This window comes from Lissotriton helveticus, chromosome 6 (assembly GCF_964261635.1).
Source record: "Lissotriton helveticus chromosome 6, aLisHel1.1, whole genome shotgun sequence".
In the NCBI taxonomy this organism is placed as follows: domain Eukaryota; kingdom Metazoa; phylum Chordata; class Amphibia; order Caudata; family Salamandridae; genus Lissotriton; species Lissotriton helveticus.
The window spans coordinates 1,069,531,054-1,069,675,232 of record NC_136067.1 but is presented as its reverse complement, the minus strand read 5'-3'; positions in this window follow the sequence as shown (position 1 = coordinate 1,069,675,232).

The window sequence follows — 144,179 nt, the reverse complement described above, 5'->3', positions numbered from 1 at the left end:
GGTGTCTTCCCTGGCTAGGAAATAGAATAAAGGACAAAAAGGGGGACATAATTGTTATTAATTTCAGAGATCACAGAGCCGTTAGCTATATCCTAAATTCGTTCCCAGAAATTGGTAACAATTCCATTACAGCTTGTGAATTGGCCTATTTTTATCCTAGATCTTTTTCGGTTCCCACAGCCAATCCTGGGGCCCCAATTCATTATCAGACAAACCATCTCATACCCCTCAAAAATCGATATGCTGCTCTTTCTGTTCTGGATGGAGTGGATTGACTCCACCACAAGAGCATAGCAAAGGACATTGTCGACAGATTGTCAGGCGAGCTCAATCTTATTCACAATCCCCTCGAGCCCCAGTTAAAACATGCACATACCCAGGTTATAGTTACCAACTCGTTGGTTAAACCCTCTGAGCCTAATCAATCCCTTTTAGTTCCTGCCCCTCAACAGGATTTAAATTTTACACCGGTTACTACAAGTAATACTGGGCCTGAGGGATGTAAAGAGAGGGGAATTAAGCCTTCTATTCCGGCTTTATTTTGGAATATAGCAGGGCAACGTTCCAAGGTAACAAAGGATGAGTGGAGGGCCTTTTTCTCTAATTTCGATATTATAGCGCTCCAGGAGACGTGGTTACTTGACGCGATACATGTAGAAGGGTTTAAAACCTACTTCTCATCAGCCCAACCATCGACTTCGGGTAGAGCTAAAGGAGGTTTAACCATCTACGTCTCTAACCTCCTGAAAGCAATGGAAGTAGTCCCTATAATAAATTGGAGTCTAAATTTCAGATTCTTGGTCTAATTTTAAACAACAGGGACAATTTCCGTATAGTGAACTATTATAACAATCTCCCGGATAAAGAGGCAGTGAATTTGGTATCTTTGATTCACTCTATCCTATTATCAAACACAAGGAATTCTATTAAAGAGGAAGTAATAATTTGGGGGGGGACTTTAATTTGGGACCCTGCGCCGGTGGTAACAACAACATCTGCGGCATCCTCGATGAGAGGGATAATCCCATCTCACATTTTAGACATTCTACCCTTGGAAGTCACCTAAACGAAACCCTGTTTGAGTTAGATCTGGTCCAAGCAAATAATCTGGAAAATGAGGAGTCATCATTGGCTCCTACATTTCATGGGCAAGGTCATCAAACAACAATAGATTACATTCTGATTTCAAATGGGGAAAGGATTAAGGAATCAGTATTCACCAGGCATACAATTGCGCTAAGTGACCACTACCCACTCAGCATTTCTCTTCCATTGTCCTATAACCCAAAAAGTAATTTTGGTTCCATTTTAGTCCAAAATAACATGGTACTGAATAGGTTAAATGGATACGCGCTGAAATGGGGGAAAGTCGATCCTATTGAGATAACAAAGACAGTGATAGTAAGGGTTCTCCCTTCTATCATGAAATGTCTTGCCCTAGATACGCCAGTTGTAGAACTTATTTCTAACTTTGGTACGATTATTAAGCCATAAATGAAGCCCTGTGGATAGAAATTAAACACAAATCTAAGCCGAAGAAGGGGTGGTTTAAACATGAATGTACGTCTGCTTATTCCAATTTAAAATCTGCATTAAGGAAAGTGGTTAGGACCCCACTTGAGATAAGAACTCTCAGGAAAATATATAACTCCGCCCTAAAGAATAGGAAAAAAGAGCTAAAGACTAATCTCTGGGCCCAACTCCAAGAAAGCTGCGCTCACAAAAACTCAGCCAATTTCTGGCAAGTGGTCAAGTCTCCTTTTCTAGTTGATAACACCGACCATCCAAAACTAGATGTAGCAATAGAGGAACAGGATTGGGTTCATCACTTTTCTAACATCTTTGCGGTCACTTTAGAGGATGCTACCCCTCATGACCCTAATTCTAAGAATTCCACTTCTAGTGATGGGTCTGAAAGTCCCTTCCCCATTGATCTTCAGTTTTCATTAAAGCAAGTAGAACTGGCCCTGCGTGCAAGTAAAAGTGGGAAGGCACCGGGACCAGACACTGTCCCCATTGATCATTTTAAAGCACAGATGGATCTTTGGACTCCTCCTTTAACTAGACTATTGAATGCAACATGCAATATAGGCCTACTGGATTCATGGTCCAAATCCATACTAGTACCGATCTTCAAAAAGGGGGACCGGGGGTCGGTTACCTGCTATCGTCCAATCTCTCTTTTAGACTCTCTAGGAAAGGTGGCGGGTCGACTTATCCTTGAGCAACTGCAAGACTGGGCGGACGATGGCAGGATTATCTCAGATCTCCAGTATGGGTTTCGTCAAGGGTTGGGGACCATTGAGCAGGCTCTAAATTTGTCACTTCTAATAGACAAATATGTGCACATTAAAAGAGGTGATTTGTACATGGTTTATGTGGACCTATCGTCCGCATTCGATTGTGTCTCCCATTCAAAACTTTTGAAATTACTGGGGGACATGGGAGCACCATCGAATTTGGTTAAGTTTTTGAGGGAACTCTACTCCAATGCCACAGCTAGGGTTCGCTATGGGGTGGGGGGCGAGTTGACGGGGGAATTTGCAGTAGAAAAAGGGGTCAGGCAAGGTTGTGTCCTGGCTCCCTTGCTCTTCACTTTATATACTAATGGTCTGGAAAGGGAGATGATCAAGGGATGCCGGGACCTTCCAATGGTGAATAATCGGCCAATACCCACGTTGCTCTATACAGACGACACCGTCATACTAGCTCGTACCCCCCTCCAACTCCAAAAGGGTCTGAATAGATACTCCACATTCATGGCAGGTCTTGACCTAAAAATCAACACTAGTAAATTTTTTGTTATGAGTGCAGGTACTGGCCACAAACGGAAAATTAGGGATATCTATTTAGACGAGCAAAAACTAGCGACTACCCAAAATTATTCGTATCTGGGCATAGCTATAGATCATAAACTATCTTGGAAATCGGCAGTAGAAACTAGAAAACTTCTTTTTATAAGAACTACTACAGCCTTCGTTAATTTTTCCAGGAAGTTGGGTAAGAGAGCCCCCCTCGAACTTATTATGTTTTATAAAGCTAAATGCCTATCTGTGACCCTGTATGGGGCAGGGCTTTGGGGTTTCGTGCCCACAGATGATATACAGAGAGTGGAAAAATATTTTCTGAAGTACCTCCTTGTGGTCCCTAGGAGTACGGGTACCTTTGCCTGCCACATGGAGTTAGGACTCCCATACGTAATGGATTTAGTGAAGGTTGAACACCTCTTATTATGGCGCAGAATTTGGACATCGGACAAAGCTACGCTTACTCAGTCCATTCTTTCTGATTGCCTAGCTTTGGACAATGCTCACAATTCCAGGTGGTTGTGTTATATTAAAGAGTTTCTTCTTGATTTGGGTTGGGAGAGATACTATTATGATCCCTGCCTAATTTGCGAAGTATCAAGGAAGGCATTAAAAGTGAAATGCCTAGCTCATCTTGAGGAACTGAGATTAACGAATGAGGCCATGAAACTAACTGTTGTTCATAGTCTGCTAATACAGACGGCAGCTACTATTCAACCGTACCTTACATTTAACAACACAAGCTATGAGAGATGGATTGGTGTCACTACAACGCGGTTTTTTACAACGCATTCCGTTACATCGGAATTTTTACAACGCAGGATCCATTACATCGGATGCCATTACAACGCATGGCATTACATAGCAGATGCTATTACAACGCATGGCATTACATCGTAAGTATAGGTAAGTATATCTTTTTAAAAAAAATGTAATTAAGTTAATTTAATTAATTTAATTTAATTAATTTAATTAAAATACATTTTAAAATAGTAATTAATTTAATTTAATAAATTTAAATCTATTTATTTAATTTAATTTCAATAAAATTTTTAATTAATTTTAATTAATTAATATAATGAAATTAATTTAATTTAAATATTTTTAAACATTATAATTAAAATAAATAAATTAAAATATTTTATTTAATTTAATTAATTTAATTAAAAAATGTAATTAATATAATATAATTAATTTAATTTAATAAATATATTTTAATTAATTTATAAATGGTAAATATAATTTAATTAGCCCTAACACCCCTGTACCCCAAAACCCAAACCCTACCCTGAAACCTAAAAACACCCCTGTACCCCAAAACCCAAACCCTACCCTGAAACCTAAAAACACCCCTGTACCCCAAAACCCAAACCCTGCCCTGAAACCTAAAAAAACCCTGTACCCCAAAACCCAAACCCTGCCCTGAAACCTAAAAACACCCCTGTACCCCAAAACCCAAACCCTGCCCTGAAACCTAAAAACACCCCTGTACCCCAAAACCCAAACCCTGCCCTGAAACCTAAAAACACCCCTGTACCCCAAAACCCAAACCCTACCCTGAAACCTAAAAACACCCCTGTACCCCAAAACCCAAACCCTACCTTGAAACCTAAAAACACCCATGTACCCCAAAACCCAAACCCTACCCTGAAACCTAAAAACACCCCTGTACCCCAAAACCCAAACCCTACCCTGAAACCTAAAAACACCCCTGTACCCCAAAACCCAAACCCTACCCTGAAACCTAAAAACACCCCTGTACCCCAAAACCCAAACCCTACCCTGAAACCTAAAAACACCCATGTACCCCACTTATTTTAAAAATTACTTTAATTAATATAATAAATAATAAATTAATAATATTAAAAAACATAAATAAATATATTTAATTATAATTAATATTAATAAAATTAAAAAAAATTAAATACTTACCTATACTTACGATGTAATGCCATGCGTTGTAATAGCATCTGCTATGTAATGCCATGCGTTGTAATGGCATCCGATGTAATGGATCCTGCGTTGTAAAAGTTCCGTTGTAAAAGCCTCCCGTTGTAAAAGTTGCGATGTAACGGTGCATCACCATGAGAGATATCTTTTGGTAAGGTTCAGGATGAATTTCTTCCACCGTTTGGTCACATTCCCACTCCCCATTCCCCTAGATCTTCCGTTGTGTCCTTGTGATGACTCTTCTTCGCAATCTACATTACACACCATTCTTTTTTGTAAATTTTATAATGATTTTAGGAAAAAGTGGCTAGTTCCATTGTTTCGGCAAACTGCCTATAGACAATGTCGTCCAGCATTACTCTTTTTGCAGCTATTGGAGGGAGAGAAGACAGTTTATTTAATAGCTAATTTTCTCAAATGTATTGTCCGTCATCGAACGAAATTAGATTAAACACTTTGTAAAAGATAGCGTCATCTTATATTAATATAATTATACATACATTTTATCCAATCTTTCCTATATTTTGTCTGTAAATTGTTCTAATTAAGTGATATCAAAATGTAAATAGGAAAAGTTTTTATTCTGATTTTAAAAATCAACAATTAAGCTAATATTTGTGAGGTTGATCTGATATTTTAATCTGTATATATTTTTTGACTTTTATCAAATTGCATATATATGTAATTGACTACTGTATGCTTTTATGATTTATAATCTAAATCGAAATAAAGCTCAAATTGAAAAAAGTTGCAGGATCACAGCAGACAAAAACAGGTTGCTACAGTAAGCCCTCGATTATCCCTTCTCCTCTTCCAGGATTATTATTCAATTTTCTGTTTTCAGAGAAACTCTCTTATCCTTACCTACCTTTCCTGTAACCCTTAATACTTATTTTAGGACTGCTGTGTATCCCAAACATAAGGAACCAACTGATAGCAAGCCGATTCCTTTTCCATACACCTAAGAAGACAATATCAAGGTTGTAGCAATACACATTTCATCCACAAATATACTAATATGTTTGGTATTTACGAAAGTTTAATTTGACTAATAATCATTTTATGACTCAGAGACTCCGCACTTGTGGCCGAAACCCCACACTGAAAATGATTGGCATGTCCCAAATGTATTCTAGGTAGTTGCAAAAGTATACAATGGTACCATTGGGTTGAGACGGTGCTGTTTTTTGTAATAATAAGAACAATTAAATTTGAGGAAAAATAAAAAAAGATAGGCCTGTCCTATTTTTATCTGTGCAGCGATCACCACCCCAACTCTTTGCAGTCATAAAATTACAGTTAGTAAAATTAAACTCGTACTTTGTGAATACAAAAAAATAGTAAACTTACACAAAGTGTAATTTTACCTTTGTGAATCAGCCCCTTAATGTTCATATCTATAGAGCTGTAGTGACAAAAATCCAGACATAAATCAGCTTTTTTCGCTCTATCGTACCTTGCTAATCCTCTCTGCCACCATTTCCATGGACTCCCTGCTCATGTGTCCCCGATTATACAATTATGCCCAGGGGGGGCAACAAGCATGTGCACCCGCTTTGAGCGCCCCTGGGGCACATTTCATTACAGAAGGGGCCGCAGACGCTTGTGCACCACCTTCTTTAGTACAGAGAGTGCTGGTGCACATGCTGCGCCAGTGATATGGGATCCCTTTTCCACTGTACCTACACTGTATTTCCAACGTGGGTGCAGAGGCAAACCTGCCATTAAGTGGTGCATTGAAAGTGCGTAACAGGAAGATAACTCATTTTCAGGGCGCCTTCTAAAGGCAGACCTCTAGTGAAGGAGAAACACTGTGTGCCATGCACCCCTTAGACATCCTCCTGCAGGGGGGTGCAGTCACTCAATTCACCCACAAGGAAGGGGATCTCTAATTCCCCTCAAAAGTGGAGGTGGGTTGCCGCCTGCACAGTGAAGCACAGAGCAGCTTTTAAGCAGCAGCTCTGTATTTTACTTGAATGCGCTGCCCTGAGGGGTTCGCAAGTTTGCAACTGCAGTGGGGGCAGCGTATTCATTCTAATACTTCACACTTCCTTTGTTTGCCCAGGGCACACCATTTGAAAGATGTGCTGTTGCACAAAAAAAGAAAGTGTGCCGTATTTGTATTATGGCCTCAGGTGTCTTACAAGATTGCAGCAAAGCTTCAGCATCATCAGACTTCCAGAAGGTATGGTGCTTTTCTCCACTGAAGATCATTGACCTTGCAGGTTACAGAAGGTTTTCTGTGGCTCCTTCCTGACAGAATGTACACCTCAGTTTTTCAATTTTCTTTGGCAGAAATTATGTTTGCTCTTGACATCAGGGAACAGAAAGATCCAGAATGGAGGTGTTTATTGTAGTGAGGATATGGGATCAACTGCAGACATTGCTATGTTAGCATAAGTGAGGTATATGCTTAACCACCATTTTGCTGCTTTTGCCGCTTTTTCACACAACACTATATGGCTCTCGTAAATAACCTGATTGTGCTCTTTCGCTTGAGAACGGTCTGTTTTTCACAAATATAGGTGTGCTCTGTCCCCTCAGTCTGCACAGCGCATTCAAGGTCAAATAACAGTGTATGCGGTTAATTCATGTTGATCAGTCCCACGCAAATTAGACATAACAGAAAACACAGTTGCTCAAACTCAAAATCTGGTGCTTTTAATATTGCATTGCATGCATGAGGAGGAACGTGGAGGCAACCTTTCCAACATCGAGGAACTGTTCTTGTTCTGGGATGTGATTCATTCCATCTGATATTGGAAGTATGGGGTCCACCGTCAAAGCCTAGAGTCTTCTTCAATTATTAATTAAAACTAGTGTTGTGAACGTATCTAGGACCCTATTTAAATATTCCCGATGTATGCCCTGATGTGGTTATAACAAATCATATCCTTATAAAGGCATAAGAATCATATCCATATTTAGTCATAGCCAATGCAGTCCAAATACGGCAAGGCTACTCCCAAGACACCTAGAAAGCACAACGCGTTCTTTAAACAAACCAAGCCTCCAGCAGCCCGGGAATTCCCCCTGTGTTTGTTTTGATTTGTCCAAGAACTCCTGGAGTCCTGAAAGAACTGCGAGTTCTTAGTGACATCTTATGTCCAACCTTACGTCAAACTCGGCCCCTTCTAGGTATAAATATACCAACAGCTGCCCTAGAAAACACACGGTGGTTTGGAGCAGATCGACTATCTACTTACCCGGCACCCTGCTGTAACGAGTGCCGAAGGAAGCCGACCCTCCCATTGACGCACTGAGAGAGACGCTGTCTTTTCTACTGCCGAGAAATCCAGCTCCAGTGTTTCCAGTCACTTTTGCAGGTTGCTGGGAGATCGAGTCCTGGGAAGGAGATACAACCTACAACCAAGGTACGGAGCTGATTAGATCCTTAGAGAATTCTTGATTCAGATTCTTGGCAAAAAATAACTTAACTTAAACTGCAGCTCACTTACTCCTTCCCACGTACTAGGCTTAGGTTAGGTACACCGGGGTAGGCGTATAAAGCACCAGTTAAGTACGTTTAGTCAATGATTTTATATATGTATATATTTTATCTATTTTAAACACGGTATGGCTTAGAAACTGTACCATGCTTTTACAGTATTATTTCATAATACTCCTTTTACTGTACGCACTTTACTTTATGACAAGTATTGCAATTGTGGCAACTCACTTCTCTTGCATGAGAAAGAAGACTGTTCAATAAATTACCACTTTTATTGAAAACGCCCGCCCTGCTGTAACGAGTGCCAAAGGAAGCCGACCCTCCCATTGACGCACTGAGAGAGACGCTGTCTTTTCTCCTGCCGAGACATCCAGCCCCAGTGTTTCCAGTCACCCTTGCGGGTTGCTGGGAGATCGAGTAAATTGTAAAATTGAAATTGTAAAAGTCCTGAGAAAGAGATACAATACCTCCTTCATTCTATAACCAAGGTACGGAGCTGATTAGATCCTTAGAGAATTCTTGATTCAGATTCTTGGCAAAAACCAACTTAACTTAAACTGCAGCTCACTTACTCCTTCCCATGTACTAGGCTTAGGTTAGGGACACCGGGGTAGGCGTATCTTAGAAGCACCAGTTGAGTACGTTTAGTCAATGATTTTATATATGTATATATTTTATCTATTTTAAACACGGTATGGCTTAGAAACTGTACCATGCTTTTACAGTATTATTTCATAATACTTCTTTTACTGTACGCAATTTACTTTATGACAAGTATTGCAATTGTGGCAACTCACTTCTCTTGCATGAGAAAGAAGACTGTTCAATAAATAACCACTTTTATTGAAAACGCCCGTCTCTCTATTTCTCTGCGCTTCTGGTGAAACTAAGCATGCACGATTGACTGAGTGAAATAGATATCTATTGTTTCCACGACTCTGGAGATATACTCCTCATTCTGGAGGGAGCAAAGTTGTCATGTTTATGCGGTTGTCAGAAACTAATCCCTTCTTGTCTATTCAGGAAAGTTAACACCTTCCTATTTACTCGAGAACATTTCTAGTGACCTCTGAGCTAGCTGGCATTCATAATTAAGTCTAACATATTCAATAGAGACCTAGTCGACCTCAGTCCTACGTCTAAACTATTGTTTATATTATTCCAATGCGCAGAGCCTATTGGGAATATAGGAACTACACTACATGGCGCCCAACATTTGGTAAGACGATAATTGAACGCTAGATACTAGAGTAACTCAGTCGTGCTTTTCACACAGACCCTTTGTTCCCGTAAATATTCCAATAGACGTCTGGAGTGGGTAAAAGGTTAATATCCGCCAAAACTTAGTAGGATGAGAATCCTATATATTAGTTTTTGGTTTAGTCAACGTTGAAGGATACAGTGTTCCAATATATTGTACACCTAATCTTTGTTTCCTTGAAACTTGCTCTGCAGCAAAACTTTCTGTCAGAAAACATGTCGGAAAGTGAAGACGAAAGGGAGAGAGCTAGAATAGCAACTCAACTTTTAGCGGAAGACACAAGTCTTCGGCAAGATTACCCGGAGGCTATACTCATCCCAGTCAATGTAAGGAAGAGTGTAACTTACAAACTTATAAATAATGGAGTATCATCAAGAGGTGGTACAGTTATATTTGTGGTAGAGGCCCATGAATATCGGCAGACAAAGGTATTCTATTCCTGGATACACTTTCCAGCAGCACATGCTGTGACACGCGAGTTTCACTACTACAAAACAGATGCATCTCGAGAGGAATACGACCCTTTCGAGGACATTGAAATTCCACTAACTTACCAAGAGCATCAGCTCTGGTTTAATGGCGCCCTAAAACATCAAAATCACATTACCAGGCTCGGTCCATTAGGTAGACCAGGAGCCACATGGCCGGTTCTAGCTGGCTACACACCACATCCTGACATTGAAAAAATGTCAGACCGAGAACTTTTAGCTCAGCTAAAACAACTAATTAAAATACATAGACAATTGGTCCAATATGTCATGCGGACTTTAACAGTCCAACCAGCAATAAGAATTCCACAAAACACCCCTCACCAGGGGAACACAAATAAAATTACACCACAGACTATACAATCAGTCATTGGCAAATTGCCCGCAAAACGGGAACAAATTCCATTTTGGTTAGCTCAAAAAATCACTCAAATAGAGGCAGTATTTCCTGATACTACACCTAATGAGAAACACAGAATCCTGACTATCTGTCTTCCAATGGGGATCGCACCACACGTGGAGGACTGTGACACTTGGGGCACAGTCTTTGCTTCGATATACACAAAAACACATGGTGTTCCGTCTATGGCGGTTATACCAGACGTACTAAGACAGATTCAAAATGAATACGGTCCAGAACCTGCTTTAACTCTAGGTATGAAATTACTAAAAGACTTTAAGCAAGTCTCGGCTATACTATTAGCCAACATAAAAGGAGAAGCAGCATCTGTGGCGATCCACCAAAAATTGAAAGAAACAGATATAGCAGAACAACCTTTTGATTTTGCCAGAATAATTGAAAAATCCTATGAAGAACTAGGTAGAGATAGTTTGGGTGGGAAACCACTAAAACCACAACTAATAGAAAATCCTGAAAAAACCTTTATCAAAAATCATCTCAATACTCCAAAAAAGAGGTGGGAGGGTAATAAACAAACCACTCCCTGGGAAAAACAGTTTCAGTCCAGAGGAAGGTCTCCTCAACGGAGAGATAGATCTCCAGAACGAGGGGGCAAGTCTCCACAAAGGGAGCCCTCTGAGAAAAGATACAATCTTAGAAATAGGGACAATTTGAGAAAACCTGACAGATATCAAGATATTGATACACGTCCCTCTCGATCTTTTCAGACTTCCTCATGGAAATTGGAAAGAAGAGGACGGTCAGAACACAAAGAAGAGCACGTCAAGTCCAAAGACAAGGAACCTGCTCATCAAAGTAAAAAATGTAAATTTCCAAAAAAGAAGGTAGCTAGTATTAAAATAAAACATGCCGAGGATTTTGAGGACACAACTCAAAAACGGAGAATGGCCTCAGACAATGCTAGACAGCGCAGCAGAAGTGACCATAGCTCGCAAGATCCTGATGAATCTTCTGGAGATAGTGGACACGAATGAATACATTCAGGTGGAAACTGCAGACACCAGAGTTAGCGTGCCTCATAAAATATACGAAATAACATTACGTATAGAAGGGGACAAAACTAGGAAAATAAAAGGTCTATTTTGGGAGAACCTATCTAAAGGCTATAATATCCTGCTAGCAGAGAAATACTGGCCACCAGAGTTTGTCAGGGAGTGCCCACATGGCGAAGAAATGATTATGCCTGCCTTCTCAAATCACATTCCAATTCATAAAAAATACACATATGCTAGAAAATGGGCAGTAGCCCAAGCCCCTGCATTATATAAAAATCATGTAGGATGGGATGAGGATTCTCCTCACCATAAAATTCAGTTAAAAAATCAACCAACTGCACAGAGGCAGTATCCTGTTAAGCAAGAAGCTAAAAAACAAGTCAGGGAGATCTTAGATCAACTTGAATACCAGGGGGTGATTGAAACATGCACCTCACAAATGAACAATCCTTTGTTTCCTGTCTCCAAGCCAGACGATTCATATCGTCTAGTTTTGGACTACAGACACCTAAACTCTTGTTGCAAAAAATATAAAACGGCATTAGATATTTCAAATGGTTTCTTCTGTCAAAACATAGCACCAGAAAGCAGGTATTTGACCGCCTTCTCCTGTATGGGGGCTCAAAAACAATTTTGTCATCTCCCACAGGGATTCAAGAACAGCCCAGGATTATTTTCAGCCAGGGTAACAGAATTACTACAAATGTATGATGATGAGGCATTATCTTATGTCGATGACATCTATCTTACAGACGATGACCTGGAGAGACACTTGAAAAGAGTGAACACCATTATACTTGGGTTCGCAGCTGAAGGGTATAAATTCAACTTTAAAAAGTCCAGATTTTCCCACCTCACTGTCCTATTTTTGGGATATGAGTTACAAGTGAAGGCAAAAGCCTAGCAGACAACTTCTTAGAGAAGTGTGCAGTACTCCAAGCTCCAAAAACGCTGAAAAACTTACAATCAATTCTAGGTTTCCTGAATTTCGGAAGAACTTACATTCTAAACTATGCAGAGAGGGTTAAAACTCTCTACGAATTAATAAGACCTGATTTCAAACCAATCAATTGGACACAAAATCACACAAAAATATTAAGATCAATACAAACAGATATGTTAACTAAAACAAAACTGCAAACATGCGCGAACGAACGCAACCTTGTAATCCGAGTCATCCCAGGAAGATGCGGATTCACATACCTGACCTCTAATGAGGGAGAAACGGTACCAATAGCTTATAAATCACACTTGTAAACACAAGCTGAAATGAAATTCAGTTCTACTGAAATAATTCTGACTGCGGTTCAAACTGCTGTAGCAAAAGAAAGAGCCCTAGCCCAAGGGAAAAGTATATCTGTTTTAACAGCAGTATCAGCCCTTGAGGCAGTAACAAGACCAAGCATTCCGAATGCTAAGGCTTTAGATCCAAAATGGATACAAGGGGAAAATTCTCTTGCTGCAACAGACGTGAAACACGCATTTGACCCGAAAATGAAAAAAACTAGAAGATCTGGAATACGAACATGAATGTCCTCTGTCAATCGAAATTCTGCCTCTCGAACAGTACTCGTGTGTAATATACACGGACAGATTTGCACAACACTACGTTGTGGAAAAACAAGTTTACAATGCAGCATGCGCGATTGTTAAAGGTCGCTGGCGCTTAGGTAAATTCAGACCGATGGTCACCAAAACTGAATCACTCAGAAACTGTACAGCTCAGTGAGCTGAAATAAGATCTTTAAAGATGGCGCTTGAAAATGCCGATCACGAATTCCCCACACTAATAGTGTGCAATTCGCATTACTGCGTCCAGTCTTACAATAATGACATGCAGACCTGGATCAAAAATGGTTACAAAGATGAGACAGGTGCCACAATAAAGCATAAAAAACTTTGGGAACAAGACTCACGTGATACATACACTGAGTCACCAACGTGATGGCGTTCACGTTGCGGGGAATTCATTGGCTAACAGAGCCACAACGGCAGCTGTCAAACCGGCTTCCGTAGCTACAGAAAAGCGTTCTAAAAAACAAATAGATGGAGAAACGCTACTAGCAGTAAAAGCCTCAATGGAAGGCAACTATGCGGCGTTACCTCTAAATTATCCACTCGGAAATATATACATAATTGATGCGAACACCGTTCCGTTTGCTCGAATCCCTGGAGTGGGGGACAGAGTAATTCCAAACACGAACCGGAGAGCTTACTTGATTCAAGAAACACACATGGGAATGGGTCTGAGGCACCAAGAGATCTTGAAATCTCTAATAGAATTACAAGCGCAATACTGGTGGCCGGGGATGAGTGTGCAAATTTACAACTTTGCAATGAAATGTCAGGACTGCAATAGAGATCGCAGTTGTGAACCGGACCAGACACCAGCCCAGATACCTCTATTAGACAGCATTAGGCTATCTATACGCAGACATCCAGAAGGAAAAATGTGATCCCATAATTATTAAGACGAGATTCATTTAGATGTGGCCCCAGCGCTCGGCTGACGCCAAAACTGTTATAAAAGATTTGCGAGTCTTTATCGGCACATACGCAATTGGCATGCTACATTCTGACCATGGTCCTGCGTTTAGCTCTCGAGCTTACAACGAGGCCATGACCAGCTTGGGCATTGCATTGCGGTACTCTAGTCCATTCCATCCCGAGGGAAATGCGGTAGTGGAGAGAAAAAACCGAGACATAAAGCAATCTATAACAGCGAGGGTATTAGGTTCGGGTGACGGGTGGGTCAAACATTTAACAAGTGTCCAACGTAGTCTTAATAATCTGCCAATAAATTCTCTGGGGGAAATCACTCCATATGAACTTTTGTTTGGTACTAGAATGATCATCAGTGACCTCGATTGTCAGACTTCAGTGGTGGAACAAAAAACCTTTGATATCAAAGATCGTTTGGCTGTTTTACAGGACTTAAATGAAACATGAAGAAGTCTAAGTAACATAGAGCTAATGCCAACGGCCTGCCAACGGCCACTGAAAAAAAACACGTGTCCCAGCAAGACCTGTCTGGATTCCAAAGATTGGGGATCTGGTCAGAGAAAAGACCGCAGTGAAGAAGGAATTTGGGCCTTCTTACAGAAAAGCAGTACCTGTCTTAGCTGTCAGCGGAACAAGATCAGTAGTACTACCGCCCCTTGCTGGTAAAAAGGAGAACAGAGTTGTATCAATCGACCTGGTAAAACCACAGTCATGTGGCCAATAATAGGAGTAGGCCAAGCGGACTCCCAAGAAGTAGCAGAAGACCAAACCTTGCTACAATTCACGAGGTTCAAACTGAGAGACTAATCACATTTGATAAACCTGCAGTGAATAAAAAAGGACTATGCAACAAAGCCATGGAACTTGTGCCTCTTGAAACCCAAATTGCAACAGTTCATCAAGAAACACCAATCTACAATGATGTAGCCTCTGACTACACACGTACAAAGATTAATGAAAATCCGGAAGCAATTCCAACAATTGCCAGAACTGCATCTGGCTACTTCATCAATTTCGATGACTTTTCTGATGATCCAAGTGAACATGAAGAAACGACAGCAACTAAAACTTTCAAAGAAAAAATGACTGAACTCTTTCATCAACTCAAAGAAACATACCTGATTTCACAATGGATTGAATTATGGATTGTGTTAGGTGTACTTTTCCTCCTACTCTGGCTCATTTTGGTTTTTCAGCTTGGGAAAATTAATTGATGGAAAATATAGTACAATGGACACAGCAAGTCAGAACATCAACTTGGTCCTAAAGCCTCACAGATCTTCTCACATTGAAAAAAGAGAACTATCATCAGTGAACATCACAGCCATTCCTATACCTGGTGGTGTAGCATGGGACACAACTGATTATGAAATATATGGCCCGGTTGAACTCTTGAAATATCCACATCAGTTCAAGGTTTCATTAAGTGACTTTGTATCACCTAGCACTTTCTCTGATGATTGGGAGTTTGAAAATATTAATAATATGATGTCAGATTTAGAAATGTCAGCAAAATTCACAGATCATGATTATTTAGAAGTTTCATCAAATTATGAAGAAATGTATTGCTATAATCATTATGGTCATCACTATTTGCCTAAATCTGCTAATCCTAGAAATGATTTTACTTATAATCAATGGGAACATTGCCCAACACCGCCAGAAGGCAGCTCGAAAACATTTTATGAGAAATTTCCATACTTCTCAGGGTTTAACAACACAGATCCAGAAACGTTTTATTTTAAAATGTTAAATAAGACAGGAATGAAAAACATGTTGCCAAACACTAAATTGATATATTCCACAAAATGTTATGAAAAATTGTCTACATTTGGTTTTGAATTTTGGAAAAACAACATTGAAACAAAAACCATTTGGGGTACAAATGATTGGCAGGTACAAGGTCTAGAATCATTATTTAGAGCCTGCATGATCCCAGAACAGATAATGTTCCCGAATGACACCATTCAACAAACAACCTGTCTTGGCCTAGCCAAGATAAAGTACTTAAACAAACGGTCTATTCCATAGCCCATGCCTGATAATAATAGCACTACAGATGTGGAGATAGACGTATCTCATATTTTACACCAAAACAGAACAAATCCTGATTGGAGAAAATGGTTGATCTGGCCCACAGACACTAATACCTGTCAAGATAGATTCCTGAATAAAAGACAGGGGTTCAAACAGAACAGGCCAGACCCAAGATATTCCCAGAGACAACATCCAGGGATACTTACAACATACAGTGTAGGGAAACTATGCCTCGAATGGCTACAGAGATCCACACTGCCTGAAATTAAGCAACACTTGACTTTACTTAAAGAAGGTGCTGACTTGCGAGATTTCATATTGGGACCTCGCAAACAGCGTCAAAAACGTTTCATATATGCCGGTATATACGCTGCTTACAACGAAGCTTGGAAAGTAATGCAAATTGAAACTGCTGAAAAAATATGAGAAATTGATCATATTAATTTGGAAAAATCACTGTCTGTAGTCACTGGACAGTATTGTATCATCTGCTATTGATATAATAGAACAGGATATGCTAATGTTACAACATGGCCAGTCCCAATTACGTTCTATTGTACAGCTAGGCTGGATGTTACAAAATCTGCGTTCAGGCTACGTGCCATGGCGTCTAATCAACACAACGTCATTATTTTCTATCTTTAACCTTACTGATAAACAAATCTCTTTGGTACAAAAAGGAGCAGACTATACAGTGCTGAGCATTGAAAAACTTGATAAATTGCCAGTGACAGTCTCTGAAAGACCAGTCATTGAATGGATAATACATGGCACAATCACAATTCCGATAACGCTTTTCAGTTTCAATATTGCCAAAAGTATATACCAGCAGGCCTGTATGAAAGGTTGGGTAAAGGATACATCAAGTCAACCTGGAATTTACATTATACACATAGATGTTATAGTGAAGGGAAAAAAGATGTATTCCTTAGTGGTAACAACTGTAAAAATTCACTAAGCGGTACACTTCTGTGTCAAGGTATTAACTTGCATGAAGCCTGCGAAGGTTCATCAAATACCCTTTCATGTCTTCTGCACGGCACCCCTGCAACACATATAGAGCCTTTTTTCAGACAGCTTTCCAACGGCAGCTACGTTATAATAAGTGACCACAGCTGTTGTGGCATGGTGCCAGGAATAGCCTATCTTGTGAGCGTTACTTCCAGAGTCATTTGCTGTATGCAAGTATTGTATCCAAACAGCAAACCAGACAAGGAGGCAGCAATATGGCCTTCTCTGAATATCACTTCTATTCGAATTGATACTTTAAGCAGAATGAAGTCTGTTCTTTTACAAACAAGTGTGCCTTTAACCTCGTCCAAAGAGACGTATGATCTGCAAGTTGCAAGGACAGCCACAGAGATACATACATTATTATCAACCAATTGCCCCGTACATTTCGCAGGAATGTTAGGTCAAATTTTAAACATGTCTGATACCAGTGGCATCGGACATGTATTTAAGACAATTTTTTTGGGACTATTAGCACCCTTTGAAGCAGTCCTGAGCATCTTCCCGAATTTCGTGCACTCTGTGTTTGGCGGCCTGCCTCTCATCTTGGGACTCGTAGCAGGAATTTTATTTTTGTTCCTTCTGCTCCGATATGGCAAATCCAGCCACAAACCAAACTCAGGCAACCATGGAAGAAACGATCCTTGTGATGAGATACAGAGAAAGAATAACTAAAGTACTCGGCTTAGCTTGGCTAAGAGATCTGAATACCACATGGTTTCTTTCATTCAGACCAATCTGGCAAGATTGCATCCTACCTGTTCTACGATGCCTGCTATGCGGAGAAGAATGCGTGTTGGACGTCTGTCTCACACTACCATCAGCAGTACCTTTGGATATCGATACCTTGCTTGGTTCGGTAACGGCTCATGCAACGTGTTGTCCCCAGCGGCTACCTATTCTGATGACGGCATTCGTTGAGACTTCACCATTACGATTAGGTGACAGTGAGGTACGAGATGAAAGCAGCACACAGGTACAACCTTCTGTGACCATTGCTGATCTAGACACCGATGATGGCAATGCTTCTCATATATGCACTATTTCTACTTTTTCGGACTTGGTCCAACTTTCACCTACTGTTGTAGATGAATTCTTTCCCAGCCTATCTGAGTTAATGTTCTCTCCTAGCAACGAGAATAACTTTTGAAAACATGAGCACACAGCGTTCCCTGAACTCTGAATTCGGCCTTCAGTTTTGATAAACAGAACTCCTAAAAAACTATTGGAACTATTTTTTTGCCCTGAAAGCGAAATTCTTTTCCCGTTCCCAAAATATTTACTTTTTTTTGGCACATGGTCCTCTGCTTAAAGTAGAACTATTCTTAGAGAACAAGATTTCTATTTTAAAACTCTAGAGACAATATTTTGATTCAGCCTCTAGCACATGTACAGTATTGTATAAATATGTGATGAAATGGTCTCGACCTTCTCTTCTGTATTAAGAGCCATTTCATAAATGTAATTTTCGTGATTCATTCAGTCATCATCCAATGTACGATATATGCATAATCTGAATGATATCATTGCTTGAAAAGCGTACAGTATACTACTCATTTTTCGTGTACATACCATTTCAAATGCATTTTATGTATTTTGGGGTGGGCTGTAAAACACATGCATAGGTATATGTTTAATATTGCTTAGTATTTAGTAATGATGGACATTATACGTGGAGTGGGTTTTGTGAACGTATCTAGGACCCTATTTAAATATTCCCGATTTATGCCCTCATGTGGTTATAACAAATCATATCCTTATAAAGGCATAAGAATCATATCCATATTTAGTCATAGCCAATGCAGTCCAAATACGGCAAGGCTACTCCCATAGACTCCTAGAAAGCACAACGCGTTCTTTAAACAAACCAAGCCTCCAGCAGCCCGGGAATTCCCCCTGCTTTTGTTTTGATTTGTCCAAGAACTCCTGGAGTCCTGAAAGAACTGCGAGTTCTTAGTGACGTCTTATGTCCAACCTTACGTCACACTCGGCACCTTCCAGGTATAAATATACCAACATCTGCCCTATCAAACACACAGTGGTTTGGAGCAGATCGGCTATCTACTTACCCAACGCCCTGCTGTAACAAGTGCCAAAGGAAGCCGACCCTCCCATTGACGCACTGAGAGAGACGCTGTCTTTTCTCTTGCCGAGACATCCAGCTCCAGTGTTTCCAGTCACCCTTGCGGGTTGCTGGGAGATCGAGTAAATTGTAAAATTGAAATGGTAAAAGTCCTGAGAAAGAGATACAATACCTCCTTCATTCTATAACCAAGGTACGGAGCTGATTAGATCCTTAGAGAATTCTTGATTCAGATTCTTGGCAAAAACCAACTTAACTTAAACTGCAGCTCACTTACTCCTTCCCACGTACTAGGCTTAGGTTAGGGACACCGGGGTAGGCGTATCTTAGAAGCACCAGTTGAGTACGTTTAGTCAATGATTTTATATATGTATATATTTTATCTATTTTAAACACGATATGGCTTAGAAACTGTACCATGCTTTTACAGTATTATTTCATAATACTTCTTTTACTGTACGCAATTTACTTTATGACAAGTATTGCAATTGTGGCAACTCACTTCTCTTGCATGAGAAAGAAGACTGTTCAATAAATAACCACTTTTATTGAAAACGCCCGTCTCTCTATTTCTCTGCGCTTCTGGTGAAACTAAGCATGCACGATTGACTGAGTGAAATAGTTATCTATTGTATCCGCGACTCTGGAGATATACTCCTTATTCTGGAGGGAGCAAAGTTGTCATGTTTATGCGATTGTCAGAAACTAATCCCTTCTTGTCTATTCAGGAAAGTTAACACCTTCCTGTTTACTCGAGAAAGTTTCTAGTGACCTCTGAGCTAGCTGGCATTCATAATTAAGTCTAACATATTCAATAGAGACCTAGTCGACCTCAGTCTTACGTCTAAACTATTGTTTATGTTAGTCCAATGCACAGAGCCGATTGGGAATATAGGAACTACACTACACTGGCTCAGAGCACGGGAGTGTGGTAACGCCGCTATAATCCTGTTTCCACTGTCATTCATAATATGATTTCCGCTTTTGTGTTTTATGGAATTGTAACAATGCTGATCGTGTTATTCTTATGCATCTGTTTGTTAGGATTGGCGAAAGTACTGCATCTTAGAGCACATTAGTTAAAATAAACATTTTAAACTATACCATGTCTCTGATTACTCACATTGTGGACTGGTATGAGAGTTAGAACGAAAGAGTGTACTTGATTCCCACTATTCCTGAGAAGTTTCCTAAGTCACATGTTCTAGGTTGTCTAATCATTGGTAGCTTCGCTGTAGTACGGAGAGCAAATGAGACACTAATACTAGTCGGATTTGGGTTCTGGGTACTGAGGTGGGTTTTTGGTACACCAAAATACACCGATGTCCTGGTTTCCTGCACATAGTTCTGTGCATGAGCAAAATCCCTGCAACATGGTGCACCTAACGTTTGGTCTTATTTTCGAGACACTTTAGTAGTGCTTATACTTGTCCACAATTCCCTCACTCCTGTTTCCGGAAAACAGTTGTGACGGCATAACCTACCTATATAAATGAGTTATAGGTTAATTCAAGCTTGACATTTTAAAAAGGTTCATATTATAGTATTGAATTAATAAACCTTTTTGTGCTACCACACATTTAAGAAGTGTCCTTTTCTTTGTCGTTATGGCAGTAGATATTGCTGTGCATAGTCGCGCACCACTCCGTCGTCATCTGACACAATATGGTGCGCCAGACGCAGGTATTGAGCTTATTTTTGTTTCCTGCAATCTCCAGGTGGGGGCACCTGGGGCTGAGGTGCAACCAGCTGGATTGGTTGGTATGTCGATTAGTTGGTTAATTGGTTATGGGCCAGCATCCCACGAATAAGGTTGATTTACCTTATTGGCTTGCTGAGAAATTTGACCAGCTGGAAGCAGTTATTTCCTATTACCATGCCTGTTGAAAAACACAGGATACTCACTATTAGTTTGCAGAAAGACTTAATACCAGAGGTAACCGATTGTGAAACCGGGGTAAAGTATTCGCAGCAGTGTATGCGAAGTGCTTTTGCACAGCTTCTATGACTGTCCTGCCCTCCGTGATCAAGCGTGTTCAGGATGAGCACGGTCCGAAGGCGGCAGTTGAGTTGGGAATGAGGCTTGTCGGAGTGTTTGACGTAGTTGCTGATCACATCCTTGCAAATTTGAAGGGAGATGTGGTTAACTTTCAGGTGTCTAATGCTTTGCGCTTTGTCCCGGATGTCACGAAACCCCAAGATTTACAGTAGATTATTGCAGAGGCATATAAAACCATTGGCTACAATAGTTTGGGTTTTGAGCCCTTTGCTAAAACAGCCGAGCACTACAGCGAATGGCCGATTCTTCTTAGTATGGCTCCAGCTGTTTTCTGCCTAGCAATGTTAAGGAATTCTGTCTTGGACTCAACAAACAACATCAGACCTGACATTGCCATAGAGATGCCTACTGTTACAAATCCGTTGTTGAATCCTCCGGCTTGCAGTCCACATGAAGGTACTGAGTATGCGTATCCCATTGATGTGTCATTGCCTGGTTTGCAAACAGATGCAGTTAACCAGTCAAGTTTTTCTTTTGACACTGACTCCACAACATCGAGTTCCCCCTCGAAATTTTCAATTTTTTTCACCTGGTTTAAACAAAAATTTCACCTTGGACTTACATCTGGTTGGTCCTCATTGCCATTTTTTGTTCATGTCGATTGGGTTTGTGACATTCTTTTTCCTTCTAATCAATGGTCACTATCCTACTGAACGCTCTGCTGTAAAGGTGATTGATGTAACTTTTGCACCACACTCTTCTTCACGGTTGTATGATGTTACAATGCATACTTTTATAATGCACACCTTTACAACACATTTTTTAAACACAACATCCATTACAACGCATGCCATTACAACCAATTTTTAAAAACTACCTTTACAACGCATTCCATTACAACGCATACTACCTTTACGACGCATACCATTACAACGCATAACATTACATTGCCTGTATGGTAAGTATTGGATAGTGTAAGGGTAAAAATTACTATTCTAACTCCAGGGGGTGCAACAGTAGGGTATGTGTTGGATAGTGTAGGGGTAAAAATTACTATTCTAACTCCAGGGGGTGTAACAGTAGGGTATGTGTTGGATAGTGTAGGGGTAAAAATTACTATTCTAACTCCAGGGGGTGCAACAGTAGGGTAAGTGTTGGATGGTAATGTTATGCGTTGTAATGACTGCGTTGTAATGACATGGTTTGTAATGGTATGCGTTGTAGTGTCATGCGTTGTAATGGTTGCGTTGTAATGGCATGCTATGTAATGGATGTTGCGTTGTAAAAGTTTCATTGTAATGGTAGTGCGTTGTAAAAGTTGCGTTGTAAAGGTTGTTTCCCCTTCTTCACACATCATGAAACGTGACCAGACTTTTGTCAACATCTCTGCCTGGCCAGTGTTGGATGGATTTGTTTGGGTTGCTGTAAAGTTCCAAATTCATGGCCCCACTGAGGTGGTTACTGTCCCAAATGTACTTCGTGTTCCTATGGGGGATGTAGTGAAACAAAACATATGCTTTGATGATTGGGACGTTCAAGCTTTACTGTCGTTATTTTCTATTTTAAATTATTATGCTACTTTTGATGTTGAAGATTTGTATTTGAATACTGCTAATTATGCTTATTTATTTTGCTACCAGCTTTATGGCCATTATTTCCTGCATAAAGCTAATACATTGAGAAATGTGGTTAATTATACACAATGGGAACATTGCCCAGCTCCCATTGGAGGCAGTTCAAAAGCTCTTTTGAAAAAATTAACATACTTCACTGATTTTATTAAATCCAATCCTGATTCATTTTATTTTAAACTTAATTCTACATCCAATTCTAAAGTAAGGATCACCCACACAAAATTATTATATTCTAAATATTCTATTGATCAATTGGCTATAGGTGGCAATGCGCTATGGAAAGAAACTGTCGATCTTAAATCTGTTCGGGGTTCCAAACTCTGGCAGATACAGGGCATAGAAGCTTTACAACAAGCGAGCCTTATCCCTAACCAAATGTTGTTTTTAAACAGTTTCATTTATCAAACAACCTGGTTTGGGTTGGCCACTATAAAATAAATGAATGCCCCTAAAATTCCTGATCTGTATGCTTACAACACTTGGAAGAATCATACAGATATGACCCTTGATGAGTTGCAGTCATTGTTTGCAAATGCTTCTTTTAATGTTTCTACCTTAGACCCCCTGGGTTGGTTGGTTTGGCAAACGAATTCTGACTCCTGCCAACACCGTTTCCTGAGCAAAGCTGCTGGCTACAAACATGATAGACCTGATTCACGTTTTCCAAGCACCCATTCGGTAACAACCTTTTCAGTACGAAAATTGTGTTAAAATTTGCTTAAACACTCTACCCTAACATCAGTTAACCCCTCCGCTGCGCTGAACGTTCCGCGCTGGTGCAGAACGTTCTATTGCGCGGGCAGGGCCGGAACATTCAGCGGACGTGCGCAGCACTACCAAGGTAGTGCAAGCGACGTCCGCTGAACGCGGCCGGCACTGAAGGGGTTAAACACCATTTGTCTTTTTTAACTGAAGATGTTGATTTAACAGATTTTGTTAAAGGGCCCGCAGGTGCTAGATCGAAAAGATTTCTGTATGCTATTTACAATGAAGTTTGGAAGCTGTCCCAAATTGAAGCAGCTTCTCGTCTAGGGGCAATAGACCAAGCAAATATTGAAAAGGTGCTTGCAGTTGTTGATAATAGCATTAACACGCTTTCCTCCCACATTTACACATTAGACAATATTGTGTCATCTGTTGGGGATATTGTTCATGATGAAGTATCTGTATTGTACCATGGTCATAATCAATTGCGTTCCATCATGCAGTTTGCTTGGACTGGGTAAGATTCCTTGGGACTGTATGAACAAGTCATCTTTGTTTTTACCTTTTAACCTAACAGATAAACACCAATTTATGTCCATAAAGGATGCAACATATAGTATGTTACACATTGAAAAGTTAGAACCTTTGCCCATTTCAGTGGCAGAAACCGATTCTGCTGTCTGGCTTATCCATAGGGTGATAACTTTACCATGTTCCCCGTTGAAGTTAAGTTTGTGTATGAAACATTATGCACTAGGATGTTATGAACCCCTGGGTGGTGTTTATCTCCACAAGGTGAGGTCTTTGCCTTTCACATACAGATGCCTCCGGTATGTCAAAGAAGTGTACTTGTCTGGGGAATCATGTGATTCCTCACCAGATTACTCATGTGTAAGAATATACAATTGTACGGCGCTTGTAATCTACAGGCACCATATTTAGCTTGTATTTTAAAGGGTAAACCAGTGCCAGCTATCACATCTACATTCACAATGCTTGCTAACAGTAGATATTTGCTTTTAAATATTGAAGCTTGCTGCAGCATGCTGGCTGGCATCCCTTATATTGTAACTGTCTCACAAACTGTAGTTTGCTGTAAAAATGTGCTTTTTCCGCCCCTACAAGGGAGGCATGACATGTTAATTTAGCCTTCCACTCCGAACTTGAAAGCAAAGTTGAATAAATTGAGCAGAATAAGAGCGCTATTGTCCCAAAAAGAAGTTGTACTCACATCTTCCTGGGAAACATTAGTCCTTCAAGTGGCCAACACTCGCACCGAGGTGCAGGCACTTTTAAATACTGATCTCCCACTTCATTTCGCTGACTTGATCCATACCATTTTCAATGCCTCTAGTACAACTGGCTTGGCCCATTTTTTTAAACTTGTGGGCTCCGGCCTTGTGACTTCATTTCAAACTATATTTGCTGTGATACCTGCATTTTTTCATTCTATTTTTCCAAGCATCTTCGGCGGCTTCCCATTAATACTTGCCTTGGCTGCAGTGGTGCTGCTGTTATTCTGCCTGTTCCGTAATGGCTGCTCTATCGGTGGCATAAAACAGCCAAGCCCGGCTGATACAACTCCATGGTCATATGCTTCAATGCTACGGTACTCTGCCCCTGGCCACTCTCAATTCGCATATTTCACTTGTGTGCATCCTGTCTTCCACTGCCTGGAATGTTCTTTCGAATGGGCGCTGAATTTATGTCTCTCCAACACTGTGTCTCCTGACCCGGATTACGGAATGCTAATGAGTCCTCTTGTGATGCATGAGCTGAAGTGTTCGGGTGTTGGGATTATGGCCTGTGCTGAGGCGCTTGGAGTGTTAGCTGAATGGGACATCTGTGCTGCTGCACATGATTTCCTGCAACGAAGTTTCCTTGAAGTACACACTAGTCCTCCGATGGTGCTAGAGGCTCCCTTCATTGAAAAACATGTATGTTCATTCTCTTTGCTTGATTGGATGGCATCTCTCTTTTTTGAGAGCAACAATGACTCTCTTGGAGGCCATTGCAACTTATTGTTCATATACACTGATAAAATAACTTGGCATCCTTCCATTATCGAGAACTTTAAAGGAGATTTTTTTGCTGGTTCACGCCTCCATTATTTTTTTCTCTCTTTTCTTTTTTTTCCTTTTCTCATTGCCCTTCTAATTTACCCATTTGACATGGATGATCTTATTTCTTGCTCACTCGAACTTGAACTCTGCGTACTATTTAGTCCTTTGTCCATTGGCCCGATCAAGGGGAGGGTGTAGTGAGGATACATGATAAACTGCAAACATTGCTATGTTAGCATAAGTAAGGTATATGCTTAAACGCCATTTTGCTGCTTTTGCACGACACTATATGGTTCTCGTAAACAACCTGCTTGTGCTCTTTCACATGAGAACGGTCTGTTTTTCACAAATCTAGGTGTGCTCTGTGCCCTCAGTCTGCACAGCATGTTAAAGGTCGAATAACAATGTATGCTGTTAATTTTTGTTGCTCAGTCCCACGCACATTAGACATAACAGAAAACACAGTTTCTCAAATTCAAACTAGGGTGATTTAAATATTGCATTGCAAGCATGAGGAGGCACTTGGAGACAACCTTTCCAACATCAGGAGCTGTTCTTGTCCTGGGATGTGTTTCATTCCATCTGATCTTGGAGGTATGGGGTCCACCGTCAAAGCCTAGACGTCTTCTTCAAATATTAATTAAAACTGTCTCCGAGCAGAGGGAGGGTGGTAACAGCGCTATAATGCTGTTTCCACTGTTATTTATAATATGATTTCTTATTTTGTGTTTTATGGAATTGTAACAATGCTGATCGTGTTATTCTTATGCATCTGTTTATTTGTATTGGTGAAAGTACTGCATCTTAGAGCACATTAGTTAAAATGAGAGTTATAACAAAATAGTGTTCTTGATTCCCACTATTCCTGAGAAGATTCCTGAGTCGCATGTTCTAGGTTGTCTAATCATTGGTAGCTTCGCTGTAGTACGGAGAACGAATGAGACACTAATGCTAGTCGGATCGGGGTTCTGGGCACTGAGATGGGTTTTTGGTACACCACAATACATCAAGGTCCTGGCTTCCTGTGCATAGTTCTGCGCAAGAGCAGAATCCCTGCAACAGTATGAGCTACTAAAAGAACTATCCTTCCATGTCTACATTCAGAAAATGAATTATCAATATGATCTTTGTTGGCTCCACTTCATCTTTCGTGCTTACATTTTGAACTCCTACCTGAGTCAATCGGAAATTTACATCTACACACAGTGATAAGCACTTCATGAGCCACTTAGTAAGGTTCTTCAGGTGATTACCTTCAGCTTCCAAGGGAAAACCAAGCACACGCACTATATGCCTGCTTCTGTAATTTTACAGACTTTCCATCTTGTGTTTCTAGAAACAATTCTGCTCCACCAAGTTGAAATAAAGGTGTTCCTGAGCATTTGCAATCTCCGATTGTTGCATAGACTGTATCTGCAACTTTCACAGCTCATCCTCTACTTGCCTGAGGCATGAGTCCAACTTCATCAATGTCTTGCTCATTTTTATCAACACTAGAAAATGTTTAGCATAGGGTCCTTTCAAATTGAATTGCTATAGTTTTCATTTTTTTCTCCAAAAGAGCAGAGGTCCTTGACGGGCATTGCATGGTGGGCTACCTGCATTTCGTGGGTGTTGGAAGTACCATCTTTAGCATTGCATTCGCCCAGATCTTTTACTTCTTTTACTGAACCTGCTTTTGTAGGCAGTAGGACTGGGCGCACTTCACTCCTACTAATTTGTGGTAAAGTGCATGTGCTCTAACTGTAAAAATTTACATATTTCTAATTGGCACATCTAATTTACTTATAAGCTCCTAGTATGTGGTACTATATGTATTCAGGGGCTGTAAATTAAATGCTACTAGTGGGCTGCAGCAATCACTGTGCCATCTACTAAAGTAGCACAATGCAACATGTTTCCAGCCATAAACATGCACTGGCTATGCAGTTTAAACTGCCATTTTGGCCTTACATCTTCCTGTTAAATACGTATAAGTTATATCTAAGGAAGGAGCTAAATGTCTGAAGGACAAGTTGCATGGTATATGAAACATAGGACATGTCAATGTAATGTTTTACATTTCTTGGCTGTGAAACCCCCACAAAGTTGTTTTTCACTGTAGAAAGGCTGGCTCTCCCATAGGAATATATAGTAGGTTTATAACAACTTATAATACTTAATTTTAGTTGAGGTGTGGCTAGAAAAGTATTCAAGTCAGTTTTTATAATACTATTTTAGAAAATAGTCTCATTGAAAGTTGCCATTTTTCTGCCTAAGTCAAAAGGATCTTTCTTCCAGAGTCGAGTGTCACCAGACTGCTGAATGGCTCCCCTGTGGTGAGATGCTCCCAAACAGTGGGGGCAAGGCTTGGGTGTTGAGAGGCATTTTTCCTCCTTGAGCAGAATGGCCTGGAGAGGTGCCCTGTCCCTTCCTGGGCTGTAAAGACGTAGGCCTACCTCCCTTTGTCTTCCTAGTGGGTGTGCCTCAAACCCCAGTGGGAGGGAGGCGCAGCCCCAGAACTGGTTTCAAGCAACCACAAAGAAGGATCTGGACATTTCCATAGCCACACCTCTGGGTGGGCACAGCTTGCTCTGGCCAGGGGAAGGAGATATCTGCCGTGTTGGTTTTAGGGAAAGTGGGGCACTGTGGGATAGCGTTCAGTAAAACACACAGCAAGTGCTGAAAAAGTGGGTAGAGTCACCCCTAGAAACTTTTACCTTATCGGTTAGGGAGTGGCCAGGAGTTCCCCAAACCACAGGCTGGCACGGGACATAAATGTGACAATCCTGGTTCCCCGATCAAGTCACTTCTAGACCTGTAGAAGAAGAGAAGAGGGGTAGACATACTGTCTGTAACCAGAAGAGAGCCTTAAAGACTGGACCTGCTCTACCTCTTGTACCCAGGACAAAGAATTGGATTCTAAGGGTTATAAGGCTGACCTATTGTTTGGGTAATAGGGAAAAAAGCAGGCTCCAAGAGGCCTACTTCCTGAATTCCCAACTGACCAATCCCAACTGGACCTTCCTAGGAACCTGCTGTTCACCTCTTCTGGAGTGAGTCTTGGCACCCATGTGCTTGTCTCAAGGTCCTGGACCCATGGCTAGCGTCAAAATGTAATCGTCCTAAAATTTCCTGACACCTGGGACTTAGAAACTTTGTGACAGCTTTTTGGTCTGAGAACCAATGGGGGACCAGGATCAATCCAACAAAGGTACCCAGCCACCAAGATTCAAGTTGTGCCCACTACGTTCCTCTCCGCAGTAGCAAATCCTATTGAGCTGGACTTCACAGAAAAGATGCCCAGGCTCATGGAGCCTTCTTCGATTACATCCTTGCTCCACTGGAAGAATCCAAGCTCCAAAAAAGAGTGACTAAGCCCAAAGATACAAATCTTCACTGGATGTAGGGGCAAAAATTATCCGGCAAGGGAGTTTGTCTTGGGGCAAAATAAAAATGTCCCCCACTCTGAGCTGTCCTGCCAAAATTCAACATCTTCACCAAGATCTCGCCCAGTGGCTATCTGATGACATATAGCAATCTTCAGTCACAGTTTGCTGCCATGCGCCACTGAGGATTTTTGACTTCCAATCCAGAGACTAGTTTGAAGGTAAAGCTTTTCACGGGGATGAACCTGTTCCTTGCATCCGACACATACTTTATCCCGGACAGCCTTAAACCATACCTATGTCCAGATCAAACGTGGTTGAGCTTACTGCTTTTAGTGCTATTTTGAACCTTAATAATCTTAAATGCATATCTCCAGTTCTACTATTAGACTGCTGTCATTTTAGTGTCATTTTATGACAATTTTCTCTATTTTTCTAAATTGGTTTGAGATTATATTTGCTTGACTACTGTTGGAGTACTGCCTCAATACATTACACATTGCCTCTAAGTTAAGCCTGACTGCATTGTGCCAAACTACCAGAGGATTAAACACAGGTTTGTTTAGTGACGTTAGTGATTCACTCTGCCAAGGATTATGATTATTATTTGAAGTGGGTCCTCACCCCCCTGAACTAATGGCCCAATTTCATAGAATGGGTTTCCTAGGGATGCAGATTTCTTTCCATCTTTATTCCTTTGATGCCTATTTGCACTAACTGACATGATTGCATGTGTCAGTGCTGGTCAAGCTGCAAGCATGTAATTGTTGACAGTCACTAATTAAAGTCTAAGGTATTCTAGAGCTTTCACTTCTATCCTCATTTAACACGGTCACTGCTTCTGAGATGATATTGGCAGTCATTACTAGGATGCAGCCCCTCCTAGCGTCGACTAGCTCCACCTATCTGGTTTTAAAATCTGCACTATTTTCCAGGGGTAGTGTGACTGGTGCATATATGGCAACTGAGCAGTGACCAGAAGTCCTAAGGGCCTCATTTTGATGTTAGTCGGAGAGCTTCCGACCGCAGGTCTGAGGCTTTCTGACCGGCATCCAAGGTTTGATTTCCGACCGCCTAATAACAATGTAGGTGGTTGGAAGTCAAACCGGCCGGTCATTTTTGCTGGCTTCTAATGGGCCTAAGAAGCCCGACGGCCAGTTGTAGCCAGCACATAAACCCTTAGGGGCGGTGTTTCCGCCGTCAGGATTACAATGTGGGTTTCCCACAGAGTTTTCAAGTCTGGTTTTCCGACATGCAAAGTCTGTAGGAAAGCAACTTTGAGGGCTCCTAGCAAGGCTCCCATGCCTCCATGGCCTCCAGTTGGAGACCTGGGGGGCACCTTTGGTGCCCCCCTGTAAATCCCTGCTCCATATGGCAAGCACCATGATGTTCCTGCCACAGGGTGCAGGGATTTACCCAAACTCCAATTTCTCTAGAGGAGCATGTGCCACGGTTGAAAAATGCCTGCAGCACAAGTTCCCATAGAGAAATGGGAGTTTGCAACCCCACCATGGGGCCAAATATGATGCGGTTGGAATTGGCTTAGACTGCCGTTCGAAGCTGTTCCGACCGCATCATAATCATCCAGTCGGATTCCTTTTCGACCAACCCATTATGATGCAGTCAGTTGGAAAGGAATGCGACTGGTCATTCTAACTACCTAAGAGCCCGACCCGGCAGTTGGAATGCTTTCATTAATCTCAAGGGCGGCTCTTTTTGCCCGAGGGATTATAATGTCGGGTAGAGACAGCCTTTCTGTGCCGGACTCTCCGACACAGAAAGGCTGTCAGAACTTAACTTTAGTTCCCTGCACCTCATGGCAGGTGTCTTAAGGTGCCTGCCACAGGGTGCAAGGATGAACTGCACTTCACATTTTTACAATAGGAATGCATGCTCCAATTGTAAAGTTTAGGAGTTCCACCAAACAGTGTTCAGTCGCATCCTAATTAGTTGGTCGGTCCCTTGACCGAGACTGTGTCGGACGGAGGAAATGCCGCCCAACATTGTAATGTGGTCCCATGTGCTGTCACATTGTAATTAGCTTGCAGAACCGCCACCCTGTGGTCAGTCGGTTCCAACACCGAAACGGTGTCGTCCGCCCAACATCGTAATAAGGCCCAAAGTGTGCTCCAGCATACATAGAGGCACCACACCCTGTTCCACTGTTTCCTTTTTTTTTAAATCTGTTTTTATTATACTTTTCATCACGCACATTTATACATTCAATAGTTTGTTTGATCCACAAACATCTTTATAACCATACAGTACATACATTTTCCAGCTTTAAACAGGTCCTGAATTATTACCACTATACTGTAGTTTGATTATTCTGACACCCCACAATATTAAACCAAAATCAAAATTAAACAAAAAAAAAACAAATCACAATCAGACTCTCCTATTATCCTATCCCATCCCTCCATCGAGCTAAAGGCTCCCATATTCTTATACACCGAAGTCTCCCTACCCTACCCTTCCTAGCATATATGGGCTTCTCCAAATTATATGCAGCTATTAGATTCGCCAACCAAATTTGCATAAGCGGGGGGGTCTTATCAATCCAGGCCCTGCCTAAAGTTAATCTATAGACTGCCATTACCCTAAAGATAAATTCATTCTGTGTAATATTGCTTCCAACTGGTCCAATTCCCAGCAGAATCCAACTGGGAGTTAAAATTATCTGTATCCCTAATGACCTATCCAAAAAGCCCTCTATATCTTTAATTAAAGTGTATAATTATGGACAGGTAGCGAATATGTGGACAATGTCTGCTTCAGGGGAATTACATCTAGGACAAGTCGTCCCCTCAATACCCCCCCATTTAGCGATCCTAGCAGGCGTATGGTAGAGTGTATATAAGGTTTTATAGTGCTGGGATTGCAGGCGAGCTGAACACAGGATAGTGCGACCCAAGTCCAATGACTCCTGAAAAGCTTCGGGTTCTACTCCTAATTTCTCTGCCCACTTACTTCTATGTTTATCCATATCATCCGATTTGCCTCTTACTAAAAACGCATATGCTGACCTAATCGTAGACTCCCCGCCAGTAATTATACTCTTCATTAGATCATTGCAATTGTACCCTGCCGGGCCCCCCTGTTTATTGCTCAGAAAGCTCCTGTCCTGTAAATATTTAAAAAAATCCCTTCTATCTACGTTGTATCTCCTTACGAGGACTCCAAACTGTACTACTCCCTCAGGGTTCCTTAGATCACCAATCTGCGTAATTCCTTTATCCTCCCAGGCAGCCATTACTGAATCAGAAAATATATCTGGAGGAAAGGATTTACTGTTATATAGTTTAGTGTATCTGTTATATCTACCCAGGCCCGTCTTTTTCAAAAAGGCATTCCAAATTTTAAGGGCTGCACTAAGAGTCTTAAACGGTTTCCTTCTAACATATCCTATCTCAGTATGGTATAAGAAACAATTTTCTGCCTCGTGCCCTAACACTACTGCATATACTTCAGTGGACATAGATGTTATTTTCTGTAGGATACCGCCCCCTCCAATCAATCCCTGCATATATTGGAGAGCTGCCGCAAGATAGTACAATCTAAAGTCTGGAGCGCCCCAGCCTTCTCTTTCTCTTGGTAGAGACATAAATCTATAGGCCCTCCGAGTTCTTCCATGAGCCCATATAAACCTATTTACAATACCTTCAAGCGTGTTAAACCATTTGGCTTCAAAGAATAGGGGAATCGATCTGAACAAATAAAAAAGAAGCTTTGGTAAGATCACCGTTTTCACAACATTAGTGCAACCCACCAAAGAAAGTTGTAGGTTATTCATTCTTTCTAGGTCTTTTTTAACTTTAGCCAGCAATGGAGCCATGTTAATCTCAACCAGGGTATCCAAGTTCGCGGAAATTAACCACATTGGTGCTAAGGCAATTCCCGCTGGGTGCTGACTAGTCTGATTTTACATTGTTCATGACAAGGTCAGCTCGTCATAAGCACAGCTCCAGTGTACTGCATGACGAGCTGACCTTGTCATGAGCATGGAAGGGGTTAATATCCCCAGATATGTTGCTGAACTAACCACCCTGATATCGGTACACATAGTGTACCCATTCCTAACTATCTGAGTCTTGGACTTATTTAAACTATAACCCGATACTTGTCCAAACAAATAAGCCTCCGCTTCAATCCCCATGATAGCTGTGTCTGGATCAGGGGTCAGTATGACCACCTCGTCGGCATAAGCTAAAGATTTAACCATACAGCCATTCAATATCATTGGTGGAATCCCTTCATTTCTTGCTAATCTTCGTAGTAATGGCTCAAGGTACAACGCAAAAAGCAGAGGGGATGACGGGCACCCTTGCCTCGTCCCCCTTTGAATTTTAACTGCATCTGAGTGCCCCCTATTCACTCTGATCTTCGCGGTTGGATCTTTATACAGGGCTTGTATAGCTGTTATAAAGCCTTTACCTATGCCACTCCACCTCAAGACTGCCCAAAGATATTCCCAGGCGACCCTATCAAAGGCCTTTTCGGCGTCTAAAAAAAGTGCCGCGATAGGATCGCCCAGGGCCCCTGCGGCATCAAACATAGTGACCACCATTCTGACATGCTGAGTAGTGCCCTTGCCAGGTATAAAACCGTGTTGTGATGGGCTTACCAGATGCACAATACTCCCTGCAAGCCTTTTTGCCAGCATTTTAGAATAAATCTTAACATCTGAGTTCATCAGAGTGATGGGTCTGTATGAGCCGGGTAGCGTTGTAGGCTTCCCTTTTTTTGCAATAACTATAATATCCGCCCCGCCCCAAGACTCTGGAGGTGGACCACCCTGTTGTGTGTGTAACATAATATCAAACATGTCAGCCAGCAGTACACTCTGAAACACTTTATAAAATTCGACCAGGATTTGATCTGGCCCAGCCGCCTTCCCTGAGGGCAGACTACCCAAAGCCCCAGTAAGTTCCTCCAAATGTAATGGAGCATCTAATATCTCCCTTTCCTCTGGAGACAAAGAGGGGGAAAGAATATTGCTAAGATACCTTTCTATCTCTGCTAGGCCCCTTGCATCACCCAAAGAATATAACTCAGCATAGAAATTCCTGAAAACTTCTCTTATCAAACCTGGATCTATAACAGAATCTCCCTGTGGATCCAGAATTTCCTTAATATCAGTCGCGGATGGCCGCTACCTAGTTCGCACTGCCAGAATATGACCGACTCTCTCACTCAACTCATACGCCTCCTGTTTCTTAGCCAGATAGTTCTCGGCTGCTTTCCTGGTAATACCTTCTATAGCATCCCCTTTAAGAGATATATTTTAAGCAAAAAGGGCTCCAGTGAGACATTCTGTTTTATAGCGGTAGCTAGATTTTCTTCTTCTACAATTGTCTTTGCCGAATTTCACCTATTTTAGTTCTTTCCCTTTTCCGTCTTGCTAACACATAGCTCAGTGTCTCCCCTCTTATCCCAGCTTTGAAACAATCCCAAACTGCTCCTGGAGACGCCGTGCCTCTATTAATATCCCAGAAAAATGTTATCCAAGCTTCCATATGCTTCTGGGAAGCCACATCCTTTAGCAGGATACGTTCAAAAGTCCACTGCGTGTTCCTACTCTGAACCGGAGGCATATTAAATGTTAACACCAGAGGACTATGGTCTGAAATTATCCTGGGCTGTTTTTCCACCTGTGCATCAGAAACTAAAGAATTAGAAATTAAAAAATAATCCAGTCTAACCAAAATTTTATGTGGGGCAGAAAAGAAAGTGCTACCATCTATGAAGGGATGTAACTTCACCCAAGGGTCAACTAGAGAATTATGCTTAACCATACTAGCCAGGGCTCTGTATGACTTCTTCTTTCTTCCTGTGTAGCACGCCCCAATTCTGTGAATGAACTTTTTGGGTCATGGATGTTGAAGTCCCCGCAACATATAATGGGCTCTGGCCACCGAGCAAGTTCCATATCCATGAACTGCCAGACTTCAGGATCATCATCGGTGGAGCCATATATTGTGACCAAGGTAAACCTTACTCCTTTGAAACATATTTCCACTATGGCCCACCTACCCCACTGATCCTCCTTTTTCCTACGAACCACTACATCCCTACTTCTCCCCAAGATTGCCACCCCTCTGGTCCTAGTTCCTTGTTTACTAGCAGCTAATACTGCAAACCCCAACTGTTCCAAAAAATATACTTGTGTTGCTTCAATGTGAGTCTCCTGGAGACATACCAGGTCTAATTGAAGAGTTTTCAACAATCCTGCTACTTTCAGTCTCTTATTAGAATCATTGAGGCAGCATACATTAATTGAGGCAATTTTACAAGGCATTAAAGGACGTCCGATAAATCCCAGCTCATAGACCACCGTACAACAAAAAAAATGTGAAAACCACATCCTGCATTCTTTATACACTGTTTGTACTGCGTGTATTGTACCCCGCACCCAATGAAAATGTGCGTTATCAAACCTGGAAAACCAAAAATTATAACCGTGTTAAAAGCCCCTACCCCTTCCCTTACCCTCCCCCCCTGCTGTTGTTCCACTGTTTCCAAGGTTTGAGAGATTTAGCTGCAAAGTAACAGGCCACAGAAGAGTCAAGTCACATCCCTCGGACCGGTGTCCTCACTTCTCCAGCGTGAAATGCAATCTTCTATTCACCAAGATATTTTCTCTCCTTCATATTTTAGTTGCTGCAGCAAACAATCATTGGAAAATGCAGCTGCAAAGCAACATCTGAGTGTATTTTTAAACCATTTCCGTTTATTTTGTCACAAAAGATATGTTAAGGTTTTCTATTTTTTATTTGAAGTAGTTACATCCGAATAAAAACTCTAAATTAAAAATAAAAGCAAAAGTACCTCTTCACTACCTCAGCTCATACCTCCAAAAAAGACAATGAAAGTACTATACTATTTCCTGAGAGACCTCTCACAACATACATTCTTTGTAACAAATTAAAGTAAAAATTCTGACCTAAAATTTTCATTTTCTTGGGATGAGACCCCCCCCCCCCCAAAAAAACCATCTTGAGGAAGGCAGGCATATTTCGTTAGTTGCTGCAATTCAGTTTCAAAGAGCACCAGCTGCCACGGAACTAGCATTCTAGATTTTGCACCAGAATGTGTTTGCACCCTTTCAGTTTACTTCTGTCTGATATGTGAAGGCTTAATCTGTTGTGTGAGCACAGCATTCACGGCTATAAGCTAAAAAGTTAAAGCACCCCTCCACACACACCATGGTCACTCCATTCCCCCAACCAAACAACTTGCCAGAGGAATACTGAATGTGCAGAAGGCCTTGAGTGATGTCCATGTAGGCAGGGGTTGCTGCTACTGGGGAACATGGGATTTTCCAGTGGTGGGGGTTGGCTGCTCTAATGCTGGAACTGGGCTGCAGCATTCTAAAAATAATTGTGCGTACAGGCACTAATTTATTTAAAATTAAAAGCTATGCAGTACACTGTGTTGACACCAAAGCGATAGATAGAGTGTGAAATAACCAGGCACAATTTCTTGAAAATCATATGAACCTTGTTAAAGAGGTAGTAATTAAGTAGAAATATATTTTCATTATTGTTTTCTCTATATGCTTGTTATGATTACTATTCGGAGCTGAAATCTTTCCCTATCGGAGTGAAGGTTAAAACCTATTGTTTTTTAACTGATGGCATGAAAGTAGCACAATGCCATTATAGGCATTTGCTAATAAATAACCTTTGAATATAAGACACGATACGTTGTTAATTAATAACAGATGACTCACTTTCCTTTCAACAAACTTGCTTGATTTTCCTATGAGTAAACAACACTGGAATAAATGTAAAACAAAGGCAGCAGAAATAGTATCCTTACTAGAGCCACAGCAAATTATTCCGACTAGAATTCCTTGACGATTGTCGACCCTGCAGTACTTTTGTAAATACTAAAATCATATATTAATGATCTGGGAAAAGATCACCTTTCCCTTACAAAGTGCATTTACATATTTATGTCCCCTTGCAACATTCCCAAATCTTCATTCAGTAGAAGTTGGGAATTCTAATATTGCTTCAGGTTGCAGTTTATGGGTCAGTGCCACTGATCCAGCGAGATCGTTCCTTTCTAGGCAATTGAACTCATTTCAAATAAGAATTTACTCCGGACAGATTTTTGGCCAACTTTCTTGCCAGAAAGCAGTAGCCCAGGGAAGTGATGCACAGGACACGGAAGATTTCATGAGCAGATATACTATTTACATTATTAATTAGCACGACAACTGCAAATATGGACACTGCACCAGGTATGATGTTCAGATTTTAGTTCTCAAGTGATCACTGCAGGTCACATCCCCTAACACAAACTCCAGATGCTAATAATAATGCTGTCTAAGGGCCTGATTATGAGTTTGGCGGTCCAATAAACCACCAAACCCACGGTGACGGTGTGCACCAGCGGTCTGACTGTCGTATTATGAAGCAGGAGGTCAAATCGTCATTGGGATGCTGCAACTCTCAGGGATTCGTGATACCTGTTGGTCTTGCAGTGGTTTAAGGCCACAATATGTCAGTGGTGCAGCTGCTGCACCGCCAACCATTTTATGAGTTTCCTCACTGCCCTTCTTTTCATGGCGGTGAGCCTGCCATGAAAAGGTTGGCAGTTAGGAAACTAAGGGGGCCCTACAGGTCCCACTGGTGCCTTGGTGCATGGGTGTGCATGCAGGGGGGCATATGATGTGCCTCCCTGTCTTTCTGCACCCCAGTTCCTGCGTGGCATGGACTTTACAGTCCATGCTGTGCTGGAACACGCTCTGGCTGTCCCACTGCACTGTTTTTCTAAATCTTTTCTATGAGCCTCTGAAAGGCAGGGCCGTGGGCCAGCTGCCACAGGACCGCCAGTCTGGACTGCAACTTGTGACCTGCAGGCAGTTGGTGGTAGAGTTTGGTGGTGTGGGACAGTGGCGCTGGCCTGCCACTCCGCTACCACACCATCAAACTCCCTATCAGGCCCTAAGTACTCAAAATCTCAAACATTCTAACACATGAAGAAGGTCCCACACATGATAGTGTGACACAGAATATTGAACAGCTCGCTCTCTTACCTGCAGTACCCTACATGCAACCCATGCTTACGAGACCCAGGGCATCTGACAGTCTGACACAGCATTACTAAACTGAGGTTTGGAATAAAATAAAAGACACCTTAGACAGATCTGGTCCTTTGGCAGACCAGGACGTAATATCATATGATATGCCAATTTATCCGGAGAAAACATATCAGTATAAGAGATGGTTTGCAATGGTGTTAGGGCAAACTATTGAATAGAAAATATTGGGTTACATAAATTTAGTTTCAAGAATATTGTGTTGACAAAATATTGTCAATAGAAATAGCAAAGGTAAGAATATCATTTTAAGTATTGGCTTTTGAAGTTGTTTGAACATTTTTTGTTTATTCAAATATCCCCATAAAAATGTATTTCATTTTATTTGTAGGTTAATTTCTTAATTTAGAGAAATGTGTGAAAAATGTTAAAATTATTTTATTTTACAATTCAAAAGGATTTTTCATTCATGTATATGTATTTAAGTTATAGAATAGAATGGCAATGTTGGATTTTTGGGGGCTAAACAAGGGTGAGATTTTCTAAAATGTGTTATGTTATTTGTATATTAAATTGTATTTAATTTGAGTTTTATTAAGTTAAAGTACAAATATTGGCATAATTTAAATTATGAATTTTTCTATTGAATTTTGAAATATAATTTACACATTTATTTGACTGTTATGTAGATTATTTTCAAAAATTGGTATATTTATGTGTATGTAATAGAATATTTATTTATTTGTTGATATATATTTTTAAAAGTGTATTTCCAACATAAATAATGATAGTTGTTGTAATTAATAATGTTTAGTATGATTTAATACAGGAAATGTTTTTTATTTTAAAATATTTATTTTTGTTTGAAATTAAAAATGTTCATACAAATGTAACTTTATTTAATAATGTATAAATATTTAGTGTAATTGTAATATTTGTTTGGAAAATGAATACATTCTTAAAATATTTGTGAACAAAATATTTCACAATGAATTTTTAAATTTGTTTCTTGATGTAGGAAAACCTTTTTGGTTTTTATTTACTGAATTTTAAATTTGTAATGTAATTAATATGTGTTACATTTATTGTATATTTGACAATGTATAATGCTGAATTACATAATGTATTCATTTTCAATTATAATGATTATGCAAAAAAGAGTTTCTACTTATTCCACGTAACCTTTTCATTTTTGGGGAATATGTATGATACATTTCACCCTTTTACTGACCAACACATTCTCCAAAATGGCTTCGATTGGAGTGGGCATAGTAAATAGTACCCCTTTAGTGCCCAGGACCTTTGACAAAATAGTTTAGCTTGGAGTGGGAAGAGAAAATGTAACCCCTTTAGTGCCCAACATCTTCCCCAAAATGGTTGAGATTGGGAATAGTATGTTTAAACCCTGCACTGCCTCTATTGTAGGGATTATGCTCTGACCACAGCCCAATGGGCTCCTTGAGCCTATAAGAGGCGGCAGTCTTTCCCCCCGCCCATATCACTCTGACCCGGGTATAGTAATCTGGTGGTCAGGGCAATACACTGGATGCCGGTCGGACCACCACCGAGGGCCTGGGAGTGGTGTTCTGCCCGATATCATAAACGGGCCCTTTGTATTTTCTCATTTTCTATATTGAATGCATATGGATATATTTTTAATTGCATACATATTTTTACCTATGGACAAAACAATTACATGATTATTTTGTAACAATCTATTAGTAATTTTTCCATACTAAATAAAACATGTCAACCATATATAGACAGTGTGTGTAACTTTGTTTGAAATAATATTGCACTTATTTTAAAGTGTAAAATAGTATTATCTATTTTACACTTTAAAATAAGTTGTAATAGTTACATCACTTTTTTTTACAAGTTTAACATTTTCCATACATTACAATTTTTTTTAACATTTTATAATTTGTTTTTATAATAAATCCAAATACACTTTTTTATTTTTATTTAGCAGCCATGTGTCTTCCACTAACTTTTTTTGCAGTTTATTTGTCTTGTTTTTGGTTCATTTTCCAGGAAATAATGTGTAGAAAAGTGCTGCTGCTTGTGGGCGTAGATAAGAATTTTCTTAATATATTTTGTATATGATGTTGGTGCCTGGGTTGCTGTAATGAGTAGTAGTAAAGGGTAGTTACAGTGTTGTTTTGTTATGTGGTATTTAGGAAGTTTAATAATATGTTTTGAATTATGTTAACTAGTCATTTCCATTAGCCATACGTTGTATTTGTTAGTAAGATATCATTGTACTATATGACATTTTATTATTTTGTCGGCTTTGTATGCCCTCATTGTCATGTTACTTTTACCTTTGAATGAGCAGTTTTTTGCAGGTGTGTTTGTCTCTTTTTTTTTACAGGTTTACAGATTTGAAAGTGTCTTATGGACATTTGGATTGTGAGTTTCTTTTTTAATAAGGAATTCATTTTAGCTCAAGCAAACCAATATTTTTATTTCGATTGCCTTAAAATGTTCGGATTCCTGGAGTGTTTTTCTTTTAATAGTTTTGGTTGTTCTAATGTTTATTCAAGAGTTTGGATTGCTTTGATGGATTTCTAATGGACCTCTGGTATTTTTGCATTTTTTTTGTTTGAATTCTTCACATTTATTTGTACCTTTCTGGTGTATTTTCTTTTTACCACAATGCAACAGAGGAAGATCTGCAGCTAAACACTGTGAGTTATATTTAAGTTATTTATGTGTTTTATTTCATTGTTTTGTTCTCATTTTACTTATATTATACATTTTGTTAGTTAGTGACTTTTCGTTTTTTAACTTATTAATATGCATATTATTTTACTCATCAGCTTGATTTGTAATTTGTGTTTTCTATTTGTTTAAAGTGGTGACTCAAAACTCAACTTGTTTAATAAATATTTGAAAATATTTTACTGTTACTGGTTTGGGTTTTTACTTCTGTTTGCTAAGTATTGTGTAGGAAATTTGATTTAGTAGGAACATGCCCTTTTTGTATGGTCATCCTCCACTCTTTTCTCCAAATACTGATGTTTATGACTGTGATAGTAGACTGGAGTCTGCTGCCTAGTCCTAGAGCCTGTGCACTCTCCCAAAATTGTTATGTTTAACTTGGTAATCCCAAACTGGCAGAGAGTTTACCTCCTTATAAGTCCCTAGTACATGGTACCAGGTGTACCTAAGGCATATGTGATAAAGGGGTCCCGAGGGCTGCAGCATGGGTTTTGTACCACCCTGAGTGACCCAAGTAAACTCTGACAGCAGGCCTGCCATTGCAGACTGCAGGAGACTTGCAAACTGCTCGGACTCAACCGTGTCCTCACTTTTGGGCCTCATTACGATGGCGGTTGCATGAGTGTCCGACTGCTATCGTAGCGGGATTGAGATCAGCCGCCAAGTAGTCGACAGCTCCACCCACTATATTATGATGTCACCACTGTTTAGGTGGTCAGAAACATGCCATGCTAGGGGCCCCCAAAGCCGGTTTCCAACAGCCGTTCCACATTGTAGAGACCGCCATGAAAAAGCTGTGGGAAATAGACATCCCTGCTCAGGCACTGTATTCATTGTAATGATTACTGTTCGACCGACGCCCTGTCAGGCTCCTTGAGCCTGTTGGAGGTGGCAGTCTTTCCCCCCACCCGTTGCACTCCAACCACTGGTATCTTAGTCCAGAGGTCGGACAGTTTCTCTGGATGTAGGGCAGACTGCCTCTGAAGGCCTGTCGGTGGTGGTCTGCCTGATATCCTAATGAGGCCCTATGTGTGGCACAGTCAATACACTATTTTTAATATATGTCAGACATACCTAAGGAAGGCCTCCCAAGTCCAGGAGGCCAGGTGCAGTTTATTAAAGATGAGGACATAGAGGTTCAAGCCTATATGTCCCTTCAGTGGCCTTTTCCATTGGAGAGAACTAAAAAAGTTAGCTATCCATAAGATACAATGGGCTGCCATCCGGGTATTCTTGAGGTTGGCAGCTCCATTATTGTACCACCAAAATATGTCATGTTTGCAATCCAATAATGTGCCTTTTCACCACTCATGAGAATCTTGTGCCCTGGGTGATGTGGCATGCACCCAAGTGGCTACCTTAGAGGTTACCCATCTGGTTTTCCCAGCTTCTCTGTGCTCTGGCTGGCCAGAAAATACTTCCAGTGTTTGATGCTATTAAGACAGGATTCTGACCTCCTTCCAGGCAGTGGGATCACTCTTAGGAGTCAGAAACAAGGACTTGGGCCTGAAGGAGGTCACACCTCCCAAGCTGACCAGTGAAGTGGCACTTCAAGGCGATGCACTTCAAAGGCTGCACTGCTTCTGATATCCACCAGGGCTGAAATCCAGTGGAGGAAACAGCCCTCCCATATCCCAGGTGCATTTGCACTCGAGCAGTGTGAAAAATTAGTTATGCAAGGAGCTGTACACCCCCAGCGGGCTAGACACACCTCCCAGGTGAGTAGCCTGATCTGTACACTGAAATTTGTTTTCTGCCACTTTTATGTTTGGCAGTATAGAGGGTTTTTGATGTAAAAGGTGACCCACACTTCCCCGGATTTGGTCACCTCAGAGGCATACTAGCTGCAGGGACTGGCTGCCCATTGGCTATTAGCTCTCACACCTCTAACTCCCCTAAATACAGGATTTAAGGGAGCCCCATGATACCAGAACCTAAGTTCTGAACGGCATGCATTGAGGAGGACAGAAGAAGAGACCCGCACCAGTAACAACAAGACTTGCCAAAAGCAAAAGAGGGATACTCTGCACCTGTGGCAACACTCTTGAAACGGCCTGATCAAGACTTGTCCTAGGCTATCCCTCAGTTCCCCCAGACAGAGTTACCCCTGTGGAAGACTGACGCACCCTCACACTCCCCTGGACTAGTGGCACTAGTCCTCTGCAAACTGCAGGTAAAAGAATGCTCGGGATCTGAAGAATTTCTGGGCATTGTGCCTTCTGATGGATCGCCGTAATCCAGATGGTCTAGTCCATTGTTGGAACTCTAGTCCTGCCTTCCATAAAGTTACAGGCAGCCACTGTGTTCCCAGGGGCCACATGCCACCAAATTTACTTTCTGCACAACTTACCGCTGCCATGGCATGTTGGTCTCTAGTCCGGCAACCGATCCCTTTACTCCACACTGCATTAAGAGGGAATTCCATCTGACCTTCAACTGCCATCAGACGTTATTGTCTTTTTGTGTCTTTTCTCCCTGCAGCACCGTTTCAGTGGTATAAACAGCTCTCCCACTGCTCCCGTTCAGCACTAAGGACAGCTAGGACAAATTGACATGCAAGTGACCGATTGCTACTAGTGGTTTTTCTTGTTGACCACAATGTTACATTTTCACTGTATTATTGCTCTGATTTTCTATTGATTCAAAAATCCTTAACTCTGGTTATATGTATGCCATTCCATTTGGCTTGATGTCTAAATTAAGATAAAAATACACTCTATTTTTAGAAATTGATGTTGGATTTGTTTTGAGTGGGTCGATTACTTATCATCCATGTTGGTACTCTGAAATGCTTAACACATGTTCCTCAGGTAAAGCCTGACTGCTCTTTGGCACACTACCATGACTGAGCTAAGGATTTATTACTGTGAATCCAAGGACAGTCTTTGGGGTGTTGTGATAGTATTACATGGTGAGATCTAACCCCCACAGCGCATAATACACGACTTTTCTACATTGATGTTACAGCTGTGGTGATCCGGAACCTGTATTTTGCAGTACCACTTGGTCATAAGTGGTTTTGCACAAAAAATTATTTTAATAGACTTTCACATCAAAAATATTTTTTTTCAGAATTTTAGGGGATTTTTCTAGATTGTTAGGGCCCCGTGTAGACCCCCCCATTCCAATAGTACATTTAAAATGCTTAAGTTAGTTAGGAAAAGGTTAAACGTTTTTTCTAAATTCTTAGAAAAAGGTCCCAGATGCTAGTTATAAAGTTAGGCCCAATGGAGCCTGGTCAGAATTTACCCTGGCAGTAATCCCAGCCCTGTGGATTATGGATCTGAGTGCATTATGAAAAGCCAGGGGCATTAGCTATGAAGTGACAGCTAAAAAGGAGGAACTTGAAAAACTCCTCAGCTCTTATGAAAGAGAAAGACTAGAGAGGATTGGTTATTTCTCAGAAGAAGAACCTGTAAAAGGTGAAAATGATGCCCTAGCCCAAATTGATAACTACAGGAGTCACTCTAATATGCCCCCTAATGGTAAGGTGGTAGGATCCCTTGAGGATGCTTGACCAACTACCAACTCTTACCGGAGAAGAAACATCTTGAAATTGAGGAGAAGAGATAAGCCCTTGAGGAAAGAAGGGCTAAGTTGGGCTTGGGCATAATGATGGTGGCAGCAACAATAGTGCCAGGGAGAAGGAGGAATCATTTGACCCTAAGATCCCCAAAGGGATTGGCCCTAGGTTTAGTGATGGTGATGATATTGACAAATTATTTGCAGCCTTTGAGAGGGCCTGCGAGATGAAGAGGGTAGCACACCAGCACCAAGGCAGAGATAGAGGGGTGTGGACCCACTACAGAAGAGTACAGAATGAAGTTTAGAGACACCCATAAAGGTAAAATCATACAAGGGTGGAATTTGTGGACTCTTCAGTCGAAGCACTAGGAGGCTGGAAAAAAGGGGTAATGAAGTGGACAGATATGATGAGCTGTATAATTTAATTTTGAAGGAGCACAATTCAACTAATTTTACCACTGGGAAATTCCATCAATATTTGTTGGATTCTAAGATGTCTTCTCCCAGAGTGATGGTTATAGTAACCAGAAAAGGGGTGTTTAGACTTACCAGCAAGGGAAAGAGGTGAGCAACAAACAAGATTAAAAATATTTATTTCGCTAAAGGCCACCAAAATAATTCTCAAGTGGGTGGACCTGGTGACTTCTCCCAGTCCAATGGCAAAGAGCACTAAGGTACAAACTGGAAACCGGCAAAGGTTTCTATGTAATGCCATGATTGTCATCAGGCAAGTCATAAGAAAGGAGATGCAGCAGGCACCAAAAAGTCCCCCAGTGGTGGCCAATCCAAGGGATTGGCTAGCAGAGGAGTAGGGGTAGAGGTCCACTCTGGAGAGGCCAGATGATACACAAAGTTTGCTTTAGTTTCTGTGGGTGGGGTGAATATTGAAGCCCTGGCTGTCTTACGTACATGCTTGGGGAAGTATATACAAAGGCCAAAGATCAAGGGGAATGAGGCAGATGCTCTGTGGAATACATATGCCTGCATCACTAGGGTGGTAGCTAGAATAGTTTCCCCAAACCAACTGTTCCTTGGTATTAGTCACCTGGTTATCAATGCTGAGAATGAGACTTAGCCCCATCCAATGGGCTTGCTAAGCTTAGAATGAGGACGGTTTACTGCCCAAAGAAGGTGGCTGTGTGCCCTGGATTGTCTGTTGGGAAATTATCTGACTACTGCCTGGGCAGAGATGGAGAGGAGGCTCGTGTGAAAATGCTGTGCCTCCCTGAGTAACTGTACATTACTATTAGAGCATAGGCGCAGAAGCAAGAAATGGTAAGGGGTTCTGCCCACTTAACCCTCCAGTAACTGAGCAGGAGACATCCAAGGATGAAAAGGTAGCAAAAAAAAGGTACTAAAGGGATTAATCCTTTTTTAATTTTTCAACAAGAAACATCTAATTATCTTGTGAAACACACATAGAACATTATAAACATATGTAGATAAATTCATATTACTAGAGCATAGGCAGCACATCAGGGAAGTCATGGGAAGTTCGATCCTGAAACAGTTGATCAAGTGACCCAAATATAGAGAAAGGTCAAGAAGGGGCTATAGCTGGGGCGTGGCTTGGGAGCCGATGGGAGAGGCTGCGTGAGCACTGAGCTCCGCGCCCGATCCCTCATATTATCCTGCTTTCGGCGTCTCTCAGACCCCAGACAGAGGCACTTGAGCGGGGGGCGACCCGGAGGTGATGGGCGTCGAGATTTGCCTGATTCCAGAGCTGCAGCGGCGGCGGAGGCTGCTGGCCTGAACGGGGTTGCCGGCCGCTGGAGGCTTCAAGATGGCACCGAGCTGAGGACGTGGAAGGCAGAAACAGACTCAATAACATCCGCGTGGTGGGGCTGCCGGAGAAAATTGAGGGATCGGACATGGTGAGCTACTTGGAAACTTGGCTTCAGACTGTAGTGGCCCCTGAGGGGCTCTCGAGCTTCTACACCTTGGAGCGGGCGCATTGAGTCCCGGCTAAGCCGCCGTTGCAGGGGCGTTCTCCGCGGCCGGTAGTGGCGCGACTGCTACACTTTTGGGACCGTGACTTGCTTCTTCGGAGGGCCCGTAACAATGGCCCTTTCCAAGTGGACAACAGTAGTGTTACTCTCTTCCCGGACTACTCGTTCGACACGCAGCGGCGCCGCATGTCCTTCCAAGCTGTCAAGAAGGAATTGCTCGCGGAAGGGATTCAGTACTCCCTGTTCTTCCCAGCCAAGTTGCCCATTGCACTCGACGGAAAGACTCACTTCCACAAAATGCCGGAAAATGCATGGGAATGGCTGGAATCTTACAGAGCAGGAAATGATGGCCAGGACGTGGAGGCAAGGGAGCTGGCTGGAGAATCTCAACCTCGCAGGTCTCAACGGTTGCGCGGCCGCAGGCGGGGCCTGCGGAAACCATCGACCTCACAGACGGCCATGGAGCGTAGGGGTGCTCTAGAAGCGGTGACGGCGATCTCCCGAGAACTGCTGAAGACCACACCGGAGGCATCAGAACTTGGCAGTGACAAGGGCCGATCAGAGGCGGAGTCCTCTGTGTCGGATGATCCATGCTTACCAACGGTCACTCCTGGGACGGCGGATGGACTGCTGGATGAGTAGATATTGTGCTAGCTGTGGGACTGGGAGGTCTGCCCTAGAATGTTGTGCTGCAGTTATTGTTTTCTCTTTTGAATGGGAGAGACGCGGGGGGCTGGGTGACTGGATCGGAGGGGTCTAGGGTTCGGGTGGCGCTGAGATTGCGGGGGTTTCCGGGGGATCTGGGAGGTATTGCTTTTTTGGGGGGGTTTGAGGGCGGGTACTGGTTGCGCTTTTGGTTTATTGTAGGTCGTTTCCTAGGTTCTATCCAACCCCCACCGGATGGTACTAGTTAGTTTGCCTTAGCTTTGCACAAGACACACAGTTGGGGTAGTTTGAATGGGATTCACTATGTTGGTGCCTGTTCCTGGGGGGGAGGGAGATGTACTGGGTGGGGCGGGATTGTTAGGGGATGGAATTAGTTTGTTTGGGGGACACAGCCTGCTGGTGAGCTTAACCGAGAAAGTGGTACTATCGAGTGTTGTGTATTTATGTGCTGATACCGCCACCTGGCAGCCGGAGGGGGGGAGCTGCTTTGAGTGGTTTTCGCATTATTGTTATGGGTCCATCACCTGATGTGAGATATATAACCTGGAATGTTCAGGGATTGCACTCCATGCAGCGTAGATATAAGGTCCACTCCTATTTGGTCCGCAGGGGCGCGCAGGTGGCTTTCTTACAAGAGACACATTTGACTAAGACTGAGGGGCTTGCTCTGCAGCGCAGGTGGCGAGGACAGCTTTATTACACCACTTACTCAGCTTTTGCACGGGGGGTTCTGATCTGGGTTAGGGCTGGGGTCCCCTTTCAAGTGTTAGACCAACTGATAGACCCTGATGGCTGCTACGTCGCAGTTAGAGGTCGCCTCTATGGGTGCGAGGTGACCCTCTGCTCTGTCTATGCTGCTAACGTAGAACAGGCGTCCTTCCTGGAGAGTTTGTCTTCTGCCCTCGCAGATTATTTCACGACACCAGTATTGATGGGGGGAGACTTTAACTCGGTGGTCTATGTTACCACGGACAGGTCCAATCCTCCACTGCCCACGGCCCGATCAATAATTTGGCTAGAGCTTGAACCCACTGGCAAGACAATTGATGACTCATTGACGTTTGGCGAGCGCAGCATCCGGCCGATAGAGACTACTCCTATTACTCTGCCTTGCATGACCTGCACGTTCGATTGGACGCCATTTTGTGTAGTACCAGCCTGGCGTTACTGGCGGCTAGTAGCGAGTATCTAACGCGCACCATATCGGATCATAATCCGCTATTGGTAAACTTCTGCTGGTTGGCGGAGCGCCCCAGGGTCCCGACTTGGAGATTGCGTCCAGAGATGTTGGAGGATCAGGTCTTCCGCGCGGAGTTGGGAGATAGGGTAGACCACTACTTTGTGGAGAATGCGGCTCTGCTACGACGGTGGCCCTGGAATGGGATGCCTTCAAAGTGTTGGTCCGTGGGATCTGTTTCGCCAAGTGGGTGGGAGTTAGGAAGCTGCTATTGCAGGAAATTGAGACGGGCGAACTGGTCCTTCACGAAGCTGAGAGGGCTCATTCGGATGGCTCTGGGACGCGTGACGAAGTACTGGCCTGGAAAGAGGCGGTAGCGGTGGGGGTGGAGTGCCTCAGGTGCTTTGACCACAGAGCTTTCTTGGCTCGCGCGCATGCAGAGTGAGACAAAGTAGGAACACTACTAGCTTGGCTGGCTGACCCTGCTCCTCGATGCGTACCCGTTTTGGCGCTGGCCTCCCCCTCGGGATGGTTGGAATATGAGCAACGTCTCATAAATGACCGATTTCGATCCTTCTATGCGAGTCTCTACACCAGCCAGTTGCGGACTGGTGAGGAGGATACTCAGGCATTTCTGGAGGGCTTGGAGCTACCCGCAATCAAGGAGGAGGAAGCGGAGGAGCTTGCACAGGATATTACGCAATGGTCCTTTCAGTTGACATTGCTAAGGCATTTGACAGTCTGGAATGGCCCTATCTGTTCTCAGTTATGGCGTCATTTGGGCTTGGAGCCGGTTATGTCCGCTGGGCTGCAATACTGTATTCCTCGGCGACAGCTAGGGTTCGTGTGGGTAGGGTTGTCTCCTCTTCCTACCCGGTGGGACGGGGCACTAGGCAGGGATGCCCGCTCTCCCTGCTGTTGTTTGCCCTTGCATAAAGCCGCTGGCAGCGCGCGCTAGAATGGGGGGGCATATCGTGGACTCCAACTCCGAGTACATGTGCATTATTTTTCGCTTCATGCAGACAACCTCCTGATGTTTCTGGGAGATTCGGGGGAGGCCCTGGATGGGGCGCGCACCCTCCTTTACCGTTTTGGGGACATCTCAGGACTGCGGGTTAACTGGGCAAAGACATGCGGTTTCCCAGTGACTACTACATGCAACCCGCCCACACTACCGCCCGATCTGGCATGAGAGCCGAGGTGCCTTCCCTATCTGGGAACACAGGTGTATCACGCTCAGGAGGATCTCCTTGAGGCAACATTGGGAGAGCAATAAGAGGCCTGAGAGGTAGTATAAGGTTTTGGGGTACCCTACCATTGTCGGTGGCAGGTCGTGTAGCGCTGCTGAAGATGGTGGCGCTTCCTCATCTGTTATACTTTTTCCGGACCCTCTCGATACGGGTACCGGTTGCTTTTTTTCAACAACTGTGTTCCGCGGTGGGCAGCTTCATCTGGGGTGCAGGACGGCATAGGGTGGCGCTGGATACACTGATGCGGCCGAGAGCTGAAGGGGTCCTTGCCGCCCCGGATTTTGAATTGTATTATATGGCTGCGCAATTTCAGGTTCTTACTCAGGTGGTGGCGCTGGAGTTTCGGGGACCGGAGGGGGGCCTGTACCGGAGGTGCCGAGGCATGTCTTGTCATTCGTGCTGAATTGTCGATGGTGGAGGGCACCCTGAGGCATTGTTGGAAACGGTTCCACAATAGAATTGGGGTGCAGCGTCCACACGGTGGTGATTGGTCCCCCTGGCGGAATGGGAAGAGCTGGGCCTGCAGATGGTGGGCGACCTATATGCAGACGGCGTACTGTTACCCTATAGTACGTTGCAGGAGACCTTTGGTCTTCCACATGGCCATTTCCTGATGCACGCGGCATTGATTGCTGCCGTACAGAAGCATTGGGGTGCTGGCCTCTCCGAACCGCCAACAAGTGGAGCATTTCAATATGTAGTGATGGCAGCGGGCACGCATAAGGCGGTCACCTGTCTGTATAAACGGATGCTAGGAGAAGGGCTCAACCCGTTACAAAAACTGCGAGAGCAATAGGTGGCGGACTTGGACAAACCGATCCTGGACGCCGCCTGGTTACAGATCCTTAAAAGAGCATGGAAGAGTACCAGGAATGCCAGGTTCCAGCTAATCCAATTCTTCATGTTACATAGGGCATACCTCAGGCCAGCTAAAATTATTCAGTATTTTCGGATTGATACTGCGATCTGCTCTCGGCGCCGGGTGCAGGGTGGGGACCTGAGCCATATGCTCTGGGACTGTCCTCAGCTGGGAACATATTGGGAGGAGGTAACTAAGTTGCTCTGTGGGGTAACTGAGCGACAGGTTGCTCTGGATAAGGGAGCTTGCCTGTTACACTGGTTCCCACACACTAGCAAAAATAAGATAACTAGCACGTTTATGGATCTGGGACTCATTTTGGCCAAGAGGGAAATTACATCACACTGGAAGGCAGCGGCTGGCCCTAGCTATGTTAGATGGCAAGCGGCATTGCTTCTGTGGGCAGGCAGCGAGAGCTCTGTTCGATTGCAGCATGCCCATAGATCTCATATCGATAGGGCGCTGTAAGCGGCGCGGGAGTGGGAGGCTTTGGTGATGGAGCTCCGGACGCCGAATGAGGACGCTGGCTTGGACTCTGGCGCAGCGACGGAGGAGGAGCAGTCACAGGCGGCCTCCTCTGGCCTTGGGGAGTTTAGAGCGGAGGGCGGTCCCCGACTCCCGGGTGGTTGCGGTGATTCTTAGCATTATGGATGAGATGTTCAATTCACTCTTCACACACTAGGGTAGTATATTGATGACACTCGTTATTTAGGTAACAGCGCCGGCAGAAGGGGTGGGGGAATGGGGGGGTTGATGGACACTGAGGATGGCCATACATGGAGTACTGTATAATGTCCTGGAGCCCTGGGTTCCGATCTGCCACTGTGTTGATTGAGGGGGCTTAGCATCGCAGCGCCAGACTAGGATTGTGATCTACAGTGCCTTGTGGAATTGCTGGTTTATTGCCAAGCCTTTACTCATTACGAAATGTAAGACTCTTTGTATTTATGATGGTCCCTCCTCATGTCTTGTTTGTATTTTGAAGCAATAAAAAGATTTCCAAAAAAAAAAAAAAGAAGTAGGGGCTATAGCTGATGGAGTCTGAACATTATTGAAAAGGGAGAGGGAAGTCGACCGCCACCTGTTTTTGGCCCTGGGGACCACCACCCCAGTGTCATAGCGGTACAAAAGGAAAAGGAGGGGGTCATGTGCCCCCCCTCCTGGTGCCATTAAGGGTCCTGGGTACCACCACCCCCCCAGTGCTTGTATCTGCTATGGCCGAGGTACCCATCATTGTGAACACAGCAGTTCATCCTGTCCGCAAGGCTGCAGGCAGGGAAACCTCTTTTTGCTCCCACTTGGTGGGAGCTATCTTAAAGCTGCCGCCAAATGAAAGCAAACAATATGTCCACTCACAGCAGGTGGAGCATGTAAAATACTCCCACACACTGGGAGCGGACTTTCATCTGTTTTTCTGCCCGCTATGAAGCATTTAAGCTGCTCATAGTGGGTGGGAGCAATGCCGGCTCCCAAAGGAGGTGGGTAGCCGCTGGGGCCATGGGGAATTTCGGACTCCCACCTTGGCATCCAACAAAAAGCCAGTGGATGCACTGTGTGGGCTCCGGGGCTGTGTGCCCCATTCCCCTTGAGTGTTTGGCCAGGCCCAGAGATGTGGTCCCAGGGACCAATATTGGTCTGGGGGATGCATGCTTCTCCCCCTTTAGTTACTGGTCAGGCCCCAGAGTATGAGATCCCCAGGGCCAATATTGGCCCCATGGAGGGGGGGCTGCATTTTTACCTCCCCTAAAGAATCGGGGTGGGCCAAATATGGTCCAGGGAGGGGGAATATACCACTTTCCCCTGAATAATGTGGCAGGCCTCGAGGGATGGGGTCCCCAGGGCCAAAATTGGCCCATGGAGAGGGGCTGTGTGCCCCCCACCCAGGTTGAGTGCCTTTGGGGGCCCATCATGAGATGGCTGAATGCAGGGGATAGCTTTCAAGGCCTGGCAACAGTTGATGCCCTGTGGCCAACCACCGCCACGCATGACACAAGGTGTGAGGTTGGTTGCATGCAGGGGTTTGGCCAAAGGGCCCGGCCACAGTCTTGCTTGATAAATCAAGAATAATGCAATACAGTGCAAATCGCTGAATTGCTTTACTGTTCCCCAGGGAAGTGGTCCATTTGTGGATCGTGGGTGTTCCCAAGCATCCACCCATAGATTTTGTAGCATTCCCAGATTATCATTACTGGTAGATCTGAGAATGAAGGATTTTTTTATCAATATGCCCCATATTTTCTATTTTACGCACCACCTCTAAATCACTATAACTTTATTTGTTCTTTCTATTGAAGCCAAACTTAAAGCACATAAAAATGTAACATTTAAAAGTTACAGTTAAACCGTATATTTATAATTTATGCACCACCTTATTACAAGTAGTACTCCTCCATACACACTGTTTTCCTCTTGCTAATCACACAGCAATAAAAATACGTAGCTGTAAAGGTAAGGACTCTGCCCCCTGGTTTAATGACAATCTAAGAAACCTAAAACTGGGATGTAAACAAGCAGAGAGAAGATGGATACGGGACTATAACGAAACCTCTAAGGAGGTGTGGAAAAACAAGGTCATGACTTATAAGAATCAGATTAACAAATCTAAGGCAGAACACTACTCTTCTGTGATCTGCAATTCCACCAATAATTCTAGGAGCATTTTTAACATACTCAACAGTGTCACTAGTCTTGAGTGTTCCAGAAACGCCATCGTCACGTATTTTTCAAAGACAAAATTGACCTTATCCTTATGGACCTGAATACTCCAGATTGTATCCCGCCCTCTGACATAAGATCTGGGTCTCCCGCGGCCTGGGCGTCTGGCCCAGTCATGGCCACAAAAGATCTGCTACGTGAGTTCCCACCCCTTACGTACGAGGCCTTCACGAAGCTTGCCAGAGGGATTTCATCTGGGTCTCCTCTGGTTCCCGCACCACCTAAAATCTGGAAGGAATTCGAGGAAGAATTATTTCCCTCACTCCACCTCATATGTAACCAGTCTCTGGTGACTTGTACTGTTCCAGCTCAATGGAAGCGGGCGGTAGTCTCTCCTTTGTTAAAAAAGCCCTCCCTGGACCCAGACTGCTCAAAAAATTATAGGCCCATTTCCCTGTTACCCTTCCCTGCCAAGATCGTCAAGCGTTTGGTTAGTAACACTCTTTCTAACCAACTGGAATGTCATCAACTACTAGATGGGGATCAATTCAGTGTCCGGCCTGCCCATGGAACCGAAACAGCTCTTATCACCGCTATGGACGAGCTTCAAAGGCGGGCAGACAGAAGGCAGGCAGCGTTTTTTATCCTGCTTGATATGTCTGCCGCCTTGGATACGGTGAACCATAAGATTCTGCTGAGGCGGCTGTTGGAGGCAGGAGTGAGAGGAACAGCTTTGCAGTGGTTCCAATCTTTCCTGCAGGATAGGCAGCAGGCAGTGTCCATGCCACCTTTTCAGTCAGTCTTCTCTTTAATATCACATGGGGTTCCCCAGGGCTCGGCAATTAGCCCGATTCTTTTTAATCTGTATCTCAGATCTTTGATCTCTCTAATTAAAAGCTTTAATATCAGGATTGTCAACTATGCTGACGACACGCAGATGATCCTCTCTCTAGAAGGGGAGGAATCAAAATCTGTGGAAGTGCTCCACAATTGCCTGCGTGCTACGTCTCGGTGGCTAAAGGACAACTCCCTCCAGTTTAATGCAGGAAAGACGGTGGTGCTCTTTAGCGCCGGAACCAAGATCTCCCGGCCATTCCCAAACAACTTTTGGCCCCCGGAAACTGGGTCCATAATACGGCCGGTGAAATCAGTTCGCAATCTTGGGGTCATGATGGACCAAAGGCTCAGTATGGAGACGCATGTGCAAAAGACGTCTGCCTGCTGCTTTGCCATCCTTCGATCTCTGAAGAAAGTCCTGCCGCTCCTCCCCATTCATGCCCGTGCACAAGTGGTAAGGTGTACTATCCTCAGCAGGTTGGAATATTGTAATGCCCTTCTGCTCGGTCCCCCAGGGTTCCTGCTGGACAGGCTCCAAAGGGTCCAATCCGCTGTGGCCAAGCTTGCCTTAGGGCTCCCGAGAAGATCTCACGGGCCGTCTGCTCTGGGCAAACTTCATTGGCTGCCGGTTAGACAGAGGATACAATTCAAGGCCCTCTGCATAGTCTTTAGGGCTCTTCACGGCTTTGGCCCAGCCCCCTTGCAATCGAAGTTTGCCTGGTGTTCACCAACCAGACGACTTCGATCCTCTGATGCTAAGCTGGTAGTGGTACCCAGATTCAGGAAAGTCCGAGCTGGTGGCAGATCCTTTGAGGTGGCAGCTGCTAAACTTTGGAATACTCTCCCGGTTGAGCTTAGACACATAACTGAACTCCTCCCTTTTAGAAAAATGATTAAAACCTGGCTATTTCCCAAGGTAACGGCCTGAAAGCTCACACTCCCTGTGTTCATTTCCGCCTCCTCAGACCTCATCAGTGCCAGGATGCCTGCAATGGTGACAGTTCGCGCTTTATAAGTTTGTTAAATAAATAATAAATAAATAAATATAACTTGCTCTTTCTCCATTCACCGCTTATACCCTTTCATATTACATTAAACCATAGCATTTATAACATTACTTATAAGATCTCAAATCTCATTATTATTTCTGAGAAGACAGTGCATGGTTGAGCGCTGCAGTAGTGACCGGCTCTGAGCCAGGAGCACACCAGTCTTGCTCTTCGCTAGTCTTTGTTAGAGGGACCCATGGCACCCGGTGTCAACTGTTTTTGCTCACTTTTCAATGACAGTCGAACAGAAATTTCCAGGGTAAACATGAATAAAAAGACACAATAAAAATGAACAACGTCATAGGGTGTCATTTTAAAAACAGTTGGACGGGCATTCCAAGACATCATTATATAATAAAGTGCAAAAGTGTAAACAATGTTAACCACATAGTAGGTATAAGGCTAAGTATAAATATAAATATCAGCAGCAGCATCAAATAGAATAAAGTGCAGTATAATTGTAAAGAATAACCGCAACATAGTGCGTAATAGTTATTTTACTTGCTCCTCCACACCTAAACGCGGCGGCCTTAATAGTGCTCAGATGAGGAAATAATAATTGCTAGATGCACCCAACCATTATTGAGTGTGTTTAGCACATTATAGGTCACCCATGGAGGCACGTGAACGTACTGCCGCAGCTAAAAACGAGCTTACTCAAAAGATCAGATCCACACTACCCAATCATAAAATTTCAAGATAAGTTGTTTTGTGATCTGTAATGCTTACTTCCTTAAAATGCGGAATCAGGTATTATTTTGTATATTTACCATAATAATTGCAAAACAATAAGAAGTGTACCACTGTTTGGTTACTTCCAGTGCCACACGGGCAAGGCATCTGCCCAAGATTTTTGTTGAAACTAAGAAGGAAGGAAAGTGAGTATTTTATTGAACCATCTCTGAGGCGGAAGAATAAACCCCTCTTCCAGCGCCCAATGCTGCTCAAAAGATATTCAGGTAGCATTAGGTTTTGAGGGACGGTTGCCTCCCTAAGGGCCAGGTACCTAACTACTGATGGTTTAGGGGACTCAGCGGCGTGTCTTTCATTACTATAAAGTTTGTATAATGCCCCCATGAGGGATCTTCTGGTCATGCCCTCATTTTCTAATGGATGTGAGAAAATACGCTCCGAGTTCACACTGATTAAACTTTTTCTGACCGCAGAGAGCCATGGAATAGAACCACCCTTGTCACAAGTTAAGTTCCCTGTGACATACATACACAGGTGAAGAGATTTGAGCCCCCCAAATTTTCTTGCAGAATCTATTTTCTTCAGTTTGGACCCCGCTGCAATTTGTGAATCCCCAAACTTCCGCGCCATAAGTGGCTGTCGGAATACACTGCGATTTATATATTTTCATTAAAGGTAAAACCACCTCTGCCACATTAGTAGTCGATTCCTCCCACAGGAATAGCTTGGTCCTTCCCTCTTATTTTCAGTAAGACTCTCCAGGTGTTCCAAGAGAGGAAAACAGCTCTTATTCCAGATCAGACTTGTCGGTGATGTCCCCTCACCAAACTCAGGTTTTTCAGTAGTTATCTGGGTACACTGTAGAGCCATTGTCTTCTTAAGGATTTTGAGGGGGCTCAGGCAAGAATTATGGGGGACCCTCTTAGGAACAAATTTTAATTTTACTACTCATTTTCTCCTAATTGAATCACCATGGTGCCAAACAATATTAAATTATTATAGGGCTCACAGTTTTATCATATTTACTTTTTTTTACATTTCCATCTGTATGTATTCATATCTCTTATTTTGTCATTTATCTGTATTTATCCACATCTTTTTAGTTACATGCAAAAGACAGCACTGCAGCTAGTATTTCTTCACATTTGTCTAAATAACACACTTGCATCACCAAATTAATAAAATGAAGACCACTGAAAACATGTTCCATATTTGCAGATGATACGAGAAAGGCAATCCGTTTCAAGGAGGGATTACACAAGGTTGGCCAGTCTTACTTCTGAGAATGCCAGCATAACATGACACTGATTTGTTTTTGTAAAACATTGTGTATTAAATATTTGTTGAAATACTCTTCAACAACATTCATTTTGTTATTGGAAGTGCAAACTAACATGAATAAATATTTGTAATCATTAAAATCTTGACTGTACCACGCTTCCTGTATGGATCCAGGATTTAGACCTGTTTCCAAAAAGAGCAATAACTTATTTACCCTGTTATGTTCATAGCTAGGAGAGAATCTCACTTCCATTCCATGTTTAGGGCCAAGTAGTTTTTAAAGGTAATCCATTGTGGATCCAGTGGCTTCTTCATTGCTTACAAAAGCAATGAAGTAGTGCAATATTTCCAAAAGTCATACTGCTCCTTCATACCATTGGATCACAATAACCAGCCTTGTATAGTTTATTCTCCCATCTCCTTCTTGGCAATTAAGTGTTTTAAGTTTTGTGCATACTTATATAATGCTACAGCTATGATTACAAAATCATGCACGTCCTGATTCTTCAGCTGAGACAGAGCAGAGAAAGCTGCAGCTTGAATAAGATGATATGGATATTTTACGTGAATGGAATAAACCCTTTGAGCAGCACGCAAATCGTTTACTTTCTTTGTCATGTAGGAGGCATAATCAGGACATATAGTAACAAGATCATGCCATTATTTTCCCAATTTCTGAAGCACATTGTTTATATTTAAGCCAACAGTATCAGAATTACAATAATCTGATAAAGTGATGCTAAGCAATGATGAGTTGCAACCCTGTTGTTCATCATCAGTGTAATGTGGCAAAAGTTCCAATTGCAGGGTCACCGTACACCCGTGTGGTTTCATCAATTGTTACAGAGATAAGGACATTTGCTACAGCCTGTGCTTCAAACACTTCAGGAGGATATTTCTCATACATGTTGCTGGATTTTCACATCGTCCTTGCTGCAGAGCACAGCAGGCGAATCAGTTCTCAAACTGGGCCATCAGTCTTGTGAAGTAGAACAAGACAATCGCACAGGGGATCAACAACCTTGTGTGGAATAACTGCAGCCTCTTCAATATTTTGACGTGCTGTAGTGTAGTTCCTATATTCCCAATAGGCTCTGCGCATTGGAATAACATAAACGATAGTTTGGACGTAGAACTGAGGTCGACTAGGTCTCTACTGAATATGTTAGACTTAATTATGAATGCCAGCTAGCTCAGAGGTCACTAGAAACTTTCTCGAGTGAACAGGAAGGGGTTAACTTTCCTGAATAGACAAGAAGGGATTAGTTTCTGACAACCGCATAAACATGACAACTTTGCTCCCTCCAGAATAAGGAGTATATCTCCAGAGTCGTGTGAAAACAATAGACAGCTATTTCACTCAGTCAATCGTGCATGCTTAGTTTCACCAGAAGTGCAGAGAAATAGAGAGACGGGCGTTTTCAACAAAAGTTGTTATTTATTGAACAGTCTTCTTTCTCATGCAAGAGAAGTGAGTTGCCACAATTGCAATACTTATCATAAAGTAAAGTGCGTACAGTAAAAGGGGTATTATGAAATAATACTGTAAAAGCATGGTATAGTTTCTAAGCCATACCGTGTTTAAAATAGATAAAATATATACATACATAAAATCATTGACTAAACGTACTCAACTGGTGCTTCTAAGGTACGCCTACCCCGGTGTACCTAACCTAAGCCTAGTACGTGGGAGGAGTAAGTGAGCTGCAGTTTAAGTTAAGTTCGTTTTTGCCAAGAATCTGAATCAAGAATTCTCTAAGGATCTAATCAGCTCCGTACCTTGGTTATAGAATGAAGGAGGTCTTGTATCTTGTTCTCAGGACTCGATCTCCCAGAAACCCACAAGGGTGACTGGAAACACTGGAGCTGGATATCTCGGCAGGAGAAAAGACAGCGTCTCTCTCAGTGCGTCAATGGGAGGGTCGGCTTCCTTCGGCTCTCGTTACAGCTGGGCTTCGGGTAAATAGATAGCCGATCTGCTCCAAACCACTGTGTGCTTGCTTAAGGCAGATGTTGGTATATTTATACCTGGAAGGTGCTGAGTTTGACATAAGGTTGGACATAAGACGTCACTAAGAACTTACAGTTCTTTCAGGACTCCAGGAGTTCTTGGACAAATCAAAACAGAAGCAGGGGGAATTCCCAGGCTGCTGGAGGCTTGGTTTGTTTAAAGAACGCGTTGTACTTTCTCGAAGTCTATGGGAGTAGCCTTGTCGTATTTGGACTGCATTGGCTTTGACTAAATATGGATATGATTCTCATGCCTTTATAAGGATATGATTTGTCATAACCACATAAGGGCATGAATCGGGAATATTTAAATAGGGTCCTAGATACGTTCAAAACACCCACTCCACATATAATGTCCATCATTACTAAATACTAAGCAATATTAAACATATACCTATGCATGTGTTTTCCAGCCCACCCCAAAATACATAAAATGCATTTGAAATGGTATGTACACGAAAATGAGTAGTATACTGTACGCTTTTCAAGCAATGATATCATTCAGATTATGCATATATCGTACATTGGATGATGACTGAATGAATCATGAAAATTACATTTATGAAATGGCTCTTAATACAGAAGAGAAGGTCGAGACCATTTCATCACATATTTATACAATGCTGCACATGTGCTAGAGGCTGAATCAAAATATTGTCTCTAGTGTTTCAAAAATAGAAATTTCTGTTCTTTAAGAATAGTTCGACTTTAAGCAGAGTACCATGTGCCAAAAAAAGTAAATATTTTGGAAACGGGGAAAGAATTTCTCTTTCAGGGCAAAAATTAGTTCCAATAGTGTTTTTAGGAGTTCTGTTTATCAAAACTGAAGGCCGAATTCAGAGTTCAGGGAACGCTGTGTGCTCGTGTTTTCAAAAGTAATTCAAAAATGATTCTCATAGCTAGGATAGAACATCAACTCAGATAGGCTGGCAAAGAATTTGTCTACAACAGTAGGGGAAAGTTCCACCAAGTTCGAAAAAGCAGAAATAGTGCATATGTGAGACTCATTGCCATCTTCGATGTCTGGATCTGCAATGCTCACTGAAGGTTGTACCTGTGTGCCGCTTTCATCTCGTACCTCACCGCCACCTAATCGTAATGGTGAGGTCTCAACGAATGCCGTCATCAGAATAGGTAACCGCTGGGGACAACACGTTGCATGAGCTGTTACCAAACCAAGCAAAGTATCGACATCCTTGGATACTGCTGATAGTAGTGTAAGACAGACGTCCAACACGCATTCTTCTCCGCATAGCAGGCATCGTAGAACAGGTAAGATGCAATCTTGCCAGATTGGTCTGAATGAAAGAAACCAGGTAGTATTCAGATCTCTTAACTTCGCCAAGCCGAGGACCTTAGTAATCCTTTCTCGGTATCTCATTGCTAGGATCGTTTCTTCCATTGTAGCCTGAGTTTTGTCTGTGACTGGACTTGCCATATCGGAGCAGAAGGAACAAAAATAAAATTCCTGCTACGCGTCCCAAAAGAAGAGGCAGGCCACCGAACACAGAGTGCACGAAATTCGGGAAGATGTTCAGGACTGCTTCAAAGGGTGCTAATAGTCCCGAAAAAATTGTCTTAAATACATGTGCGATGCCACTGGTATCAGACATGTTTAAAATTTGACCTAACATTTCTACGAAATCTACGGGGCAATTTGTCGATAATAATGTATGTATCTCTGCCGCTGTCCTTGCAACTTGCAGATCATACGTCTCTTTGGACGAGGTTAAAGGCACAGTTGTCTGTAAAAGAATAGACTTCATTCTGCTTTAAGTATCAATTCGAATAGAAGAGATATTCAGAGAAGGCCATATTGCTGCCTCCTTGTCTGGTTTGCTGTTCTGATACAATACTTGCATACAGCAAATGACCCTGGAAGTAACGCTCACGAGATAGGCTTTTCCTGGCACCATGCCACAACACCTGTGGTCACTTATTATAACGTAGCTGCTGTTGAAAAGCTGTCTGAAAAAAGGCTCTATCTGTGTTGCAGGGGTGCCGTGCTGGTGACATGAAAGGTTATTTGATGAACCTTCGCAGGCTCCATGCAAGTTAATACCTTGACACAGTAGTGTACCGCTTAGTGAATTTTTACAGTTGTTACCACTAAGAAATACCTCTTTTTTCCCTTCACTATAACATCTATGTGTATATGGTAAATTCCAGGTTGATTTGATGTATCCTTTACCCAACCTTTCATACAGACCTGCTGGTATATACTTTTGGCAATATTGAAACTGAAAAGTTGTTGCTATCGGAATTGTAATTGTACCATGTATTATCCATTCAATGACAGGTCGTTCTGACACTGTCAATGGTAACTTTTCGAGTTTTTCAATGCTCAGTATCATATAGTCTGCTCCTTTTTGTGCCAAACTGATTTGCTTATCAGTAAGGTTAAAGATAGAAAATAATGAAGTTGTGTTGATTAGACGCCATGGCACGTAGCCTGAACGCAGATTTTGTAATGTCCAGCCTAGCTGTACAATAGAACGTAATTGGGACTGGCCATGTTGTAACATTAGCATATCCTGTTCTATTATATCAATAGCAGATGATACAATGCTGTCCAGTGAATACATTCTGGAGGACAGAGTCGTTAACCCATTGTCCACTACAGACAGTGATTTTTCGAAATGAATACGATCAATTTCTCGTATTTTTTCAGCAGTTTCAATTTGCATTACTTTCCAAGCTTCGTTGTAAGCAGCGTATATACCGGCGTATATGAAACGTTTTTGACGCAGTTTGCGAGGTCCCAGTATGAAATCTCGCAAGTCAGCACCTTCTTTAAGTAAAGTCAAGTGTTGCTTAATTTCAGTCAGTGTGGATTTCTGTAGCCATTCGAGGCATAGTTTCCCTACACTGTATGTTGTAACTATCCCTGGATGTTGTCTCTGGGAATATCTTGCGTCTGGCCTGGTCTGTTTGAACCCCTGTGTTTTGTTCAGGAATCTATCTTGACAGTTATTAGTGTCTGTGGGCAAGATCAACCATTTTTTCCAATCAGGATTTGTTCTGTTTTGGTGTAAAATATAGGATACATTTATCTTCACATCTGTAGTGCTATTACTATCAGGTATGGGCTTTGGTATAGATGGTTTGTTTAAGTCTTTTATCTTGGCTAGGCCAAGACAGGTTGTTTGTTGAAAGGTGTCATTCAGGAACATTATTTGTTCTGGGATCATGCAGGCTCTAAACAATGATTCTAGACCTTGTACCTGCCAATCTTTTGTACCCCAAATGGTTTTTGTTTCAATGTTGTTTTTCCAAAATTCAAAACCAAATGTAAAAAAAATTTCACAAAATTTTGTGGAATATATCAATTTAGTGTTTGTCAACATGTTTTTCATTCCTGTCTTATTTAACATTTTAAAATAAAACGCTTCTGGATCAGTTGTATTAAACCCTGAGAAGTATGGGAATTTCTCATAAAATGTTTTCGAGCTGCCTTTTGGCGGTGTTGGACAATGTTCCCATTGATTATAAGTAAAAACATTTCTAGGATTAGCAGATTTCTGCAAATAGTGATGACCATAATGATTATAGCAATACATTTCTTCATAATTTGAAGAGCCTTCTAAATAATCATGTTCTGTAAATGTTGCTGACATTTCTAAATCTGACATCATATTATTAATATTTTTAAAGTCCCAATCATCAGAGAAAGTACTAGGTGATACAAAGTCACTTAATGAAACCTTAAACTGATGTGGATATTTCAAGAGTTCAACCGGGCCATAGATTTCGTAATCAGTTGTGTCCCATGCTACACCACCAGTTATAGGAATGGCTGTGATGTTCACTGATGATAGTTCTCTTTTTTCAATGTGAGAGGATCTATAAGGCTTTAGGACCAAGTTGATGTTCTGACTTGCTGTGTCCATTGTACTATATTTTCCCTCAATGAATTTTCCCGAGCTCAAAACCAAAATGAGCCAGAGTAGGAGGAAAAAGTACACCTAACACAATCCATAATTCAATCCATGGTGAAATCAGGTATGTTTCTTTGAGTTGATGAAAAAGTTCAGTCATTTTTTCTTTGAAAGTTTTAGTTGCTGGCGTTTCTTGATGTTCACTTGGATCATCAGAAAAGTCATCGAAATTGATGAAGTAGCCAGATGCAGTTCTGTCAATTGTTGGAATTGCTTCCCGATTGTTTTAATCTTTGATTCTGTATGTTCAGAGGCTACATCATTGTAGATTGGTATTTCTTGACGAACTGTTGCAATTTGGGTTTCAAGAGGCACAAGTTCCATGGCTTTGTTGCATAGTCCTTTGTTATTCACTGCAGGTTTATCAAATGTGATTAGTCTCTCAGTTTGAACCTCTTGAATTGTAGCAAGGTGTGGTCTTCTGCTACTTCTTGGGAGTCCATTGGGCCTACTACTTATTATTGGCCACATGATTGTGGTTTAACCAGGTCGATTGATACAACTCTGTTCTCCTTTTTACCAGCAAGGGGCAGTAGTACTACTGATCTTGTTCCACTGACAGCTAAGACAGGCACTGCTTTTCTGTAAGAAGGCCCAAATTCCTTCTTCACCGCGATCTTTTCTCTGACCAGATCCCCAATCTTTGGAATCCAGACAGGTCTTGCTGGGACAGGTGGTTTTTCTTCAGTGGCCGTTGGCTTCAGCTTTATGTTACTTAGACTTCTTCTTGTTTCATTTAGGTCCTGTAAAACAGCCAAACGATCTTTGATATCAAAGGTTGTTTGTTCCACCACTGAAGTCTGACGATCAAGGTGACTGATTATCATTCTGGTACCAAACAAAAGTTCGTATGGAGGGATACCTCCTAGAGAATTTCTTGGCAGATTATTAAGACTACGTTGGACACTTGTTATATGTTTGACCCACCCGTCACCCGAACCTAATACCCTCGCTGTTATAGATTGCTTTATGTCACATTTTTTTCTCTCCACTACCGCATTTCCCTCGGGATGGAATGGACTAGAGTACCGTAATGCAATGCCCATGCTGGCCATGGCCTCCTTGTAAGCTCGAGAGCTAAACGCAGGACCCTGGTCAGAATGTAGCATGCCAATTGCGTATGTGCCGATAAAGACTCGCAAATCTTTTATAACAGTTTTGGCGTCAGCCGAGCGCTGGGGCCACATCCAAATGAATCTCGTGCAGGAATCCATTGCGACCATAATATATTTATAGATGCCGTCCCTTTGTAAGGGACCACAGTGGTCCAGGTAAACACATGCTAATGGTTTATCTGAGTTCAGAAGTGGCATCTGTGCTGGTCGTTTCACTGTTGATACCTTCATTTTTTGGCATATTTCACATTCTAAAACATAGGGGCATATTATCAAGGGGGTTTATCTCCGCTTTTTTGGCTTTAAAAGCCAAGAAAGCGGAGATAAAATTATCTCCCTATTACCTAGCTGTCGCTAACACCAGTTAGCGACAGCTAGTAGGAGATAGCGACCATCTTGGGCCCCGCTTTGCATGTCAGTGAAATTTATCACTAATGACATGCAAAGTGGGCGTGCCAAGATGTTAGCGACTGGAAACAGTCGCTAACATCGCTATCTCCTATAACCAACATTTGGAGATATTCGCGCTAGTTCAGTCATGGCCATATGCAAATCAGTCTGACCCTGTGTCTCATGGGAACAGTCCAGCCCGAACACCTATTAGCAAGGCAGGCGTAGCAATGGAAATATTCCCGCTATCGCCAAAAACCAACACCTGCCCCAGAGCAGTTCTTAGCCATGTTATCCAATGGTAGGTGGATAACATGGCTAAGAGCATTAGCTCGGTAATGCATGAATATCACTGACTTTTCACCGATATTCATGCATTTCGGCCGATTTTTATCGCTTAGGAGATAAACCTTGATAATATCAAGGCTCCTAAGCGATAAAAATCGCCGCAGCTCGGCGATAAAAATATTGCCGCTAAGCCAACATAGCGATAATTATCGCTAGTTGTTGGTAATATGCCCCATAGTTTCTAGTTTGTTTTTCTCATGGGTGGCCACCAGTATCTCTGTTTTAATAACGATACTGTGGCGGAAACACCAGCATGCACAGAAGCGAGCCCTTCATGTGCCGCTAGAATTAGTCCTAACCTGTGTTCCATGTTTGGAATTGCTCTATCCCCCACTCCAGGGATTCGAGCAAAATGAACATTATTCACATCAGTTTTGTATGAGTACTTCACTGGAAAGCCTTTTGGGAGTGTCTCACCACTGTCTTTTACTGAAGCACTGACAGTTTGTATTATCTCGCTGTCTATTTTTGTTTTTGACCGGGTAATGGCAGCTACGGAAGCCGTTTGCACAGCTGTCTTCGCGGCCTCATCAGCCAATGAATTCCCTGCAACGTGAACGCCATCACGTTGATGACTCAGTGTATGTATCACGTGAGTCTTTTGTAGTTCTTTCTGTAAAAGAACTACTTGTTCCCAAAGCATTTTATGCTTGATTGTGCAACCTTTAGCATCTTTGAAACCGTTTTGAACCCAGTTCTGCAAATATTCATTGTAAGACTGGACGCAATAATACGAATCGCACACTATCAGTATGGGGAATTCGCGATCGGTATTTTCAAGCGCCATCTTGAAAGCCTGTAGTTCAGCTCGCTGAGCTGTACAATCTCCGAGTTATTGAGTTTTAGTGACTAAGGGTCTAAATTTTCCTTCGTGCCACCGAAATGTAACGATCGCGCACGAAGCACTATGTGCTTGTTTACCCCCAACTGCGGGCTGTGCTGAACCGTCTGTATATATTATACAGCCGTAGTGTTCGAGAGGCAGAATTTCTGTCGGCAGAGGACATTCATATTCGTATTGGAGAAAATCTTGCGTTTTTAAGTTAGGATCGAATTTGTATACTACGTCTGATGCAGCAAGAGAATTAACCCATTGTATCCATCTCGGATGTAGAGCTTTAGCATTCGGAATGCTTGCTCTTGTCACTGCCTCTAGGGCAGGTACAGGTGTAACGATTATTATACGTTTACCCTGTGCGAGGGCTCTTTCTTTTGCTACAGCAGTTTGAACCGCAGTCAGAATTTTTTCAGTAGAACTGAATTTCATTTCAGCTTGTGTGTACAAGTGTGATTTATAAGCTATTGGTACCGTTTCTCCCTCATTAGAGGTCAGGTGTGTGAATCCGCATCTTCCTGGGATGACTCGGATTGCAAGGTTGCGTTCGTTTGCGCGTGTTTGTAGTTTTGTTTTAATTAACATGTCTGTTTGTATTGATCGTAAAAATTTTGTGTGATTTTGTGTCCAATTAATTGGTTTGAAATCAGGTTTTATTAATTTGTAGAGTCGTTTAACCCTCTCTGCATAATTCAGAATGTATATTCTTCCGAAATTCAGAAAACCTAGAATTGATTGTAAGTTTTTCAGCGTTTTTGGAGCTTGGAGTACTGCACGCTTCTCTAAGAAGTTGTCTGCTAGGCTTTTGCCTTCACTTGATAACTCATATCCCAAAAATAGGACAGTGAGGTGGGCAATTCGTGACTTTTTAAAGTTGAATTTGTACCCTTCAGTTGCGAACCCAAGTATAATTGCATAGGCCGCCGCCCCCCCCGAAGGGGGGGGGAGGCTCAAGGCCGGCGCCATAACCCGCGCCGTGCCCGCGTGGAGAACCGGTTGAGGGCGCTTCAAAGCGCCCAGAAGCCAAGGGGGGAAAAACCCGCACCCAAGCCGCCCAGAAGTGGACAGTGCCCGGTGGCGCCAAATGGGCAGCCAATGGGTACGCGGTGCAACGTTTGAACCCCCCAATCAGGGGGCTCACCTTCAACCACATAGGCAATATGGGCAATATAAGGCACCGCTCTCCAGGACAGCTCACCAACTTCGTCGGGAGCAGGGAGAGCGGCGCACCAACGGCGAAGCGCTGCAGAGGGACTATCGTAGAAGCTGACCATCGCTGGATCACCGGTTCGAGTAGTGCGCCCGAGGTTTTTGGTTTTTTTCCTACTTGGGTAGGCTCTCCCTGCATCTCCCGACTGGAGCGCCGTGGTGCCCACGAGGGGCACGGAACCTGCGGGTCCACGTGGGGGAGCGGAGACGAGTGCGGAGGTCCAAGGCCCAGCCGCCTCAGCGCGCATAGTGCCGCTGGACGGAGGGCAGGAATTGCCCCCCCCACCCACTGCGGAAGTACGGCGGGAAACCAGGAAAAAGCGGCTGCACGGCCCTAGGTCATCGGTGTAACTGAAGCGGGGCAAGAAGACCGGGTGCTCACCAACGCCGTGCATGGTCTCGCTGCCGGCGGAGAGGTCCGCAGCGACAAGCAGGAGCCGCCCGCATTCCGCCCGTGAGCCAGCGTCCACTCGGCCCTTCCGGTAAGCAGTTCCCACAAAGGAGAGAGGGTGCGAGGGCTGAGCGAGCGGGCCAGGTGATTGCAGGCGGGCAGAGCAGTAACCGGAAGCGGCCGAAACAGCTCATCCCCGGTTCGACCCCGGGTGGTGGCACAAGCCCCCCTTTTTTGCACAAATTAATCCCGGACCCTTGAATTGAATAATTCCCGTCACTCCGCGGCAGAGAGCGCGAGGCCCGGGAGAGCGGGCAGGTTTCCACGGCCAGGTGGGCGAGGCAGACACTGAGCGCGTGAGCCGCCCCGCCTTCCCCGGGAAATAAGAAGCAGCTGCACGAGGCCCGGGAAAGTGCACGCATCGGGCGGTACCGCTCGGACGGCCATAAAGAGGGATACTCAGGACACATTAGGCCCAAAGCGGTGCGAACCAGGGGCATCCCGTGCAGTGACCTGCCGGGGCAGCAGCAGGCGACAAAGGTCACCCAGGGCCGAACGGCTCGGGCACAGGGCAACATATCAACAGGGGAAAGGCCCTGGAAACCTTGGAGCATCGAGCCATGGCAGACGGCCAACCAGAAGAGGTCCCATAACTGCTGAGAAGAATACGGGAGGTGTCAGCAATCTACGGCAGTGAATGGCTACAGCCGCATCTAGACCAGGCGAAAGGCGATGCGCCAGAAGGAAATGGGGAGGAGGAGGCTGTCCCTTCCTCACCAAAAAGGCGCAAATGCACACCCCAGAAGAAGGCGCCCAGGAAGAACCCCCAGAGGAAGGAGCGGCAAAAGGGGGGCGTGCCAGCGGAGGCAGCAGACAACGGCAAGATGACCGGCGGCATAGCAAATGGTGAGCATATTGCAAGCATTGTGAAGGAGTGTCTTAAATCATTGACCCCTGCATGGCTTAACGGCACGGGGCAGGGAAGCCAAGGGAGCAGCGCGCAGAAGAGGCAGCAAGCCTTCCATGGCACTTGATCGACCCAGGCTGGGCACGACAGGCGAGAGTACAGGGGCAAGTGGGGCCTTCTGGGCAGGGCGAGCAGGTGTCCCCGGTCGCAGCGTGGGGGTATGGTAGTTCAACAGGTAACCCAATGCGGGAGGTTCCAAGTGGCGACTCCTACGTCAGGCCATCCCCCGGGCCAGCATCCTTAACAACTAGGGCCACTGGTTTAGCCTCATCCCCCTGGCAGTCAAGGAGAGGATATGGCGCAAGGAATTCATAGACATTTTTTCCCTGCTTGAGATCCAATTAGAAGGGCTGGACCTCATAACTTGCGACAGGAAAGAGGAAGACAGGAAAGAAAGGCGCAGCGCCAGGAAAGAGTGGAGCTTTGAAAACTGGTTGGATGCTTTTAGGATCATGGCATGCATTATAGTTGAGAAGTTCCCGCGCTCCGCTGCAGACTTATGGCTCTACGAGGCCAACATCCATTGGGCGCAGAAACAGTTCCCCGGGGATGCGTGGCTGGAGTATGACAAAGGCTTTAGACTAAAAATGCAGAGGCATCCTGAGATGGAGTGGAATGAGGAGGACGTCTCAGGCTTTATACACAAAATGCTAGCGGCAAAGGAAGTGAAAGCCTGGGTGGGAAAGGGGGACCAGTCCTTTCGGAGCACCTATCACAAGGGCAGGGGCAAGGCATTCCACAGGTCACAGCATGCCTCGGGGAGACCACGGTCTCTTGCTAGAACCACGGCCATATGCTGGAAGTTTGACGCCGGGGACTGCACATGGGGCTCCGTGTGTAAATTCCAACACTCGTGCTCAAGCTGCGGAGGTAGGCATCCGGCGGCAACATGCCGGAGCAAGCGTGAGGCAAAGGGCGACAAGAAAGACAAGAGTAAGAAGCAGTAGCCCTAAGGCAACAGAGGGGGGGACTTGAGGACATCCAAGATTGCCAGCTGGCTAACAAGTACCCGAACAGGGCAGATGCGACGGACCTAGTGGAGGGATTTGAGGAAGGTTTCAAGATTCCATTTTGGGGCCACTTGCCGCTGGAGGGAGCAAACAATCTAAAATCAGCTATGCAGCTTCCTGAAGTGGTGCGGGTCAAATTGGCCAAGGAGAAATCACTGGGGAGAGTTGAGGACCCCCTCCCACCAAAATTACATGGGGGCATAGTTGTTTCCCCCCTGGGTGTGGTCCCCAAGAAGGAACCAGGCCAATTCAGACTCATACACCATCTCTCCTTTCCCGAAGGATCCTCCGTAAATGACGGAATCCCCCCTGAGGCTTGCTCGGTTGGGTATGCATCAGTGGATGACGCAATTGATTTGGTAAAGGCTGCAGGTAAAGGGGCCCTTATGGCCAAGGCGGACATTGAATCCGCTTTCCGCCTCCTGCCCGTCCACCCTTCTAGTTTCCACCTATTGGGCTTCCAGTGGGAGGGGGACTTGTTTGTTGACAAAGCCATGCCCATGGGCTGTGCCATATCGTGTTCATACTTTGAGCAGTTTGCTACATTCCTGGAGTGGGCCCTCCACGACAGGCACCCGGAGGGCGGGAAACTGCATTACCTGGACGACTTCATGTTCACTGGCCCAGCTGGGTCTCCCACATGTGGGAGCACGCTGGCAGCTTTTGAGGAGTTGGCCAGGACTCTGGGGGTCCCCTTAGCGGCAGAAAAAAACAACAGGGCCAACTACCAGCCTTATCTTCTTGGGAATAGACTTAGACTCTGCAGCTGGGACGGCCAGGCTGCCAGCAGACAAGGTTAGAGATTTCAGGGAAGAGGTCAGGAAGCTGCTGGGCCGGAGCAAGGCCACACTCCGCAAATTGCAAGGGGTGATTGGGAAACTGAATTTTGCAGCTAGGGTGATCCCTGCAGCCAGGGTATTTTCCAGGCGGTTGACACAGCTGACATCAAGCGTCACCCACAAACACTACCACATCCGGCTGGGAGCGGGTGTTAAACAAGACCTACTAATGTGGGACAAGTTCCTTCAGGATTTTAACGGTATACTAATCTGGAGAGAAGGTTGGGTCACAGGCAAGCAGGTAGCCCTGTTCACAGATGCAGCAGGGAGCCTGGGATTCGGGGCAATTCTGGGGAAGCGTTGGTGTGCGAGCCAGTGGCCGGAGAGATGGCATGCGCAGGGCATAACCAGCAATATCACATTCCTAGAGCTCTTCCCAATAATAGTGGCACTGACAATTTGGAAGCAGGAGCTCAGAAACATGAAGTTGACCCTGTGGTCAGATAACAAGGGGGTGGTGCAGCTATTAACAAAGGCGCAGCGAGATGCCCTGACACTTTGAGGCTAATGCGACAGTTAATTAAATTGCAGCTGAAGGCTCACCATGTACCAGGGGCAGAGAACACGGCAGCGGACGCCCTGTCGCGATCCCAGGTGCAGCAATTCAGAGAACTGGTACCAGGGGCGGACAAGGAGATGACCCCTTTCCCAGCATACCTGTGGGACCTGGGGGGATAGATTTGTCCAGACTAGTTATGCACGCGCTCACCCCAGATGCAGCCAAGAGATACAAGAAATATGCAGCCACAGTAATGAGAGTGGGGGGCATACAGTCACTGGACCACAGGGCAGGAACACGAATGGCAGTAGAGAAATTTGTCCAGTGGGCGTTCGATACCAAAAAGACAAGGTCATGGGTGCAAGCTCATCTAGCCGCCATCGCCCATTTCGCCAAGTTAGTTGCTGGGGAGGACCCCACAGCATCCCTGTATTTAAAAACAGCATTGAAAGGGTGGAGAAGAGCAGAAGGGGTAAAAAAGGAAACAAGGCGCCCCATAGACTTTGATAAACTAGGCCAGTTACTGGGCGCATTGGTAGGGGTGGCAGCCGGCAGCTTTGAGCTTTCCCTATTTAGGGCGGCATTTACCATGGCATCCTTTGGAGCTTTTCGCATCAGCGAGCTGGTAGCTCCCAAAAAGTTAGGCCCGGCCTCGCGGTGCCTTCAGGCGTCTGACATTAGGCCTTTGGGAAGGGCAGTGGAAATAACTTTGAGACGGTCAAAAACAGACAAAGCAGGGAAGGGCGTGACCATACGGTTGCAATGCATTCCGGGAACGGGCCTCTGCGCGGTATGCTGCCTGCAGAGCTACATGGTGACCCGCCCAGCAGGGGAAGGCCCCCTGTTTAAACATCAGGATGGGAGCAACCTGAGCAAGTTCCAATTTACTACAGTAATGCGACAGAGTCTGGCCAAAGCCGGGCTGCATTCAAGGTCTTTTGCCCCCCACTCGTTCAGGATCGGCGCAGCTACCTCGGCATCGCAGCATGGCATGCCAGAGGATAAGATCCAGGCAGTGGGCAGATGGCGGTCTCAGGCATATAAGACATACATCCGCCCTCATCTGGTGTGATGCCAGAGTGGGCACACACAAAAAAAAAAAAGAAAAGAGAGGGGGGGGGGCGGAGAAGTCACTTTGGGATGCCGTACGGCAGGGTGTCGGGGGGCCTCCTCTCCCACCACACCCCCCCCCACACTGCAGACAGTCAACCGGTGCACAGAAGGCCACCTTATGCTACTTTCTTCTCACACTGCAGACAGTCAACCGGTGCGCAGAAGGCCACCTTATGCTACTTTCTTCTCTCAGCAGGGGAACGTCCGCGCCTAGTATGGGTGGTGGGCCATTCCTTCGTGTCCAGGATGGAGTCCTGGTGGCGGCAGTCAGGGCACAAGATGGAGAGCAAACCCAAAGCGACGTACATCCGCTGGCTGGGGCTTCCAGGGATGAAGTGGAAGCAACTGCTGACCTCATTGGACGACCTGCTGGCAGACTCGGCGTGGCATCCGGACGTCCTCATCATCCACCTCGGCGGCAACGACCTGACGCAACTGGGGCGCAAAGCAGTGGGACAAGCCATCCAGAAGGATCTCACCAGGATATCGGCATGGTTCGGCCCCACGACGGTCATCTGGTCCGAAATGGTCAGCAGGAAGCAATGGAGAGGTGCTGACTCCCACAAGGCGGTGGACAATGCCAGGAGAAAATTGAACATCGCGATGCATAAATTCTGCAAAACAAATGGGCTGGAATCAATCAGGCATGGACTGATTCACCCAGGACGCCCTGAACTTTATGGGCCGGATGGGGTCCACCTCTCAGACAGAGGGATGAGAGTTTTCTGCGACAACCTGTGGGGTGCGATGGTCCTCGCATGATGTATATAAAAAAAAAAAGCTGCATACCTTAGGGGCGGGGGGGAGCCGCAGAAAGACATAAGCCTCCCTGCGGCGTGGCGGAAATTGGTACAATGGTTGGCTAAGGAAACACACCGGAGGGCGGTGTGTAGAGGAGGGCCACTCACTTTTGGATGCCGCACAGCAGGGTGAGGTGGCCGCACCAAGGAGGGGAGTAGCAGGAGGAGACGGCACTCGCGGCCCAGACCCGGCCGAACGGCAGGGCGCAAAATGTAGCGAGCTGGGGGACCTAACTCCAGAAGAAAAAGCTCCCCTCCACTACACGCAAAAGGCGTGGGTGACCAACCAATGGTGATCCCGGAAATACCCTACAGAGAGGACTACCAAGGACTGACAAGGGAGTTGGTTGTTGGTACCATTTACGAACTGATGAGTAACACCATCCTGTTATATGTTCTGACATGTATGAGTTATGACCAATATTATGCAGTTCGCAAATGACCAAAGCATAACCAGCATGTGTAATTTTAATAAAACTGCGGCCAAGAACGACCACTAGATGGACACGCATTGTTGGCTATCTTTACTGGAAGGAGGGTAGACGGGCGGTAGGGAGGGCAGGGAGATGTCTCCACAGGATGGGCACGTGTGAGGGTTATTGCATAGGCCGCCGCACCCCCCCGAAGGGGGGGGCTCAAGGGCCGGCACCATAACCCGCGCCGTGCCCGCGTGGAGAACTGGTTCTGGGCGCTTCAAAGCGCCCAGAAGCCAAGGGTGGAAAAAACCCGCACTCAAGCCGCCCGGAAGTGGACAGTGCCCGGTGGCGCCAAATGGGCAGCCAATGGGTACGCGGCGCAATGTGCGAACCCCCCAATCAGGGGGCTCACCTGCAACCACATAGGCAATATGGGCAATATAAGGCACCGCTCTCCAGGGCAGCTCACCAACTTCGTCAGGAGCAGGGAGAGCGGCGCACCAACAGACAGTTTGCAGACCCACCCACCCACACCTAAGGAACAGCAGTGTCACAGGGCTGGATGGTGGCAGGGTGATTGCGGAAATTGGTACAATGGTTGGCTAAGGAAACACACCGGAGGGCGGTGTGTAGGAGGAGGGCCACTCACTTTTGGATGCCGCACGGCAGGGTGAGGTGGCCGCACCAAGGAGGGGAGTAGCAGAAGGAGACGGCACTCGCGGCCCAGACCCGGCCGAACGGCAGGGCGCAAAAGGTAGCAAGCTGGGGGACCTAACTCCAGAAGAAAAAGCTCCCCTCCACTACACGCAAAAGGCGTGGGTGACCAACCAATGGTGGTCCCGGAAATAACCTACAGAGAGGACCACCAAGGACTGACAAGGGAGCTGGTTGTTGGTACCATTTACGAACTGATGAGTAACACCATCCTGTTATATGTTCTGACATGTATGAGTTATGACCAATATTATGCTGTTCGCAAATGACCAAAGCATAACCAGCATGTGTAATTTTAATAAAACTGCGGCCAACAACGACCACTACATGGACACGCATTGTTGGCTATCTTTAATGGAAGGAGGGTAGACGGGCGGTAGGGAGGGCGGGGAGATGTCTCCACAGGATGGGCACATGCGAGGGTTATGGTGTTCACTCTTTTCAAGTGTGTCTCCAGGTCATCGTCTGTAAGATAGATGTCATCGACATAGGATAATGCCTCATCATCATACATTTGTAGTAATTCTGTTACCCTGGCTGAAAATCATCCTGGGCTGTTCTTGAATCCCTGTGGGAGATGACAAAATTGCTTTTGGGCCCCCATACAGGAGAAAGCGGTCAAATCCCTGCTTTCTGGTGCTACGTTTTGACAGAAGAAACCATTTGAAATATCTAATGTCGTTTTATATTTTTTGCGCACGATATTATTCATTAGTGCTGCACTGTGTGAGTTTTATACTGCAAATGTTTTGCAACAAGAGTTTAGGTGTCTGTACTCCAAAACTAGACGATATGAATCGTCTGGCTTGGAGACAGGAAACAAAGGATTGTTCATTTGTGAGGTGCATGTTTCAATCACCCCCTGGTATTCAAGTTGATCAAAGATCTCCCTGACTTCTTTTTTAGCTTCTTGCTTAACAGGATACTGCCTCTGTGCAGTAGGTTGATTTTTTAACCGAATTTTATGGTGAGGAGAATCCTCATCCCATCCTACATGATTTTTATATAATTCAGGAGCTTGGGCCACTGCCCATTTTCTAGCAAATGTGTATTTTTTATGGATTGGAATGTGATTTGAGAAGGCAGGCATAATCATTTCTTCGCCATGTGGGCACCCCCTGACAAACTCTGGTGGCCAGTCTTTCTCAGCTAGCAGGATATCATAGCCTTTTGATAGGTTCTCCCAAAAAGAGACCTCTTATTTTCCTAGTTTTGTCCCCTTCTATACGTAATGTTTTTTCGTATAATTTATGAGGCACGCTAACTCTGGTGTCTGCATTTTCCACTTGAATGTATTCATTCGTGTCCACTGTCTCCAGAAGATTCATCAGGCTCTTGCGACCTTCTGCTGCGATGTCTAGCATTGTCTGGGCCCACTCTCCGTTTTTCAGTTGTGTCCTCAGAATCCTCGGCATGTTTTATTTTAATACTAGCTACCTTCTTTTTTGGAAATTGTAATTTTTTACTTTGATGAGCAGGTTCCTTGTCTTTGGACTTGACGTGCTCTTCTTTGTGTTCTGACCGTCCTCTTCTTTCCGATTGCTGTGAGGAAGTCTGAAAAGACCGAGAGGGACGTGTATCAATATCTTGATATCTGTCAGGTTTTCTTATTTTATCCCTATCTCTAAGGTTGTATCTTTTCTCAGAGGGCTCCCGTTGTGGAGACCTGCCCCCCGTTCTGGAGATCTATCTCTCCGTTGAGGAGACCTTCCTCTGGACTGGAACTGTTTTTCTCTGGAAATGGTTTGTTTGTTACCCTCCCACTTCTTTTTTGAAGTATTGAGATTATTTTTAATAAAGGTTTTTTCAGGATTTTCAGTTAGTTGTGGTTTTAGTGGTTTCCCACCCAAACTATCTCTACCTAGTTCTTTGTAGGATTTTTCAATTATTCTGGCAAGTTCAAAAGGTTGTTCTGCTATATCTGTTTCTTTCAATTTTTGGCGGATCGCCACAGATGCTGCTTCTCCTTTTATGTTGGCTAATAATATAGCCGAGACCTGCTTAAAGTCTTTCAGTAATTTCATACGTAGAGTTAAAGCAGGTTCTGGGCCGTATTCATTTTGAATCTGTCTTAGTACGTCTGGTATAACCGCCATGGACGGAACACCATGTGTTTTTGTGTATATTGAAGCAAAGACTGTGCTCCGAGTGTCACAGTCCTCCACATGTGGTGCGATCCCCATTGGAAGACAGAGTCAGAATTCTGTGTTTCTCATTAGGAGTAGTATCAGGAAATACTGCCTCTATTTGAGTTATTTTTTTAGCTAACCAGAATGGAATTTGTTCCCTTTTTGCGGGTATTTTGCCAATGACTGATTGTATAGTCCGTGGTGTGATTTTATTTATATTACCCTGGTGAGGGGTGTGTTGTGGAATTTTTATTGCTGGTTGGACTGTTGTAGTCCGCATGACATATTGGACTAATTGTCTATGTATTTTAATTAGTTGTTTTAGCTGAACTAAAAGTTCCCGGTCTGATATCTTTTCAATGTCGGGATGTGGTGTGTAGCTGGCTAGAACAGGCCATGTGGCCCCTGGTCTACCTAGTGGACCGAGCCTGGTAATGTGATTTTGATGTTTTAGGGCGCCATTAAACCAGAGCAGGTGCTCTTGGTATGTTAGTGGAATTTCAACGTCCTCGAAAGGGGCGTATTCCTCTGGAGATTCCTCTATTTTGTAATAGTGGAAATCGTGTGTTATTGGATTTGCTTCAGGAAAATGAATCCATTAATAGAATACCTCGGTCTGCCGATATTCATGGGCTTCTACCACAAATATGACTGTACCACCTCTTGATGATAGTCCATTTTCTATAAGTTTTATAGTTATGGTTTTTCTTACATTTACCCGAATGATTATAGCATTCGGGTCTTCATTTTGGAGACTTGTGTCATCCGCTAAAAGTTGAGCTGCTATTCTAACTCTCTCCCTTTCGTCGTCACTTTCTACCATGTTTTTTGATAGAAAGTTTTTTGTTGCAGAGCAAGTTTCAAGGAAACAAAGATTAGGTGCACAATATTCTGGAACACTGTATCCTTCAACGTTGACTAAACCAAGAACTAATACATAGGATTCTAATCCTACTAAGTTTTGGCGGATATTAACCTTTTACCCACTCCAGACGTCTATTGGAGTTTTTACGGGAAAAGTGGTCTGTGTGAAAAGCACGACTGAGTTACTCTAGTATCTAGCGTTAGATTATCGCCTTACCAAACGTTGGGCGCCATGTAGTGTAGTTCCTATATTCCCAATAGGCTCTGCGCATTGGAATAACATAAACAATAGTTTAGACGTAGGACTGAGGTCGACTAGGTCTCTACTGAATATGTTAGACTTAATTATGAATGCCAGCTAGCTCAGAGGTCACTAGAAACTTTCTCGAGTGAACAGGAAGGGGTTAACTTTCCTGAATAGACAAGAAGGAATTCGTTTCTGACAACCGCATAAAAGTGATAACTTTTCTCCCTCCAGAATAAGAAGTATGGGCCAGATGTAGGTAAATCGTATTTACCGATTCTTAAATACCGAATTTTACCGATTCGTTATTTAAGAATCGGTAAATATGAAGGGGTGAGATGTAGGTAATTTTTTAACTTGGAATACCGAATCGGAAACATTCGGTAATTACCGATTCGGTAAATACCGAATCGGTATTCCCAAATGATTCATATGGGCTGTGAAGCCCATAGGAATCAATGGGAAATACCGATTCGGTATTTACCGAATCGGTAAATACCGAATGTTGCAAGGGTGCAGGGGATGTCACTTTGACACCCTCTAGCACCCCGAATTCAGGCATGTGTGACATGTGGCACACAGACATGCCCTAGGGGCAGGTCTGTGTGTCACATGGCATAGGTGTGCATGCACACCTGGATTCGGTATTTTACCACCCAATTGAATTGGGTGGTAAAATTACCGATTCGGTATTTTACAGATTCAGTAAATTTACCGATTCGGTAAATTTACAGAATCTGTAAAATAAATGCCCCTACATGCCGATTTTTAAATACCGCTCGGTAATGGCCAAAATCAGCCGTTACCGACCGGTATTTAGGCTTCTACATCTGGCCCTATATCTCCAGAGTCGTGTGAAAACAATAGACAGCTATTTCACTCAGTCAATCGTGCATGCTTAGTTTCACCAGGAGTGCAGAGAAATAGATAGACGGGGTTTTCAATAAAAGTTGTTATTTATTGAACAGTCTTCTTTCTCATGCAAGAGAAGTGAGTTGCCACAGTTGCAATACTTATCATAAAGTAAAGTGCGTACAGTAAAAGGAGTATTATGAAATAATACTGTAAAAACCTGGTACAGTTTCTAAGCCATACCGTGTTTAAAATAGATAAAATATATACATACATAAAATCATTGACTGAACGTACTCAACTGGTGCTTCTAAGATACGCCTACCCCGGTGTACCTAACCTAAGCCTAGTACGTGGGAAGGAGTAAGTGAGCTGCAGTTTAAGTTAAGTTCGTTTTTGCCAAGAATCTGAATCAAGAATTCTCTAAGGATCAAATCAGCTCCGTACCTTGGTTATAGAATGAAGGAGGTCTTGTATCTCGTTCTCAGGACTCGATCTCCCAGAAACCCGCAAGGGTGACTGGAAACGCTGGATTTCTCGGCAGGAGAAAAGACAGCGTCTCTCTCAGTGCGTCAATGGGAGGGTTGGCTTCCTTCGGCTCTCATTACAGCTGGGCTTCGGGTAAGTAGATAGCCGATCTGCTCCAAACCACCGTGTGTTTGCTTAAGGCAGATGCTGGTATATTTATACCTGGAAGGTGACAAGTTTGACGTAAGGTTGGACATAAGACGTCACTAAGAACTTACAGTTGTTTCAGGACTCCAGGAGTTCTTGGACAAATCAAAACAGAAGCAGGGGGAATTCCCGGGCTGCTGGAGGCTTGGTTTGTTTAAAGAACTCGTTGTACTTTCTAGGAGTCTATGGGAGTAGCCTTGTCGTATTTGGACTGCATTGGCTATGACTAAATATAGATATGATTCTTATTCCTTTATAAGGATATGATTTGTTATAACCACATAAGGGCATAAATCGGGAATATTTAAATAGGGTCCTAGATACGTTCACAACAGTGCACAGGTTGTGCATTTCTCCATGGCCATTTCCTCCATACCGGTCTTATTTACAACTAGTGCAGAAAGTCCCTCATGAGAACTTTGATATTATAAGTACATGTTTTGCTGAGAATGTCAGACTTCATTCTCACATGGCTGAGGAAAATATAGTGAATTTATAGAAAATGTTCTTTAATTTTAGCTTCTGGAGCACCTTCCATAACATCTATGAGAAAATAATTAGAAAACAGTTTTCCCTCATACATGAGACATGAAATCCCAGTAGAAAGGTCAGAGTAAAATCACTTTAGAACATACCACAATTCCTAAAATTAGTATGGTAACACCAACAAATGTTATATGTTAATGAAAATCTATTATCACCTTTTATATGTACTTGTAGACCCTCAAAACATGCCATTCACTACAATTCATTCCAATGGGGTCCATGTCCCAGAGTCCTGTAACTGCTAGCTGAGGTAACTATAACTACTGAATTTCTATGGTTATTTGCATGTAAAATGTAAACCTAATGATAAAGTCCCTGTAACCTTTGTTTTTCTAGTGAACTTCTTAAGATTTTTAAATTCTGTTTTATAACTATAACGTGCCTATAATCTTTGTTGTTTTCAGTTAATTTTTACATTTTTTACATTCTATTTCCTATCTATATCATCCCTACATCAATTGTTTTTTTCCAGTGAATTTGTAGTTTTTTTTAACGGTAAGCAATATTTAATTACCTTACACTAATCCAATCACTGCTGGGCATGGCCCTCATCTGTGCATGGTGGGGGTTGACCGCAGGGCCTGGCCTATGACCAGGCATAGCCAACAACTTGTTGGTACCCAACCACGCATGGCCTTTGTGAGTGGGTGTGTGAGTGTCTGTGTAGGTCTGAGAGAGGCTGTCTCTGAGTGTCTGTGTGCATCTGTGAGTGGGTGTGTGAGTGTGCCTGTGAGGGGGTGTCTGTGAGTAGATGCGTGAGTGTCTTTGTGGATCTGTGAGTGGTCGTCCAATTGTATGTGTGGGTTTAAGTGGGTCTCTGAGTGTATGTGTGCATCTGTGTGTTGGTGTGAGAGTGAGAATGAGTCGGAGTATGAGTACCTGTGTGGCTATGTGAGTGTCTGACTGAGTCTCTGAGCGGGTATGTGAGTGCCTGTGTGGGTCTGTGAGTGGGCGTGTGAGTACCTTAGTGAGTCTGTGAATGGGTGTGTGAGTGCCTAAGTAGGTGTGTGGGTGTCTGTGTGGGTCTATAGGTGAGTGTGTTAGGGCCTGTGTATATCTGTCACAGGGTGTGTGAATGCCTGTACGGGTCTGTGAGCAGGAGTGTGGGTGTCTGTGTGGGTGTGTGACTGGGTGTATGAGTCACACTATGGCTGTGAATGGGTTTATGAGTATCTGTGTGGGTCTGTGAGTGGGTGTGTAAGTGTCTGTGTGGGTCTGTCAGTGGGTAGGTGAGTTTCTGTGTCAGTCTGTCACTGGTTGTGTCGAAGTCTGTAGGGGTCTGTGAGTGGGTGTGTGGATCTGTGAGTGGGTGTGTGAGTAGTGCTATGGGTCTGTGAGTGGGTGCTTGAGTGTGTGGGTATTTGAGTGGGTGTGTAGGTATCTGTTTGGGTCTGTGGATGGGTATGTGAGTCGCACAATGGGTCTGTGGGCGGGTGCGTAAGTATTTGTGGGTCTGTGTGTGGGTGTGTGAGTATCTGTGTGAATCTGTGTGTGGGTGTATGAGTAGCACAATGGGTCTGTGAGTGGGTGTGTGAGTGTCTGTGTGGGCCTGTGAGTGGTTGTGTGAGTACCTGTGTGGGTCTGTCACTTGGTATATGCAGGCTTGTATGAGTATGTTAGTGGGTTCATGAGTGTCTGCAGGTTATGTGAGTGGGTGAGTGACACAATGAGTTTGTGAGTGGGTGTGTGAGTGTCTGTGTAGGTTTGATAGTTGGTATGTGGGTCTATGAGTGGGTGTCTGAGTGTTTGGGTCTGTGAGTGGGTATGTGAGTGGCTGTGTGGGTCTGTGAGTGGGTATGTGAGTTCTGGAATGAGTCTGTGAGTGGGTTTGTGAGTGCCTGAGTGGGTCTGTGAGTGGGTGTATGGGTGTCTGTGTGGGTTTGTGAGTGGATATGAGTACCTATGTGGGTCTGTCACTGGGTGAGTAAATGTCTTTATGGGTCTGAGTGAGTATGTGAGTATCTGTGTTGGTCTCTGAGTCAGTGTGTGAGTTGCTCTATGCATATGTGAGTGGGATTGTGAGTACCCGTGCAAGTCCATGAGTACCTGTGTGGGTCTGTGCCTGGGAGTATGAGTCCCCTTGCTGGCCTGAGAGTGTGTGTGTGTGTTTTTTTAATAAATTGCGGCAAGGTTCAGAAGTCTGTTACAGAATCACATGGAGGCCATCCTGATCACCGTGGCAGATCCATGGATCCCTGCAGATGAAAGAATTTCTTAAGGCAATTTTTTGACATTCATGCATCCTTCTGTGATCCCTCCAATATACCTATTGGGTCAGGCTACCTCTATCATGACCCCTTCAATCCCTATGCACTCAAATGTTGAGGCCCCGGGACTGTGCCCTGACACATAAAATGGCAGTGCAACTTTCCAGTCAGGTTGTGACCTGTCAATCACACATTGCTGTTGGTGAGTGGATTTGCAGAGTGCAGCAAATGACCCGCAAAGAATTTGCATTCCTAGATAGACAAATTTGTTTTTCCTTTGATAACTTCAAAACTACTCAACAGATTTACATAAAATCACAAAAAGGGCTATTTCCTGACCAAGAGATAGCTTTCTGTCAAATTTGGTGTAATTCTGTTTAGCGGTTCGGGCTATAGTCCTGTGTGAAAATGCAAAAGGCACATAAACATAGAATGGGGGAAAAGTATTTTGGGACCACCCCTTTATCTCGGCCCTTGCTTCATGAATCACCTCAAAACTTACAAACAGCAGCTGAAGGGAGTGGCAAACTAATTTTCTAAGTTATTAGCTAAACAAAAAAACTCTTAATCTATGGTAAAAATATAAATGCATATATATATATATATATATATAGGACCTAGTTACCATAGGAAAATTGCAACATTCTATGCCCAATAACTTTGGCAACAATTAATGAATCTTTGCGAAATTTTCAAAACTAATTCTTTGTTGATATCAGCTCCTCTGTTGAAAGTTTGGGGGTGATTCATCAAGGGGGCTGAGAAAAAAGGGGGGATCCCAAAACATGTTTTCTCTATGTTAATTTCCATGGGAAACTTTAGAAAAGTCTACTGGTCAAACGGGTAAACGGAATTACCCCAAATTTGGCAGGGTGAAGGGTCTTGGTCTAGAAAGAACGCTTTTGTTTATTCAGTGTAAATCCGGTCAGTAGTTTTTGAGATATATTGAAATGTACAGATATGGATATTTGGGAATTCTGCCATCTGATTGGCTAAGGCGTTACGAGCTCAAGCTTGCTGCTGATTGACTGCAAGCGGTGCGAGCGGTTGCAACTAGGAAGTGTTCGCTGCCATTTTGTGATTCCGTTGAAGCGAGTAAGGGGAACAAAAGGGCACAAACAAATGGGAAAGAGGAGGGCATGAGCACTGTAACCTCTGTGGGGTGTTTAGGGTGTGCTATAGAGGGGGCGCGAAGAGTAGTATTCACCCCACCCAGTGTGAAAGTGGTGGGCTACAGAAATTAAGTGAGGTATTGCCTAGTCTGATGGTGCTAAGGTGAGCTGGTGCGGGACTCGGGGATTAAAAGCGTGAGCCCAAATTGTGTATCTTATGCTGTGAAGTCATGTGCCGTGGCCGCTGCACTACAACTGTGGAAGTAGTTTCAGCATGTGTTTATACCTACTAGGACGAACTACTGACCCGTATTGGTCTGAAAATCCTGGGGTACGGAAGATATGTGAGGTACTGTCTAGAGTCTCATGCTGCTAAGCTGAGCTGCTGCCGGACTCGGGATGAAATCGTGAGCCCAAACTATGTGTCAAATGCTGTGAAGTCATGTGCTCTGGCCGCTGTGCCATACCTGTCCAAGTAGCGTGAGCATGCAGTTATAGCTATTTGGATGAACTTTTGTTTTGAACATTGTAGCTTGTGTATGGTGCTTAGGGGGTGTTATAGAGGGAGTGTGAAGGTAGATGTGCCCGTTTCAAATCAATTCGGTATTTGAGAAGTGCTAACTACTTACTCCTACGGGTCTGATGGTGCTGGGGGCGTAAGCTGAGCTGCTGACGGACTCAGAGTAAAGGCGTTGAACTACTGACCCCTACCGGTTTGAAAGTGTGGGGTACTGAAATTAAGTGTGGTATTGCCTAGAGTGTCATGCTGTTAAATTGAGCGGCTGCTGGACTCGGGGATGAAACGTGAGCCTTAACTGTGTGTGCTGTGAAGTCATGTGGTCTGGGCGCTGTGCCCCACCTGTTCAACTTGTATATGGTGCTTAGGTGGTGTTGTATAGGGAGTTCAAAGGTAAATCAATATGGTATTTGTAAAGCGCAAACTACTCACCCCTATGGGTGAGTAGAGCTGGTGATCAAAGTGGGAGGTCTGTGCTGCAAAGTGAGATGGTCTGGCTGCTGCACCACAGCTGTGTGGAGAATACATTTTGGCGCTGGTCTGGGGGTTGCCTTTATCTGGCCCTAAAATAGTGGCCCTAAGTTATAAGTTATAGGGTGGCTCTAAAAAGAGCCCTTGTGTTCATTAGTTGAAGCTACATATAAGTGTGGATGCACAGCTTCAAGTTATTCAGGAAACCTCGGTTTCCCTGATCTGTGAAGTGTACTCCATCACTTCTGTACATATCCGCCATATCAAAACGTATGTTGTTGTATATGGTACAAAAGGGGGTGGTGATGGACGGAGCATCTGAACCAATCAAACACTCACACCCAATCAAAAGATCTGGGTTTAATCCATCACCGTTCTTTAGCCCACTCTGCCACCCCAGTTCAGACATGGCCATATGCAAATCAGTCTGACCCTGTGCCTCATGGGAACAGTCCAGCCCGAATGCCTATTAACAAGGCAGGCGTAGCGATGGAAATATTCCCGCTATCGCCAAAAACCAATGCCTGCTCAGACCAGTTCTTGACAGGAAACCATCAATTTTCATAGTGTCTAATGAAATTTTAACCATGACAAATCATGTATATTTACAATGAAGTTTGCATTTCCCCTGAACATTGTAATACATTTTTATCGTATGAATTTTTATGAATACCTGAAAGAAATTAAAACCAATTTTATTGGAGAAAGCAGTTGCCTAATGTTCTTGTAGATAATTCTATCTGCATGTGTACTTGCTAGTAACGTTTGTGCATGCCTGGGAATTTTTGTTTACATATATTCTCTACCCTGACCCAGGATTGCTATTCGCACCAGGGGGCTCCTGTTACTTTACATAGTCAGACCAGTTCTTAGCCATGATATCCAAAGGGAGGTGGATAACATGGCTAAGAGCATTTTGTCGCTAATGCGTGAATATCGCTGTATTCTCAGCGATATTCACGCATTTCGCCGCTATCGCTGGATATTTTAGCACAATGGAGAAAAACGTTGCTAATAGCATGTTTTCTCCGCTACCATATCCAGCGATAGGCAGCGATAAAAAAATTGTCACTAAGCCTATTTAGTGATAATTATCGCTACTTGTTGGTAATATGCCCCTACATTCTTTTTTTTTTTTTTTACTTTTTATTGATTTTAAAACAAGAAAACAAAAGAACAATACAAAACAAGGCAGTACATTAAAACGGGTCATCACGTGGTCTGCAGGGGGGGTACATAGTAATTCAAGCGATAGTGCAATCAATAATTGGGGAGGGGGAGGAGAGGGGGGGAAGGAGACCAAAATATACACAGAACAACTATATTCCTGCGGAGGAAACGTCGGATTGGGAGGAAGACAAATCATCATCAAATTCCGACAGTGGGGGAGTACATATATCTCCACGGTATGCGTTCCATTGGGTCCACACTTTCCCCCACTTGCCCGGGCTGCCACGGGAAACATACACAGTTTTTTCTCGAAACATGCACCAATCCATGTTTTGTGTCCACCCCAGAAGTGTCGGAGGCCTCTGAGCACCCCACAATTGGGCAATATCACGCTTGGCCACCATGTTGCCCAAGGTCGCCCAACGGAGCTGCACTTGAGTGTAATCATTCGGCTCCCAGACGTTCAACAAGCATCTTCGCGCTTCAGGCATTAATCGCACTCCCGTGACCTCACTCATTACTTCATGCACGCGGTTCCAATAACGTAGCACAGCAGGGCATTCCCAAATAATATGAAGGAAGGTAGCCACCATACCACATCCGCGCCTGCACAAGCCATCCATCGAAAATCCCATTCGAACCAGACGTGGACCAGTCACATACACCCTATGCAAAATTTTCAGTTGAACGAACCGAAGACGTGCCGGGATAGCTACTTCCTTCGGGGAAGAAGTAGCGGACTGTCAGTCCTCATCATCGAGCTCTAGACCATCTCTGGTCCACAACCCTCGAAGACTATCTAATAGATCAGTCCTGATATTGATCAACTTTTTATAAATTAGCGAAATCGTGCTATCAGGAACGTGGCCATCCAGAATCCGATCCTCGAGCGGGGATGCCTCCGGCACGTCCGAGCCTAGTGGAAAAACAGACAAGACCGCATGCCGGACTTGCGCATATCTGAAAAATTCCTTAGCATCCAGCCCATACTCAACTTTCAATTCCTCAAACGTCTTGACCCTGCCCTTGATCCATACGTCATCTACCCTACTGATCCCGATCATGTCCCACCGATCAAATCCCTTCGATTGCCAAAGGGAGCCCAGTTTATCCGAAGCATATAGTGGGGTAGCCCGGGTCGGCCTGTCAGCCCATCCCGTGGCCGCCGTAGCTCTACGCCACACCTGCACTGCTGTTTTGGTGGGGCCCGTAAGAGGTTCGCCAGCTGATTTCGCATATAGAGCCCTATTGTAGTCCCCGCCGGGTAGCAACCATCTGTCCATCGCAAAAGCCGGGTTTAGTGGGGAAGTGTAGGTGCCATGGTTGATGGCCCCCAATTGAGAGGCCCAATAATAACGACGAATGTCCGGGAGAGCGATGCCGCCATCGTACCAAGGGAGTGTAAGCTTCGAGAGGGCGATGCGAGGACAGCCCCCCCATAACAATTGCCGCTGTAGACTCTCAATCTCACGAAAATAATCCGCAGGCACTACATCAAGCGTGTTTTGAAGCGCATAAAGGAATCGGGGGAGCGACATCATCTTAAACAACGCAGCTCGTCCCAAGGGAGAAAGGGGAAGTCCGCTCCAAGTCCCGACATCCGCCCGAAGGCGTCTGAGAGGGGGCAGCAGATTGCGCTCATACCGAAGTGTGGGGTCCAAGGTGACAAAGATTCCCAGATATTTGAAACCATCTAGTACCACCGGAATAGGACAATCACGGGGCAGGAGAGGAGTATCACCGGAGAGAACATAAATGCAAGATTTAGACCAATTTATAACTAAGCCGGAATTTTTACGGAAAGAAGTCAAAACGTCGAAAAGGACGATTAACGACTTTCGGGGCGAGGTGAGGTACAAAAGGATATCATCTGCATACAGAGATACACGGTCTTCAAATTCCGGAGACCATCGAATGCCCTTCATGGATGGTTCCCATCGCAGCCAAGCCGCCAGTGGCTCTAAAGCAAGGGCAAACAAGAGTGGGGACAGCGGACAGCCCTGGCGCGTACCTCTACCAAGAGCAAAGGAGGCCGAGACACGTCCATTCACCACCACCTGGGCTAAGGGATCAGCATAAAGCAATCGAACCCAACGGATAAAGGTGGGCCCAAAACCGAATTTGGAAAGGACCGCCCAAAGATAGGGCCATTCAATCGTGTCAAACGCCATGGTGGCGTCCAAAGACGCCAAGATGGCCGACTCTCTCAATGTCCCCGCTCGCGCGAGGACTCCATGCAAGCGCCGAAGATTAAGTGCCGTATTGCGATGTGGTATAAACCCGGACTGGTCCGGATGAACCAGATCGCCTATAACAGCCACTAAACGATTAGCAAGAACTTTGGCCAGGATCTTGGGTTCAGCATTTATTAGGGAAATAGGCCTGTATGATTCGCAGCGGTCACGTGGCTTACCCTCTTTATGGATAACCACTATGGAAGCCAATCTCTGGTCAGGAGGAAGAAACCCTTCCGCCAGCGATTCCAAAAACATAGATCGCAGATATGGTGCCAGCACATCCGGACGGAGCTTGTAAAGTTCTATAGGGAGTCCATTAGGGCCCGAAGCCTTCCCGGAGCGGATCGAACGGATAGCGGTCGCAACTTCATCCGCCGTGGGCGGAGCTTCCAGCAGGTCCCTCTCAGAATCAGACAAGCATGGTAGCGAAATATCGCGTAAAAGCATGTGAGAGTCCTGCTCCGATCTATCGGACACAGGGGAATACACTACCCGAAAATAATCGGCGAACCTCTCAACAATCCCAGCGGGGTCCGTGATACTGTCACCACTCGCGGCAACTATAACAGGAACCACTCGACTCGCGCATTCTCTCCTATCCAACCAAGCAAGCAACTTCCCAGCCTTATCACCCACATCATACAGACGTCCCTGCTGTTCACGACCCATCTCCTTCGCTGCATCAGTCACCAGAGCTCTGTACTCCTGTTGTTTTAGGGCCAACAGATGAAGCCTCTCAGGGGAGACCCCAGCATCGAATTCTCCCTCAAGAACGGTAATTTCAGTCTCAAGACAGACAACCTCCTCTCGTCTACATCTCTTAACATTGCCAATCGACGACAGGGCCTGCCCCCAAATTACGGTTTTGTACGCCTCCCACAAGGAGACAGAAGAGGAGACTGACCCCACATTTTCGGCAAAGTATTGATCAATTGTCTTAAGCAGTTCCGCTCTAATCTTAGGATCACGGAGATACCATGGGTTGATCGGGGCCACTCGACCCTCCGATCCCCCATGTGCGTTCAGAACCAACCACAGTGGGGAATGATCCGAAATACCCCTGGCAAGATGTTTCACCTCCCCTATACGGGAAGTCTGGGAAGAGGGCATCAAAACATAATCCAATCTAGAAAGGCTGCCGTGGGCCCCAGAGTGAAAGGTATACTGTTGTTGTCCAGGATGATGTAAGCGCCAACAATCGGTCAGCCCCAGCCCCCCCATGAAGTCCCCCAGCCAGGATTGGAACTTAGCGAGAACTCGGGGAGGGTAACGATCACACATCCCAGACACTACTGAATTAAAGTCTCCCCCGACCACAAGCAAACCCTCGGGGACTCCCAGAATCACTCTTCCCAGATCTGCATAGGTCGTAGATTGAAGACCTGGGGGTATGTAGACAGAAAATAACGTAACCACCCTACCCTCCCAACGCCCCACAATGGCGGCGTACTGCCCTCTATCGTCAAGTATAATGTCGTCAACAGCGAGGGGGAGGGAGGTCCGGAGTAGAATGCCCACCCCTCTGGAGCCAGAAGTGAAACCTGAGTGTGCAATGAGACGATAGCCACGCCTATTCATGGCGTGGCACATATTACCCAGCAAGTGCGTCTCCTGAAGCAAAACCACATCAGGGGACAAGCGTCTCAGTAACCGCAAGACCACTCCCCGTTTAATTCTGTCTCCCAGACCATTGACATTCCAACACAGTATCCGTAGTCCCCTACCCCCATCCCAGAGGCCACCCCAAGTCTTCCCCCACACCAGCCGTGACACCACAACACAGAAGATCATCAGTAGTATGCCTTGAAAAAAACAAAGAAACACATCCCTGAACTTCCCCACCCCCCAGAACAACATCATACCCCCCACCCCGCACCCCTGCGTTAGACTCAAAAGCCACCCCAACTCGCAGCGTGCCTGTCGCCCTAACTTACAACTAATCTACGAAAAGAACCCTAGAGGAGGAAGTCTCACCCACCCCCCACCCACACCCCAGTAAGACAACGGAGTAGCAATCATTATCAATATAGCAGCGAACCACTGCCGAAAGTCAAAACGTTGGTCCGGGGGCCGAAGTCACTCCCTATTCCTGCTCCGTCGGGCCGCCCTCCGCTCCACCGGAAGGTTCCGATTGTTCAAATCGCCCTCGTCCCGTAGGCAGCGAGTCCAACCAGTCATTAGCCGCTGCAGGATGGTCAAAGAAAAATGTTCTATCGTTATGGACGATACGCAATCGAGCCGGGAAAAGCATGGCGTATTTCATGTCCCTTTCTCTCAGTCTCTTCTTCACTCCTTGAAATCCCAGCCGCTGTTTCTGGACTTGTTGGGTGAAGTCTGGGTAAAAGCTGACCACAGCATTCTCATATTCCGTGGGGCCTGATGTGCGGGAAGCCTGCAGTATCACATCTCTGTCACGAAAGTTGAAAATCCGCGCAATGATGGGGCGCGGAGAGGCACCCAGCTTGGGCGGGCCACCCGGGACACGGTGGGCCCGTTCTACTGCAAAAAACTTGCTCAGGCCCTTGGGCGCTAAATGATTTAGGACAAGGTCCTCCACCAGTAGGTCCACAGCTGACGAGTCTGTCTTCTCCGGGACACCAACCAGTCGGACGTTGTTCCGTAGTGCTCGGCCCTCAAAATCGTCCAAGCGACGGGAGAGATAGTCACGGGCGGATCTCAGATTACCGACCTCCGTCTGGAGGTCAGAGACGTCGGTGATAAGACTAGTAGTCTTCAGGTCGAGAGACTTGACCTTTTCGTTGGTTTTTGCAAGATCCGCCCTGATCAGATTGACGTCTATGGCAACAGTGTCCAGCTTGTGGGTTAGGGCCTCATACTGTTGTCCCATCGCGGCCTGCATCCCAGCAATGGCGCACATGACGTCTTTCAACGACGGGTCTTCACCCAGCAGGGATTCGTCCGCAAGGCCGGCCGGGGGTTTAGCCATTCCGCTCGGAGAGTGCTTAGTGAGGGTATATCGGTCCATGACGTTGGATTGGACAGAACCTCCTCGAGCTACCGGTCTGGTCTTGCGCCTCTCTGCTTCAGGCTTGGTGGCCATCTTAGGTCGTGCGCCCCGGAGGGTAGTCTGAGACCTAGTGAAAATGGCTACACTCGATGTGCCCGCAGAAACTCAGAGAATAAAGTGAGGACCAATCGCTAGGCAAAGAGCAAGAAAGTCCGGATCTCCGAGCGATGTTGCGAATAGTTGAGTGAAGCAAGCAACCAGGGCGACCAAGGCAAGGTCAATGACGTAGGGTCATCAGAATCGAAACCGAAAGTAGAAGACCGGGCAAGGGAGGGTAGCGCAGGCCGTTGTTATTCAATTACTACCCGGCTGGCAGAGTAGGCAAGCCCGGGGCAGTGCCATGGAGCAGGCCGCCAACATTCAAAAAGCCATATCTTCGGTTCCCGGAGACCAAATCGAAATGCGCAAACGGATAAGTGATCAGCAGGTTCTCGACCACAAAAGCCCGTCGTCCAAGTCAGGATTAGTTGCAGGATAGTCGATGGAGGTGGCGAAGGTCCGGGAGCTCTGAGCTCACGCGACCATCTTGGGTGCGCGCTAAGCTCCTCCTCGCCCCTACATTCTTAATGGAACATTACCAAAGCTGGCAAGTGCCCACATTTTAAAATAAACTATTGTTGTTAAAGATACATCTACACATTTAACATTAAGAACCCAACACATCTTCCCCCTTAAACAAAACAACAAAACTAACAAAAATAAGAATGCATACAAAATAACTAATACACATTATGATAGCACCAAAAATGCATATAAAATAACTAATACAGATTATGATTGTACATAGTCTTTCAACCAAATGGAAGGTTTTCGTTCTCTCATTGAACTTCTGCAACCAGATTCTCCTCGCATACTTCCAGAAACATTTTTGCCACCAGATTCAACATTAAGGTTACCTGGTAAAGTTTGCTTGGATAAATTTTCCATGTTCCACCATTTTCCATTGCTCAGTCTTACAGATCTGTTTCTAATGTAAGTGATTTGTAGAGCATTTGAAAATTTAGAATGACCCTTAGGTGTGAAACCAGGAAGTTTCACCCTAACCCAATCACCAACTTTGAAAGGAAATGGTTTCCTTCCTTTACTTGACTCATAAGTGACATATTTCTCTTGCGCCTTAAGACGTTCAGCTTTTACCTGATCAAAATCCACCTTGGGAGTATTAAGATCACACATCCATGGTCCAACAATCTACATTCTTAATGGAACATTACTAAAGCTGGCAAGTGTCCACATTTGAAAGTAATCTATTGTTGTTAAAGATACATCTACACATTTAACATTAAGAACCCAACATGGGGCCACTTCAATCCTCTCTGTCCAAACCATTTAATGTCCACATTTTGTAAACCGAGGTCTAAGTTAATAAGTCTCTGTTCTGCATACCTCTTGCACCAGAAAACATAGCTATGTCCTATGATACACGCTACCGTTTTGAAGGTACGGCTGGAAGGTATGGAAAGATGTCTGTAGCTCATGCAGTTCCTTCGTAGAATAAGAGATATTTTTAAAGATGGGGAACTAGTTTCTGTTTACATGCAAAACGGTACCTGATTGGGAGATAAAAAGCATTGTTTTTTAAAAGTAGGGTGCACATTCGTTTTGTGGAAAAGCCTCTTTGTGATTGGTTAAGAAAAGGCAGTTTGAACGTGGAGTACATATTAAAGGATAAAATTTGATCAACTCAACCACTCCTGCTACTTGCATTTGGAATGCAGTGTTTGAACTTAAAACAATCGTGAACTTTTAACTTGCACGTGCCGTTAAATGTTTGACAAAATGTTGCAAAAAAATATCGTTAGGTTGAAAAAAAAAATTATGAACTTTTAACCCCCACATGCTGTAGAATGTTCTAGAAAGTATGTTGATAGAATATTCTGACTTCTATTTGTACTTGAATATTTAAACAAGTGTTTATATGGAAAATTAGAAAGACGATCATAGAGGGAAGTTTTGAAAGCAAAAAGAATCAAGGAACTATTCTGATTTGTTTTTTTTTTCCTACTGGCGGTTGCCAGTAGGTAGTTATAAAGTTAGGACCGAGTTTCCATAGGAAGAGCATTTTTGGTTTTGCTTATAACTTTGGCGACGTTTGATGAATCTTCATGAAATTCTGAAAACGAATTCTTTGTTGATATCAGCTCCTATGTTGAAAGTTTGGGGGTGGTTCATCAAGGGGGCTAGATAAAAGGAGGGGTCCCAAAACGTGTTTTCTCCATGTTAATTTCCATAGGAAACTTTAGACAAGGCTACAAGTCGAATGTGTGAACGGATTTACCCCGAATTTGGCAGGGAGAAGGGTTTTGGTGTAGAAAGCACACTTTTGTTTATTTGGTGTAAATCCGTTCAGCAGTTTTTGAGAAATATCAAAATTTACATATATGGATGTTTGGGAATTCTGCCATCTGATTGGCTGAGGCGTTACGAGCAGGAGCTTGCTGCTTATTGGCTGCTAGCGCTGCGAGCCGTTGCAACGAGGAAGCGTTGGCCGCCATTTTGTGATTCCGTTGCAACGAGTAAGGGGAAAAAAGGGCAAAAAACAGTTGGAAAGGAGGGTAGGAGCATTGTAACCTCTGTGGGGGAGTGTGAAGCAAAGTAGTTACTGTTACCGGTCTGAAAGTCCGGTGTTGCTCAGAATGACATAGTGCTGATATGATATGGTGGCACACTCGGGTATGAAAGCGAGAGCCTAAACCGTGAGGACATTGGTGTAAAGTGATGTGGTCTGGTCTTTGTAGCATACGTGTGCAAGTAGTGTTAGTAGGCGTTTATACCATACACGGAGTGGGAAACAAACTACTGACCCCTAGTGTGTGTTTATAGTATACAGGAAGTGGGAAGCGAAGCACTAATGCCTACCGGTGTGAAGAGTTGGGGATGAAACCAAGGTAATTGCTGTAAAGGGATGGGCTCTGGGTGCTGTAGTATTCATGTGGAAGGAGTGTTAGTAGGCATTTGTACCATACAGGGAGTGGGAAGCGAACTACTGACCGGTACCGTGCGTTTATACTATACCGGAAGTGAGAATTGAAATGTCACGCCTACCGGTGTGAAGAGTCGGGGAAGAAACCGAGCTGATTGGTGTAAATTGATGGGTTTTGGGAGTCGTAGGATGCTAGCCGCTGTAGTATAAGTGTGTAAGTAGTGTTAGTATGCGTTTATAGTAGAGTGTGAAGATAACTACTCACCCCTACTGGTCTGAAGACTCGGGGATTAAACCGTGAGCCTCAATCGTGAGCCCATTGCTGTAAAGTGATGTGGTCTAGGTGTAGCATACCTGTGGAAGTGGTGTTAGTTTGTGTTTATACAATACAGGGAGTGGGGAGCAAACTACTCACCCCTACTGGTCTCAAAACTCGTGGATGAAACCATGAGCTCATTGCTGTAAAGAAATGTGCTTTGTGTAGTATCATTAGTATGTAATTCTACTAGAATTTAAGTATGTAATGTTAGAATGTAGGGCTGTCATGAGGAGAACCTTGCGGAATTTGTACACAGTGCTGGAGAAGACGGTTGCCTTGCTGTCTGCTCCTGTTGATTGCTGTTTCAGGTGTCTTGTTTTCTTGTAATAAATATACTTATTGGATGCACTGCTGTCTGCCTCTTAGCTACATAAATTTGGCAACGAGTGGGAGAAGGTAAAAAGAAGGCAGCACTCACCAATATTTCAGAATTTCTTGCGTTGTGTTGAAGACTTGTTTTCTTCGTGTAGCTGTTTCTACTCATGCCAGGGTCGTCGGATCATTGAACTATGTCATCCGACTTCTGGTAGGATTTTTGTTTTTAGATTTTGCTCTTCCTCTGCTTCTTGTTGATGTACTACACGTGTGTAAGTAGATTTAGTATGCGTTTATACTAACAAATGCATCATGGTCCTAGGGAGGGCGACCTCCCAGACGCCAGTCATACAATATCCAGAAGTGTGCATACGCTGGACATTTATGTTTGCTATTAGAGGGTGGGTCCACCCTGTGATAGCAAACCATTGTTTGACTACTTGAAGCGAGAGGAGGAAAATCTCGTATCGCTTTAATAGAGGGAATGCTGATGGTAAAAATGGAGAGGAAAAAAAAGTGCTGTTTCAGTCATTCATTTATATGAGGCCCCTGGTGGGTAATGTTCCGTAGCCAATCCAATTAGTATTTTGTGGGGTCTCTATAGGGCTAGGGATCTTAATGTCACATGTAAATTAGGTGCAAAAAGGCACAGAGACGTTTCGCAGCCTAGGGGGGAGCCACCATCCTGGGTATTGTGTGCTAATTGTTTGGGGGTCCGGGGATCGCCACACTTTGGGGTTTTACTTAAATATGCAGGGTGGGCCTCAGCAGTCCCTGAGGCCTCGGTGGTCCTAGGCAGTGCCTTATTGGTTCTGTAGTCACACAGGCATTACTCATGGTGTTATAAAGTGATACACTCATAGAACTCTTGCAGTTGTAGAATTACCCAGGCTTTATTTGTGTAATAGTCAGTTAGATTATGTTTGGTAGGTGCACTGTAATATTAAAAAGGTTTGCCCTCATAATCTCATATAAACAGATGACTTTCACAATAAACTATAGACAAGTGTTGTGAGAAAAAGAAGAGTGATACACTCAGTTATTTATTTGAGGAAAAAGTAACCTTTATTGAAACACAAATTAATAGAATTGTAACTTTAATAGAAGAAGCAATATAATTAAAAAAAACGTGGATTTGACTCCAGTGGATGCAGCGTAGAAAACCTGCAAGACTAAAATGAAACATAAGTATGTGTGCTATGTGGAAGAGGTAAAGAAAGGTAGTCCGAATGAAAGGAAGATAGTGAGAATGGGAGGGAGAGGGAGTGGGTGGAAGGGAGAAGGGGAGGGAGAGTCAAAAGAAAAGAGGGAGGAGGAGACAGAGCATCGGCCTACTGCACCCATCCCTTAGTGTTTACCCTCCCGTCACCCATTTGTCTAGGATGCTGGGGTCCGCAAGAAAGAGTGTGGTGCAACAAGTCCTTAAAATGAAACATATGAGGCCAGAGATTAGGGACCATATTATGAAGGAACGGTGAAAATATTATCGCCGCCTTAGTGCCAGGAAACTGCCGCTAAGGCGGCGATAAGGTGATTGATAATATGCCCTTGTGAATTCCCATAGAAGCACAGGTTCTGGTGTGAACCTGGGTTTCTATGGGAATTCACAAGGGCATATTATCAAGCTTCTTATCGACGCTTTAGCCGCAGTTTCCTGCAGCTAAAACGTCAATAATGTTATTGTCGTTCTTTGATAACATAGTCCTACATTATTAGCTACGGGAAAATCGCTTGCATGCACCTGTGCACCCAGGCTGCTACACCCATGTCCCTTCCCCTGCACTGTGCTCAATTGTAGGTCCTGCACGCCGAGGTTTCACTGCTCACCTGCCATCACCGGTGTGTCCCACAACGTGTTGGTGCAAGCTGCGAGTCCGGGGTACGTTTGTACGGTAGGAGAGCAGGTCTCCGGTCGGGGATGGTGTCTTGATACCACGATGGAAGGCATCAGAATGCCCAGGGCATCATCGCGGGGTGACCTAAATGAAGGTTTATTTCAAGCTTGATAGAAAACAAGAGTTGAGTGAATCCTTTGTTTTTGAAGGACAATCCACCAACTGTTAGTGGTAATCCTGGTTCAAAGAGGAGTTGGAGTGCACGAGAATTCACAAGGTTAAATATTAATACTTTATACAAACGTTTACATAGAAAGAAACAGAGAGCATGGTAGAAGCATAAAGTGCGCGTGTAATGCAGTGACGGAAGGTTGTGTGTATATACACTTAGTAACAAGCTTACTACAGTGTCCTAAAAGTCAACACCACATGTCTGTAGGGCAGCGCTGCTCGCTGGCTCAGGCCTACAGTATGGTCTAGCAGGTCTTTAAAAGGAGACAGAGATAAGACTGAATCAAGTCAGAGATCACATCATTACGCATGGCAACATCGTTTGTTCGCACCTGCGCAGCCAGGCTGACGCACCCCACCCTTCCCGCCGCACCGTGCTGAATTGGAGGCCCTGTGCACCCAGGCGGCTCTGCTCACCTGCTGTCATTGTTGTGTGAGCAAACACTACGGGCAGCAGTGCCCACAATTCAGCTGGAGTGATGATTGCCTGGATGGTGTACACCTCATGGATCCCTTTTTTTTATTGCGCAATGTGATGTGCGAGGTGGATGCTGCCATATTACCTGAGGCAGTGTGGAATAAGAGGGACGTGTGGCGTTGCGGTTATCCTATTTATATGTACTCATAGTGGGCTGGGCTTGCGTATGTCAGGCCAGCATAGGGGCGTGAATAATTATTCCGGGGACTTTTCCGTTGTTCAGTTCCTGCCTGGCCAGGAAGTGCACTTATGTGTGTTTGTTTTGTAGTTTTGACCTCGCAGAGTGTGCAATTTACATTAGTGTAGCATGTGTAGGGAGGGCGGCAACTATTGCTAATGAGATGGTGTTTAAAAAGATTAAATGGCCAACATCACATGTCGTTGTCAAGGTTGTGGATATGCACAGACACGCATGTCAATGGTGTGCGGTATTATTGAAAGTGTTGCTATCGCGAAGCGTACACATGTGAATGTGCTTGGATGGAGGGAGGATCAGCAGTGAGGCTACGTCATACACAGTGATAACGCTCATTACAGTCAAGCAATGCTTGTCAAATGTGAATCTGAAAGTCTCACATATAACACACTACTTTATTGGTAAAGCGTGACAACAGAGCAAAAGAAATCTACACATTGTTGTTTACTGTTTGTCAACTGTGATCTAGGATGTGCACTCTGGCCGTGGCTCCTGATACTTCTTAGAACCACTGTTGGACTTGGCCCTTTTCCCCCAAATTTTTCGCTTTTACCCCCAACATGTAGGATGTCTCCCCCATGGTAAAGGTTACTGAATAGGCCATGTGTGGTGTGAGACGCCATGTTAATGTTAAATGCAATGCAATGGTGTGTACATTTATTTTCCCCCATTGTAAACATGTACCATGGTGAAATGCTGCATTTGTGTTTTGCATTTAAAATGGCTGCCAAGGCTATGCGTTGTGCCACCTGACTGCAGGAGGTTAGCAGTCTAGCTGTTAGGTACCCAGCCACCCCTGCATTTGGAGGGAAAGCCTGGCACCCAGGGTGCTCTACTCCTCCCCCTGAGCCAGTTAGAACTAGTTTGCCTGTCTGAGGTGGGTTAGCGGTCTAGTTGTCTGGTACCCAGCAATCCCAGCATTTGGAGGGACCTTCTAGTAGCTTCCAGGCTTTCTGGTATAGGGAGAGCAGTAGAGTTGTCATGTGCTGAGACAGAGCAGGGACAGGAATGTATGGGGACCTGCTGCAAGGGGATACCACCACTTGGGCCTGTGTGCTGGGCCCTGCACCCATCTAGGACCTCCCTACTGTCCCCAGGGCTAGTGCAGCCCCACTTCAGGAGTTCAGGCTGCCGTGTGGGAGGAGGGCCACGCTGCAGTGGGGATGGTGAAAGCCTACCACCCTGCTTTGATGATGCCCCCACTACCTGCTGACCTGGCCCAGTATGCCTACTGCTCTGTCCCCCGGGCCCCTGAGGAAGGAGGGTCCCCCCTAGGTCCCTGGAGCTGCCGGGACCCTGCGCTTTGCAAGCGCTGCGCAAAGAAGCGCCCAGAAGGGAAGGAGCATCTGGGACCCCGCCACCCAAGAGGTGAGGAGTGTTACCCTGGGCCTGCTGCTGGGACTGTCCGCCCCCCTTTCGCTGTGCTCCTGGACGTGCTGGGCCTGGAGGAGGCGCTGCATGCCAAAGCGCTATAATCCTGGAAGCGCTGTGCTGCAGAAGCCCTGGGTAGTCCTGAAGTTGCTGAACTGTACTGCCTGCTGTGTGTGCCTGCAAAGCGCCGCTTCAACCAAGCACTGGACTGGTGGAAGGGCTGCCTGGCCCTGGATAAGTGCTGCCTGCTAAGCGCTGTGATCTAGAAGCGCTGTATGAGGAGCTGGGCTGAGGAGAAGCGCTGTGTGGTGGCTAGCGCTGCGCAGCTGGAAGAGGCTGCTTTTGTGTTCCTAAGTGCTACCGTGCCAGATCCTGCCACCTCTCAGCCTTGTAAATAGGGCAGGAGCCTACCCCACCTCCGCTCGGGGAGCAGTGCCTGTGTCTGTCTGGTGAGGCCTCGAGGCGCATTGTCGGTGCCTGCCTCCCACCCTACTGCCCAGGAAGCCCGGAGCGAGGAGCAGAAGCGTGGAGACATTGCCAAGAGCCCGGTGAGTGTGGGGCTCAAACAGACTGTGTTGGGGGGTGTATCGGGGCATGCTGTCGGTGCCCAACCCCCGGTGCCAGCATTCCGTGGTGAACTGCCACCCCCAGGAACAGTATTGTTCTCCAGGTGCCCTGCCTGGCAGCGGGCACCTGCAACGTTGGGCCAGTAGACCCAGGATAGAGACTCGGAGGTGTGGGCCCCGGATGGTTCAGGGACCTGGGTTGTGCCTGCAGTAGTGAGTTGCCTGATTCCAGGCCAATAGGGGAAGTCAGGCTATGGAAGTTTAGCTGTAGATGGTCCTGCCTCATGTGTGATACCACTGTTAAGGGGGGGAGGAATGACGGTGTTGGGTGCCTAGTGTTTTTATGTCACCGGGAGGTGCTTTTGAGCCCCTATTCGGTTAAGGCTAGGTGCTTAGGTCACTGCGCCCCTACTCATGATTAGTTGAGCCAATGTGGATGTGTGCTCTGCCATTCTTATGAGCACCATGATTCCTGCCCAAGGATAAGGCTCCTGCCTGACGCCCAGAGGTCCTTCTACTGAGGTTGTAGGCCCGATATCAATGTTATGCACCCATTGTTTCTTTTCTTGCAGGAGGTGCTCGTGAATTCCTGCCTGAAGTTAAGGTTTGGCACCTAAGGTTGATTTGATGGTGTACTTACCTGCCCCACGATGCTCCAAAGAGTTATTGGTGCCCATGGTAAATGTGAATATCCCTTTCTAGGCCTGATGTAATGTTGTATGCTCAATGTTTCTTTTGGTGCAGTGGATGCAGGCACCAGGCAGGAGTTACCTTCATACCTAATGTGTATCTTATGTCTAATGCCTGAGTTTACGCCTACAGCTTACTTCTAGGTGAGCCCAAGGATGAAGGTCTGAGTTTGCCCTGCAATATCAATCATATGTGTTATGCATTTCCTGACATTCTTTTATTTCAGCTGGACACCAATGGACTTCCTTAACCCTTTTTCTTATTTCTCCCATTTTTCCTTGTAAATAATCCCCCGGGTATACTTGCTCTGGCGCCAGTTGGCGCCTCATTGTGATTACTGCTATTGTTGTGTTTTACCTTTGCAGGTTGGAGATAATACAACACTTATTCTTTTTCCAACCAGAAGCGGTGTCATGTCTCTTTTGTGGTGTGCCTGGTGTGTCGTCTGTGAGTACTGCGTGGATGCTTCACACATGTCCACTGAAGTTTGGCCTGCCCGCTCTGCTCCATGCTACCCCCTGCAGAATTGGTAACCCCATTTCTGACAACCACGAATACCCAGGCCGAAAGGGAGAACAATAATGTGCTCACACACACGCACACATCAGGCTCATCGTGTAACACATATTTGTTTTTTGATGGAACGTTTGAGATGCATGGCAATCACACATGGAAGGCTAATGTGCAGACCATGAATATTGATCAAGATGATCGTTGCATGTTGTGTGCAGTATAAGAGATGTGTATACAGGAAAACACTTTTCAAAAACGCTTTCTAAGCAGAAGAGGTACCTCTCATCAAACTCTGTAGAGAGAATGAGTAAAATAGGTGGGGTCGTCCAACTGTTACATGGGAAATGTTTTGAAGCAATCAAATGCTTTTTTTTAAGATCACATTGCAATTGCGCACCAAGCACGCACGGAGGCCGCACCCAACGCAATTTTGACAAAATATATTTATGATAATATACGTTTATTACAGTTAGAAATATATAAATGTTTAAAATATTTTAGATTGTTGCTTGCTCTCATATACTGTTTAAAGTTATTTAGATATACTTTTGAGACAAAACAAAAAGATGGAATGGCGTACCCGGCGTGACACTATACGTCTGTGACATAACACAGGGTGTGGCAGCGTGTACTCATCGCATGTGCAACGCACAGTGGGCGCAACCCCATACATACATAACATAACGCATGGCTTGGTACTGTGTACCCGTCGGATACCAAATTAGCAGCTGGGTGACTTCATGTGTATATGATGTTATGCGGGACACGGTGCCACGAACCCATCGGATACGAAATGCGCATCATTTACGAGTTTAGCAATATGGCGGATAGGATTTGCATGGTGATGGAGCTTGGTACACTACCGGTATGGGAGTGCAGTTTTCTCCCCCCCAAAAAATATATATACATATTTTTTGGGGAAGATATAAAACATTACATAATTTTTAAAGGTAAAAAAAAGAAGTATAATAGAGTTCCAAAATATTTTTTAAACATAATAGAAAAAATATAGGTTTCATAAACATTAAAATATGAAATTAACATTTAAAAAACCTTTGAAATTCACTGAAAAAAACATAAGCTTTACAGATATTATAGTTAGGAATTAGCATTTAAAAAACCTTAGAAATTCACTATAAAAACATAGGTTTCAGGGACGTTATAGTCAGTTGAACATTTGACTCTTACAAAACCAAAGAAATTCGCCTGTTATAGTTAGTTGAGCTAACTATAACTTGCGCACCCACAATGCACTGCTGATAATGTCACATACTACATCACTCATGATATGGTCAGTGACATCAATGATGACATCACTGATGACATCTCAAATGACATAACTGATGAAATCACTCATGACTTCACCCACGTGACAATCTGATGCACATAGTGATGCTCTAATATAAACTTTGATACACCCATTCTAAAATGCTGACTACTATTTTTGAAACCATACACAGACGAATGCCATATACTACATAGCACTCACTATTTCCTAGGTCTACACACACATCCAGTCACTTATACATGTAGTTACTCATCAATACAGGACTATAATATGCACTTATACATCTATTCATGTAGTCACACTCTGCCACTCATCCTTAGAGTTACTCACACACCTAGTCAGTAATGCAAAAAATCAATCACATACCCATGTATTCATGAATACAGTTATACACACCAACTTCGTTATGTGTAGACTTACCACATCACTTATTTATACAGATACTTAGACATATTTACTGTCTTATACAATCATTGATAGAAGCAGACACTTATGTATACACCTACTCTTCAAATAACTTGGGGGCATATTATCAAGGGGGTTTATCTCCGCTTTTTTGGCTTTAAAAGCCATGAAAGCAGAGATAAAATTATCTCCCTATTACCTAGCAGTCGCTAACACCAGTTAGCGACAGCTAGTAGGAGATAGCGACCATCTTGAGCCCTGCTTTGCATGTCAGTGATATTTATCACTAATGACATGCAAAGTGGGCGTGCCAAGATGTTAGCGATTGGAAACAGTCGCTAACATCGCTATCTCCTATTACCAACTGTTGGAGATATTCGCGCTAAGCGCAAATATCTCCAAAAGCTAACACCTGCCCCTGAGCATTTCTTAGCCATGTTATCCAATGGTAGGTGGATAACATGGCTAAGAGCATTTGCTCGGTAATGCATGAATATCGCTGACTTTTCAGCGATATTCATGCATTTCGGCCGATTTTTATCGCTTAGGAGATAAACCTTGATAATATCAAGGCTCCTACGCGATAAAAATCGCCGCAGCTCGGCGATAAAAATATCGTCGCTAAACCAACATAGCGATAATTATCGCTAGCTGTTGGTAATATGCCCCTTAGTCTCATGTATAGTCATTGATATACTCCAACACTCACATATAGTGCCTTAAAACATATGTAGTTAGTCACAGATATACCACTGGGATATTTATTCACTCACCAGCACTCGCATAGACACACTAACTCACCCATACAGCCCTTCCTAGATGTACTTTTTAATCCATACAACCACTGAATCACCCACTCAGACATTTATGCACAGACTCATACACCCACCCACCCACAAAGACACTCAGGGACCCATACCCATACAGATACTCAGACAACAAATCAATAACCTATATAGACACTCATGTAGCTATTCTGCAACCCATGCAGTTGCTTACAAAAAGCCTTGGGGAACAGCACGCCCCAGGAGCGGCTCCTGTTGTGTCTCTGGGTGTCCACCCCCGGGACACTGCTGTTTGCTATGGCAGGGCAGGAGTCAAGGTTCTCGCCGTGTCATAGCAAACTTAAGGGCATATTAACAAATGCCATTTCGCCTCAATTTTAAAAAAAAAAGCCAAAAATGCGGTGAAAATTATATCGCACTATTTACTAGGCGCTGCTAAGATGCATTAATGCATATTAGCAGCCGGTTTGCTAAGGGTTCGCCTCGTATCTCCAATTAGTTGCAATGTAGGCGTTCTCAGTGGCAAGGTAGGTGTTTCTATGACAATATAAAAAGGAAGAGAGAGGTATGACAACAGCGTTGTATTTACAAGGCGGCCCCGGATTTGAGGACTAATAGCAAAACTCTTGCTAATTGCGGTTTATGTTGGATCCTAATATCTCTTCTGAGGTAGACTTAAGCCTGTTTAATATGCGAGGTGGATTGATATGTTAAGTCCACAGTCTTATATTAAGAGGCTTTTCACTTGCGAACTTCAATTATTGCTGTATTTCTCGCTATGTTGTGGGCATATTTACAAGGACAGCGTTAAAATTATTGCCGCTTTAGAGGCAGAAAACTACAGCTAAAGCAGCTATATTGGGCTTGATAATATGCCCTTGAGAATTCCAATAGAAGCCCATGTTCGGGTGTTAACATGGGCTTCTATTGGAATTCTCTACGGCATATTATCAAGCTCATTATCACCGCTTTAGCAGTAGTTTCCTGCCGCTAAAGCGGCGATAATCTTAACGCCGTTCCTTGATAATATACCCCCACGTTTGCTATGGCAGGGCGAGAGCCTCAGCTCTCACCCTTGCATAGCAAACAGCAATGATGAAAAAAACTTCCAGTAAGATAACAAAGGATTTTGAAGTCCATTATCGCCGTTTTAGTTGTAGTTTGCTGCCGTTAAAGCGGCGATAAATTTAATGCCGGCTTGATAATATGCCCTTGAGAATTCCAATAGAAGCCCATGTTCAGGTGTTAACATTGGCTTCTATTGGAATTCTCTACGGCATATTATCAAGCTCATTATCGCCGCTTTAGCAGCAGTTTCCTGCCGCTAAAGCGGCGATAATTTTAATACCGTTCCTTGATAATATGCCCCCAAGTTTGCTATGGCAGGGCGAGAGCCTCAGCCCTCACCCTTGCATAGCAAACAGCAATGCTGAAAAAAACGTCCAATAAGATAACAAAGGATTTTGAAGTCCATTATCGCCGTTTTTGTTGTAGTTTGCTGTCGTTAAAGCAGTGATAATTTTAATGCCGTCCTTGTAAATATGTGCCTAAGTTTTGTAATGTCGACAATCCCGTCTCCCATTTAAATAGGCACGAAGTATTTAGTGAAGTGCATTGTGAATCATGAAGCAACACTGTCTAATTGTGATCGATAAAGAATTCGAAGAGCTGTGTACTTCTTTTGCTCGTAATGTACATAGGGGCAGATTTACAAGTCCCTTGTGCCACTATTGCATCACTTTTAACATGGGAAAATTGACGCAAAAGTGGCACAAGGGGCTTGTAAATCTGCTCCATAGTGTTCTGTCGTCTTAGTTTGCTTTCCCCTGTCATGTAGAGGATCTTGGGTAAATATAACAGTTTCTGTACAGCCAGTATCTTTTAACCCTACCCCCAAACTGCTTACTGCCTGTTACCATAGTAACAGTTCATGGAACAGTTAAGTGAGCACACAGGTCACAAGTTCACCACACAATGTTGCTAATCCAAACAGTTACTGTGCTGCAGTTTTTAAAATGTTCCATAGGAACCGTTAATCGCAGCTACAGACTCTGGTAAAGAGTTAGCCTCAGTATTATACTTCTAGTTATAAACATCCTTTCTACTTCAATTGTTAAATCTTCTCTAAGCATATGATTATCACACTAAATAATAGTGAAATGTTGTCAGAAAAAGAAGACGTATACACTTTTTTAAATTAACTTTTATTACAACAAAAATAAAAAACTAGAAATGTAACTTTAAGATAACAATGAAATAAATAACTAGAAACCAAGGGCAAGGCAAGGGGCTCGTAAATCTGCTCCATAGTGTCCTGTCGTCTTAGTTTGCTTTCCCCTGTCATGTAGAGGATCTTGGGTAAATATAACGGTTTCTGTACAGCCAGTATCTTTCAACCCTACCCCCAAACTGCTTACTGCCTGTTACCATAGTAACAGTTCATGAAACAGTTAAGTGAGCACACAGGTCACAAGTTCACCACACAATGTTGCTAATCCAAACAGTTACTGCGCTGAAGTTTTTAAAATTTTCCATACGAACCGTTAATCGCAGCTACAGACTCTGGTAAAGAGTTAGCCTCAGTATTATACTTCTAGTTATAAACATCATTTCTACTTCAATTGTTAAATCTTCTCTAAGCATATGATTATCACACTAAATAATAGTGAAATGTCAGAAAAAGAAAACGTATACACTTTTTTAAATTAACTTTTATTACAACAAAAATAAATAACTAGAAATGTAACTTTAAGATAACAATGTAATAAATAAAATGTGAGATGGACTCCAATGGAAGGAGGGCAGGTAACCTGCAAAACAAAAATGAAAATAAGTGTTTAAAATTAGATCGATGTGACTGAATGAGGTCAAGGATCACAAATTAAGTTAACACTTGGCAATATTTGGTTATTTGCACGTTTGCAGTGTGCCTGATACATCCCACCCCTCTTATAAGTCTGCATTGAAGAGGTGTCTGTAGGGAAGTGCCTACTGCGTTAGATTTACAGTATGGACCAACAGGTCTTTAAAATGATTCAGACATGAGACAAAATTAGGTGAGAGATCACGTCACTATGTAGGACAATATTGTTTATTTCCAACGCATTTTAATTGGAGGCCTTGTGTATCTAGGCCGCTCTGCTTGCCTTGTGTAAACACTGTGGCGAACAGAGTTCACAACTTGAAGTCTGCTTTGTTTCTACACCTCAGACTGTATTAAATTCAGTCTTCATTTATTTATCTGCAGAGTGGACAGCAGCACACATAACTTTAAAAGAGAAAGAGAAACAATGTGAGATAGAGGGAGAGAGAGAAAGAGAAAAAACAACATTGAAAGTGTAAGAGAGAGAAAATAATAGACGGAGCAGGAGAGGTAGTGTTAATACTGGAGAACATTTCCGTAGCTCACCTTTTTGCCTCCGTTGTGTGTCCAAGCACGTGCCGGTTCATAGTGCACCCTCAAGTTTAGTGATCTGAAAGATAGTATAGAGTTAGTAATAGCAGAGTATGTACAACTGCACAAGTATATTTCTGCTTTATGAATTTAGACACTCGGGATACTGTATTACATCAACTTCCACTGCAAGGTGGTGTCTGTGCGCTTTTTCTCTCAGAGTACTATACCCCATACACTCCCACTGCATAGCGGTGAGTTCCTATTACTGCGTACCCAGACTGTTGCACCCCATTGACTCCCACAGTCCGGAGGTGAGTGCCTTTTCTTGCGCACTCAGAGTGTTCCAACCTATCCATTCTCACTGCCTGGAGGTAATTGTACATTTCTACGCAGTCAAGCTGCTGCACAGTACCCACTCTCTCAGAACACATTTGACTTCTGGTTGCTTCGGAAACAAGCTTCTTTGCTCACCTTGTGCCATTGGCGCGATTCAAAGAGGGTGCACCACGTGTCGAAGCAACATTCGCAGGCGTTGTTACGATGGCCACGCATCATCGCAGAATCCTCAGGCATTGAGCTTTGGAGGTGTTGGGGGGACACCAATTTATTAAACACAACCTGTTGGATAAAAAGGAATATAAGTTTGTGCGTCATTTCTTTATCAAAGGAGAGAGGATGTGAGAGAGTGAATATTCGTAGCTCACCTTTCTGTCACTGGTCTGTCTGCCACCTCGTGCCTGGACATAGTGCACCCTGAAGCTCTACATCTAAAAGATAGTAAAATAAAGATGTTATGATTGGTAATTGTCACTATCTTAATGTGGAGTAGAATAATATCGTCCTTTGACACAGTGTTAGACCTGGCACCATTGGCGTGGGTCTCTCTTCCATTTTTACTGTTGCCTCATGTATTTTTGCTGGTATTATATGCTTTATGCACTGTGCCACTGCTATCCAGTGCCACAGAGAAAGTGCTCCCTATTGTAAATTGATGTATTAATCAGTGGTTCCATGTTTGGCTATTTGGTTTACTTGTCAGACCATAGTCTAGTGCACTGAGTGTGCCCAGGGTGTGTAAATCCAAATGCTGCTGGTGGGCCTGCAGCACTGGTTGTCCCATCCACAGAAACAGCCTTGTAAAATGTGTCTAGGGACTGCCATTGCAGAGCCTGCGTGCAGTCTGGTACTGTCATGCTGACTGGGCAAGTGTACCCACTTGCCAGTCCCTAAACCTTCCCTTTTCTTCATATCAGTCACCCCTATGGTAAGCCCAAGGGCAGGATGCATTTTAAGTATAAGGTAGGATGAGCCCTGATGTGTCTGGCATGTCCTAATAGTGAATTACAGCCATTTTCTGTTTTCACTTTTGCAAGGCTACCTGTTCTCCATAGGCCAGAATGGGCTGTCAGAGTTCTTACATTTTATAATCCTAACTGTCTCAGAGAACATGGTAGAAATTTGAGTTTAGTATGCCTGAACTCAAAATAATAAAATACATCTTTAAGTGAAGTTGCTTTTAATATTCTGTGTTTCCAAATACTACTTTTAGAAAGTAGGTATTTGCTTGTCTAACCATTCAAACCTGCCTCTGCTAGTTGTGTATTCCTATGTCTGGTTATGTGAGTGACAGGGCTGGGGAATTCCAGGCGACAGGCTGAGTCAATCAGTGGTGAATAGAGAGATATGCATCTAGATGGGAGGGACGAGTTGCACCTGAACCTTGAATAGGGCTGGGCCTGCCTTCCACAATGCTGGCTCCACCCCCTGGGGAGCGACTGATGTCTCTGCCCTGCATACTGAAAGAAGAGAAGCAGTCCTGTAAACAAAGTGCTCCAGGACTGTACTTGCCTTCCACAATGCTGGCTCCACCTCCTGTGGGGCGTCTGATGTGCCTGCCCTGCACTGTGAAATGAAAGGAGAAGTCTGGTAAACAGAGTGCTTCAGAACTAGTTTGGACTGGGCAAAGGTTCCTCTCCCCTCGCAGAACAAAGGATTTTGGGGTATAAATATTGGGACCCTGATCCCATGAAATTAGATCACTTTGGACTACAAGAAGAAACCTTTACCGCGGAGAGGAACCTGAAGAAACTGAGGAGAGACTATTCCCAAGCTGAAGTGCTGCTTGGGGGATTGGCCTGCAGTGGTTGCCTTACTGCCAAAGGAAGTATTTGATTTGATTGATTTAATTTGATTTAGCGTTTTATAAAGCGCAACGTATGCCCGAGGGAGGAAGGAGAGAGGAACTTTGTGTACTTTGCTTTCAACTTTTTGAAGGATCTCCAAGGGCTTGGAAAAGAGCTTGCCACTTGCTGAAGTCTCAAGGACAGCAGACTTCACCCCCCAGCTCCCCAGAGTTCTTTTGGAAGTGCCTGCTGCTGTTTTGGGACTTCTGAGGAACTGCGTGTCGCAAGGAGCTGGAAGCGCAACTCAACGAGAAGAAGCATGTTGCCGTCGCTGGGGCTGCCTTCGCAACTCCGAAGGAGGGTGTCGCCGCTGGAACTGTGCACTGCACCGCATCAGAGAGAGAAGCATGCCGCAACAAACAGGAAGAGTGTCACCGTCGCTGCTGCTGCCGTCACAACTCAGAAGGAGGGTGTTGTCGCTGTAGTTGTCGCACTGCACTGCATCAGGAGAATAATTTCGCAATGAGGTTGGAGCGTGTCACCGTCGCTGTGCCTGCCGTCACAACTCCGAATGAGGGTTTTGCCGCTGGAACTGTCGCATTGCACCGCATCGACCAAGAGCACCTCCCCTCCCCGAGGAGCATGCCGCCGTCGGAGCTGCTGACGTCATATCTTGGATGTCGCCGCTGTAGTTGTCCCATCGAGCGGAAGCTTCACACATCGTGGGAGAAGAGCGTCGCCGTTGGAGCTGTTGTCGTCGCATCGTAAGGGTGTCGCCACTGCAGTCCACGCATCGAACCGAGAACTTCTTGCATCCCCGAGAAGCGTGCCGCATCTGGAAGATCTTCATGTCTTTATTTCTTTGTATCTGAACTTTGCCGCATTTCCCATCGCTGGGACATGGCTTGTCGTGGAAGCGCAACGCAACTTAAGGTACATTGACACAGAGTGTCACATCTAGGAACTTAAATGAACTAAGCTTAAATCTACCATCTTAAAGTAATCATAGTGTGTATTTTTGTCGTTTATGGCCTTGTGATAATTCTATATAAAGTCTACTTATTTTTTATATAAATCCTGTGTGGTGTCTATTTGTAGTATTGTCACTGGGTTACTGTATGTGGTCACAATGCTTAACTTACAACGCCTCCGAAGTAAAGCCCTTCTGCTTGTGCCAAGCTACCAAGGGGGTAAGCAGGGGTTATTTTAGGAGTGTAATCCCCTTATCCTGACTAAAGGAGAGGTTCCCTATTTGTCACAAGTACCTACCTGTGCCAACTAGAGACCCCCAAATCTAACATTGGAAGCAGCGGTGAGGATTCTGGATTTGCATTTGTGACTCATGTACAGTGACTGGTGAACACTACTTAGTGAGTGCAGACCATAACGATACCACATACTTTTTGGTAGACTCCTTTTTTGGATTTTTTGTTCTATTTTTGAAAGATGCCTGATTCAGTTGTATTGGAGAGAGCAGAATCTATAGCCTCTATTGAGTTTGAATGGGAAGAAGAGAAGCTAGAAAGCTACAAAGTAAAGCACCTGCAGTATTTTTGCAAGAAATTCAAGGTTTCCACAGTTGGGTGCACAAAGAAGAATTCTACAAGGTGCTGAGGGCTGGTAGAAGCAAGGAAAACCCCTGAAATTGAGGAGGGGGATGACCTGGCAATTGTGCAACAGGAATAGCCATTGGGCTTATGAGGAAGGGTAGTACCTTCTCCTGCAGGTAGCAATGCTTCTAGCAAACGTCTGTCTCCAGAGGAGTTGGAGGACAGAGAGAGATCAAGAAGTCATGAAATGGAGATGACCAAGTTCAAGGTGAATAGGAAACTGGAATTAGAAAATAGAACATTAGATCTTGAGGAAAAGAAAATGCAGTTTGAGCATGAGGACGTTTTGAGGGAGTTGGAGTTTAAAACCAAAAGTTTAGAAGTTACTCGCTCTGGTGGCAGCATACAGTAAGTACATACAGAAAGTAGAGTGTATATTCTCAAAAGTGTGGTGTAGGAGTTTTACAAAAATGATGATATTGGTCAGTGGTTCAGAGCCTATGAGGTAGCCATGTCTTCACACCGGGTCCCTGAGAAAGATTGGGGAGCGGGGTTGTGGGGAAGGTTCCGTAGTGAGGGACAGGATACATTGTTAGACCTGCCTTCTGAAGTCCACAATTCCTACAGCCACATGAAGGATGCATTGATGTCTAGATATGGTTTGACACCTGAGCTCTATAGGCAGAGGTTCAGGAAATACAGAAAGTTAGAAAACAGTATTTGGGTTGAATATGTCACTTTCTTTTGCAGAGCATTGGATGGTTGGGTGGCAAGGTTAATGATTTTCAAGGTATCTTTGATTTGACTGCATGGTAGCACTTATCTGATAATTGGTTTCCAGAGCTGCACCAGCATCTGATAGATAGCAAGCTGACTAACCCTAGGAAGCTTCCTGAGGAGGCGGACCGCTAAGTGAGCACCCGGGTCCATAAGGGTCATGTGGGAGACTCAGCCAAAGGTGGGCAGGGTCCCCAGCAGAAGAGTGGGGGGGGGGCAAGGGTAAACAGAAGGAGCTCTGCAAAGGGCCCCAAAGTAGTCCCCAAAGGAACCCTGTGAAAGGTTCCCAGCCTACCCCTGAGAGAAAGCAAGGGGCCCGACAGGTAGTCCTGTTCCCCAGGGGCCCCTGAAGTGTTACAAGTGTGGCGACCTGGGTCATTAGGTGAATGATACCAGGTGCCGCCTGTTCGGTAAACCAGCACCCACTGGTGCTCCACCCGGGCAGATGGCTAGTGTAGCCGGGGGTAGAAGATTGATGTCCAAGGTGGGAGGGGTCTCACACAGAGTGCCTAAGTCTCTTTAGGAGACTGTGAGATGGTCTCAGAAGCTCAGCTACCCAGGACCACTAAGAAATATGGGCAGCGAGTGACCATCAATGGCCAAAAGGTGGAGGCTCTTAGAGATACAGGAGCCAGTGTGACAGCTGTCAAGTGTCACCTGGTGTCTCAAGAGCAGATTGTCCCTCATGTATTTTGCTGAGTTGTTAACGCCGACAACACAGAGAGTCATTGTCCAATGGCTCAGGTTCCCTTTGAGTGAGGGTCTCTGGTATTCTTCAGGTAGCTGTGAGGCCCGCCATGCCCGTTGACTGTTTGTTGGGAAATGATTTGGAGAGCTCCCCTTGGGAAAAGGTAGAGAAGACAACTCACTTGAAGATGGTTTGACTGCCTAACTGGGCGTGCGTGACCACCCGGTCAATGTCAGCCAGTAGGGGTTCTCAAGAGGACCTGGAGCCTGAGAGGGAGGCCCAGGAACCTGCCAAAGAGAGAAGTGGCGGGGGCACGGGAAACCGGCCCGCGAAGTTCCCACTTCCCAGGAGGATGTAGACTCTGAGGGGGATGCCCTGGAGCCTACTGGGGAGCAAGAAGCTGAACTGGGGGACCTGCCTGAGCTGACCCATTGGCAGCAAGGAAGAGGACCCTCCAGGGAAGAATTGTACAAGGAGCAGAGAGAGTGCCCTTCTCTTGTGGGCTTGCGGCAACAGGCTGCAAGCCAGGCAGCAGGTGATCAGTCAGGGTCACACTTGATTTACTGGGAGAATGGTCTCCTGTATAGTGAGACTAAGGTTGCTGAACCTGGGTCAGCCCATGTGCTGGTGGAACCCCTGAAGTTCAGAGCCTTCCTACTGGGGCTGGCTCATGATGTGCCATCAGCAGGACATTTGGGGCAAGACAAGACCTTTGAATGGCTTGTCACCCACTTTCATTGGCCCCCAAAGCACAAGAGTTTTGATACTCATTGCAGGACTTGTCAGACTTGCCAGGCAAGTGGAAAGAGTGGGAGAAAGCACAAGGCTCCTCTCCAGCCATTTCCTGTGGCCAGTACCCCCTTTGAGCGGGTGGGGATTGACATTGTGGGGCCACTGGACCCCAAGACAGCCATGGGCAACAGGTTCATCCTGGTCTTGGTGGACCATGCCACCCGGTACCCGGAAGCCATACCTCTGAGGACAGTGACGGCCCCGTGGTGGGACGAGCACTGATGGGAATTTTCTCCCGAGTGGGATTCCCTCTTGAGGTAGTGTCTGACCGGGGGACCAACTTAATTTCCAAGTATATGTAGTCCCTGTGGCAGGAGTGTGGTGTAACCTACAAGTTCACCACTCCTTACCACCCCCAAGGAAATGGGCTGGTTGAAAGATTCAACCGGACCCTGAAGGGCATGATAATTGGCCTTGAGGAACCCATGAGGGGTAAGTGGGACGTCTTCTTACCGTGCCTACTGTTTGCATACCGTGAGGTGCCACAGAAGTATCTAGGGTTCAGTCCCTTTGAGCTTCTCTATGTACACCCAGTCAGAGGACCTCTGAGTCTGTTTAAAGAAGGCTGAGAGCAATCTCCCAGGAAACCTCCCCAGGATGTATATAGCTACATGCTGGCCTTCAAGAACGAGACTAGGCATTTCAGGTAACTCGCTGAGGCAAATCTGGAAGCCAGCCAGGAGGAGATGAAGCGCTGGTATGACCAGAATGCCACTCTGGTAGAGCTGGCCAGAAAGTGTGGGTCATGGCCCCAGTGGAGCCCTGCGTGCTCCAAGATAAGTGGACCGGACCATTTGAGGTTGTGGAGCTCAAGAGTCCGGTTACCTACTTGGTGGACTTGCGGTCTCCTAGGAACCCCTTGAGGGTCCTACATGTCAACCGCCTTAAGCCACACTTAGAGAGGTCTGAAGTGGGGCATGCTCTTGGCAACAGATGCTGGGATGGAGGAGGAGACTGAGCCTCTTCCTGACCTCCTGTCAGCCTCAGAGCAAGATGGGTCAGTGGATGGTGTTAAGCTCTCTTCCACCCTGACCCATCAGCAACAGAATGACTGCTGCCAGTTGCTGGGACAGTTTCCTGATCTGTTCTCCCTGGTTCTTGGTGTCACAGATTGGTGCGTCCATGATGTGGACACAGAGACAGATTACCTGTGAAGCACAAGTCTTACAGGGTAACTGACAGCGTAAGGGCTTGCATCAAAGAGGAAGTCTCCAAGGTGTTTGCACTTAGGATGATTGAGTCCTCCAGCAGTCCTTAGGCTAGCCCAGTGGTCTTGGTCCCGAAAGCTGCAACGCCGGGGGCCACACCCGATCACCGGTTCTGTGTGGACTACAGAGGGCTCAATTCAGTCACAAAGACTGACGCGCACCCCATCCCCAGAGCTGATGAGCTCATTGATCGGCTAGGGGCTGCACGGTACTTAACGTCTGGGGACTGGCAGATCACCTTGACTGATGGGGCAAAGGAGAGGTCAGCATTCTCCACACCAAATGGGCATTTCCAGTTCCGTGTTATGCCCTTTGGAATGAAGAATGCCCTTGCCACCTTTCAGAGGTTGGTCATCCAGGTGTTGGTTAGACTGGAATAATTCAGTGCCGCCTACCTGGATGACATCGCAGTGTTCAGTGCCAGTTGGGAGGAACACCTGCGCCACCTCTGGGAAGTGTTGATGGCGCTGCGGAAGGAAGGCCTCACGATCACGGCAAGTAAGTGCCAGATTGGGCAGGGTTCCGTGGTGTACTTGGGCAACAAATTGGGAGGGGCCAGCTGACAACCCTACAACCCAAGATTGAAACCATCCTGGCTTGGGAGCCACCCAAAACCAAAATTGAGAACCTTCTTAGGACCCACATGGTACTACAGGAGGTTTGTCAAGGGGTATGGTAACATTGTTGCCCCCTTGACAGAGCTGACTTCCCGGAAGCAGACCAAGAAGGTGTTCTGGACTGACACCTGTCAGAAAGCTTTTGAGACCCTGAAAGCTGCCATGTGCAAGGCGCCCGTGCTCCTGACACCCAACTTCTCAAGAGAGTTTATCGTCCAAACAGATGCTTCAGAGCATGGTGTGGGGGCTGTTCTGTAACGGATGAATGAGGAGGGCCTAGATCAACCTGCAGCCTTTATCAGTAGAAGGTTACTTCCACGGGAACAGAGGTGGAGTGCTATTGAGCGTGAGGCATTTGCTGTGGTCTGGGCACTGAAGAAGTTGAGACCATACCTGTTTGTGACCATACCTGTTTGGGACTCACTTCCGGGTTCAGACAGACCACAGGCCCCTCAGATGGTTGATGCAAATGAGGGGTGAGAATCCAAAGCTGTTGAGGTGGTCTATTTCCCTACAGGGTATGAACTTTACGGTGGAACACCGCCCTGGTACAGAACACGCCAGCGCTGATGGTCTATCCAGATTTTTCCGCCTTAGTGAAGAGAACTCCGAGGAGTTAGGGTAGTTTTCCCCACTTTTCAGCTGGAGGGGACATGTGTTAGACCTGGCACCATTGTTGTGTGTCTCCCTTCCATTTTTACTGTTGCCTCATGTATTTTTGCTGGTATTATATGCTTTGGCCACTGTGCCACTGCTATCCAGTGCCACAGTGCAAGTGTTTCCTATTGTAAATTGATGTATTAATCAGTGATTCCATGTTTGGCTATTTGGTTTACTTATCAGACCCTAGTCCAGTGCACTGAGTGTACCCAGGGTGTGTAAATACAAATGCTGCTGGTGGGCCTGCAGCACTGGTTGTGCCACCCACAGAAGCAGCCTTGTACAATGTGTCTAGGGTCTGCCATTGAAGAGCCTGTGTGCAGTCTGGTACTGTCATGCTGACTGGGCAAGTGTACCCACTTGCCAGTCCCTAAACCTTCCCTTTTCTTCATATCAGTCACCCCTATGGTAGGCCCAAGGGCAGGATGCATTTTAAGTATAAGGTAGGATGAGCCCTAATGTGTCTGGCATGTCCTAATAGTGAATTACAGCCATTTTCTGTTTTCACTTTTGCAAGGCTACCTGTTCTCCATAGGCCAGAATGGGCTGTCAGAGTTCTTACATTTTATAATCCTAACTGTCTCAGAGAACATGGTAGAAATTTGAGTTTAGTATGCCTGAACTCAGAATAATAAAATACATCTTTAAGTGAAGTTGGTTTTAATATTCTGTGTTTGCAAATACTACTTTTAGAAAGTAGGTATTTGCTTGTCTAACCTTTCAAACCTGCCTCTGCTAGGTTGTGTATTCCTATGTCTGGTTTTGTGAGTGTCAGGTCAAGGGAATTCCAGGAGACAGGCTGAGTCACCTGGTGGTGAATAGAGAGGTTTGCATCTAGATGGGAGGGAGGAGTTGCACCTGAACCTTGAATAGGGCTGTGCCTGCCTTCCACAATGCTGGCTCCACCCCCTGGGGAGCGGCTGATGTCTCTGCCCTGCACACTGAAAGAAGAGAAGGAGTCCTGTAAACAAAGTGGTCCAGGACTGTACTTGCCTACCACAATGTTGGCTCCACCTCCTGTGGAGCGTCTGATGTGCCTGTCCTGCACTGTGAAAGGAAAGGAGAAGTCTGGTAAACAGAGTGCTTCAGAATTGGTTTGGACTGGGCAAAGGCCCATCTTCCCTCAGAGAACAAAGGATTTTGGGGTATAAATATTGGGACCCTGATCCCATGAAATTAGATCACTTTGGACTACAGGAAGAAACCTTTACCGAGGAGAGGAACCTGAATAAACTGAGGAGAGACTATTCCCAAGCTGAAGTGCTGCTTGGAGGATTGGCCAGCAGGGGTTGCCTTACTGCCAAAGGAAGGAGAAAGGAACTTTGTGTATTTTGCTTTCAACAACGTGCAAAGGATCTCCAAGGGCTTGGAAAAGAGCTTGCCTCCTGCAGAAGTCTCAGGGACAACAGACTTCACCCCCCAGCTCCCCAGAGTTCTTTTGGAAGTGCCTGCTGCTTTGTTGGGCCTTCTGAGGAACTGCCTGTTGCAAGGAGCTGGAAGCGCAACTCAACAAGAAGAAGCGTGTTGCCGGGCCTGCCGTTGCAACTCCGAAGGTGGGTGTCGCCGCTGGAACTGTCGCACTGCACCGCATCGGAGAGAAGTGTGCCACAATGAAGAGGAAGCGTGTCGCAGTCGCTGCTGCTGCCATCGCGACTCCGAAGGAGGGTGTCGCCGCTGTAGTTGTCGCACTGCACCGCATCAGGAGAAGAATCTCGCAATGAGGTCGGAGCGTGTTGCCGTCGCTGTGCCTGCCGTCACAACTCCGAAGGAGGGTATCGCCGCTGGAACTGCCGCACTGCACCACATCGACCAAGAGCCGTCGCATCTTGGATGTCGCCGCTGTAGTTGTCGCATCGAGCGGAAGCTTCACGCTTCGTGGGAGAAGAGCGTCGCCGCTGGAGCTGTTGTCGTCGCATCGTAAGGGTGTCGATGCTGCAGTCCATGCATCGAACCGAGAACTTCTCGCATCCCCGAGAAGCGTGCCGCATCTGGAACATCTTCACGTCTTTATTTCTTTATATCTGAACTTTACCGCATTTCCCATCGCTGCGACATTGCTTGTTGTGAAAGCACAACGCAACTTAAGGTACATTGACGCAGAGTGTCGCATCTAAGAACTGAACTGAACTAAGCTTAAATCTACCATCTTAAAGTAATCATAGTGTGTATTTTTGTCGTTTATGGTCTTGTGGTAATTCCATATGAAGTCTACCTATTTTTTATATAAAACCTGTGTGGTGTTCATTTGTAGTGTTGTCACTGGGTTACTGTATGTGGTCACAACTGCTTAACTTACAACGCCTCTGAAGTAAAGCCCTTCTGCTCGTGCCAAGCTACCAAGTGGGTAAGCAGGGGTTATTTTAGGAGCGTAATTCCCTTATCCTGACTAGAGGAGAGGGTCCCTATATGTCACAAGTACCTACCTGTGCCAACTAGAGACCCCTAAGTCTAACACACACCTTCCCTCCCGATTTAAAATACAACTATGTGTACAGTTCCAACTTGTTTAATAAGCATCGATTTATTGAGAATTAGTGGAGTAGTAATGTTTTCTATCCGGTTGTGAAAGTAAGTGGTGCGCAGTAATAGACGCGACAGACTTTTGATGGACTATAACAGCTTTCCTGCTATTGGAAAAAAAAATACAAATGCAATAAGATACAGTATATAGGACTGTGTATGCCTAAATCGCTGCGTGGCCTTTTTGTATCCAGTCTGCTGCACCCCATCTACTCCGTCCGCTGCGCACCCAGGCCTCACTGCTCACCTTTTTGTGGACTGGGTACGTTCTACATCATGCTGTCCCGCTCTGCCACCAAGAAGTCTCATATTTGGTGGTTAGTCTTGATATCACTATGGGAAAGGACATACTTGTGCACCCATCTTCATTGCAGGTTCCTCACCCGCTCAGTCCTTGCGGTACCACTAACTCAGTGACCAAAGAGGCCACTCATGTGGTAGTGGGCCCCCTTGTTCAGTAGTTCAGGCCTACATGAGGCTTCCGAACCACTAGGATGGGTTATCACAGCGCTTGCGATGGGAGCAACTCTAAAATGACGTAGAGCAGGTGCGCCCATCTTTTTTATTGGTAGGGTCATGTGTGTAGTGACGTATGTGCTGGATGGGTGTGGTGTAGGTGTATACCAGCCATGAGGGAGTGTGTGTGCGCCAGTCTGACAACTAGACCTGGAAGTAAGAAATCACTACAATGGAAATCTGTGCCATGTAGCGTTGTTGTGTTTTCCTGGAAGCGTAAGCAGAGTGGGTTGGACTGACGTATGCCAGTGCTGCTCGAGGCTGTGAACGAGGACTCCGGAGCTATGGGCGTGGTTCTGTCGTGAGCTATATGAGAAATCAACAGATTCGGGTGTCCGTGTTGTAGTGCTGCTGTCACCCGGGTCTTACCCGCAAATATGTCATTATGTCTGCAAAGTCCCACAACATGGCCGACATGGAAGGTACGGGGTATCACTGACCTTATATTCATTCATAGTTGCACACATGAAAGATGGTGGACATGACACATTTCTGCGAATTTGAATGTTGTACATTCAGTGGAGTGTTGAAGCTGTAGTATTACAGGACTGTGAAAGCTTTAGGTTGCAGTTTTTGGCACATGAAGGGCAGTTAATATATATATACGTATGTGGTCATTCAGGTATACGCGTGCCTCAAAATGTACTGTAAATACGGTGCTCATGTTAATTGCAGATATACTTTTGGGTCGACTTCGCGCTATGTATATATGCTAAAAAACAAGAAATAGCACACACTTATAAATTGACTATACACTTTCTTTGTAGTATTGTAATGATCCACTTTGTACGTTCGTATTTGTAGAATGAGCGAGAGAAAGTTATATCATCAAAGTTTTTGTTACTGGCAGAGGTAAGATGGTTGCATACGCTGTTTACAGCACAATATAATGTGGTAGGGCGCAGGAGCAGCATTGTACAAACATAATAAGTACACAGACCCAGATAGATAGTTGAATTGGGTACGGGCACATGTGCTCGACTCCATTTTATTACGTTGCTGTTGGTAAAAGTAGAATAGTAATTATGATATCATACACAGATATTCAATCATAAACAGTTTATGACTTCTGCTGTACAAAGGTTGGTGCACTATATGTGAAATAATACACACAAGATTCTATCGTAAAGCGTTCATGAGTTGTGGTGTACTAAGGTAGGGTCGGTATGTGTGGAGCCCGCGATGATGCGTGGTTCAGGCAGAGCACACTGGTAAGAATATCTTTTGGCAACTGAATTTTGCCTTAATAAAGCCACGTGGCGATTATTTATGGTGCACTGAGTTAGTGGTACGTCTGGTGCTCAGCGTGTGCTCACCCTGCGATGATGCGTGGTTCGAGCGGTCTGTACTCAAAGCATTGACTTGCATACTGGACTGCAGGAACTTTGAGGGAAAAAAAACCCCAAACTACTATTATGAGTGAAATGTCCAACTAACTATAACACCCCTGAAACCTATGTTTTTTTCAATGAGTTTCTAAGGTTTTTTAAATGATAATTCCTAACTATAACCTTCTTGAAACATATGTTTTTTTTCAGTGAATTTCAAAGGTTTTTTAAATGATAATTCCTAACTATACCCTGCCTGAAACCTATGGTTCTTTCAGTGAATATATATAGATATTCACAGACAAAAAGCAAAAGTTAGAGGGACATTATAGGTAGTCTGACATTTCACTTGTACAAAACCAAAGATATTCAGCCGTTATAGTTAGCTGAGCTAACTATAACTCACACCCCCGCAATGCACTGCTTATGACCTCACATATTACATCACTCATGAAATGGGAAGTGACATCACTGATGACACCTTCCTGCACATAAACAGTCAGTAATGGCAATGCACCTTCTTTGTGTGCTGCAGCAGCACACATGGAAGGAGCAAAATCAAGGAGAAATTAATAATTTCTCCTCTTATCGCCAATGTAATACCTGGTATTTCATGGCATTAGTTTTTGACACTGCCTCAGCCTTGTAAATCTGGGGCAGTGTCAAAAATCAACAGGTGTTGTGGTGGAACGCCCAAGGCAACACCTTTTGCACGCCCCTTTGCCACAGATGACTGTGGCGGAAAGGAGCATATTTAGCAGATGGTGTTGAACCACGTAATGTCGCTTAGCGCCCCCTTGTAAAAATGGAAAACCGCGCTGCACCACCAGAGCTCAAGAAAAGTGACACTGCAGTGGCAGTGAGGGCTTGTAAATATACCTCACAATTTTACAGTCTGATAATGTTAAGTAGATTTGAGTAGTAAAGCAATCTTCACAATCATGGTTCCATGTGACTCAGTCCAAATAATTAATAGATATTAACTTCTTCTTCTTCCAAACATCCAGGAATCACCATAATGAATTCTTGTTGGCTGTGGAAAGAAAATAGTGCAGATCCACTGTGCATGTCTACCTCATCTCAAAGGCCTGTAACAGAATGTACTACAGTCCTATCACTACATAAACTCTCCAGCAAAGTACACAGACAAGAGCAGATTCTGAGAGGCAAGATGGCGACCGTTCAGTAGCGGCCGAAGCAGCTGAGCAGTGAGGACGTATGGCCGTGAGCTCCAGGACATGAGAGCTGGCCGGGATGCTGATTGTGTAATCCTGCGAATTTCATCATCGATAAAATAAGCGGCAGTAAACGCTCAACAACGGACTTAAAGAAATGTTAGTAGCGCAGCCAGTATTTTCTGTTTTCTCCTGCCGTGGATCTGCAAATCGTCTATTACGGGAGCTAGCGGGAGTTTGGACCTACCTTCAGCCCAGGTGGGGACGACGAACCGCGTTCAGAGTGCGGGTCAGTTTCCGACGTGCTAACCGCGATCAGTGGAACCCCAGCGGCGATTCGCATGTTACTGAAGTGAAGCATCAGAGTAACTCGCCGGAGCCCAGCCGTCCCGTGTGGCGGAAACAATTTCATAATATGGCCCCGAAAGTGAATGCCGCTAGCAAGGCTAGCAAGGCTTCCCAGGGTCGGAGGAAGACGCGAGAGGAGATGCCTATCGAGGACATACCAGAACCTGAGATAACGCGCACACCATCTGCAGAAGAACGTGTTAGGAGAAAGCAGCAGCAACAGACCGGCACCCGGACCCAACCCCCGCCAAATCCAATTGCCGAAATGTTCGCAAAATCCGGTAAGGAGAAGGGGGTCAGGGGGGTGACAACGGCGAATACTAATACTCCTGGGAAGGGGAATGACACAAATGTATCGATTGCCGGATATATAAAAGGTGATGACTCCATAACAGGGGATACTGGAATAACATTGAACATAGATGAAACAGATAAAATGAGTGAGAAGGTTAAAACACCCATAAAAGAACCTGTATTAATGAGTGATCCACAGGAGGTGCAAACAGAGTCAGTAACCTCAGATAAGCTGGCGGTAAACGTAGAAGATGAAGATGAAGAACAGATCAATATTAACCGCACAGAAACTCAGAGCGACAAGAGTAATGAAGACTTCCCTATTAGTAGTAAAGGGTCTGCAGATGATGCTGGTGACGGCAAAGAAAGTAAATAAAATGCTTCAAGTGAGGCTTTTTTCTCAGCATCGGATGGGCAAGAGTGGTCCGAGGAGGAAGATGAGGTATGCTCTTCATATTTGGATTCAGAGAGTGACCCTGAGATAGATCAACCTGCTACAGCCATGAAAGCACCCGGAGTATTGAATAATGACTTACAGACCGCACGTTGTGAGTTAAATTGGGAACTGCCCTCTGATCACCCTCATAATGATAATTTGTATAACGAACACATACAAATATCATTATTAGAATCAATACATCAGGAGATCATAGCCCACCGGGAAGAGATTCGTAGAGATAATCAAAAAGCTCACTCAGCGATGAAAAAGATGCAAGGAGTAGAGCGAAAATTGTCAAAGGCATGCTCTAACACTAATGACAGGGTAGCAAACTTGGAAGATCGAATAGTAGCGGCAGAATCCGAAGTGGCAGTGGCTGTTTCTAACACCAAACTACAAAATGCGCAATTAGTGGATATACAATGGAAACTTGAAGAGATGGAAAACCGACAACGCAGGAATAACCTACGAGTTCTGGGAATTCCGGAAGGGGCCGAAAGGTCCGATATAAAAGCTCATGTGATTAAGATATTCGGACAGGCATTCCCGGAATTAAATGACTGGAATTGGCCTAATGAAATTCAAAGAGTCCATCGTACACCACAAAGACTAAGGAGAGGCGCTAAGGAAGGAGAATTTCCAAGAGCTATCCTGATCTATTTTGGTAACTTTGTATTAAGACAAGCCATTTTTGACAAAGCAAGACCTAATGCCAAACGAACTGTGGAAGGAATCTCGTTTTTTGTAAGACCAGTCAGTCAAAATACTCTTTATTCGATTTTTGTTAAAATCATAAAAGGCAAAAAGCAGACACAAATACAATATTTAAGACATCACTTGATCTCATTACAAAAAGGTTTTCTGCATAATGATTACATTTCATCAGATTGTTACACGCAAAAATACAAATCTATTTACAAACATTAAAAATTTTCCTTTAAAAGCAAATTTAAGTTAAAACAGGTCAATCTGGGGTAGTCTTTTCTTTCTAGTTCTAAATGCCGCGGTTAGATAGCAAGCAACACTGAACATGGTGTAAGTATCTGCTAATGTTTGAAGGAAGATTAAGGCTGGCCTTATTTGAGTAAAGCCCGCCGCTTTCAAGACAGGGAATAGATATTTTTTCCTTTCACTGCTATAAAAGTCACAAAAAAATATAAAATGAAGGGTGTCTTGAACTGAAAATTGATCACATCCGCATGGCGGACCATCATCAGGTTTTGACCACACCGGAAAATTTCCTAGAGAGTAATGGATTAAGTTCATCCTGAATTTGGTTAGTAGGAGTCTATGTAGAGGATTGGTCACAGTTTTTAGATAGGGTTCCATGGTGGGCAAAGTGGTTAAAACAATATGTGCCCTCACCGTGGGTTTCCTCAGTTCCAAATCTTCTCTATCCATCCGAACCCTCTCCAGGAATATCTGCTTAATCCATCTGACATCCTCCCTCCTGATGCTAGAAGGGTCATTAAAGAGTTCCGGTCTCCCCAGCATTAAAAAAGTAGATTTAATGAATTTTAGCCAGGGGATTCTCATGGCGTTATCCCTTGCAATGACGTCCTTAAGGATGGCATGGTTTAGCGTCAGCTCGGTATTCAACCATGTTTTGAGCCAGAAAAGGAGGGGGGCTAATTTTAGTTTATCAGAGATGTATGGTAAGCCTATTTCCTCATGGATAGAAAAGGTGGGTGTGGAATCAGGGACAGATAGAATATTCCTGATGATACCGTTTTCTACCCTCTGTATTTTTGCCGTCTCTGCATAGCCCCAAATCGCAGATCCATACATAGCGATTGGAACGCACTTACTATTGTATATTTTAATCACCGCCTCCATTGGTTTTGCTCCCAGTCTTTTTGTGAAGGCCAGCAGGGCTGATGAAGATCGTGCTAAGCTGAGACTTTTAGCTTTGATCTGGGGGACCCAGGACCCTCTTTGGTCAAAAAGGACTCCCAGGTATGGAAAGGCTGGAACCCTAGAAAGGATCTCCCCTTTACAAATAAAAGATTTTTTCTGCAACATATTTACTTTGCGACCGATGATCATAGTGTGGGACTTGAAAACATTGATTTTCAAGTCTAGATTCCCCATAAAGGAACCAAAGCGGTCCAGAAGAATCTGTAGACTAATCCCTGTTCGTGCTATCAGGACGGCATCGTCCGCGTATAGGAGGGCTGGGATCTGAGCACCTCCTACACGGGGAACATCAACCAATCCTGTTTCTAGGTATTTCCCCAGACCATTTATATAAATAGTAAAAAGAAGGGGGGCCAGGATACAACCCTGGCGCACCCCTTTTTCAGATTTAAAACTTTCCGTGCACCTTCCGTCCCTAGTGACTCTTATTTTTGCCTTGAGATCTTGGTGTAACCTTGCCATAAATGCCACCAAGGGCTCCTCTATGCCTAGGTCTAGTAGAATGGTCCATAGCTTACTTCTATTCACCAGGTCGAAGGCCGAGGAGAGGTCCATAAAGGCCAGGTAAGCTGTCCCCTCCCCGGCCACCGTATACCTGGAGATTAAAAGGTGGAGATTAGAGCATTGTTCCAAAGTCCCCCTATTCTCGCGAAAGCCGTATTGGATATTCGAGAGTCCCCCATTCAGTTCTATATTTTCCCTCAGTTGGTTCAGAAGGACTCTACCTAAGATTTTAAAAGTAGAGTCGATGAGGGAAATTGGGCGATAGCACCCGGGGTCCTCCCGATTTCCCTTCTTAAAAATGGGAACTATTATGGATGTTGCCCATGTTTGAGGTAGGTATCCTTCGGCTGCTGCTCTGAACACTCTAGTCAGTACTTTACTCCATAGTACTGGGCAATATTTAAAAAAGTCTCCCGGGACACCATCAGGGCCTGGTGCCTTATTTTTTGTGGTATCTCTAATGGCTTTAAGGACCTGCTCTTCCGTAAATACCACTGTGGCTGCACAGTGAGCCACCTCAGTGGTACTTAGGCAGGCTAATGGTTCACCCCCATAAATGTTGCTAAAATGCTGTACCCATCTCTCATCGGGAATTACACAATCTGTGTTCAGGTTGTTCTCCCCTGTAAAAAAGGAGTGGTTTATAATTTCCCAGAACTGTTTACTGTTTTTTAAAACATCTACATTGAGTAGATCAGTCCAAGCATTGTTCTTAATCTCGTTTTTCCTTGCCCTCACATTGGCTTTATAGGCCCGTCTTAAATGAGAGATTAGTTCTTTATCCCTTTCCTTGGCCTTAAGAGCCAGTTTCAATTCTCTATGTGCCTTCGAGCATTTCCTATCGAACCATTTGTGGGGGTTTGTGGGGTACTTAGATTTGGGTTTTGTAAGATCCCTGACGGTTTGTGCACAGATACTATTAAAAGCTGCAACAACCTGAAGGTTCGAGGCAGTTTGATCTAGACAAGTTTCTATCGGTCCCTCGATTTTGGGAAGTAAGGTTTCCATAAACCGTTCCTCCATGGCCATACCCCATCTGAGTCGTCTGCCCTGATCACTGGGCACCGTCAAGGCGCAAACCCGGGGCTGGTCCATCTGGCTGCGCCATAAGTCACTCCAGTGTATTGCAGTTGACAGGGGGTTATGATCACTATGGGGTGAGACAGTTACTTTATAATCACTTGTCTTTGAAATTAAGCCTACGGACATAAATATGTAATCAATTATCGTCCCCGTAGTTGTACCTTTAAAGGTGGGGACCTTCTCATTAATAGCAGTTTTAAATGATTCGTATAAATTAAAATTGGCACACAATAGGTCAAGTGACTCCCCCATTTTGGTGTGTTCGAAGTGAGGAATGCAGGCTCCGTCAGGAGAATCAGCATCTAGTGATTGACAAGGCAATTGACATTTGTGGCTATTAAAATCGCCCATTAAAAGAATTTCGAAGGGAGTATGTAAATTTTGACTGTATTTATTAATCAAGTTCGCCAGACAATGCACATGTTCAAGTTCATTTGGTCCGCCCCAGGCATTGTAGAAATTAATTACTAGTATGATACAGCCTGGGGAGACTGTCCATTCTATTGCTAGAATGTTTGGGGAACCTGAGTTCAGTAGGTTAAAAGTTCCTGTTAGATCTAATGAAAAAAATGTAATAAGCCCCCCCTTTGCTCTCCCCGCGTTACTGGTACTAGCGGGTATTATAAAACTTAGGAAGCCATCTAAGTGGAAGGAAAGTGAAGTGTCCCACGTTTCTTGCAGAGCTATGACCTTATGTTTAGAAATGTGTTGTATCCAGGTAGGGTCTGATCTTTTAGCTCTTATTCCTGCGACGTTCCAGGTCATAAATGTACATGGTAGGTGAGTTACCCTCTCAGGCATGGCTATTATAGGTGATGTTAGGGGTATAGGCAGTCAATCGTTAGTGTTCAAATCACTTAAAGGATTAAAACGGTTAACCAAATCCATAATAGGGCCTGTGTTGTGGTACGCTGGTGAATTTCGGCTCACTTTCCTAGTTACGGTTTGCCACCCATTAACTGCTGGGACCATGTTTGGGGGGGGCCTCCTCTGTGAGTTGAAATGGGGCTGTGGGGGATAAAAGAAGCCTAATGGGACTGCCCTGAGGCTATCACTTTCCTTAATATCTGATCCATCCCAGAACAGAGTACTCGGGCAATGGTCGTTATCAAAGTTTATCACCACACAATCACCTTTCACATTTTTAGCCCGTTTTCCCACCCATCCTACCCTTCTTGCGGCTATAATGCTAGAGGATGTATTTGAGTCACCGCTACTTAAATCATCACACCATTTTTTTGCTTTTCCAATAAGTGCGGGAGTTGACTCCTCCTCGCCTTGCCTTAGTGGGGTCACCCCTAGGAAAACGGCTACATAGGGTACTACCGCAGGGGGCAGATTTAGATGAATTTTACTTCCCATGTAATTAGTTTCCCCTGATGTTGAGGGGACCTCCTGTCGGGTAATAGGTATGGGTGGATGGGGGACCTGTAAACCCACTATATCTGATTCCATGGGCTCGGAGGTGGTCTCATAAAGTGGTAAAGGTGAGTGTTGTGCTCTGTGACAATCTACGGCCTTTTTGTCACTAAGATGCAAGCTATCGATTTTTTTTGCTATATCATCTATCAAGACACATTTTTTTAGCAAGCCATCGAGACAAGTGTTCATAGTATCTACTATGTCCTTTGCAATTCCCACTAAGAGGGGTTCAATCCGTTCCTCGAAAAGAGCCTCAATAAGGTCCTTTAGAGACTCCTCCATCCCATAAGTAACTCGAGGGGGGGCCTCCCTCTTCTTACGTTTTTTCGAGGGTGATTTTAAAGTTCCCATAGGGTCCAAACTTACAGTGGGACGCAAGGTTTGGGATGCGCAAGCTTGAGGTAAAGTGGAAACAGTAGCAGTTATGGGTTTTGTTATGATAACGTCAGGCTCTAAAGGGATGGCTTGTGCTTCGGGTAGTATAGCTGAGGAGGGGGACTTAGCTATTAAACCCAGTTCTTGCTGTGCTGTAGCTATTTCTTTAGTTAGAGCCCCCACCGCAGAAGTAAGGTAGGACAAGATGGAGTCAGATTGTTTTGCCACTTTAGCCTTTTTCCTGCCATCGTCTGCGGTAGCTCCGCATTTCCGCTTACTCATGTTAGCAGAAGATGTACGATGGGTGGCCCAGCCCTGCCTGGTCTTGCCGTAGACTGTCCCGCCCTTGTCCCGGGCTTCTCCCGGGCTGCTCCAGCGCGCTCCCGCGTCGCGGGGGGAGACGCTGGTGTTTATGCGCCGCCTGGCGCCAAATCGCGGTATGCGGCTTCCGTCCGCACTGGTTGCTGGGGCTTGTAGTCTCTGCTCCTGCTGCCCCCGGTGGTGTGTGCACGGCGGCGGCGCTCGATGGCAGAGAGCACCGCGGCTTCAAGCTGGATGGTTGTTGTCCCTTCACGGACCCCTCACGCCAACAACACAACAACGCTGCGCCCCTGGTGAGTGCGCTGTGTCCCCCGCTCTGCCGGGGGAGACGCTGGTGTTTATGCGCCGCCTGGCGCCAAATCGCGGTATGCGGCTTCCGTCCGCACTGGTTGCTGGGGCTTGTAGTCTCTGCTCCTGCTGCCCCCGGTGGTGTGTGCACGGCGGCGGCGCTCGATGGCAGAGAGCACCGCGGCTTCAAGCTGGATGGTTGTTGTCCCTTCACGGACCCCTCACGCCAACAACACAACAACGCTGCGCCCCTGGTGAGTGCGCTGTGTCCCCCGCTCTGCCGGGGGAGACGCTGGTGTTTATGCGCCGCCTGGCGCCAAATCGCGGTATGCGGCTTCCGTCCGCACTGGTTGCTGGGGCTTGTAGTCTCTGCTCCTGCTGCCCTCGGTGGTGTGTGCACGGCGGCGGCGCTCGATGGCAGAGAGCACCGCGGCTTCAAGCTGGATGGTTGTTGTCCCTTCACGGACCCCTCACGCCAACAACACAACAACGCTGCGCCCCTGGTGAGTGCGCTGTGTCCCCCGCTCTGCCGGGGGAGACGCTGGTGTTTATGCGCCGCCTGGCGCCAAATCGCGGTATGCGGCTTCCGTCCGCACTGGTTGCTGGGGCTTGTAGTCTCTGCTCCTGCTGCCCCCGGTGGTGTGTGCACGGCGGCGGCGCTCGATGGCAGAGAGCACCGCGGCTTCAAGCTGGATGGTTGTTGTCCCTTCACGGACCCCTCACGCCAACAACACAACAACGCTGCGCCCCTGGTGAGTGCGCTGTGTCTGTTTTGTAAGACCAGACTTTTGCCACACTACAGTGGAGAGACGCTGGCGGCTGAGAGGCATGATTAAACAATTTCAGGATTTAAACATGCAGGCATACTTAGTTAATCCAGCTCAACTAAAAATCATTCATAACGGGAAGACTTTGTTTTTCTCTTCGGAGATTAAAGCAAAAGAATACCTAGAGTCAACTGGGGCTACTAATTAGAAATGTTTTGATGTCTAGTATTATTTTGTCCTCATCGCTCACACTGCATTCCATCCTACACTCAACCAGGACTGAGTGCCTCGCATAACAGGGAGGGGGGGTCACTTGAAGGGAGGGGGTGTGGGGGGGAGCACGGGGTAGGTGGAGGTGGGGATCGGGGGGGGACGAGGGACAAAAAGGGAGAAAATGGAAAATGGTGCAGGATAAGACAATGTTTGGTTGCTATTAAGTGGTAAAGTTTGGAGCATTATTCATGATATTGTAGATCAAATGTATAAAGGAAAGCAAAAATGCTGGTTGTGGTTATTTAAAATAAGGACGGATTTACTTGTTGGAATTCTGATCCAAGCAAATGGCAAACGTTAAGATTTGTACTATAAATGTGGGTTTTATGAATGATTGGAAAAAGAGACAGAGATTGGCCTATTTAGTAAAACATGAGAATATTGACATCTTGTGTATACAAGAGACCCATCTTCCTTGGGCTAAGCGTAACTTGCTGTTTCTCAATGGCTTTGAACTAGTTGCTTGCTCAACCCAGACCTCCACAATTCGGGGAGTAGCAATTATGATTTGAACCTCACTGGGGAAGGCAAAAAAAGTATTGGCGGATGCCAACCGTAGATGGGTAATAGCAGAACTGGAACTGGGTGTCACACTCTGTGTAATTTATGGATCAAATCAGGATGACCCTGAGATATTTGATATTTTAAAGACAGAGCTAGTTGGATGGCCCACCCCTTTAATAGTTACTGGCGATTTTAATATCTCAGCAGATTGGGGTACCTCAAAAACATATACAGGACGGAAGCCTAAGGTTTATCGATCAGTTGAAGCTTTTATAAATTCCCATGGTTTACAGGATATATGGCTAGCTAAACATCCACAGCATTCGGGGTACACATATTTTTCCAAGCCAGCCCAGAAACATACAAAACTGGATTATGCCCTTATTTCCTCCTCAGAGATGTCAAAAGTTAACATCATGAAACTCCCGAAGTTTCATGATCCCCTAATAATAACATATGAGGTGAGCTGTTTGAAAAGAAAAAGAAATCCCTGGTCTTTTGAAAACAAATTATTAATGGATAAAAGATTTACTGACCATCTCAAAAAATGGGTAACAGAGTTCTTTGATAACAATAGATATAGCGCCCCATGGAATACAGTGTGGGATACATTTAAGGCTGCGCTAAGGGGGAAAACAATAAGCTACTCTGCAAGACTTAGGAAAATTGACCGAGAGCAAGTTGATAACTTAATGGTGAAATTAAGCGAGAGCAGAGGAGCAACATATAAAAGATATTGCGATGGGGAAAGAATGTGTAGAGAGCTTAAAAGTTTTAACTGTTGTGAAAGCTGACCTACAGAAAGAAATAACACAAAAGACAATTAGGGAGTTCCAATCATCAAGAGTTAAGAGATATGAGACTGGGGAACAGGCAGGTAGGGCCTTAGACCTTCGGCTAAGACAAGCGAAGGCAAAATCCACTATCACTCACATTGAAGAAGCAGGCATAGAATATACGGAAGAAACGGATATACGCAGAGTATTTGAAAACTTTTATCAAAGGTTGTATGAATATGAAAAACCTGGAAGTAATGAAAGAGAAATAATTTGTGATAGAGGCCCTAAACTAGATAGAATACGTTCGGTGGATTTAGATAGGGATATTACAATGAATGAGGTCCTTGATGCACTTCGGGGATTAGCCTCAGGAAAGGCCTCTGGGCCATATGGCCTACCTTTGGAAGTCTTTAAAATAATAGAGGATGAGATTTCTCCTCTATTACTGGATTTGTTTAATGGGATTTTTTATTCAGGTCTGGTTCTACAGTCTTGGAGAGAAACGAACATTATAATTTTTCATAAAAAAGGAAAACCGGCGAGCAACCCGGGGTCCTATCGACCTATAACATTAATAAATTCAGATATCAAATTATACTCCAAAATTATTAGCTAATCAGTTGAGTGGGATCATTGGTGATCTTGTGTCCCCGTGGCAGCGCGGTTTTGTCCCGGGTTGTGGAACAACGGACCATGTAAATAGAGCTATTAGTTTATTTGATGCTTGTGCTGCGGCGGGGGGGAGATGGCAATGATCCTGCTCGACGGGGAGAAAGCTTTTGATCGTGTCACATGGAGCTTTCTTTGGGATATACTAGAAGGTAGAGGTTTTGGCCGTAAAATTATTGAAGCCCTTCGGGCAATGTATGTGGAACCAAGAGCCAGAGTGATGGTCAATGGTGAGAAATCAGGGATAATAAGCATCAAGAGGGGGACGCGTCAAGGTTGCCCCTGTTCCCCGATTCTCTTTGCCCTGTATATTGACCCCCTAATTCAGGAAATTTTAGCTAATCCGGGAATTCAACTAGTTGTATATAATGGGTATTCTAATAAAATGTTGGCGTATGCCGATGACCTTGCTGTGATCACCACCAATCCACAGCAGGCACTACCTATCCTGGCTCAGTTGGCAAAAGTCTTCGGCTCAAAATCAGGATACTTGCTAAGCGATACAAAAACCCAGATTATTTGTTCTAAAAATATTCTTAGGACTGACTTTAGATTTGTTGAATCAGCAACTTATCTTGGAGTTAAGATCAACGCCTCAGTGGATAAAATTGTTGAAGAGAATTATATCCCCCTAACTAACGCTATTGATAAAGAATTAAGGAGAATTGATGTACTTCACCTTTCCCTGATTGGGAGGGTTAATGCTCTCAAAATGTTAATGTTTCCTCAAGTGCTGTACCTATTCAGAGCAATCCCACTACTAATTGATGAAAAAATCTAGAAAAGTCTGGAGTCCACATTTATAAGATTTGTATGGCAGTACGGTAGGATAAGGCGATCCACCAATTTTATGTCTCTTCCGCAAGAAAGGGGGGGTATGGCTTTACCAAATTTACGGTTATATCACTGGTCATGCCTTTTGCTTCAAATGCATATTTTAGTTCAGTCAAAAGTAGAGACAAGAACTGGACCCTTATTAGAAGATAATCCAACCCCAATCTTTAGAATGCTTATGGGTGATAGTGCTCTAGGGTTTTTCCGGGGGGAATTAGAATGGAGATTTTATAAAAGCACTCGATTAAAGATTTTGTTAAGCATGTGGCAGACTTGGAATATAGTTTTAAAATGTTTTCATGTTTCAAGAATCAATCCCCTCTTATTGTTACGTAACTCTAGTATCTTCTTTCAGTTAAAAGTTGATAGGAATCTTATGATATGGGACAGAATGGGAATAACCACTCTGGGAGATATTATGGAAGAAGGCAAGGTTTTGGGATTTAAGGTACTCCAGAGGAGACATGGCATTCCTAGAAGTCATTGGCTTCTTTATGGTCAATTAGCCCGAACTATACAAGCTTTAAGACCTAGAGCTTATTCCTCACAGGAATCCCCAATGATTAAGCTTTTAGAAAGGGACAGAAACAAGATCAAGACTGTATACAGATGCTTATTAGAAGCTGTCCCTGATGATTTGGAAAAGATGGAAACCAACTGGTCCGCTAAATTAAATGACCCAGAGGTAGATCTAGATCTAGCCTTGGTTATGAACAAACGGGTATGAAGAGCATCCAATTTACGTGCACAGCACTATAAAACAATCTTTAATATGTATCATACGCCATCGAAACTATATGCCTGGGGTTTGATAGAAAATGATAAATGCCCCCGTTGCAATGAGAGTCAAGCAGATTTAGTGCACATGTTTTTTTCTTGTAAATGTCTTGAATTTATCAAAAAAGAGATGGGGAGATTCTGGCAAGGTCTGACCGGTCTTAATACTTTATTAACCCCGACACTGATGATTACTGGTATTGATGCAAACCTGAAATTGGGGAAAGATGAAGCAGCCTTGTTTTTTATTTTTGTTGCAGTTTTACGTATATTAATTTCAGCTGGGTGGAAAGATGTAAATCCCCTGTCTTTTCAGATGTGGCTTACTAGACTGTTGAGGATACATAATATTGAAATATGCCTATATGAATCTAAAGGTATTAGTAAACGTGCTATGGGAGAATGGATATGGACCCCGGTAACAAATTGGAGGACAAATAAGACTTAGCTAATGTAATACTGAGTTAATGCTTTTGTTGATTTATAAATTGCCTAAAACCTACTGAATGAAATATCTGTAGATATGTATTGATATGTATATGTATATCATGAAGCTTATTTTTACTTTTTGTCTGTCCTGATACACAAATTCCAATAAATAAAAATAAAAAAATAAAAAAGACAAGAGCAGATTCTGTTGTCTCATTTATGTTGAATTTCATGTACAAAATAGGGTAAATGGAATAGTACATTAAGAACCACATTTGCATAGCAGTTGACACCATTACTGTTTTCCAGCTGAAAACCTACAATATCACTGTCATACCTTCTTCCTTATCCTTTTTTGGTTTCTTTTGAGCAACATCCATTGATTGCTTACTAAGTTTCCACACAGGACAGATTCTTTGTTTCTTATAAATAGGATACTGTCCTAAGTGAGGAGCATAAAAACTTTTTCCTCAATTGTATTCTCTAACACAACTAGTACCAGTACTAACTTTCTTTTCAACAAAATCAACCGAAAACAAACTGGACAATGTTCTTACTCACGACAATGCCACATATCACACACATTCTTTAAATACAGTACTTCCAATATTAAGAAAAACTGCATCTTCACTAAAACCTGTTGATTCATGGATAGTTAGAGGACATGCTAGAGAGAGTGGGAACTGCTGGCACCGTACATATAAGTCTTTCACTAGCAAAAAATGTGCAACACATCGACCAATCTGTTTGATGCCATTAATCTGTTCAAATTTTATGGCCAAGTATACAACCTGATTTCTATTTGGAAAATTGATTAAATCAATAACTTTACCTCGTGAACATTTACAAATCCTTTCTCAACATTTAAATTACACCACAAAATGACTCCACAGTTTTTACACACACGTAAACACTTCACTAATCCAGCAGTCTTAGTTACAGATTTCTCTAATGAATCCAGTTTTCCTTGAAGTTTTTTCCATTTAGGACTATTGTTACTCCCTGGTGTTCTATGTTGTCAATAGTTATAGCTTCCAAAATTTCTTTCTTCTCCAGTTTCAGCAATTTGTCATTAAAATTAGTGCACTCTTGAGGTGTAGGCATTAAACAAACTATTGATTTTCCTTCTTCAGGCAAATTGAACATTAGCTGTGCTGCTGTGTTTTTACACGTGCATAGGTTTTTGATAAGTCAAATTTCTAAGGTATTCTTACTTTCTTTTGTCAGAAGTCCAACTGTAATATCCTTCAGAATATTACCATGAATCTCATCAGACGCTTGACACATATTCTTCAGTAGTTACTTGTATTCTAAATTCTGCCAAATGTTTACATTTCCACAACGCCCTCATGAATTACAATTTTGTTTATTCACAAGTGCTAATTCAGCATGCCAAGGCTTGAACAGTTGAAGAAGTGCCAAATAGAAAAACTCTCTTTTCTCTAAATTTTGACAAATAAGCTTTCTGTGGTTAATTATATTTGCTTTAGCAGGTCTCACTAAACAGCCATCACATCCATGTATTGCAAATTTGCCGTCTTCTGTTTTCCATTACATTGCTTTTGTGCCTGTAGTGTTGAAGAACTTCATATAACCACATATTGTACACTTATTCTTGGGTAGCATGTATCCAACATATTGGATTTTACAATGTCAGTGCTTTCTGCTTCGAACTCTGCTAGATACTGAATTTCTGGGAAATACGTTAACACTCAATTTCTTGTGCTTGCTTGGCCTAGACTTACTCGAACAAATCCCCTAGACTTAGAGAATAAACTGGCCAAACGCAACCTGTCAAAATAATTCATAAGACCCTATTTCCTCATGAGATAACATTTTTGAACTAAAGCAGTACAACGTTTTTGTTAAACTCTTTTCTGCAGAAATCTCCGGCCACATCAATTTCATTTCAGTCTTCTCTGATTTTTTAATGCATGAAGTCACATAAGGAGCAACAACAATGGAGTTGTTGGCAACAAATTCAATGTCCTCTTAGGTTGTAAGTATTTTTCAGTGATTTCCGTGTTACTGTATTTGTCACTACAGATAAAAAGCTGTTGACTCTTACCTGTAAAACAAACAGCCATGGAAAGCCAAAATGACATCTTGTGTAATATTTTCCATTGCTTCTGTATTTTTGACGACATTACTTTCTACATCTAGGGGCCTAACTACATAGTTGGTTGGAAAGGCTCAAAATGGCATTCGGTTTGACCAAACCAGTGTTGGAAGCCAAGTTTCCGACTGACTCTGAAACATTTCCGACTGACCGATTACGATACAAGGTAGTCGGTTGGTCATTCTGAACCGGTTCCGACCAGCGTTTGGAGAGTCTGAGTCGGTCGGAGCTGAATCATAGAGCTCTGCGGGCCATGTTTCTGACCAACCGATTAGGATGTCGGATCCGACAGCCGTTCCACCTCAGTCTGTCTGACACGTATTGGCTGTTGGAAACTGACTTTGAGGGCCTGTAGCAGGCCCCCCTTTACCCGGAGGCCTCTGGGTGGGGCCAGTGGGTTTCCCATGGATCTCCTCATTCCAACCATGCACAGTGTGTCAGGCACCATGGGTTGCCCGCCATTGGATGCAAGGTTTTCCACGCCCACCCCTTTTTACAATGCGAGCCTATGTTGTTGGTCAGAACACAGGCTCCCATTGAAGTCAATGGGAGTCCGACCAAATGGTGTTCAGAACCATCGTAATCGGTCGGTCGGACTCCCCGAACCGTAGTCCGACAAGGGGTTGGTCAGAATGCTTTCCGACCGGCATCGTAATGAGGCCCTATGTGTTTGGAAATGCAGAACATGTTTGCTCAAGCCTAGGGCAGTAGTATCTTTTGGGATGGCGCGTGTCACATACTGTTTAATGAAAGACAGCACACAGGGATTACTGTCCGTTCCATATTATAGAGAATCTTTTATCCATAACAGCACGTGAATATGAGGAGCATCTCCTGCTTGGTACTCTTTATGCCAAAATAATTCAGTTACTTTGCCAGGAGGAGGCTTACTTTTGTTGTAACTAAAAGATAGCATGGCTTGGAACTTTGGTTAAAATCTATGCAAACATTAGCAGGATCTAAAGAGCAAAGTTCTCCTACTGCCTTTATGTTGATGTCCTCAATATTTGAGTTTACCTCTCTTAAATTTTTTTAGCAAGTCATTCCATGCATATTCAGCACAACTAAGTGTAATAAATCAAGTTGGCGCACCCAGGTTTCTAAGCATGCATTTGAGTTCTCCATGTCGACGATACTAATATTTGGTGGTGCCATGGTGGCATGCCATCAAATGAATGAAATTGTATTAAATGTTGTCTTTAACAACAAATTCCTTGTAGAGAGACTTTGAAGATTAACACCAATCTTCAGTATATGATTCCCAGCATAAGAAAGTACAGACAACTCACTTTCAAACTGAATATGGAATATGTACGGAATGCACTGACAAAATCTTGGATCCTCTGAATATAGAAGTGCTGAGCAGTATTCAGCAGCTGGTATCTGTACAGCACGGTTATCATAGCGGCCTCCTGCTCCAGTTGGAAACAGTTGGGGAAAACAGTGAACCTTTAAAGTTGTTTCCATATACACTCAAGGGAGCTCCTATTGCTTGTTTAATTTGAAATAGCTCAATAGGACCACTAAAGATTTCTTTTGAAAACAGGGGATTGATGCTGTAGTGCTCATAAATTTGTTCTAATCTGGATAGATCTACTTTTTCAATATGTCCGCTAGATTCTAATGTCTCATCCTCTATACAAGTTACATTTTCAGCAAAAACACTTATTTAGTAAATATTATTTTTGGTAGTTATAATGTTTCTTTTTGACCTTATTAACATCTACTAACTCTTGCCTTATTTTTCTACTCTCCATTTACTAAAATAATAGGTTGTTCTTCAATATCTTTATCTACCCATATAGTTTCAATATTCTGTTTAAAATTCAACTGTAAATACATAACACTTCCTTTTAGTCCTTTCTGGAGCTGAGTCGGAGGTAAATTTCCTGTCTTTGGCTCCTTATGCACTATGGCTTAGAATGGATGTATACACTGTCTTATAATTAATTCATTCACATGTATTAAGCTCTTCTGGATCAGACACCAATTATAGTTTATTATATATGGCTCTAGCTGGCCTTTTTTTTATTATTCTGTAACTTATCAAAGCAGTACTTACATATTATCTGCTGTGTGGACAATTCAAATCGTAGTGAGTGCATTGCCAACAAATACAAACACAGTCTGGTTTCACAGAGCAAACTGTGTTGAAATTTGCAATCTGTTGTGTAATGATTTCAGTACTATCCTGTTCTTCTACACCTCTAGTAACCAACTCTACATTTTCCCCAGAATCCTCTCTTGGAGCAAACAACCAAAATAGAATATTTTCACAAACATTTTCTTCCTCCGCTAGTGTACCACACAATAAAACTCTAGTCATCTCTCCTATACATAAGGCAGGTGTTTTTACATAGTAAAGTCTTCTAACCAATGTTTGTATTTTGAAGTGGTGAACAACTACATTCTGAAATAATGAAAAGTGCTTCTGCAAACTTTCCTTGGAAGAGATACCAAGGGATCATCCTGTAAATTACTATATTTTCTCAATGTGCATGGATCTAGTCCTTGCAAAATTGCCATTTTTTGTTGGAGACTTCTGGATGGAAAGTCATGTATAAAACTTTGTTAATAAATCAATTGACTCCTGACGAATACTGCAAACAGTACTACAGCTCCATTTGTATACTGGGGCCGGTGTAGGCCTACCTTGCACATCTTATACTTCATAACAACGACCAGTTGAATCAACTGCATGCACTAGTGTGCTCTCTTGCAAATAGCTTTCTTCATTAAAATAGGCTTCTGTATTAGAAGTATGCTTCCTTTCACCAAACGTTTTGCAAAAATCAATACTATTAATAAGCCGTATTCTAACAGTTTATTTTCTTCATACCCAAAACTGTTCTGTCTGGTGTCCCCATTCTATTAAATATCGATGTAAATATTTTCCTCTTCAGAGAAAATGCTTTCATAACATTACTCTCAATGTGATCCATATGCTTAAGTGCTGCTCATATCCTCTTATACTTCTTCCTTTTCAACAAACTTTATATTAATCTAGTCTGAAATATTTTAGCTCTTAACTCATTTTGATATTTTGATATTTATGTGTTTTTATAAAGCGCGAACATTCGCTCCCAGGGGAGCATCTTGGCGCTAAGCTTGCGAACAGTAGGTTGATGAAAAATGAAGCAGGTGAACGGATAAGACTAAATGGCTGCCAGTACGGAGGTATCAGATTGTTGGTACACCCATGTCTTGAGGAGTTTTCTGAAAAGACCCTCCTTTTCAGTCAGTCTGAGGTTAACTGGTAGGTTATTCCATGCCTTGGCTGCCAAGACAGTGAAAGTTTTCCCACCCTTGGTTTGATATTTAAATCTGGGAATCAAGATGAGATTTGTCCCAGATGATCTCAGACATCGCGGAGGATTATAACGCACAAAGCGATGTGTAAAGTAGCGGGGACCTGTGTTATGCATAGATTTAAAAACGGTAAGAAGCAATTTAAAAAGAATTCTTTTATGCAATGGGAGCCAATGCAGGGCTCTTAATGCTGCTGAAGCTGATGACCTTCTGGGAAGTTGTAGGACCAGTCTCGCCGCTGCATGTTGTATACTCTGCAGCTTCTTAAGGGTGGACTTTTTCACACCAGCCATTAATCCATTGCAGTAATCAAGTCGGGAGAGTATTAAGGCTACCGCGACTGATTTTCTAGCTGCAATGGGGAGGAAATCAAAGAATTTTTTCAGTGATTTAATGAGACCAAAACAGCGTCCAGCCGTAATCCTGATGTGGTCATCGAAAGAGAGAAGTGAATCAAATTGCACACCTAGATTCCGAGCTGATGCTACTGCACTAGGGGGGGCTTCCGATCCCATGGGCCACCAGTCTTTCGGACAGAAGGATAGATCTTTACCCAGCGGTATAATTTCTGTCTTCGCACTATTGCATTGAAGATGGTTTTTGTTCAACCATTGAAAAACATCCGATAGGCAGGTTTTAAAACGAAGGTCTGCATCTGGCCATTTTTTATCGATGGTAACGACAAGTTGTGTATCGTCGGCATAGGACGTGACAAGGATCCCATGAGATTCTATCACAGCGAGAAGGGGGGCCATATAGATATTAAAAAAAAGAGGACTTAATATGGACCCCTGAGGTACTCCTGATGAAATTAATTTTTCGCTGGATAGATAGGGACCCAAAGACACAGTCTGGGACCTATTGGATAGAAACGAAATTACCCATGCCAAGGCTGTGTCTGTCACGCCAATCTCTCGCATTCTGTTAATCAGGATGGCATGCGAGATGGTGTCGAATGCTGCTGTCAAGTCAAGCAGGACGAGGACTGTCTGTCTTCCCTCATCCTGCAAAAACCTGACAGAATCAGCTAGTTCGATCAAAGCTGTTTCAGTTGAATGGCCGGAACGAAATCCCGACTGCTGGGGATGCAGAACATTATGGGCCTCTACAAATGTTTTGAGCTCATCGTGTACTAGCCGTTCCATGATTTTACTTAGAACAGGCAGCAAGGAAATGGGACGCATATTGCTAAGATCCGTGGGCGATTTATTCTGCTTCTTCATCAGAGGCTTTACAGTGGCCTTCTTCCAATCATTCGGCACTAACCCAGATTCAAAAGATGCATTGATGAGACTATTTATGTAAGGATTTACTGTCTCTATCAAGTGATGTAAAATAATAGGGGGACATGGATCAGTGGGGGCTCCAGATTTACAAGCCAAAATTGCCTTGCTTGTTTGTTGGAGGGAAACCGGTTTAAAAACAGAGAGCAGAGGGTGGTTGTCAGCAATCTCTGGAAAGTTGGTCGGAGGGGGAGGAAAGTGCATCTGAATACTGACTATTTTATCTTCAAAGAAGTCTGCAATTTGGTTACACAGGCTCTCTGAAGGAGGAATTTCGGGCATAGAGGCTTTAGGATGGGTAAAAGATTTAACAATTTTAAAAACTGTTTTTTGGTTATGTTGAGCTTCATTTATAACCCTAGTAAAATAGTCCTTTTTTGCTGATTTAATATTGGCAAGATATTGTTTCCTCTGTTGGACGTACTGTGCTCTTGCAGCTTCATCGTACGATTTTCGCCATTGCCTTTCTAATCTCCGACAGAGAAGATGACTGTCGGATAAAGTATGGGTAAACCAGGGAGCATTAGGTTTCCTCTTATAGCATTTAACATGCTGGCTTCCAGAATCAGTATTGGCCAAAACAATTTGGTCTAGCCAAGTGCGGAAATTGCATGAATCAACTACAACATCTCTAGTTATTATTGGAAGGTCTGGGAGAGGTTGAAGGTCTAGCTTGATGCGTTCCCCCACTTTCTTCCAGTTAACTGTGAAGGTAGCGTGGGGTCGGTTTATACTGGGTAGGATAGAAGCAGGTAATGCAATATCAAATGGAATCAAACAATGGTCAGTCCAAATTTGGGATAGAGGAAGGGACGTGATCAAGGGTGTAAAATTAGTACAAATGCCGTCGAGGGTATGTCCAGCACGGTGGGTCGCAGCAGTAACAAGTTGGGAAAGTCCAAACATGTTTAAAGAATGTTGAAAGGAGATGGTGTGAGGATCAACAAGAGATTCCAGGTGTAAATTCATGTCACCTAAAAGTGTAAAATTGGGGTACTGTAGCATAAGTGCTCCAAGAGCCTCATCAAGGGAGTCTAGAAAAGAAGTGGCATTTCCAGGAGGACGATATAAGAGTCCCCCTGAAAAGGAGGTAGAGGCATTAAGTTTAATCGAGAAACCCATTCCCTCACTATCTTTAAGGTGACCTAAATCAAAAATATGGCAGGGAAAGACCTTCTTAATAATAAGTGCTATTCCACCACCACGTCCAGTAGGTCTATCTCGCCTAAAGATGGTGAACTCTGGAGGAAGGACAGTGGCCAGGTCGGGATTGGATGAGTCGTTTAGCCAGGTTTCAGTAATAAAAAGAGCTTCTAACTCATGATCTACTATAAGATCGTGTATGTCTTGGCCATGACAGGCTACTGACCTGGCATTAATGAGACCTCCCTTAAAGTGAGTGAGATTACTCTTAGAAGGGCAAGTCAGACGAGGAGCGTCTAGAGATAATGTGGGGGGTGTCCATTTACAATGGGGACATGAAACTCATTAAACTGTTTCTGTCTCTGTGACACAGTCCCTGATTTTTAGAGCATTTCCTATTTTCAGAAAGACTTGCTCCTTGTTTTTTTTCACTTGATGTGTAAATTCAATTTTTAGACAAGACTGTAGTCACATTTTGTATTTCACTACATAGTTTTTTGAGAAACTGCTTAGTACTCTAAAAAAATTCTCTTCTTTTCCTCAGGATATTCTCCTCCTTATTTCATTTGTACCTCTGAGTTTGCAGTTCATAATACTATTTTATCTTTCTCTCTTGTCAGGCCTTGCAAATCTTCTTTCTCAAATAAAATCAGATGTCTGTAAAAAAGCTAACAATAAATTAACATCTACAACAAATAACTTTATTACACATTTTCTGACTTAATGGTTATTCTTTAAAATAGGGTTTATTATCAGTTACACACGACATACTTTCCTTTTATTTTTTACTCTGCTTTTCACAGTGCACAGATATAACTCTGTATCCTTCTACTACTCTTGGATATATGTATTATAGGTACGCTAAGTATAATTGAGTGTGTTAGTGAGTCAATGACTGCATGAATGTGCCCTTGGGTGTATAATTGTATGTATTACTCTGTCCCAGTATGTCTCACTGTATTTATCAGAGAGTATGTGACTAAGTCGATGACTGCATAAGAATATCCACAGATATCTCAGTGTATGTATATGTGTTACAGAATATCTCACTGTCTGTGTAAATTAATGTGTCAGTGTCTCACTTTATCTTGCTCGCTCTGTAACCTTAGCCAGGCCTCCCCCCCCTCAAAAAACAACAATGTGAAGATCTGGCGTACTTTTTCACCCAGAAGGTTGAAGACATCTATCTGGATATGGCAAGCTTGCGGGAAGATAACCCCCTTCCTTTGCCGTCTGCCAACCCCCATGCAATCGCTCAGGATTCATCTAGAGCGGACACTATTCATCCTGATCAGGATTTATCCCTTTGCGCTCGTTTGAACATCCTGGACGTGTGGCCCTTACTTAACGCTGCATCCTTTAAAAAACTTTTAGACAGTACCAAATCCGGATCTCCCAAGGACCCCTTGCCAATCTCTGTTAACACATTTGGATCACCATCCTTGCTTGCCATCATGGACCTTCTTAATGCATCTTTTCAGGAAGCCATAGTCCCATCTGACTGGAAGCATGCTACGGTGGTCCCTCTCCCAAAAAAAGCCAACGCCGACCCAGGGTTACTTTTCAATTATCGGCCTATTTCCTTACTACCGGCTTTTTCCAAGATCTTGGAGAAACATATCCATATTCAACTTTCCATCTTTGTCAAAACTAATAAGCTCCTCCATTCATCACAACCTGGCTTTTGAGCTGGTTTTTCTACAGAAACCACTTTACTAAGGGCAATGGAATGGCTGCGACGTCACTTGGATGCTGGAGATACAGTCACGCTCATTTTATTAGACCTGAGCATGGCGATTGACACGTATCTCATACCATACTGGTCAAGGCACTTAGATTTTTGGGCATCTGTGAATCTGCCCTGGATTGGTTAATTTCCTATCTAGCCATTTCAAATCTTTTCCTCAACATCCAGTTCCAACTACTACTCATTACCCCATGGGGTACTCCGGGCTCAATCCTTAGCCCCCTACTCTTTAATCTGTATGTGAGACCCTTAGCAGACGTTGCAGAAGAGGCTGGTTTGTCCCTGTTTTCCTATGCCAACGACTCCCAAATCATCTTCTCTCTCTCCATGGAGAGTGAGGCCGGGCCTTCTTCCCTTCAGTGTGGCCTGGGTAAAATTGCAACATGGATGCAAAAAAACGACTTTAAGCTCAATGGAGAGAAGACGGAGGTCTTGATTTTTGGAAAAGATAAAGACCTCTGGGGCCCACAACATTGGCCCAGTGAAATGGGAGCACTTCCTCGCCCTTCCTTCCAAGTCCACAACTTATGCGACATTGTTGATGACTCGCTTACGATGCACCATCAAGCAGTCAAAGTGTCCTCCACGTGTTTCACCATCTTGAAGTGTTTAAAAACGTTTCTCTGGATGCTGCCTGGGTCTACTAAGAAAACAGTAGTCCAGGCTCTTATTACTTTGAGACTGGACTACAGGAACATCCTTTACCTTGGATCCAACAAGGAAATGACTCATAGACTGCAGATTGTGGAAAACACCGCGGCGAGACTACTTTGTAGTCTCCCTAGATTCTCCTCTGTCTCTAGTCATTTGCGGGACCTCCACTGGCTCAGGGTAGAGAACAGAATCAAGTTCAAAGCCCTTAGCTTTATGTTTAAAATCAAAGCAGGAGTCGCCCCTCAATACCTGCAGTCTCTGGTCATGTCTTCGCTCTTCCACCCAAGTGAAATTTTCTGTGCCAAGAATCAAATTGTCTCGAATGGGAGGTAGATCATTTGCTTATCTTGGTCCCTCTTTGTGGAACACACTTCCTATAGTTATCCAAAATGACACGGTCTACACGCTATTTCGTAAATCCCTCAAGACATGGCTTTTCAATCAGTAAATAATTATGCTGCTTATCTTTCTTTTGGTCTTTGTCGGTGCCGGGAAAGCCTTTTTTGGTATCTGTTGCGCCTTATAAATTTGATAATAATATTAATAATATCTACCACTCTCTCATGGTATCTGAGTGTGTGTATAAGTGAGTGTGTCACTATATCACTCAACCCATCACTGTGTTTATGAGTGTATCAGGGTATGTATTAGTGTCTACAATAGTGTCTGAGAGTATGCTTCAGTGAGTACATGAGTAACTCAGGGACTGCATCAAGGTATGCATGGGTGTCCTTGTGTATACATCAAAATACCCAGGGTATCTAACTGTATGTATAAGTGACAGTGAGAGTGTATCAGTCAATGCATTGTTGTGTGCATGGCTGTGCCAGTGTTTGTATCAATATGTCTCAGAGTGTGTAATTATTTGTATAAGTTAGTGTATAAATGTGTCAGTGTATTACTGTGTATATGGGTGCTTAAGTCTATTTATTAATCTGTCCCAGGGTATTTGAGTGTCTATATATCTAAACATCCGAGTCATTCCCCGTGTCTATCAATGTGTCCATTAGCTTGTAACTCATCAATGTCTCCCAAGGTTTCTAACTGTATGCTTAGGTGAGTACGGTAGTGTATTAGTGAACACTTCTCTGTGACCATAGCTTCCCTATAGTTCTACACTACCGTTTGTAAATAGTTATACAAGAAATAGTCCTTTTATTCTTTCCTCTGCTTTGTTCAGCATGCACATTTAACTGTCTATCCATCTACCTCTCCTATACATAGGTATTACAGTTACAGTGAATGTATTGTTCTAGGTATTCATGTGTGCACATGTGTATAACTACATACATTACTGTTTCACCTAGTCTATTATTGTGTGTCTCAGTGTATATCTGGTCCTGTAAATGCCACTATTATTTGTTTGCTGGGTATCTTTCTAGTAATGTTACTATCTACTTTACACTGTTGTCCCTACGTTACTGCATCTGCTTAGGATCTCTCAGTACTTATCTGTATGTCATACCTGTACTACAGCTCCATTTCTTTGTGGCTCTATCTATAAGTGTGTTACTGTATATTTAATTGTGACTTTAATTTCTCATTATATCTTCTACTATCTCTACATGTCCTGCTATATACTTCAATTTCTCTCTGGGTACCTCAGCTTACATTTTACTATTTAGCTAGTTACCTGGCTGGTCCACTCAGCCTTTCATCCATCTGTGGTCGATAAAATGAGTACCATTGGGTTGGGTAACAATAAACATCAGTTATTAAGCGCCTTGAAACTCGTGAGTGATAAGTGCGCTTTACAAATACAAGTGTTATGTTATGTTATGTTATGTTATGTTATCTAACTGCATACATCAATATTTTTTTGAGTGACTTAGTGCACACATCACCTTCCTTCTGACTCTGTTGTGTGTATGCATCACTGTACCCTTTGCTCTGTTACTGTATACATATCTCTATCATTATGTTAGGATAGGAGATATATTCAACTATACCTTGATATATTAGCAGAAGCATCAGCGTGAACCAGCTCATCTTAATCTATATATCAGCTCATGCCCAGGAAAATATCCCCATGAGTGGGTTGCAAACCTTAACCCACACAGTTACCCCAAACTCATTGACCAGGGACATTACCCCTAGACCACAGATACATGAACCTAATGTAGGCAGGAACGACCAACACGCCGTTTCTGAGATTAATAGGCAGGTGGGGGAAAAGAATGGACATAAAAATAGGTTAGGATCAAATACACATACTTGCCTTGAATTTCCTCCGGATGTTACACCATACGTGGTAATCTTGGCTAATACACCAGTATTGAAATCTCCTGATCTAGAAACGTGGGTTGAACTCCGTAATAAGTCCCTCCATTGGTTGGGAAGGCATAGTGGCCTTACCGAGGTTTTATTCAAACACTTCAAAATGGCTAGAGGGGTTGCGTGGGAGGGCAAAGAAAGAAAAGCGCTATAGGGTGATTGTGTGGTTCTGACGTTTAGTGACCCCAGACTAGTGTATACACTTCTAAACAGGTTAGGAAATGTTACCTTTAGCAATGATGAAATTAACGTATTGCCGCTAGGAGCTTTTTATCCACCAAATACTGATACTATTAGGCCCAAAGGGAAATATCCTATTGCAGGCCCTGTCTTCAGAAAATCTTCAAGGCATTCCCATAGGGGTCCTCCAGGTGGTGAAAACATTTCATTGTATAGTCGTTTTGAACCCCTAACGGATTTGGATGAAATAGATTGACCCAATGTGACCACAGGGAGGGAGGCTAATACAAGTAAAATGGGCACACCTTTGATAAAGGGGGGACATGCAGAAAATAAGGGACTAGAACTCAATACCCAACCTATGAAGGTATTAGAGCAATCGCTGCCCAAAGATGCTATCAGGGCAGGGGAGGTCAGAAGCTTAGTCTCTGCAAATAGTCCAAGTAAAAATAACCAAATTAAGCATACCAGAATACCAACTCAAGAGGCACATGTAGGAGAGGTAATTACTTCAAAATCTTCTAAATTATGCAAAATGTTAACATGGAAAATCGCCGGTTTAGCTGCAACCCCAGTGGTTGACTCATATTAATGACCATGTCATAATTTGCCTTCAGGAAACTTGGGTAGTAGATTTGATTTGATTTGATTTGAATCAAATCAAATCAAATCAAATCAAGAAATATTAATGACCATGCCATAATTTGCCTTCAGGAAACTTGGGTAGTAGAGGAGATGCATATAATTGGCTACCAAACATTCAATACTCCGGCATGCATCAGTAATCATGGCCCTAATAAAGGAGGTTTATGCACCTATGTTTCCAACTCGGCAGGGGTCACTCAGGTGCACATTAGAGAAACCAGTGAGTATTACCAGATGCTGACCATGAATGTTGGTGAGAAAAGGGATGCAGTTTTGATAATTTGATACAACAACATCCCCACAGCCCAGAAAACGACTGTCCTAACTAATTTAAGCATATTGATAAACAAACTTGAGGAAAAATCGATGGGAGACATGCTTATTATCTGGGTGGGAGATTT